The 144,179-nt window shown below is 47.7% G+C and overlaps 2 protein-coding genes across 2 annotated transcripts; one reads left to right on the forward strand and one right to left on the reverse strand.

Annotated features, from left to right (window-relative positions):
• Positions 1-24,610: 24,610 nt before the first annotated feature.
• LOC119444244 (uncharacterized) lies at positions 24,611-28,414 on the forward strand. Its single transcript, XM_037708671.1, has 2 exons — positions 24,611-24,715; positions 27,216-28,414. Exons 1-2 carry the CDS (start codon positions 24,611-24,613, stop codon positions 28,329-28,331), a joined length of 1,221 nt encoding a protein of 406 aa, XP_037564599.1. The 3' UTR covers positions 28,332-28,414.
• Positions 28,415-59,774: 31,360 nt separating this feature from the next.
• Positions 59,775-100,710, reverse strand: LOC119445366 (myeloid leukemia factor 2). The gene is made up of 6 exons (XM_037709673.2): positions 100,542-100,710; positions 86,204-86,330; positions 84,674-84,802; positions 78,724-78,883; positions 66,695-66,809; positions 59,775-60,069 (listed from the first exon to the last, which is right to left on the reverse strand). The coding sequence occupies exons 1-6, from the start codon at positions 100,592-100,594 to the stop codon at positions 60,000-60,002; spliced, it is 654 nt and encodes a 217-aa protein (XP_037565601.1). The 5' UTR covers positions 100,595-100,710; the 3' UTR covers positions 59,775-59,999.
• Positions 100,711-144,179: the final 43,469 nt, after the last annotated feature.

Genomic DNA, 144,179 nt, shown 5'->3' on the forward strand with positions numbered 1-144,179 from the left:
GCGCCTCCACCCGCTCTTGCAGCACGGCCCGCTTTTCCCGTTCTTCTTGTAGCTCGCCAGCTATTCGCTCTACCAGGTTGGCCTCGGCCCCCTCCCTGTCAAGCAACTCGCCGATCCGAGTTTCGAGCTCAATCCTCCGCTCTCGCTCCACCTTCAGCTCCCCTTTGAGCTCCTCCACACTAGCTGCCCATTCCCCTTCCGTCCGCCGCACAGCCCCCTTAAATCATTCACACAGCCTGCACGCGAAGCTAGCCTTCTCGGCGTCGGCTAAACTTGCGAAGTGTGTCTCGTCCAAATAACACCAACGTTTGCACTCCTAGCAATGCACCAGCTCGCCATCACCCCTGACTTCCCTAACCTGCCGCTCCATCGCCCACCCGACCACCTAACGAGAAAGCCCGCCATAATACCTGAACAAAGCCCCACGGTAAGCCGTACGTCAATCTCGCTATCCGGCTACCTCCGCTAGTTTCCCTAACACGGTTTAAAACTGCTGCTTTACACTGCTTTCACCATGCAACACGTGCGCCACAACCCGCTTCCGAAAAATACAGCTATTCGTTACCTACTAACGTCCTACCACAATAACCAAGAAACTAAAACTAAAAAAAGCACGAAAAACAAGATATATAGGTAGCTCGGTTAACCTAACACTTCTATCAACCAAATAATTTTTTTTTAATTTTGCATATCCTTTGGTATGCTGCTCCTGCTGCGCTGAGATTCACTCGGCACCCGTGAACGTCCACTGCTGAGGCAAGCAATGAACGCGTCACCACGTGATCAAACACGGCAGCGCCCACGGGAGCGCCGGGACAAATATCAATAGGAATCAGTATACTACAGATGTAAAATAAACGTGACTTTAGGTGTGCGGTGTGTCACTACATTGCAAGAATATTAATCGCATTACCATCGACACAATCGTAAGACATGGGTTTCTGCAATATTTTTTAGGGGCGAAGCTCCTTAGGGTGTGGGTCTGTCCCTCCTCTGTAGTATGTAGTAGTAGTAGTCGTAGTAGGTAGCCACGTCTACTTTTATGGAAAAAAAAATTCCGAAAGTTGTGTCCGTAGCGCGGAATCGAACCAGGGACCCCTCGCTTCCGAACGCGCGGCGCTAACCACTACGCCACGAAGCGAACATGGACACACGCACCACGATGACAATAAATACCCAACATTAACGAAACACTGCGCGTTTCTAACGCGTTTGTGCTAGCGCGTTACGGCCCGTGTAAGAAGCTGGTGTAAGACGCTGTGGCCTCTCCGCCTTACCCCCGTATTCATAAACGCTCCTCGACTTGAACTCGACTTGCCACCGCCTTGGGCAGCGCGTTCGAAACGCGTTGAAGGCGGTGGCAAGTCAAGTTCAAGTCGAGGAGCGTTTATGAATACGGGGGTTATACTCTCTCAGCAGTCATGTGATGGCGTCGGCAAACGCGGTGCACGTTCCGGCATGTGTAAACGGCTGCGTAAGACGCTGTGGCCTCTCCAAGTAGAGAGTACTGCACGTTTCTACCGCGTTTGTGCTAGCGTCCCCTTAAGCAGGAGATGGTGCAATTATAATGAAGGGCGCTGTTATGAAATAGGAATGACGTCACATATGGCGCGTGTCATTGGTGGAAGTCAATCCTTCAATTTAGTGCGGCGAGACTGGGCGAATTACACGGAAGATTCACGGTTTACCGATGATTCCCTCCGGAGCTTCGCCCACTCATCATCATTCACCCCGTGGATATGCGGTGTTTTTTTTTTCTCTTTTAGTATTATCGTTACTTATTTTTCTTCATTTTTTACATATATGACCAATTAGACAACAAAGCAGCAGCCACGGTCAGGAAAGTCCGGAAGGGTTCGCACAGAGAGCAACGCTTGCAATCCTCGAGAGAGGCGACAATTCAGGCGGCCGGACGTCTAGAGTCCGAAGCAGCGCCTGGCGTGCGCGTACTCGCCTTCCACACGTTGGAGCCCAGCGAACAATATTGCGGCTAACGAGTCGATGGCTCAGACTATAAGGATTTTTTTTAAGTAACCGAAACTCTTTCCCAAGCAGCGTGACACAGCACCCGTGAGCGCAAACATAGCGGTCCTTGTTACAATATTACGCTTCACTTGCCTTTGGCATCTTCGTAGTCGACACTGGACTGGGAAAACTTAATTATTGCGATAGCAATTATATGGACACTCCAAAGCAGATTTCTGCCGTCGCCGTCGCCGTCGCCGTGAGGTTCCGTATGACGTCAATGGAGATGAAATCGTCGCCGCGCGCCGAACGCTGTATGTGCGCGTGAAAGGGCGCGAGAGACGCGCGCTTTTACGGGTTTAGTGCTCCCTCAAGGGCTGCAGAAGATAGCGTCAACATTTCCCTTTCCACATGAACCACTTACTACGGGGAGTGAACCCACGGCGGAGAACAAACGCGCGTTCTGCGTCGTGCTCTCTTAAGGGCTGCAGAAGTAGGCGCCTCTTTCCTCCTTTACAATCACCATATATGTAGAGCAAACGCGCCTTCTTCCGACGCGCGAAAGGCCGTGTGGGGGGGGGGGGGGGGGTGAGGGACGGGAGGCGACGTTTAGCTGCGGCACCAAGTGCCTATTTATATCAGAGGCTCCGGCAACAGTCACCAACGCCGCACGCATTTTGTGCGAACGCGGGCAAAACGCCGACGGCGTCGACAACAGTTCTGCGCGTTGCTGGTACTGCTGCATGTCCAAATTTATACAGCTGATAAAACTACTTACTTTACACCGTATAACTCTCTACAAATTTGCTATCGCAATTGATGCTTCGCCTTTCAGGTGAAACTGCGACAACTTTTTTAGGTCCTGCAGGACGCGCTTAGGGCGTAGCGGGCGTCTCCCACGTAGGGACCGACAGGGAATACCTAGCGGCCGCTTCGTGGGCCTGCTGGACGGCCCATTGCTGGTCGGCGAGAAGCGAGCTTCTGAGGGAATTATCCCACTTGTCCGAGGTGGGGTCGGGATGGGTGTTTCTACACTCCCAGAGCATGTGTGCGAGTGTCGCCGTGTATCCGCACGAGCGGCAGATGCCGCTGGGGTACGAGTCAGGATAGAGAACGTGGAGTTTGGCGGGGTTTGGGTGCGTGTCTGTTTGTAATAAGCGTAGGGTTAGCGCCTGCGGTCTGTTAAGTTTGGGGTGTGGGGGCGGAAAGATAGAAGTGTTTTGTGATTTCATTGTACGTAATGGGCGCATCCCTGTTGGTCTCTATCTCGTCGAGGTGGGGTTGCCCTGGGACGGCGCGGTCAGTAAGAGCACGCGCTGCGTCGTGGGCGATCTCGTTGAGGTTTGGCGGGGCACCCGCGGCACTCGGCCGAGATGGGCGGGGAACCAGATGACGGTGTGGTGCTTGAGGGTACTCTGATCCGCGCTGCGGAGGATGCGTAACGCCTTGTCCGAGACGACGCCGCGTTCGAAGGCTTTGATCGCCGGTCTGGAGTCGCTGTAGATGACTGGCCGTTTGCTGTCGAGCACAGCTAGGGCTGTGGCTACTTGTTCCGCTACTTCGGGTTCTCGAGTGAGGATCGTGGCGGAGTTGAGGATCCGCTGCGAGGATGAGACCGCGGCGAAGGCTCGGTTGTTGCGATAGGCAGCGGCGTCCACGAACGAGACATCGTCCGTTTTCATGTCTATGCGCCTGAGAAGGGCGGTCGCTCGCGCGAGGCGCTTGCCTCTGTTTAGGTCGGGATGCATATTTCTCGGAATGGGAGAGATCGTGATGAGGTCTCGGATCTCGCGGGGTACCGGCGTCAAATCTGGGGGATCCCTGGTTATCGAGGAGAAAAAGCCGAGCTCGCGCAGAATGTGGCGGCCCGCCTTGGTGGTCGTGAGTCGGATCATCTGCGTTCGCTCCTGAGCCTCGACGATCTCTTCTAGCGTGTTGTGCACGCCGAGCTCGAGGAGTTTATAGGTGGAAGTGGTGATAGGTAGTCCGAGGGGTCGTTTCACAACCTTTCGAATAAGGGCGTTGAGTTTGTCGCGCTCCGCACGTAGCCAGTCGTGTATGGCAGCGACATAGGTAAAGTGGCAGAGAACAAACGCATGTACAAGGCGCAGTAGGTTGTCTTCTTTCAGGCCGTCGTGCCGGTTGGCCACTCTACGTACGAGTCTATGGCATTTTCACTCTTTGTCATGAGTTTCTGCACCGTTAGGGTGTTGGTTCCGCGGGACTCGATGATCATACCCAGAACCCTGATGGAGTCTACCCTGGGAACTATACGACCGTCTCTTATGCAGAGTGTGATGTGTGTAGTCGACAACAGCGACGAATTCAGGTATCTCACAGTGAGTGAGTGAGTGAGTGAGTGAGTGAGTGAGTGAGTGAGTGAGTGAGTGAGTGAGTGAGTGAGTGAGTGAGTGAGTGAGTGAGTGAGTGAGTGAGTGAGTGAGTGAGTGAGTGAGTGAGTGAGTGAAACAATTTTATTCCGTCCACAATAGACGCGAGTAAACTCAACATCACCTGGATAGGCCAACTCGGGGATCATCAGGTCAAACCTCACGGCTATCTCACAGTGAAAAAAAGTTGGAACCTCCACATGAAGTCGACAATGGTAGAAGCTGAGTGCGCTCTTTTGTTCTTTTATTATCATGTTATTTTGTAGCTTTTGACGACTCGGCTGTTCTTCAATTGGAGAATTATTGGCACCGTCCCCACGCAGGTCATCGACCGCGTAAGATGTGCTTGTCATTGTAGATCCTTTGCCGTAGGCATTTAGACCTGACAAAAGGACGTTCGAAATCATCACCTTTGTTGGCGGGTGATGGATGATCAGCACTCCCACACTCATGGGGAGGGATTAGTAGGCCCCTGCATTCGAGAGCTACACGCGCCATGCTGAGATAGAGCCGGGAAACCACTTGTATAATTAGCGCGTCACGCCACTTATTCTGCACGTTTGAGAGGCGAGTGACTTAACAGGTGGGCTGACGTCAGGTATGTGTAAAGCCTCTGGCCTGCTCCCCCTCGGTTCACCAGGCTGATGTACTGGCAAACTGATATCAATAAGAAATGAATGGGGGAAAGACCAGAATTTCTGGATGTTCGGGCTCCACTTTCGGGCACTTGGGCAACGTAGCTTCGTGCGGTATTTGACCTTGTTTTTTAAACATCGTGGAGAGCAGCCCTTAGTAAACACGCATGACCTTGGTCTGTAACGCCACCACTCTTATAGCGAGAGGGAACATGCAGCCGAGTTCTATCGCCACAAGTCGCACCATAGACGATCGTTGGCGATGAAATACAGGTATAAGTGGATAGGCTAGAATGGCAATGACCCGTCTATGGCACTTGCAAGTGACAGAAAGGGGTGGATAAGGCGCAATGTCGAGTGTTGCGTTAGCTGATAAAACATCGCACGTTCTACGCGTGTTCAGGAAACACATGGTTCGAATCTTGCTGTCGGTGTTCAGGTAACTCCAGCCTGTAGGTCACCGGGCCTGAAGGACAGACAACACGGTATAGCCCTCAAAATCGTCGCATAAACTTTGCAGCACGACCCGGGTGGCGAACCATGCGCCGAACTAAAGCAAGGTCTCCAAAGACGGTAAGCGACGAGAGCTTTTCGTGTTCCTTGCCCGAGTCCGGACACAGGCATCGAGTAGATAATAAAGCAAAGCTTTCTATGTCTCACTGATCCGTCTGTGAGCGCCGAAAACGCACTACAGGAAAGTTAACTTACGCAATGGAACTATCTGCGCACACAATCGTAGAACACTACAGTTTACATTCGCAGTTGTACCGATAAGAACAATGGGAACTGCAACGCCATGCTACCCAGACGAACGTATGTATATCTGCATTGCATTACGCGCGTCTCGCAATGCATTCCCGGCCGTCACCATGGGTCGGCCGCGGGTGCAGCGCACGGCAGGAGAGGCTGCCGTACGCGAACGTAAGCGCGATCGTGCCCGTAAGGCCGATTACGTTTATCAGCAATGGCATGCAGTCCGTGAAAGTGTGAGTGTGTGCGTGTAATCAACGGCTACATGATTTTAAAATAAAGGCTATGCAACTTAACGAAATATGTCTTCATTCAACTTCAACGTTAAAAAATTACTATCCTAAACAAGCAATCAAATTACGTATGCGCTACATCGGGTCGCTCAGCATTTCTTGGATTCAATGCGTGGTCGTTGGCTTTGGACTTTGATTCAGTTTGCACGGGCAAAAGCTTCGTGTTCAACCATCTATACACGAGGTAGAATATGTTCTTTCTTGCTTGGCCGTGTTCATGACAAAGAGCGCATCGGAAATGAAGCGGTGTTTGTGAAGCGTTCACGTAGCACGCAAGAATATCGTAAGGAAGTGCGGTTTGTCCGCTCGACAAGGCCGTGAGACATATTTATATCCGGAACATCACGGCGACCAGAAGCTGGGGCCTCTGGCCGCCGTGCTGCACATATCGGCCCACATTTTAGACTACTGCATTCTCTTCTGGATCGGACCACGAAAAAGGCTAGACACATGCCCAATACGCAGGGACTCCGGAAGCGGGGGGGGGGGGGGGAGGCAGCTTCCCCCCCTCAACATTTTTCCAGAGGGGGCAGGGCCCCCCCTACTTTCCGACCGTTTACGCTGAAATCAAATTTTCGACAAGAGCTACATTTTCATTTACAAACTGGTGGTTGTGTGGTCCAATGCTTTCCAGAAAGCCGATGATCAACTGGACGTACAACGGGGGCACGATGGCCGTTAGGAAGCCAGAAATTAAGGCACGCCACTCAACATACCAGTAACCAAACTTTTGATTAAATCACAACTACGGATACAGATGCACAAAAAATTTGCGGAATATTGACTTACACACTGAGAGGGAACAGCAACACATCAATGGATAAGAAACATTTCCCTCGTGCCACCGCACTTCCCTACAAAATAATACACAAGCCAGGCAATCACCGGACGCTGTATATTTCCAAACTACCTCTTAAGGTCCAACAAAACTGACCACACTCTTGCAAATGCGGAAAACCTGCACAAAAGATCGATGACCAGCTCATAGACTGCCCCCTAACAAGAAAGGAAATAGTACTCCTGACACGCACATTTCCAATCATCACAGAATACAATCCTGAAATAATCAAACACCAGGGTACATACCAAGCCCTTGAAAAACTCGTAAAAAAGTCGGCGTTGCTTGCACTATTGGCGCAAGGCTAAAGACACAGCGGGGCTGATCTGTTCCTAGTTGGTCGTGGCTATACGAAGTGATGCTAAGTTATACGAAGTGTACACGCATTTCCTCGTGATCCGTGGCATCGGGGAACGTCTCGCAAAGCACTTGCAGTCCGAGCACACGTAGGGGATGTGGGGCGAAAGGGGTGCGACTGTTTTCACAACAAACCCGTGCAGGGGCGGGGCCCCGCCTCGATGACGTATCACCATTTTCTTCTTTTTTTTCGACGAAGACGACGACGCTCGAACGCAATCATGTGGTTCGCATGAATGCATCCTCCGGAAGCGTGGCTGTATGGCCTAGTGGTTACGACGCCTCGGCAAGAAGTTTCTTTTTTTTTCTTTCTTGATATCACCATTTTGTTATCTGTTTGGCGGCGCGGTCGGTTGTGCCCCGGTGCAACGGCGGAGGCCATGGTGCCGGGCGCCGACGCGAAGCGGCGGGTTGTTACGGAGCGCAGCGTAGCAACACTCCAAATAAAAAAATACTGCTCCAGTCTGGTAGACTGCTCCCTCCCTGATAGTGATATTATATTTGGATCATCAAAACAGTGATGCGTTTATTTAGGAATAGCATCGAGCCCTTAACAGCAACGACAATTGTGCCTAGTCACCAACAGCCCAGCGTGTTCTCCGTTCCCGCCGCCAAACAGAGAAGTCTAGTCACCGCCTGTGTTCTTCGTTCCAACGCCGCCAGAGAGGAAGAAAAAAAAGAAAAAAATGGTCCTACGTCATCGAGGCGAGGGCCCGGCCCTGCACGGATTTGTTGTGAAAACAGTCGCACCCGGGCGAAAGCTATGCACAGTGTACGGGCGGCGCGCAGCAGACGACACGCCGGGATGACGTCATGGCGCACGCTGTTGTGTCTGGCGGTCCTTCGGGACACAGGAGGCCGGCGCCGACTCAGACGCGCCAACCTGGCGCCCCTTTCTCGCGGCCGAGAATTGTCACCTGGGACTGAGGGATTAGCAGTTGGTCTCCGGGCTACCTCATGCGTGGCTAAACGGCAGCGTCGCCCCTTGGTGCGGTCCCGAGAATTACCAGCGCCGCCCGAACCACGACGACGCTACGCCGACTGCTGCCTTTCGAGACAGCCACCGCCCTACCTGGTTCCGCGAACTGACCGCTATGGAGAGGCGAATCTTGAAAGGGGCCAGTGTCTGGCAATCCCGGGGGAACGACATCAACTTTCGGTTCCCAGGGTGTCAACCGCTGCCTGTGTTCGGGGACGACCTAGCAAGACTGGAGGCGGAGCCCGGCGGGAAACGACGACACATCACGTGCGGGATATGGCCACCTGATCCAAGATGCTGATTGGCTAAAAGAACTACAGTGTATTCCCTCGTCGAGTGAAAGAGGGAAACGGAAGGGATAAAACAGGGGACTTGAGTGTTGTGGGGACGCTTGAGGCTTGACCATGTAGAGCACGCTTGACGATGTAGAGCACGCTCGACCATGTAGAACGCTCGGAGATGTAAACGCTACCACATGCAAAGATGTTAGAACGTAGACGGCTCCAATATCATGGAGCCCATCTTGTAATATACCATGTACAGTGTATATAAAACAGTTTTCTAATCTCCCTGGATATCTCCTCCTCTTGGCACCTGGCACGGCACCACACATGCAGCCTTCGTGGACCCTCGGACCATCACCATTCGCAACAGTGGCTGGCAGCTTATGGGATCGGCCGGCGTTGGTTACATCGGTGTGGTGAGTGCTACGTGTTTGCTTCTCTTTTCGCCAGACTCATTAGCGCAGGTGACTAAGTCGGTAATGGTGGTTTGGTGTTGTTAGTGATTTTGTCTCACAGACCAAGAATACAGTGTCTCGTGGGCTGAATTACTAGTGGGGAAGAAACACATGGTGCACTGTAAATACGGATAAGTTTGAAATCCAGGAACTCCTCAAAAGTTGTGAGCCGATGGGCATTTTGGTTGTCCCTGCGGTAGGCAAAAGTCAACAATTGGAGCTTTTACAGAATGAGGAAGTGAGTGGGGAGAAGGCCGGAGAGGCCAGGAAAATTGTTTCGGAAGGAACGAAGAGAGAAATTCTGCGATCTCCTGATGGTAGCGATAAGGACGGGCTTAGTGCTTGAGTTTGCGCTTCATGTCGCCAGAACTCTCTAGTACAAGTAGGTAGTTGCTAGGAGAGTAACTTGTGTTTTCTGGCGGGCACCATTTTGAGAAATTCACCTTCTTTAAATAGCGAATTTTAGGAAGGGTGAATTTTGAAGGCAAACGAGATCGCTATGGAGAAATTCAGAGTGCAGGACCTCCTTCTAATTTGCGAGGAGTTAGGCATTTCGGTCGACTCCGCAAAAACAAAAGAAGCGGTTCTCGACGTCATGAAGGTAGAAGAGGTGACAGGTCGAGGAAGCTGATGAGGCTTGGGAGACAATTGTGGAAAGAAAGCAAAAGGCAGAGGAGTGCAGGAGGCGCGAGCTTGAAGCTGTAGAGAAGCGCGAGAGGCGCGAGCGTGAAGAAGCAGAAAGGCGCAGGCACGATGCCGAAATTCGCGAGAGGCGCGAGCAGGAGGCAGCGCAACGGCACGCTCCTAGGATGAAAGAGCTTGAACGGGAAGATCAGATGCTCAGATGGCGGACAGCGCGACGCCAGCTCCACACTTTCGAGACGGACGAGGGTATTGTTAATTTCCTCGCCGGTTTTGAACGAGTGTGTGAGAAAGAGGGTGTCAGCCGGGACTGGTGGGCCGAGCGATTAGGAGCACTTCTCCCGTTTAGTGTCGGTGCGTGTTTCATGCATTGCTTGTCAGAGGAGAAAGCGCGCGACTACGACAGGGCTAAGAGGGCTTTGTTCAGGCGATTTGGTGTAGCATGGCAGGCCGACTTCGAAGGCCCAAAAGACAATGAAAAAGCCGAGCCTGTTGAAGGTCACATTAGCACTGAGAGGGCTAGTGTAGAAAGCTTTCGAAAAGGTGTGATGCAAGTGGCACACACACAAAACGAAGAGAGCGGCGGATTTCCCGCACCAGAAACGGAAGGCCCTTTAGGCCAAGTGTGTACGGCGGCGGCAATTTCGGCCAGCCTGCCAGACAAGGTCACGCATTGCTTCTCGAATAGGTCGGAGCAAATGCTGAGGGAACCGGGAAAATCCATCTCCAGCAAGGGAGCTTTCAGGGCAAAAGCACGTGAGGAGACTCAGGGACTGATAGGCTTATTCCCTATTGAGCAGCGGTCACAGGACGATGGAACGATTCCAGAGGCAGCTGTAAGCAGTGATGAGTTAGACGTGTTAGTAGCCGGAAGCGAGGTGAATGCGGTCACCGAAGAGAGCGGTGGTTTTCCCGCCCTAGAACCAGGGGCCGACTTTGAAGGCCAAGATGGCAGTGACAAAGATTGTTCAGACAGCGCTGAGAGGGCTGCGGTGCCCGTCGTTAACGGAAATAGTGACAAGCGCGAAGAAGCACTTGTTTCGCCGTTTAGCGAGGCTGTTAAGGAAGCAAGGGCCGACTACGAAGGCCAGCGAGAAGTTTGGCATGCTATCGACGGCAGTAATAGAGCTAGGCCAGTTGAAGATAGACTTGATGACGAGCTAACATGCTCAAAGATCAAATCTGGTTATGCTCTATTAGAACGGCAGTCGCACTGTGAAACCCAAAAGGGTAACGAAATTTCAAGTGCGTGTGCCGATGCCGCAGGCTCTGCGAAGCATGCCAAACGAAAAAGGCGTAAGCGCAGGACGAGAAAGGCGAACGCGGTCGAGGCGCTTAGAGTCAAACTTGCGAAGCGCCAAGGCGACATTAGTAGATGCGCAAAGGTCACGATCCAGCCAGAGACGGCGAAAAAGCGACGGTGGATAAACCCCAAGCTTAGGCGTTTGCTAAGATCGGGGATCGGCATGACACACGTCGCGAAACGGAGAGTTTCCCGAAGACTCAGGCGTAGTGACCGTCGCCTGACCGCAGCGCGTAAAGTGCACTGTAGACAGAGGGATGGTAACGGTCGCCTAACCGCCTCGCGTACAGCGCATTGTAAGCAGAGGGACAAAGGGAAGCGTCCTGTAGGCTGTTACAATGGCCGATCACTGGCGGGGGAAAAGAAGAGGGTCTGCCTCGCAGATAATGGGACAGTGCGCGCACGGGTCGGTCAATGCATTCCCCTCCCAGCACTTGGAAGCGGCTGTCCTAAAGTCGCAGCTACAAGGTGTGTCAGGCAAATCAGCGGCTTTTGCCTTCTTCGCGACAGCACCTTGCGAAATCCCCGGAATGCGCGACCCCCTCGAGTGCGTTTGAAAGAAAGGGGTGCGTGTGCGGCCCGAAAATAGAGAAAACAGGAAGACGGGTAGGATTTTTTCTTCTTTTGTATTCTGTCTGCCCGAGATTAGTTTAGTTTTGATAGTTGGCAGGCGAAAAAAATGCCGCAGTTTTCTGGTATATTGTTAACCTTTTCGGCTCAGGTTAGACCCACGATTTAAAGGGGAGTGTGTACGCGGCGACAGATAAAGAATTGAATTGCAAACCAGGTGTCAGCCATAGACTTAGTGTCAGGGTTGCAATAGTTTAGAAGGTCACGCGCAGGTTGCGCAAGTTGATGACCTGCGCTTTTGCGCGAGTTAATGACGCGCCGTGTTTTGTTTGGGATTTTCTTTCAGGGCACGTTTTGTAGTTTGCGTTCATTGTCTTTCATTTCTTTGGGGATATGTTGTGAGCGACTTTCATGTCTTGGGAACCGTTGGTTAAGATAGGGCCATCTGCTCATATCGAGCTTAGCATTAAAGCAGCACAATTTCGAAGTGCGATAGGGCAAATGCCGAATAAGTCAGGCCTTGTGAGCCAATTTGGGCACGTGGTAGATGGTTTTCCTATTTGTTGATTCGGCATTTTCAGCATTATGTAATGATTATGTAGCTCTTTTGTGCTAAGTGTTACAGAATGTGAATTAGTGAAGGCCAGTTCTCCCTTCGCCTTCCTGATATGTGGAAGCTCTAATTCATAATTACTTAGCTTCATTACATTAACCCAAATGGTGTCTGTTTCCGAAGACACATCATCGGAAGTTTTTTGGTACTTGTCCGGATCAACGAGCACCTTGTGTTTCAGGGTTTTCTTTAGATAGGGGGTTGTCAGATTTTGGAATTGGTAGAGTCTGGCGATGAGAGTGGCTTGCAGTGGCGCTTGCAGCATTGTGTGTGGCTGACAAAGGTCGCTCCTTGGAGCTTGTCATCTTGCATTTCTGCAGCCCAGTCAGAGCCCACCTATGAAGAGGCCTTTGGCGGGAAGATCATCATTCCTGGAAGCAGCGGCCCCATGGCTTTGAGCGAAGCAGGCATCAAACCGGCCGAGCTGCATGGAACAACTCGACCTCCCGATGCATCATCTGGCGGCGGGGGTGCTGTTGTGTCTGGCGGTCCTTCGGGACACAGGAGGCCGGCGCCGACTCAGACGCGCCAACCTGGCGCCCCTTTCTCGCGGCCGAGAATTGTCACCTGGGACTGAGGGATTAGCAGTTGGTCTCCGGGCTACCTCATGCGTGGCTAAACGGCAGCGTCGCCCCTTGGTGCGGTCCCGAGAATTACCAGCGCCGCCCGAACCACGACGACGCTACGCCGACTGCTGCCTTTCGAGACAGCCACCGCCCTACCTGGTTCCGCGAACTGACCGCTATGGAGAGGCGAATCTTGAAAGGGGCCAGTGTCTGGCAATCCCGGGGGAACGACATCAACTTTCGGTTCCCAGGGTGTCAACCGCTGCCTGTGTTCGGGGACGACCTAGCAAGACTGGAGGCGGAGCCCGGCGGGAAACGACGACACATCACGTGCGGGATATGGCCACCTGATCCAAGATGCTGATTGGCTAAAAGAACTACAGTGTATTCCCTCGTCGAGTGAAAGAGGGAAACGGAAGGGATAAAACAGGGGACTTGAGTGTTGTGGGGACGCTTGAGGCTTGACCATGTAGAGCACGCTTGACGATGTAGAGCACGCTCGACCATGTAGAACGCTCGGAGATGTAAACGCTACCACATGCAAAGATGTTAGAACGTAGACGGCTCCAATATCATGGAGCCCATCTTGTAATATACCATGTACAGTGTATATAAAACAGTTTTCTAATCTCCCTGGATATCTCCTCCTCTCGGCGCCTGGCACGGCACCATACATGGAAACCTTCATGGCCGCTCGGACAATCACCATTCGCAACAACGCGCAGTAGCACGCAGCTGGCGGGAGCTCGGCGGAGCTGTGTCTGTGTCGGGCGAAGCGAGCGCGCACTTGCGCCGGCGGTTACTAGGCAACGCGAGGTGACGTCATCGCTACTGCTTCGGCGCATGTGCGGCTAGGCGAGGTTGGGCCAGGTGGTGCGCAGCTGTCGCTTGGTTGTTGCTACGCGACGGCGCGGAGTTTTCTGCGGACTTCGAACGTTTCTCCTCCATCTTTAACAGATTCGCTGTTAAAAAATAAACCAGATCATTGACCAAGCCTACCTGCCCCAACCTTGGCTCCACGGCAGCCAGCATTCGGTAACGTAACTGAACGGAAATCTACCAGTTAAGTACAATAGCGTATCCTCAGTTCAAAGCTCTCTCAGTGGCCCCAGCAAGACAACCATAAAAGGATATGAGAAAGTATTAAAGAAGTTCGAAACTTTATTGGGTATCAACCTTTATATAGCCCTGTTTGACCCATACGAGGAAATAGCGAGATGCTTCAACGCCGCGCTGCAGGAGCAAAAGAAGCAGCAGAGGCTCTTTGTGGCCGCTTGTCAAGGCTACGGTCTGACGCCTCATTGACGTCCTATGGCAGCGGACGAACTCAAGAGCAACAGAGTTAGGTCTAAAAGAACCTCGTGTGCTCACAGTATCGCAGCCGCCCAGAAGGCTTCAATTAGCATACAAGCCTGAGGAGCCTGCAGAGCTTGACGGCAAGTCGTCAAAGAGAATTTTTTTCCGCTATCGTTCGTAACCAGCGAGATCCGACGGCGATTTGAACAGCCTGGCATGGAGCAGCTGATTAGCCTCGAGCGAAATTTGACTAACGCTGCTGAAGGTACAAACTTCGCGGCAAACGACCTAAATGAGCTTTTAGGAGCACACGCTGCAGATTTTGACAACAGGAGGCTTTCAGCGAAACTCGTGCTTCTCCCAACGCTCCTGCGTGACGAGGGTCCAGCTGCAAGTCACACATTTCACAAATTCTGCAGGGGAAGTCTGAAGATATGCGTAAGATGATGGACCAGGTTGTCCGGTACCTGCAACTCGTGTTTTCTGTACTTGCGTCAGCTGCTTCAGGAGAGCGATCTTTCAGTGCCCTGAGGCGAGTAAAAACATTTTTGCGCGATCGAATGACGCAGAGGAGGTGACACACGCTCTCCTCCTCCACGTACACAAGAAGAAAGCTGCGGAACTGCACTTGGATGCCGTTATGAGAGTTCGTGTCTAGAACGGCAGAATGAACAGCGACCTTCGGCCTCCTTTGACAATCTCTCCTGCCCAACGCCCTCTTGTCATGTCAATCTGCGATAATAGCTTTGTACCTAGTGCCTACTTTCTTGTCTACTTGTGTCAGTTTACATTTGCTTCACTGCGGGAGCAAATGCAGAAATATTTAAAAAATGATTTTTTGCAGCTTTCCAACCGTTTTGTCATATGCGCGGTCTGCGCAGGTTTTCGATACTTCTACAATATCTAACAATTTTTAAAGTGTATACGAATGCAGAATAAGAGAGGATGCAAATATGCAAAATTTAATACGGCTAAAATGAATTAAAACGTTAATAATTGATGTAATTAAAGTTATACTAATTATTAAAATAATGAAATCTAATGTAAATAAATAATAATTGACAAATATTGAGAAAAAAATAATTAACACAACATACAAAGACGACAATACCCAAATACCCCCCACTCCCAAAACCGTTCCGGAGTCCCTGCCGATACGGAAAAGCTGGAGTACCTCGCCAACACATTAAGGTTTTGTCTTTACAAAGGAAAAAAAAAAAACAGCCGAGGCCGATGGGGCCACAACTATTTGCTACGCCGCATCGCTGCACAACCAACCAGCGCGATCTGGGCCGGTATTTTGTAGCGATGCCTTATGACTTATCCTATACTATAGTCTTATCCACCGCTCACGGCCGGCTGATCTCGTTGATAACGCGAGCGGACCGTCGCTCAGACCACTGACAAAGCGCGATAAGCGCGAAAAGGCATTAGCACCCGAAAGGCATCGCTACAAAATACCGGCCCTGCGCAGTTGCGGCAGCTGGCGAGAGCAGATGACGGAAAAAAAAAAAAAAAGTTTCTGCAATCATATGTGAGCGATGCCTGAATTCTATTTACTGCGTCTTAATTCAGTGTCACTATCCTTACTTGCACTACACGGTGATTGTGCTTTGTTTGAACGCTGTGGCTGATATATATTTTAATTCTATTGTTTTACGCATGGCGGCCTGAACGGCGGAACCATTTCTTGCTCGGAAACTGGCTTTTCAATCATAGCTAGGCTGCTTGGGCAGGCTCCTCCTCTACGGCGTTTATATAAGTGTGAAGCGCTGAACAAGCATTTCCTTTCCTATCATCACCAGTAATTGTCATTTGAACAAGGTAGATGTTGCCAAATGCTGACAAAGGCCTCGCCGGAAAAGGTGACATTTCGCGAGCGCATCCAGGTTCTGTTATTAAAAAGGCTCACGCGCGTTGCACAAACGGATTATATGTAAAGAAATTAGAAATAACAAAATGCAAAAAAATGAGCCCGTTCAATTTGATTTCGATTATTTTTCTGCAAGATCGAAAGGTTACGTAGGTCATCTTTTAAAGCGGCAAGGGATTTGTGCTTGCGCGCACTGGGGTCGCATTTTCTTTTTTATTACACTGAACAGGAAAAAGCCACTCTTGGCGACGGGGCAATCTCAGTGGTGCGCAGTTTCCCACAACGAGGCGAAACCGTGCTGCAGTTGCTACGCGAACACCGCCGATCGAGGTTTTTCCAAGGCCACCTCGGTCAGCAGCTGGCTGGCTTGGCTTCCCAGGCGTGATGCGCGCGTGGTGCAGACCAGCAGCAGCGCCACCCTTCTCCTCTTTGTCGCGCCTTGTCAGCACTCTCGCAACGAATGTATTCTTCCTATTGCGCATGCGCTGCGACGGCGCAAGCGCAGACCACGCCTTCATGATGTCATTTTTGTGATGTCATCGGCTGGCTAGAACAGCTGCGGCGGCGACGCGATATCGGCGACAAGCCGCAGAGGTTGGCCGCGGGTCACGTGTACTGACCCGCTTTGTATAAAAGACTGCTCTAACCGTGCGAGAATAAGGCGTGTGTGGTGTGGGGGTTGTGCTACCGTCTCGAGAGACGTTCCGTTCTTTCCTTGGTTCTCCTGTCGAAGCGCACCGTTGTATGGGTAAGTCTTAGTGGCTTCTAACGCAATGGCCTGCAGGGAACGTGGGGTCACTGACTTTGGCCTTCCGTCCCGCTCGACGCAAGCTTCCTGCGCATCACTTGCTTGCGGCGCGTGCTCTTTGTCAGGCGGTTCCTTCTTTCTCTAACGGCAACACGCGATATGTACTACTGTCGAGGAAATTCTCACCTGCAGCGCCATAAATTCCGGCTCGCTCGATTTCCTAGAATACTCCGATCTGCGCGCAGGAAGCAGAATCGCGCGACCTGAAGGACGCCAGGCGAGTGCCACATCGACGAGCCCGTTATGAAATCCTGCGAACGTAGGCCAGCTGCTGTGTCCTTTAGCAGAAACATGACGCGATGTGTGCTCGGCTGCAGACAGCCATGACAGAGCTTGTGTATTACAACGGACTCGCGTCTTTGTAGCAGACCATTTTCAGTACAGTCCAGCATGTGAGCCTGTCAAGGCATTGTTCGCCGAACTGCTCACGCGGCACATTGTTGCAGAACGCAAATGTTTTGCTCTGGCAGCGGTGCAGTGTTCACAGCATTTCGTTATAGGAAGCTCCTCCAACTGTGGATGTTCACATTTCGCTGGGTTTGGAGGAAGTCGTTTTGGAAGTTTCGTGCATTGAATGGATAGGCATTATTCTCCCAGAATGCCAGAAAATGTATGGTTTTGGGCAAAACTTTTCTTGTAGGCACGTCGATTCTCGTAGCTGCAGCAAATCTGGTGAGACGGAAATGCACTTGTAATCAATTGCACAAGAGTCAAGGAAAATATACCTGCGTGAAATGTCTCATTTAAGTTCTGAAGAACTTTATATGGCGGCTATGTTATGTATCCTGTCTCAAGCCGTTTGAAGCCTCCATATTCTCGCTGTTGAGGCCATAATTAATGTCCAGGTGTGCTACCGCTAGTACTTTCAACACGCTTATGCTGACTGTCCTCCATCAAAGTATTGTTTTACACAGTGCTGCACTTGCATGGGTAAACAAGTTAATTGTGGCGCGAGGTGAAGAAGGAAAGCCAAGGGGAGACGGGATAGGGCGCCAAACTTTCAACTAGTTTTATTTCCAGCGCATCCAAATATATCTAAAAACGAATATTCACTTTTTTAGAGGGAAACGGAAGGCACGCTGATACAACCATCACCCTTCCTCCTTATGTGATACGCCTCGAGCAGTTTGCGCGCTAACACTTCTATGCTTCTTCCTATCGCGCCCGTGTCGTCAAACCGTGGAGCACAGCCATGCGAGGCACAATGGAACTGCAGGTGTGAACCCACAACTCGAGGTGTATCACATAAGGAGGAAGGGTGATGGTTGCATCAGCGTGCCTTCTCTTTCCTTCTACAAAAGTGAATGTTCGTTTTCAGATGGCACAGTGAGGTAGCTTGTGACACGTGCTGCGCCTTGTCTTTGTGCGTATTTTTTGGAAATATATGTTAGGGTGATGGGGGGGGGGGGGGGGGTGCCGGAAAAATAACTAGTTGAAAGTTTGGTGCCCATCCTCTCTCCCATTGGCTTACCTTTTCCTCGCGCCAGAATTCATTTGTTTAGCTATGCACAAACTCGCCCAACGCACTACCCTACTTGCATGGGAATCCCTTCTAATGCGACGCAATTTTTGCGGCCCTTCGGCTATGCATTTCCAGTGGAAAGAATGGCTGTTTTTGTGTCGCACTTGTAGAGTATCCCTCACCCTGAAGCTAATCAATACAAAAACCTTATAGGGACATCAAAAACATTTCCAATTTTGAACACAGTTGGCTCTGTATGTGCAACCTCTGTCGTGCAAAGGGGTTCAAGACAGTTTTATGGTGGATTTCTAACTGAAAGAAAAGCTAAATGCTACTTTATAATGATCGAGTGGCTCTAAAGACCTCTTATTTCAGGATCTGCATTATGATATTGTTACTGTCTATGATATCTATGTATGATTATATATATATATATATATATCACACACCCACATATAGCTGCTAACTATCCTGATTTTTTCGTAAGATTTACGAATTTGGGCCCGTTTTACAATTGTTACAACCTGTTTTACACAAAACAAATTCTGTTTGCAAAAAAACAAAAAATGGGCTGGTGCGAGATTGCAAGAAATGCACAGAAAAAAATATGTTCAGGTACTTATTGTGTCAGTGCAAGACGCATATATAACCGGCGGGTACTTGCTTCCAACATGTTTATTCAGTATAGTTCCTAAAGCAGGTGAAGTCGGCGTTAGCACAGTTGCTCTAAATGTCACTGTGATCTGCAAACAGTATGCTGCCTGCGAGTCTCTGCTTCTCTGCCGAGTTTGCTACTGCTTCTATGCTGCTTGCAAAGCTCAATTATCGTTAATCAAGTTCCTATGCTTTCCGCAGAAGGTGTGTTCTTGGGGAACGGTTCTGAAAAATGCATGCCACCCCCACCCCCCCCCTGTCATCTGGTTTGCAGGATTTTCATGAATTTTATAGTTGGCAGGTGTGACATGTGATTACCATCTATATAATATGACATTGTCACCATCAGAGGGTGACCAGGACCTTGTCAGGCTCTTGCCTTTTGTCTTGGTGCCCCCTTTTCGTCAAAGAAATACTTTTGCTTTCACTTTAGTTTCACAGCACTGCTCATTTAATGACTGTTGGTTAGGTCAAATTGGAACTTGGTTCTAATCCCAGTACAAATTCGTGGCCTTGTGTAGAGCAGGCTGCAGCATACAAGACCAGAAAGCTTAGTCGTAAAACTCGCTCGCTCATTCGCAGTGGACCTTATGTATTTCTTTCTGTTGGTCTATCAGCAGCCACTATCGCACAAACACAATTGACTTGGAAACTTTCATTTGGCTAACTTAAATTACCTATTGACCAATATGATTCGAATCCTGTGAGTTCGTTTCCAACATACTAGGAAATACACAATTGTTATAGACTAATCCAAACTCCTATCGCACTAATAAACACATCAGATACAAAAATTTACACTAACAGAAATTTGTATTGGACTTTTTTATCTAGAAAGGTTGGTCTACTAGGGCAGATTAGCTGTCAACCTGAATACGTCGTTAAGCTCGCAGCTGTTGTGGCCATGTGGTGGGGTTGGTTTCTGGACCAAATTTTATTTCAACTAAGTGAACTGTTGTAGCACAGTGATGTGTGTGTGTGTGTGTGTGTGTGTGTGTGTGTGTGTGTTTGGTGTATTTGCCTAGAATGTCTTGGTTGAAGATATTCTAGAGTAGAGATGTAATTCAAGGTCACCTTGTCGGGTCACCTGCCTAAGTTTGACGTGGGATGTGATGCAACAGCATGGCATGCAGGATGATAGTGTGGCCTTTATCACAAGTGGAGGTGCATATCTTCGAGTGCTTCTTGTGACATGACGTGCTTAGCCGGACTTCTGTGGCCTATATTTCAGATCAGGAGCTAAAGCTGAAAGGCAACTACCTGGCTCCACTGGTGTCCCTGGTTTCCCTTTTTGTCTCAGAATGGCCATCTTGACTCAGAGTATGGCTCCACTTGTCATCATCATGGTGAGACCTTGTGCTGTCTTCATAATGGTCATTGCCAATAGTTGTAGTGGAGTTGGCAAAAAGGATTTGCATGCTGGCGGTGGCCCTAATTCCCCCCCCCCCCCAAAAAAAAAAAAAAAAAAACAATTTGTGTTCACTTAGGTGGTGCAAATGAAAGCAAAAGTGAGTACACATGTAACAAAATTACATGAGAGAGACTGACCACATAGATGGAGACATTAAAGTTAAACTGGGTATAAATTAGTAGAGAGCGCCTTGTGAGAAAAAGAAAATGGGGCGGGGATATCGTTGGCTAACAATATCCGTGTTGTATTCGTAAACTCCCTTAAGATAACGGAGTGCGAGACCGCCTAAAGGAGTTCAAATCTCGCGGGAGTTGCGAGCTGTGGTCATGTCACATGGCCTAGTTTTCAACAAAATCTGTCGGGGGCACATTAGGTGCTGTTTGGTTATCGTGCGCACACAATAATTTCACCTCTAATCGTGCCTAATCTTGTTTCAATAGAAAAGACTGTTTTAAAAGTTTCATGCGACAAATTCGCTAAATATTTAGTGCACTTGTTAAACATAGCTATGCTGGCAACCTTGTTCCTACTCATATGGCGTTGTGTCGCTACTGACTGCTTGCTGTAAGTCAATTTCGTAAGCCTTCTCCAGTAGTGGCCCCCACTACTGGAGAGATTGTCACTGCTATTGCAGTGACATATGTGACATCACGTGACTTGCGTTTGCACCTTTGCCAGCGCAGTCTGCTGGCTGGGTGATTGAAGCCTTGATTGTAGGGTTGTAGATAACATGCTCCATTCCCAAGGCACCAATTTAGTTGCCCACTCTTGCAGCATTATTTGCTGCTTGGTAGTGCCGGATGTATTTGACTGAGCCCGATGCGAGTTCTGACGGGTATCCCTAAACGAAGCGGCATCGAGATGCTTGGCTGATAAAGTCGCTGAAATGAAAATTATATGGTTCAGCAAGCAAAGCACATGGCGCTTGTAGCGTTCTCAGTTGATATAGCATCAGTGAAAGTACCCTGCACAGTAATGCATGCGACTTGCATGTGTGCACAGGGTGGATTGCGCATACAATATAAACGGTTGTAGTTCCACGTATTACCATAGACCAGTGATAAATCGTCGTCCTGTGATAATTCTGGCGAAATGAGCAAGCTGCACTCGCTGCAACGAAAGCTGTGAACAGTAGCTGTTATTGCGGCAAAAGTGTGTATAGCTGCGTTTATCAACGATAATGTCAACTGAATAGCCAACATGAAAGCATCGGGTTGCTCACTCGCTAATCGCCTATTCTGCCCTACACATCAGCCTGGGATGTATGCGCTAGGTTGTTTTTCAGCGAAGACACCACACATGCAGCGCTTGAAACGTGCAAATACTCGGAATTAACTGTGGCTAAACTGCCAGAGGTGCTGAACAGTTCGCAGCCAGTATCACGTGATGTCGCTTTCTGCGATGCGGAGATATTCCAGCAAATGGTGCCATGGTATGTCCTCGAGGCCAATAGCCCCCCGTAGAGCGAGACTGGTTTCGCATACAGTTAACGAAACACAACTGGGCATGGCCACCATGCATGCAGTTAGTATCGCAGTAAACAAGATTGCCTTGTGTGTACACTTACTCTGGGTCGAGAGGGAGAATTCTCGTCCCTGAACTGCTCTATTACGCAAGAAAAATGTTTGTAATCATAAGCAAGTTTATTGCAAGTTATATCTCAAGCTCTGTGGGAATATGCTCTTAGGGGAAGGGCGATAAAGACGGAATTTAAAAAAAAAAGTTTGCTGGTATAATACCATAGTCGCACGGGCACTCGGAAACTCCCTTGAACTAATACAGCGTGAGACTCCCAAAGGAGTTGGACTTCATAGGAGTCGTCATGTCACATGACCACTAGCGAGTATTTCGCAAAAGTTGCCAGGTAGGCACTGTTTGGTTTACGCACAAGAAATTTACGTTTGTATTGCTCCTTAAACTATATTTCCTGAAGTTGTTTCAATGGAAAATTATTAACTAAATTTTATGCAGGACTTGGACTGTGTCCTAATAAGTAAAATGCACCCAATAAACTTGGCGACTCTTTGAGCAATGCTGGCAACCATGTGTTTGCCCATGTTTCTGTGTACGGTGGCGCAGCTACTGATTTTTGCTGTTCTTGCTAGAATCCAAGTGATCTGATCACATTTTGTTTCCCGTCGGTTTGCACAGAATTATGAAGCACGACGGGGCACAACCATGACATAACGCACAGTGAACCTCGCAATCGGTAAAAGAATAATGGCGTCTGTGTACAACCACATCAAGACAGACAGCAGCATAAATGTGACCACGCATTGATTGGACTGTTCTGCAATGTGACCAAGATTGTCTTTTTTTTTTTTCTTCTGCTCTGGCTTGTAACTGTAACAAACGAAAATTAACGTTTCAGTTGTATGTCGAGCATTGTGAGAATGAGAGTACTCCCTTGAGCGACCAAGAGAGATTGCCGAACTCCCTTCACCGAAAGCTCCATTGCACTCTGCAGCAGAAGGGTCATGTGACGCCGAGTACTTCTCCTTTGAGACAAAGGAGTTTACGGGTGCCCATGTAGCACGGGTACAAGGCCACTTAAGCTATTTGTGCCGTAATGATTTCAAACATTTTTTTTTGTTTATTTTTTTATTTGAATGTAGTATCGGCCCCTTACAGGGTCTAGATAGGAGTGGGCTACATCTGTACTCTAGTATAATACCATAACCTGGAACGAATACAACAATATTGCATGCTAAAGCAATACCATACAACAATACATTTTGCTTTAGCAAACAATATTGCACATTACGGTGTTACATGTTGCAACAATTCAGCATTTTGAAGGAATCGCAATTGTGCCTTTGTCTGTGGCACGAACATCAAGCTCTACCGCGAAAGGCAGTCTAGAAGAAGAGAAAGAAACTGTTCTCGACCACATGCCACACATTCCGGCAGTTTTTTATTTCGCTCACGGGCCGTTCCTAACAAGAAAGAGTACCTGTAGCAGTCCTTTGACATACTTGTTATGTTTATTTCTTGTCACCCGCAACCTCGTTTCATTTATATAGCGCTGCTTGTTTCCTCGTACCAGTTCATATAATGTGCTGTAAAGGAGGCTCTGCCTTTTCTGTTTGTGATTTCGGCAAAGGCAGGTTCACTGTTGTGAAGAGCTAACACCGAGTTGTCCCTTCAATAGTCTGAAAAAATTCAATGCAAAGCGCACCGTTGCACGCCCTATAGCTTTAGGACACATTTTGTTCATGCGGATCCCACTCTTCCTTGCCAAATTCTAATATTAGACACACTGCTAGCATTTTGAGTGTGGTCAGTTAGCTCAATAACCTGTATGCCTGCAGGTTGCTGTGTGTGAAATTTGTAAATATATTTACTGTCTATGGTAGAACTAAGGTGTGAGTTAGCCGTTATAAATTGCAGGTTAAAATGTTTTGCACTACTTAACGTTTTGGTACAAAACTCAGTTTCGTCTAGCCTTTTGAAATGTGTGAACCTGTTATACAGTGCCACTTTGAGTGATTACTATTCACAGTGGCACTCGCTATGTGAACTCGCCAAGCCTCGTTACGAATAGGAAATAAATTGGCACTAATTCTTAAACCACATTTTTGTCATCTCAAGTGTTATGGAAACTCAATTATATTGATTTCATCGGAGAATATTTTGAATAGGACTAAGCCCATTTCATCCTAAATGAAAATGTTGTTTTTTTTTCTGTCTCTGTTGGGAGGCAGTCTGGCCTTTTTTTGGTCCCCTCGTGCATATTGTCGCATGAGGGCTGCGACCAATCTCGGTGCAGATTGCGTGTATGTAATGCCTGCTAGCCTTTGCCAGTCCAATCGCCCCAGCCAAGGCGCTCGCCTCTGTCGCATAAAGATGTTCTTGGTATGAAGTTGTTAAATTAAATTATGTTGGAAGTGTGGCGTGTTTTAAAAGCAACGCCTCTGATGTGATCAAGAGCTGTGATATGAAGTAAATGGCGCGCACGCTGTCTCGATGCTTGCTCTTCACTCTGGCAGTGTCAAGAGAAACCCACTGTACGGGAACCTGCTGAATTGGCACTGTGCAAGCAGATAATCCTTCTGGCTGCTAGGCACTCGGCATTCTAACCGTTGCGTGCAAGCCACAAGAGACTATGGCCAAATGCAAGAAGGTGGTTATGTGTGCTTGCATTGGAAGCTGATAAGGGGTTGTGTCCTTGGACATGCCTACCTTTTCGTAGGAGGCGCGCTCTGAGACAGTGTTGATCGACGCTTTTGAGGTTATTAAAATCCTGGTAGGCTGCAAAATATGTACAAAAAAATATGAGCTCTGGCACATTGTGGCCGGATCACAAAGGGGACATCGTGCAACAATGAGTGTGCACACATGGGTCACCTGCTTGTGTCCCAAATCGTTGGACAGTGATTAATGAATCTAACCTCACCCACGTCTTCCTGTTCATTGTCTTGTTACTTCTAAACTGTGTGTACAATGTCCTTCAATCCTTTTGAATGATGCCTTTCAGGTTGGTTGGCCTTGTGGGCATTTTTCGGTGTGGGACTCTGCTCTTCCTTCCCTGGGATGACTACTCGGCTGTCGACCATGAAGCGGCCCAAACGGTATGCGCCTTTTGACTATTGTTCATTAAAGGGCCATAGAACACTCTTCTTAGTTCTTTTTATTCCCAAATAACTTTTTCAAACGTATGAATCCTCGCAGCCCAGGAGGAGGTGATTCATGGTTGCCCAATGACTAGTAGTGAGGAGAGGAAGCAAGCATGACTTCATATTTCACACAATGAAATCTTTGTCACCGTCAAGTACTACATAGAGGAAAACAGTGGTCGATTTCCAGAACACCATCCTTTTCTCTCTTGAAGCTTCTTGTCTCTCCTAGTTTACCTTTGGGGCAACTTTTGTCTCTTTTAATGAAAACTTCTATGGACAATGTAGCAGCACATGCATCGGGTCATGTGTTGCACTGGCTTTAAGTAGCATTTGTTTAGCTAACATTTATTGTGACCTGGCATCTCGCCTAGATGGTGCAAGTGTCCTCCATGTGTTCACGGATGTGGATGACTTTTCAATAGTTTTAATCCAATAAGAATTACATTGCTACAATAAAGTAGTTCCGGATGTCCTAGCATCTTTTAAATGGGTGGGGAGGGGTGTAACTTACATTTGTTGAGGGTGACCGCCTGCGGTTTCTGGACACTGTGGTTTCTTTTGCACTGTCACCAAGCCACATGTGTTGGATGTACAGACCTCGTGTGCCTAAGGACCTCTCGGCACATCCCCACACCAAGACAGTGAAGAAAATAAGCTTATAATTGGCACTCCAGTGCCAAAATTAGTTTCAGCAGTCAGCTGAAAAGGTTACGTAAGGCTGGCACCCAGTGTACATTGGTGGGATTGCTGAAACTGAAAGGAAAACTGCAAAGGGGAAAGCAAAAAAAAAAAAAAAAAACGTAAAGACAGACCAGAAGTAGTGCCTTGCATTCAGTCGCCTAATCTTGGTGGCGAACAGGCACAATGTGCCTGTTGTGGTCTCTGCACCTCACGAATTTTCCTCAGCACTGTGCAGGCATTCTGGGAAATAAGAGTGCAAGGCTGTGGGGGGGGGGGGGGGGGGGTGGAGATGTTTCTGGAGTGTGCAGTCGCAGTAGTTTACAACATAACTGTCTTGAGAGGAGCTATGGGTTGGTCTAGACTGGTAGTTGCGTGAACGACTGAGCCCAAGACCCCCCCCCCTCCCCCCCCCAAAAAAAAGCTTGGTGCATGCAAAACTGTAGCGTCGGGCAACAAGTTCGTGGAAATAATAAAATCAAATAAAATTTATTTTCCTTCATTAAAGAAGCAGCACCGCCTACAAGCCTGGATGAGGCAGCCACCCTCATAACTGGCAGCTTGGGACAGCACTTACACAAGTAGAAATAAATACACGCACTGCTTCGACTATTCGTGAAGGTAAACATCAATAAGCATAATGAAAAGCATGCTCAGATGTTAGGTAATATCCTGACAGATAGGCCACCTAAAATCTTGATCGAATTGGGTGAAAAGAGGGAGTGGGCTAACTTTCAGTGTACAATCGGGAAAAGTAAAAAAAAAAAAGCAGTGTAGCTAAAGGTTGTGAAGGTTTACTGATATGCCCTTGTGCAATCTTCCTCACAACCTTCAAAAGCACAGTCACTGAATGACCTCGTAACGCACATGGTCAGATGTGGTCGGCAGGGTAGTGGAAGGGAAAACCGGCAATGCCAGTCGCTTATGGAGCCTGCAATCTTCGGACCCATCGGGAGCAGTAAATATTTCACAGCGATTGAACGATCGGGCCACAACTTCCTCGGACACAGATGCCCAAGCCTTGCACACAAAGTTCATGATGTCTTGCTGCAAGGGTTTCTTCAGGTTTAGTGTTTGTGTGAGTAGACGCAAGCCACACTGCGGCTTTTTGGCTAACGCAAACTGCGATGCACTCTCAAATTCAGCAAGCGACATATAAAAAATGTATGCGTCATCTGTGCAGCTATGTACATGAGGCCCTGTTCAGAGTGAGGGTGGCTTTCATAAAAACTTCCTTGAGGTTATCAATCAGTGCTAGCCGTTTCTACATGGCTGGTTGAATAGGCTTTTTAATGGGACAAGCTTTTAGTCAGTATTTGCCTTGTATTTTCTTCTGCAAGGGCACCTAAACAAGTCTTGCAAAACAAAGGTTGTTACCCCATGCTTCTCATGAATCGCCTTTGTGCCACTTCTTTCTAACCTGATTCTCTTTTCCTTTGTATTTATAAATAAAAAAAATGCTTGCCCCTGTTTTATTTCTCTGCCTGCCGATGAACAACATTTTTCAGACTCAAATAACCTGAAAGTAACCAGTAAATCTGGCACTGTTGGCATTCCCACTTCTAGTCTTGGAACAAGTGTCTGTGTATGTGGCATACTGTTCATTGATCTGGTGCTACAACTTGAGTGTTTTGCCTGGTATTGAGAGCATAAAGATTTGTGCACATTATGTGTATTCGTCCCCACCCCCCCTTTTTTTTTTTTCACCATTGCATCCTGTTGGGATTGTTTTGACAACCTGACTAACAAGGGAGTACTGCTAATGTATTTTCAGGTGAATGACCATCTGCCAGAGCAGCCTTTGAACCAAAATGTGAAGCATCCTGTAGGGGGTGGAACCCCCACCCATGCTGAAGAGCTACGGCTTCTGCCACGGCCTCGCTGGGCACCAATCGGTGGCGCTCCGTTGACCTTTGACACCACACCTGATCTGGAGGCTTTCTTGGCCCAACTGGGACAGCTGCTGCACAAGGAACTATGCCATAGACACTACAACACCCTGGGCAACCTCTTGCGCTTCTACAGGGACTACCGTTACAGTAGGAGCAGCAGCCTGGCGACCTTCCTCCGTGACTACCCAGCTGAGGTCTTTGAGGAGGGCCTCTCGTGTGTTGGCTTGAGTCTGCATCTGTGCCGCACCCTGGAGCAGCAGTTTCCCCATGCACGGCCCTTCTTGGTCTCGTGCGAAGAGTGGATCCCTGACGTGGCGTCCTACTGCAGCCACGACCCCCCAGATGATGCGTCCAGTGTGAAAGAGCACGTGCTGGTTGCCCTTCGGGTGCTGGCAGGCACCCGCCGGGGTCTGGTGTTGCTGGACCCGGGATACCACGTGGGCTTCCCTGTCGTCGTCATGGACGATGGCTGCGCTCCACACAGTGGCCACTTCGTCCAGTCACACACGTCCAAGTCCACCAAGGAGTACTGCTATGAGGCTGTGGGCGAAGGATACGTGCTCTGGCGGGTGACTGAGACTCGCATGGGGTGCAGCAAGACATGGGACAATGTCCTGTATGTTGGCGGTGCCTTCCAGAGTGCACTCAGCTACTCGGAGAAGCGAAATCTGCTCTACGACTTCAGGACTCTAGTGGCACGACGCAACGGTCGCGGCCCTACAGCAGGAGTTTACTGTAAACTGGATGAGCTGAACCGCAATCCTGTCTTCACACTCTTCTATAACAAGGATGGCCAGAGGACTGAGACGAAGCTGCCATTTGGATCGTTTGGCTCTGCCACACCACCAGTCACAGAGTGTGCCCAACAGATAGGAATGGCCCCCGACAAGCTGCTCGCTCTCCTCACTGGCATGGCTGACCTGTACGAGGATGTAGACTTTGTCAACCAACTGCTGGACCTCAACCGCAGAGTGGACCCTTTTGAAGAGCTGAAATAAGTCACTGGCACAGCGCATAATTAAAGAGAATTGGGCTCATATTACGAGTGTTGCACAAACGAATAAATTCTGATCACGAAAAAGTTTCGCTTGTCACTCTCCGAATCTTTCACTGGAAGTCTTGAAAAGATAACAGAGGGAGAGAGATACTTGCTTCAAGCTATTTTATACAGACAAGTTGCTGAATAAGTAAGTGTGATCTAGAAACAATGTGTTGTTGCCTGTTAGTCTTTGCTATCATGTTCGCTGCTGCTTTTGTGCCACGTCTAAAACTAAATGATGGTTACTAGTGTGCGTGTATCCCTCAAAAGGCTTTGGACAAGCAAACTGGTTGGTAGGTATGATAGTTTTAGGATGCATGGCGGAACGCGTAATGCGGCAATCGGGGGGGGGGCGACAATCTGCGACAATCTGCGTCATCTGGTGGTGCTGCTGAGAAGTCCACACTAGTGTCGTCGCGTTGATTGTGCTAGGGTGGCTAGAAAACTGGGAGGTGGGAAAACTGGCTGCTGCAAGCTTGCTGGAGTGCGGTAGCTCCAGGTACTAAAGCCCCACTTGCTTTTCGCAGGTGTGTGTTGCATTAACATTCAGCAACAATATTGCCTTTTCACGATATACGCCTATAGCATGGACAACCTCTGACAGCGGCATTGGGACGAACCTTACGCCGGCAAAATAATCTAGCCATAATGCAACAATTGTTCAGTAAACTCTTGATGGTTGGTTCATATTTAGAACTGAGGTTTGAACAGCGCAAATAAAACAAAGACAAGAAGAAACAAATACCACAGACAAGCGCTGACTGCCAACTGGAAGTTTCATTGAAATTCTTCAACCATTTATACTTTTTTCACTACAGGCGTGAATACACCAGTCGTATAAACATCAGTAAAATCAGCAACATCACAATCTTTCATGCAAGAAAGCTATTTCTTTCTCTGACAAAGCGAGAGATAGAAAACTTGCACATTTGTCTCCTTCCTTACGAATGTGATATGCCTCTATTATTTCTTTCCTTCTTTTTTCCTTTCCCTATGAATTTTGCATTTTCAAAAATAGGAGTGCATGGACACTTTGCAATGTCCGGCTAAGTGACTTCCATAGCCGTTCTTCATGTTACTGTTGTGCTGACGAGCTCTGTCATTGAAACACTGTCCTGTTTGTCCAATATAAGTTCTTCCAAGTTTCTTTGTGTCCTTGTTCATACCTGCCAACTCTCCCGAATTGCCTGGGAACCTCCCGCAATTGTTCTAACATCTCCCGATTGTACGGATGCGGCCTCAAATCTCCCGAAAAGTAGCTGCCACAGCACGCTTGCTTTTTTCATTTTTTTACGCCCTGTAATATAACCGCGCGAGAAATTTAGGTGGCACGGGAGCAGCTAGTCACTAACTTGGTAGCGGCCGCCGGCACCACCACGAACGCGAGCAGCCGAAGGGCGCTGCCATATTGTATTTGTCGGATTGGCTTGTCTCGGGCTGGGTCGAGCGTTTTTAGCAATCCAGTCGTATATGACCATGAGTGCAATAAGTTTCATTTGGCTTTGTCAGGTTGTCGAGTGAAGTGCGAATGCCAAACTACTCTGTTTCCCCAAGTTTACTAGTTGGAACGATTGATGGCACTTTCAGAAGCGAAGAATAAATACTTGCAAGTATTTCTGAGATCATACACGACAGTTTCTGTGCTTTGTCATTTTGCCGAGTCTTGACAAGTATGGACTCTGTACCACGTGCTCCGTTTCGCATGGCGGCAACATTTTTTTTGTCCCCCCTCGCGCGACAGTCTCCCAAATTTTCATGTTGCTAGGTTGGCTGGTATGCTTGTTTTATTCGTGCTGTTCAAACCTCAGTTCTAAACAATTGTTCGGTAGAGCAGATTTTGAAGGTACTGCATTTTTATATTACAATTGTTTCGAAGGCCAAAATGATCTCTACAAATCTTTATCGACGTAGTTAAGGAATGTTCTAGGTTGCTCCAGTGGGAAAGTGGTATCTTATGCCAATTTTTATTGTTTTATTGCTCTGAAATTGGCACGATCTAAACTGCGAGACATTATAATGGCTCTTACTGCGGCATTCATTAACATTTATCGCAGATGATCTTGTTCCTTTAAGTATTCCCCTTTTCTCAATTAATGCACCCTTGTAGCGTCTAAGGTCGTGCAATCGCGAAGTCGTAAGTATGCTCAATATATTGTAGAGAAATTGAGGCTGACCTTTGTTTCATGGCTTTATAACACACAGCTTTATCAGCAACAGTTTAATTGCCCGTGAGTCCTGTAGATGTCATAAGCTATGCACGGCTCCAGCCTCTTGATTTTATATTTTTTCCCTTGCTGCTGGTTAGAGCCCCTATAAAAGGAAATTAATCCTTGTGTTAAAAAAGAAATCGAACAACTAACCAGGTTAGTTCTGTGCAATGCTTGGCAGCCGGTTTGTGGCACACTGCTGCCTGTAGTAAGAAGGATGCTTACAATCTTTGAATGCATGCACATTGTGCTAAACGTGTTAGCCTGCTTGATTTGACAGCATGAATCAAGTTGCGTAGTGACTCTGACGGCAACAGAAGCCCTTCACGATCCCATTCCTTGGATACGTCAGTTGGCACTTCCACTGCTGTCCCTTGGCACATCGCAGACATCCCATTCACAGTTTGTTCGGAGCTTTCTTGTCACATTGCGTGCAGTACACAAGGCGAGTATCGCTGCGTTGCTCTCTGCAGTCAGCACATGCTCCACGGCCACTGCTGCTGCCTCCATGGGAAATGTAGCATTACACCTTCGATGACGTGTGCCACCTCTTGGATTCTTGCTTACGCAACACAAATTTCTCATTTAATGGATCATTTTACAGGCAGGTGTTTGTAACGGCAATGGGAGCATCGGTGTCAGTGTCTTGTGCCAATATTGCATTGGAAGCCTTCGAAGAAAAAGCCCTCGCGACGTTCCAGCCTGCTCCAAAATTGTTCCTGCGGTATGTCGACGACTGTTTTTCCATTATCCGCCGCAAAGACGTCATAACTCTTTCTAAAGCACAATAAAATTCACCGTTGAAGAAGTTAATGGTTGCTTGGCTTTCATTGACGAAGTCATGCACACTGCATCCGGTCTTTAAACAAGCGTTTATCGGAAGTGTACCCCTGCAGGGAAATATCTGCACTTCGATTCGGCCCACCCCCTCGGACACAAACGATCTGTTGCCTCGACATTGTTCACCCGTGCATTCCGATTGTGCTCGACTACTGACGCACGCAGAGCTGAGTTGAAGAGAGTGACGCAGGACTTGTTCAGCAATGGTCTCAAAAAAGCATGCAGCTGAACCCCCTGTCAAGCCAATGAGAACAAAGAAATGGGCATCTCTCCCCCATGCACGAGGCGCGAGAGAGTCACTGTCAAGAATTTTAAAAGATAATTTTAAAAGCATAGCAACATACTGGCTCTCTTGCGGTTACAGATTTAAATACATGGGCACTGTGGGGAGCTTTGCCTGTAGAGTTGGTTGTATTAACCCTGTGGGCAGCGCAGACACCCAGTACGCCTCCTGCGCTGCAGTTTTGAAAGAAGCGTGGTGCCACCTGCTGGCATGAGGCACCAAATCAAGTAACACGGAGTCCTTATTCTTGCCTTAGTTGGCTGAGTAGCACCTATATCACGTATGCTAAACACCTATGTCACTTATTCGTACACTTAGAAGAGCTAACAACTTGTCTTCCTTGGTCAGAGCCTCATTCGCTAGACCGAAGCAAAAAGCGAGCGCTGCTGTACCGCGCCCGGCGACGCAACGTCACTGGCGCTACTATTGCATCATGAATTGCCACAAAAAAGTACTGCATCACAAGGTTCAATTGCTACTACTTTTCATTCCATTCATACGAAGCAGATAGGCGAGAACGCAGGATACAGGTCGTTCAACGCACGGGGAAAGCGAAACAATCTGTACTCCTCGATGGCCGCTCGAGACGGAGTGCCTACTGCTCTAGTCCGCTGCCTGGGTTAAGTAGCGCCAACCCACTCGCCTTTATTGCCTCTTCTCCGACAAGCGGAAGTGTTGCCATGATGTTTCTGCCGGCCTTTCTCCGTGACAGCACAGCTCGTGGTACGCGCTAAAGCCCCTCCATAATGCTCTTGTCCGACAATAGGGCTCCCAAACTCCATGGAAACAATCGCTGGCGTTTCTTAGCGTTTAAATAGGTCTACCGTACACTCTAATAGGGCTCCCAAACTGAAGTCTGCCGACAGATGCCAGTGCCACTCCTTTCCCTGGCGGAGAGAGGCGGTATCATGTGTCAGGTCGTCGGCATCGTGACGTGCTCGCGATGCCCGTGACTTCGGTTTTGTTGTGATATTTATGGCGGACGAACGTGTCCTTCCAGGGCTCTGTGACGGCGACGAAAACTTTTTTGTGCATGCTTTGAGTTTGCTTCTGTTTTTTAGATTTGCTGGTGTTTCTTAAAAGGTCTACCGTAGAATTATTAAAAGAAAGGACAAAAGAAGACACTCAAGTCAGGTAGGGTCAGTTTATTTCCTTAAAGGCCCCGTTATCAGGGGTGTTACATAAGGCGTGCCACGTACATCATGCACCGGACAAGTCAACATAATAACCAATGGGACATTTGAAAAATGGTAGATACACTGTGCAAACAAATACACGCGATAAATGATGAATTTGTATAAGAAAGTAATTGTTTTGGCAAAACAGAAGAAACATCGGCAATGGACAATTCAGCATATAACTAATGGAACATTTTAAAAACAGTAGATACATTGTATACAATCAAAAACCCACGTTTGTACAAGAACAGGTAATTAATCTGGCAACACAGAAGAAACATCAGCTATGAACATATGGATACTATTTGTAGATACAACGTGGTGGGGAAGGGCATTCCAATCTGTCGCTGTTCGAGACAAAAATGAAGCAGAGAAGGTAGCTGTGTGTGAGTGTGGTTTTAAACCTTGGAACAGATGACCAGTGCGTTTTGATATTCTTGCAGGTGGGGTGATGATCAGCATACAATTAAGTGAACTGCAGAAGAACTTGTGAAAAAGACCAACGCTAGCTTACGGTGGTGCGAGAGCAACTGTAACTCAGATTTCTCTTTTAAAGCTTACATCATATGAGTAGTATGAATGACTGTCTTACTGCATGATTTTGAAAACATTCAAGTCCGTTAACGAGATCATGTATTATTAAATAAATAAATAAATTAGTTTGTTATGGGTCCCAGATTGGCAACGCATATTCATCGTTAGGCCTGATAAGTTATTTGTACGCCAGAAGTCTGACATCCTGAGGAGCATTACGCAAGTGGTGCCTCATAAAGCAGAGTGTTTTGTTCGGCAATGATACTATGCTGCTTTTAATATGCATGCCCAAGTTAAGATCGCAGAAAATTAAGACACCTAAGTACTTGAATGATTTTACTGCTTCTATTGAGTTGCTAGCTATTGTTTAGGAAGACAAGAAGGGTGTGCGTCTACAAGTAACATATGTTACGTCTACATGTGGTTACATTTTTTTTTATTAATAGTCATTAGCCAACGGACACATCAAGACTGCACATGGATAATATTTTCTTTCAATGTATCTCTGTCAGTTTCATTGTTAATTGTATGATAAATCATGCAGTCGTCGGCGAACATTAGAATTTTGCAAGTTACATGAGGGGGTAAGTCAATGATATATATTTAAAAAAAGAAGTGGGCCAAGAACAGACCCTTGAGGGACACCTGAAAATAATGGAAGAAGGACGGAAGACTGGTCGTTGATAGTAACGAATCACACGCAGTTAGTGAGGAATGTTTAAAGCCATTTTAGTACATCTATGTTTAAATTCAAGAAAGTTTACGTAACAAGTGACGGTGAGAGACGTTATCAAAAGCTTTTTCATAGTCGAGAAAGATCGCGTCAGTTTGCTGATTGCAGTCGAGATTCGCATGAAGGTCGTGAAGGAAAAGAGCTAGTTGGCTTTTGCAAGAAAGGCCCTTACGAAATCCATGCTGTGCAGGATGAAAGAAATGGTTGGTGTCTAAATGGCCCATGATGAGTGAGTAAATGACGTGTTCCATTATCTTGCATGGAAGGCTCGTTAAGGAGATGGGGCAATAATTTAGTGCGTTCCTGTTTGCTTTGTAGATGGGAATGACCTTTGCCACTTTCCAGTCATGAGGGATGCAGCCTGCTGAAAGTGACTGAGCAAACACAAGACAAAAATTGCAGCTGTGATATCGTTAGTTTCGTGTTAATACCATTGATACCGGTGGAGGACGACAGTTTGAGGTTATCAATTACAATGGAGATACCATCCGCACAAAATGTGATGGCCGACATTACAGATACTTTGTTGCTAGACATAGTATCTGTAATGGTAGAGGAGCACTAGTATCTTTAGTAAAAACTGAGGCGAAGGCATTGTTAACAAAAATGGCACAGTATCAGTCATAATGTCTCCCGAATTGTCAGCAAGAGTTATGGCGCGAGCTTGGGTGGGGTTTATTACTTTCCAGAATTTCTTGCGGTTTTCTCTGAGTATTTTTGGTAAGTCATTGGTAAAAAAAAAAAGTATGCTTGGCACTGCAAACAGCAGATAAGTATGTTTTTTTGGCAGAATAATACTTTTCCCATGTGTTGGCATTCGTACTCTGCTTGGCAGCTTGAAAAAGTATTTTTTTCTTATGTTCATTAAAAAAAATTATGGGGTTTTACGTGCCAAAACAACGATCTGATTATGAGGCATGCCGTAGTGAGGAACTCTGGAAATTTGGACCACCTGGCGTTCTTTAACGTGCACCTAAATCTAAGTACTTGGGTGTTTTCGCACTTTGCCCTCATCGAAATGCGGCCGCCATGGTTAGTGAACCATGGGTTCTGACGATTTGCACGGAAGGTAATTTTCAGTATATGTTTGTCTGCTAATTGAATAATTTTTAAACAGCACCCAATAATTGTGAATGGATCGTTCAGAGAATCAAGATTGAAAGTTTGGTAGAAAACAGTCAGTTCTTCATTAATGGCTTCGAAGTTTTCTTTATCGTACAGGCTGATAGTTTTGCTATATGTTCACTTATCTACGGTTTACATGCACCAAGTGTGCTCAGATCGTATCTTCATCCAATTCGTCACTACAGCTCAGTCCATTAAAAAATTCTCAAAAGTGTAATAGCAGTGTCTTGCCTTTGGGCCTCTGTTAAAATCGTGCCTTCACACAATGAACCTGGGATTTTCATGTCAAATCACTAGACTTACGCACTCTGCATTAAGCATATAATTTATGATAGGGTTTTTAAAATGTGCATCGCTACTGAACGCAGCAGTGCTGCTCCCCCGAGTTTGAACGGCTGGTCACTCCACCGTGACCAGCCGTTCTCCGGCAGTGGCTGCGTATGGCGCGGCCGCGCGGGCCCCTATCTTGAAGACGTTCTGCGGTGAGGACACAGTGTGATGCATGCCGATTTCTCGCCGCTTAGTCTAGCTTAATTTGCATTGAAGCGAGACGCGCGGGCCACCATCTTGAAAGCGACCTGCGATAAGGGCAGAGAGTGCGGCGAGTGCCGATAGCTTCAGGATGTGCTGTGTTCACGACGATAAGTTGGCGTTGAAGCGGGAGGCAGCACAACGGTGAATTCGCTCGCTGCTGCAGCACTATGGGTAAGCATAGAAATATATACGCTTTTAAAAGTAACAGAAACACAAGGGAAATTTCTCACTACACTCAAGCACTTCCGGCACATAGCAAGTGTCATCTGTTTGTGCTATAACATTCTCCGTGTTGATGCGAGCTGCACGGTCAGTGTTGGTATCAAGTTTTCTTTTCGAGAGCACCATGGATCGCTCTTGTTACGTTGTGGGCTGCAAATTGAGCGATTGGGAACATGTCAAGGTGTGAATTGATGCTCCTCTGCAAGGCAACATGCGAACAGAATGGCTGCAGCGCATCAGGCTGTCGGTATCCAATCAGCGCCAGCATCTACGTGGTTGCGGATGTCACTTCACGCCGGAGCGTTACTACCAGTTTTAGCATGTCCAGTATTCTGCTAAACGCAAGTGCAAGCGAACTGGGCGTTTTACCGGATTAGCGGAGGCACAAATGTGAACGACCGGCACGGTGCACCCACATGGTGGCAGAGCTCAACCAGACAAACACAGAGCTAAGATAGCAGTAACCAAGTGTATTCTACTTTGCTGCTGGCGTAAATTTTCGGCAGGAGCATAGTCGTGAACACATACTCTTTTCAAATGTTCAAAATGTTTTACACTTGGTTACAGCAACAGTGTTTCGATGGTTAAGAAGTGCGCCACCAGGTGGCTGCACGGTGAAGGTTTGGTGGCAGAAAAGTGGGAGACCACAAATAACAAAGGCATACAGAGTTCCCAGTAATGGTTCAAAAATGTTGATGCTGGGAATTCTTTGTATCTGGGTGTTTTCTCAAAAATACAGGTAGGACATTAGGCAAAATAAGAGCTTCGTGGCGCAATCCACCACCCAGTTTCAAAGGGGACGCTCATAGCATCCATCAATCCCATCCATGCTCACGGTTACGGTAAAGCCATAGCGGTGTAGTGTGGGGGGCTTTAGTTAACGCATCCACCCATCCATCATAACGCCCCGCTCGCCTGCGTTTATTGGAATACTGGTCATGCTCGGTGCTGCGATAGAACACAAACTTGAACTGAGTTTTTTAGCATGAATAAATCTGGATGCAAAGACACACAGTACACACACAGCGCTGTCCTGTGTGTCTCCTCGATGCCATACCATGAAAAAACTCAATGCCATACCAACAAGCCCACATTACTACTCTGGAGAATGCTCGCAACGCACGCTGCTTGGATAGTTCTCGTGGGGGATTGACAGCCAGGTGGCTAGCGCAGAGGTTGAGAGGCTTCGCGCGCTGGTTCCAAGACAACCGGCAGTAGACGACACATCACAACATTACGCAGAGCCAGTGAAGGCGTAGCTTAGCACCAATCACTCAGCGAACGAGTTCAGGAGAAAAAGCATGGCTAGGGAGAAGGGTAACTTGTAATCGTCCGTAGCTCTCCTAATATGAGACACTTCACCTAAATTGTAACGCTAATGTTTTAATGTAGCCGTACTCTACTCATCTACACAAATTAGTCCAAACCGTTTCAGCGTCCCTTTAATTACTAGAGGGAACTCTGGTGCTAGTAGTGCAAGGAATGCTGGTTAATACATGGATTTGCCTAAACTTTGTCCTTCTGGCTTCAAACGGCTTCGTGACCTGTTAACTCGTCATTTTCACCAAAGTACTGTGCTATGAATAATTAAACAAACATTATTAAAATTTTCCAATGGCAGGATTCGAACACAGGACTTCTAGCACACAGGCCGATACTATTAGACACATTTAGTTGGGCATACACAGCATATGTGTACGTAGTACACAATACTTTGCTTACACTGCAATAGATGTGCACCACATCACTTTTAGTTTAACATGCAGCTCATCTAGACGTGTTGTATACAGTCAACATCCGATTTTTCGGACGCCCTAGCGACCGTGAAAACATCTGAAAAATTTTGGCAGTCCAAAGAAGTGAATGCATGCCTTTTGCTGCCCCCAAGGGCACAAATCACCACAGGCACATCCGAAATAGCCTTGAAGGCCTGCCAGTACACTTATTAGGTGTATCGGTGCTCGTACTATGATAGGAGATGGCGGGTGCATGCGTGTAAACACAATTGCCCCTTCCCACTCATATATGCTATCTGTATGTCGCATCTTCTTTTTGTGGTTCGTCTTAGGTGCTTGCACTATAAGTTTAAGTTGAGGATTACAAAGGTGGAATCGGCGTCATTGCTAACAGCAGCGAATTCTTTTAATGAAAAACACAACACCGAACAGCAAGAAATTTGGCTGCGAACATCGCAGCAGCTAGGCCTAGCATTGCCGCGGTAGTGGCTACGGCTGCCAGCGGATCTGCGTGCAAAAACGCCGGTTCAAGGCAGCGAGATAATCAAAATGGCAGGGGGGGTGGCTTCGATTGACTGCGGTCATGGCAAAAAGTCCGGAAAATCAGACAGCGAAGGTTTTTTGCATTAGAAATTTCAGATGTTCTTATACATTGATTGACTCTATGAGGTATGTGGTGGTGCCGCGAAGGCATCCGAATTACCAGGTAGTATGTCCGAAAAACCGGGTCGTTGACTGTACTAGGTGTAAGCATTTGATGGTGATTTAATGGCCTCCCCTTTGAAATGGGGCAGTGACCTAGCCTGCTTGATTTAATAAGGTATGCTATACATGTTTTTTATCAAGCATTTTTGTATACATTTCATTAATCTTTTCTTTTCCTCAATATCTACCTTGTAATTCTACCTATGACTAAGAGATCAAATCAGGTCGTATCAACCTCTTCCCTGCTTTTTTCCACCAATAATACTCTAAACGTCTCTTGCTTAGCTTGACTGCTTACCGGTTGATGCTTCTGTCCACTTTAAACCCAAGCACTTCTGGAAGGTGTATGTTACCTAATGTTCTCACTGGGTGAATCCCTTCACATTCCATCAGGATGTGTTGAGTGGTCTCCGGATCTTTGCTACAGCATACACATGCCTCGTCTAGTTCCGAATATTTGCTCTGGTATGTTTTGGTCCTTAGGCAACCGGCTCGAGCCTCAAATAGCAAGCACTGCCTTTGGGTTCTCATACAGATTTTCCTTTCTAATTTTTCTTCTCATTCTTGTAAATATCCATTGTCCTTTTTGTTTCCATTCTTTGCATCCAAATTCACTGTCTATTTCTTTCACTTTCTGATGACTCCTGGTTGTCTACAGTTTGAATTATCCTGTACTTGGTTGCCAACTTTCTTGACCTCTTCCTCCATTCTGTGTCCACGCTTTTCAAATACAGATACTTGTGCACTTTAGCCTACCATTTATTTTCATCCATGTTCCTGAGTCTTCAAAACCAACTCTGCTCTGTGCTTCTCCGACTTCAAATAAGGCCCAACCCATGTCACCTTGCACTGCCTCATTTGTGGTTTTACCATGGGTTCCCAAAGCCAGCCGGCCTACTTATCTTTGGTTAATTTTAAGCATACAATGGCAGTTGCGAACGTTAGCGGTGGCACCATTACTCCTTTCCAGATTCCACGCACCACCTCATACTTATTGTGTTCCGACAGTGCTCTGTGTTATTGCTGCATTCCGCTTCCCCTTTATTTTCAGATTATCTTGGTGGGTGCTTGAGTAAGTCTTTCCTTGGTTTATGTATGTAAGTGCTTCCTTCATTTTTGGATGCTTCTCAGTGCCACCTGGCGTTTCACTAATGACGTGGCCTCTGCGATCACTAATGTTTCACTAATGACTTGACTTCTGCGATCGGCATGCTGGCATGCTGGATGATCGGCATGCTGGATGATGAGTTTGAATTAAACCGAATTTGAACTAATGAAAGTCATTGAAAAAAAGCCAGAATTGAGACTGGGTTGCACTTGTAACAATATTTATTGACCAAAATAATCTGTGATCGCTTTTTGCTTTTTTTCATTGAAAGCGATGGTCATCAGTTTGTCCTCCAAAGCGCAAACGTGACCCAGAGCATCATCTTCACCCTCCTCGAAGTCGAAAAGGCGCACGACACCAAGCACCTCCATTACTTGCAAAGCAACGGGCCGCATCACAAACTACTGTGGTGATGACTTCGTGCTGACCGCGCTCACAAGCTGCTTCTGTGCATTGGGCCTCATCGGCCACAGTGAAGCCACAGTGATGGAACCAATTAACAACTGTTGCTGCCGTGATCTGATCCCAGGCGCGCACCACCATATGCAAGGCCGTGAGCAGCATCCACAGTGCGCTCTTTCATGTCTGCGCACAAAACCAAGCACTCCAACATGTGGTGCCTGTAGAATGATTTTGAGTTCTTAATGATTCCCTGGTCCATTGGTTGCAGGGCTGCCGTTGTGCTCGAAGCGAAACGCAAGCTTAGCGACCTTCTGATCCACCTCGACCGTGTGTGCGGAACAGTTGTCCACAATCAAAAGCACTTTTCTGCTGCTTAGTTTAAACTTATGGCCAAGCTTGATTAGCCACTGCTTGAATATTCACCGCGTCATCCAAGCCTTCCGATTAGCCGTGTATTCCGCCGGCACTGTGGAGATATTTTTGAAGCAGCGAGGATTAAGAGCCTTGCCTATGACAAGAAGGGGCAGTTTCTGCATCCCGGTCATATTTGCTGCGACAAAAAAAGACGGTTATGCGCTCCTTGCTCCGCTTCTCGCCTGCACAGCAGTCTCCTTTGTATGTCATTGTCTTGCTTCGTAACAGCTTAGAGCGGTTTGGTCTCCGTTGGAGGTATCATGCGGCTAATAGGCCTTCAGATAAGCACTGTTTTGCCACGTTGCACATGTCTCGCTGCTCACATCCTTGCCCAACAAAGTGCAAAACACGATCTCGTGCCTGTCATAGAAACAATGTAGCCAGCCTTCTGCAGTGCTGAAATCCTCGATGTGGAGGAGAAGCGCGTAATCTGCTGACTTCGCCATGACCATCGGGCCACTCGGGGGAATGTCCTGGCTTCCCATCTCCTTTATCCCAAGTGACCACTGCGTGTTCCAATTCTGGGTGCTTTGCAGGCCGAAGTCTCTTGCGACTGCTGGCGAAAGCTTCAGTTGCATAGGCCTCCTCAATCGCTCTCTTGTTATTTATATAAGTGAAGAGCGTGCTCTTCAGAATGCAATTCTTGGCAATTTCGAGTTTGCTCGTCTTGCCGGCATCCACTTCACGAAGGATCTCCATCTTCTCCTTCAATGTTTTGGCGCTGTAGCCTTTGCCACAAGAAGACATTGCGTGATAGGCCTAATGACCGAGCCTGCAGACACGACGGTGAAACGGTGACACACACGGAGAACGGTGAAACGCACGAGATGTGAAACAACCACTTCTGTTGCTGTCAACGACACCACTGGCCCACTGGCGACACCGTGCGCAATGTGGTGCTCTTTTATTTATATTTATTTGATATACCCTCAGGGCCGAAGCATTACAGAGGGGAGTGGGAAACGAGAAATATAGACAAAATAGATATATAAAAGCAGCATGTGAAACATAACAAATCAAGTATGATTAACATGGTTATTATAAAAGTAGCAGGTACAAAAATTAGTTCTATCATACAAGTTAGCTATAACGAAACAAAGAATAACACATAACAATATAACGCAAGATTAACATTCTTAACATGAAAATAGCAGGTACAAAAAGAGATCTACAGTAAAACCTCGATAATTCGAACTCGGTTAATTCGAAATTTCGGTTAATTCGAGGAATTTGAGCGGTCCCGTCATTCTCAATGCAAATTCTACCGGATAATTTGAATGGCCCGCGCGGCTCTATTCGGATAATTCGAAGTTTCCGGCTAGTAGCAACGTGCGGCGGTTAGGTTAGGGCGCTGCGTACAGTCGCCAACCGATTTTCCGAGCTCGTGGGGACTGAAAAATAGTCCGGAAAACTCGTTGGGCCGAAAAAAAAAGTGATTAGTTCCGCTTAAAAAAAATCTCTAATAATGCCCTGCCTCATACTACGCTTGGAGGGGATCGACTTGCTTGGATTTGCACAGCAATGACGTCGTCTCCGTGTACAGTCGACACGAACGTCACCGCGTTGGCGATCTCCGTCAACGGAGTTCGCCATGGAGATCCAAGAAACGAGCTTCGCACTGCTTAGCTCTCGCGAAGGTACAGGAGGTAGCGCCGATCACTGAGACATGGGTCTCCGAGACACCTGCTCAGTGTACACGCCACGTTCAAAATAGCAACCGAAACTTGAGAGAAAAAAAAAAAAACTCACTGAATTAACACGCGTGGTGTCAGCGCGCACGAGCGAGCGCGACCGCCGCAGCGAGCTAAGGTTCGTGCGGTCTATCGCTTCAACGGAAACTGAGCGGCGAGAGCACAGCGCATACAAAAGGTCAGAGCCGTCTGGAAATCGCGTTCAAGATATGGTGCGCGCGAGAAACTGCTCCGGCGCTAAGTACGCAGTTGTTAGAAGAGTAGAAGTCCCCCCCCCCCTCCCCTCCCTCCCTCCCATACCACCACGGCCTTTCGCACGAGGGAGGAAGTCGCGTTTACGCTCCGCCGTGCGTTCGCTCATGAAAGCGCGCGTCCCCCGCGCGCTGTCACTCGCACATACGGCAGGCGCGCGGCGATGATTTTATCGCCCTTGGACTTTGTATGGATCCTCAGGGCGGCGACGCCGACGGCGAAAATCCGCTTGAAGTGTCCATATAATTGCTGTCGCAATAAAAAAAAAAACATCCCACAATAAATGGTTACAACGATAGTGCTGAGCGCATATACTAAGAAAAAAGAAAAAGTGCAGTACTCTGGAGCGTTTTGTCAGTCGAGAGCGGGCATGTCCTTCGAGACTGGAGGATTGCGCGACTTCTCTATTGATAGCGCGCGTTCCAATCTTGGAGGCTATACAGCGAGCCACTGGAATCCAAGCCAGTGCAAAATCCAACAAGGCGGCCTCCAAGATTGGGTAGCGCGGCTCGGAAAGAGCGATTTAGTCCGCAAAATCGAACTTTGGGGTCTCAATTCGTCCGAAAAATTGGGTGCGAAAATGCATGAACTCAATGGGAACCCTGATGGTGCATTTTTGAAGTCCGGAATATCCAGCAAATCCAAGTTTTTGGAGTCAAGCACCACCACGCCCGCTTTCGCGGCAGTTATCGATTCCGTGAACATTGTCCGCAACTTAGTTGAGTGCAGTGCGGGTGATATTTGTATGCTACGTTTTTAGAGCCAGCTGGAGAGCATGGCACTAGGGGCGGCGAACCAGCGCACCAAGTAATCCCGCATCGGTGATTACATTGAGTAATTTTTCTCGGACATGGAAAATAAAGGTGATTTCTCTTTGAGGCAAGTTCTTGCTTGTTTTCTTTTTTTTATTATTCATTTCGGTTAATTCGAAAATCCGCTTGATTCGAAGAATTTTCGCGGTCCGGCGACCTTCGAATTATCGAGGTTTTACTGTACTTAAAAAATATTAGCTATGGCGTTTTTAAAGAGCTGTAGCAACATTTGCTGGAAGGCGATTTCACTCGTCAGATGCGTATGGGAAAAACGAAAGTGAAAAGGAATTAGTTCAGGAAGAAGGTATGCCGACCTTGTTAGTATGATCTTTTCTTCTTTCTTTCTGGGGCTTTACGTGCCAAAACCAGTTCTGATTATGAGTCATGCCGTAGTGGAGGGCTCCACATTAATTTTGATCACCTGGGGTTCTTTAACTTGCACTACAACGCAATGTTAGTATGATCTACTCTTCGGGATATGTAGTGCGGTGACTGAAGCAGTTCTTTATGTAATTTGGAGCAATGAAAGATTTTATGAAAAATACAGAGACGAAGTTGTTTGCGACGTGATGCAAGCGAAGGTAAGTTCAAACTTGATTTCATGGCAGTTATGCGTGCAGTTCTGTTATAATTAAACAGGACAAAACGGACTGCGTTATTCTGGACGATTTCAAGAGAATGTATAATGTTTTCATGACCTGGATCCCAAACCTGATGCAGCGTATTCCAACTTTGGACGTATTAGTGTATTATAGAGCATCAGTTTTAAGGTAGATGGAGAAAGCAAAAAGTTACAACGAAGAAAGCCCAATGTTTTTTTAGCATTGCTTACGACGTTAGCGCAGTGAGTGGTCAGGCAATGTTGCTGCTAGTGTGTACACAAGGGTATTTGTAGCTAGTCATGGAGGTCTAGGGGAACGTTGTCAAGAAGGCGAGTATGTGGGGCTTGATTGCTTCATGATACACGCATGAATTTACACTTGTTAATGTTTAGTTCCAAACACCATGTCTTGCACCAACTTGAAACAGCATTACGATCATTCTATAGAACGGTTATATTGTTTGTAGTTATTTCCTGGAAGATTACACAGTCGTCAGCAAACAAATGAATATGAGAGGAAACGCAGGATGGCAAATCATTAATGTAAATAAGAAAGAGAAGAGGGCCAAGTACCGAGCCTTGCGGTACACCAGAGTGAACGCCACTAAGCTCAGGGTCAGTGTTGATCGAAACGTACTGGGAGCGGTTAGTTAAAGAACACTCAAACCACACAAGTAATTTGCTATCGATGTTAGAAGACGAAGCTTAAGTAGTAGAAGTTTATGGCATACCTTGTCAAATGCTTTTCAAAAATCTGGAAATATGCTATCTGCGAAGGAGGATTGTTCAAGAACAGGGGCGGCGCCAGAGGGGGGCACAGGTGGGCGGCAGCCCCCCCAAAATTTTTGCCTGCCTCGCCCCAAGAGCGCCGAAAAGCTGACCCAAGGTAGGCGGTATGAGACAAAATGCCACTTTTGATGTCTAACAACTTGGAGGCAGATGCATGAGAGCAGCGCTGCTTCCAAAGGACGGCTTTGTTTAAGCATAACAATTTATTGTAGAAAATTTCTGATCACAAGCAATTACCCTCTCGTTTGTGATAGAATAGGCACCTGAAATACAGCACGAACTGCCGCAGTAAGATTAAAAATGGTTCCAACGGTTCTAAATAGATTTAAAAATGGGCTTCTTTTCTTCGTTGTTCGGTCTGCTTGCATGAACTGGCAAGTTCGTGCCTCGGATGTAGTGTTCTTCAGGCGCCTTCCGTCCACAGGCCTCTTCGGCAGCGAATAAGCTTCGCCCTGCTGAGGTCAAATAACCGCTAGTACTGTGTAACCGAAGGCAGCGCACGTATACCACGCGGGATCAGTAACGCACCCAGGATCTCTGCCAAGGGGGGGGGGGTGAATTTTTATGGTGGAGTGGGGGAGGGGAGCAAGCACTTTGCATAATATGCAATTTCCTTGCTTTAGCCAGAGGAACAGAGGAATCCAACAACAAATAAAATGCCTAATAATTATAATAATTGATGACACCAAGGATGATGACAATGTTTATTGTTTTAGCGTTTTACTCAAAGTAATTAAAGAGTGAACGAAGAAATACAAAACAATGACCGAGTGTTTGTGTTAATCCAACAAATTCGACCTCGAGCCACCTCCTGAATTGTAATGACAATGCGAACAGAGCACTGAAGGGACACGTTGGACTGGTGGAGCTGGACGCGTGGGCGAGGGGGTTACAACACCCGAACCCCCCCCCCCCTTCAGTGCGCCACTGTGCGGGATACACGTGTCGTCCATCATCATCATCATCATCAGCCTATTTTATGTCCACTGCAGGACGAAGGCCTCGCCCTGCGATCTCCAATTACCCGTCTTGCACCAGCGTATTGCAACTTGCGCCTGCAAATTTCCTAACTTCATCATCCCATCTGGTTTTCTGCCGACCTCGACTGTGCTTCCCTTCTCATGGTATCCATTCTGTAACCCTAATGGTCCACTGGTTATCCATCCTACGAAATTACATGGCCTGCCCAGCTTCATTTCTTCCGCTTAATGTCAACTAGAATATCGGCTATCCATCGCTCTTTGTGCAGTCCTTAACTTGTTCTCGAGCTTCTTTGTTAACCTCCAAGTTTCTGCCCCATATGTTAGCACCAGTTGAATGCAATGATTGTACACTTTTCTTTTCAACGACAGTGGTAAGCTCCCAGTCAGGATTTGGCAATGCCTGCCGTATGCACTCCAACCCAATTTTATTCTTCTGTAAATTTCTTTCTCGTGATCAGGGTCCCCTGTGAGTAATTAACCTAGTTAAACGTACTCCTTTACAGACTCTAGAGGCTGACTGGCGATCCTGAATTCTTGTTCCCTTGCCAGGCTATTGAACATTATCTTTGTTTTCGGCATATTAATCATCAACCCCACTCTTACACTTTCTCGGTTAAGGTCCTCAATCATTTGCTGTAATTCGTCTCCATTGTTGCTGAATAGGACAATGTCATCTGCAAATCGGAGGTTGCCGAGATATTCGCCGTTGATCCTTACTCCTAAGCTTCCCCAGTCTAAAGGCTTGAATACTTCTAAGCATGCAGTGAATAGCACTGGAGAGATTGTGTCTCCTTGCCTGACCCCTTTCTTGATAGGTAACTTTGTACTTTCCTTGTGGAGAACCAAGGTAGCTCTGGAATGCTTGTAAATGTTTGCTAAGATATTCACGTATGTCTCCTGTACTCCTTGATTACGCAATGCCTCTATGACTGCTGGTATCTCTACTGAATCAAATGCCTTTTCATAATCTATGAAAGCCATAGAGAGGTTGATTGTACTCCGCAGATTTCTCGATTACCTGATTGATGACATGGATATGATCCATCATAGAACATCCCTTCCTGAAGCCAGCCTGTTTTCTTGGTTGGCTGAAGTCAAGTCGTCCTTATGCGGTGCATAAGCAGCAGAACACAGCAAACAGTGTCAGCTCGAAACCATAGATGTTCACATATGGAGATGGTTTCAATACTTTTTCATGCGAACTCCGCTCGGCTACTGGGCAGAGTTGAACCTTGACCATGCGGAGATCCCAGTCACATCACTCAAGTGCATAAACTAGCGGTTGTCGGTTCTTGGTGTCTCACAGGAGACCAACCACCGCGGGTTCGAGCTTAGCGAGCCACAGGGCTGCGTCAGCCGTCGCCTCCAGCACCGCTCGCGCGCGAGCTCAGAGGCCGCAAGGGGCTACCGAGCGACGCATGCAAAAACACAGTAAAGCCCTGAGTTGACGGAAACCGTTTACTGAATCCGTCGGCACCAGCACTGCACAAACGCCCGCGCGGCGGGAAGCCAAAGGGGTCCCGCACCAGGCTAAGCCTATAGCACGTTGCTGTGAGAGCACAGGCTCAAGCTGGGACACACCGCTAGGAAAAGTGCCGGCGGCTATGCTACTTGCTCTGGCGATAACCAATGGGTCAACTCGCGAGAGCATGGGCAATATCCTTTGGCTTAGGCTTTTGGCAAGTGCGGCTCGGCGTGGTATGACCTCGCGTGAGCACTATGGCACCGCTCGTCGGCTTAGCATCGGGAAAAGGATCAGCACAAAGTACGAGCTCCCCGCACAGGCAAAGGCACCGTGCGCGAGCTCCAGTCCTAGTCACAAAGGTGTCGGCGGACGAGAGGAAAGCATGTACGTACCGTGCGCTGGTCCCCGGAGAGAAGAGAGAGCCACGCTCCGCCGCTAGCAGCCGAAACGCGGCCGCCTCGTGACGTCAGCGCCCTGCCCTCAGCACAACCCATCGCGTGTGCAGCGCCACCGCGGGAACTGGTTGCGCGGGATGGGGAAAAGCCGGGACGGCAGAACAGGTGAAACCCCCGCGCAATGGCGCCGGCGCCTCCCTCAATCCTCACACGGTTCACGAACTGCACAAGCTAGGTGTTTTCGCCGTGACGATACCGGAATCGTCATCATCTTGCGAGCGCACATTTTGGTGCCTTCGAAGATTGAAGAATTATCTTCGCAACAAGATGACAAATAATCGTCTGAGCGACGTAGCTGGGCTTGCGGTCGAACTATCTCTTGCCAATAAGATGTGTATTCAGCGTGTTCTCGACATGTTTGATGCTGCGCACAGTAATCGACGTATACGTCTGCACTAGTATGCTGGTATAATGGTAACCCATTGTATCTCTGCGGCACTTTCGCGAGAAAATTGTGTGGGCACGGGCGTAGGACCCAAACCTATACCGGTATCAGAACACCCGCTTCACCAACGAATAAATCCCGGCTATGTTCTGTCTTGGTGGTGGCGTGGAGGAGAGGTAGAATACCTGGCTTCGAATCTGAAGGTCGTAAGTTCGAATCCTACTCCACTACATTTTCAGGCATGGAGTGGTGCCTGACACCGGCAAGAAAAAAAAATATATATTGCTGAGAGCTAGTGGGGCTATACTAGTTCAGGTGCAACCAAACTAGGAAGGCCCACTAAGCTTTATCAAAGTCACTCCCTCACCAGAACAGGAATTGGCCTCCCTGGTGCAGTATTCGGTCACTACCTCCCTCATGACTCCGACAATTAACCCATGGCCCTCAGTCCCCAGTGGCTGCGGAGCACCTGACCAAGGCGGCGGTCAGACCTGCTATGCGGCAGAGGGTGCTAAGAATATGTGGGTCCGGACAGGCCGCCAATGGAAACTGAACATGGCAACGTTCAACACGCGCACCCTCTCGAGTGAGCCTAGCTTAGCAGGACCATAGCCTCCTATATACTTTCTGTGCCCGCACAATCACTCCGGGAGCGCCGTTCAACCTCCTCTCCTGACCACCTCGCAGGTCGCCCGCTAGGGGCGCTGCTACCCCAGAATAGTTCGCTAGCCGCCGTGCATGGTTAAAGGCGGGAAAAATTGCGTGTGCGCGTCTCCATTAGTGTCAAATCGAGACAATACCCATTTCCCTCGCTTGCCGACAGTTCGCTGGCTTGCTGAGCGATCACCACCTTCCTGCAGCAGTCCACGGCTGGGGAAAAAAATGCATTCTGCCTTCGATTGACGCGATGAGCTGCGGCAGGGTATTAAAGGACTGTGGCTGTGAGACTGTCGGTGCCACATTGAGGACGTCTAGCAGCAGCGCAAATGAGAGCCTTCTGGCCGAAAAGAAGACATTGTGGTCACGAGTGAGTTGTGCTACTTTAAGTGGTTTGATAGGGCGCTTTGCGAGTTGATACCCAGTAGTATGGCGTATCGTTGTGGACCTATATAGATGCAACTCGTACAGTAAGAGAAACGTCCCGGGCATCTCATTTCATGAAATTCCGAGCGATGAAGAACTTCCAGAGAAGTGGCTCCAAGTTTGAATGTGTCAAACGTGGAATGCGTCAGATACTTGCTGAGAGAGATGCACTTTGATTTGTTCTGACTAGAAAGCTCTCGTCTGACGCCGATGAATATTTTTTTGGGTGGTTGAGGAGGTCAGCTGGAAGCAGTAGCGCACCCAGGATCTCGGCCAGGGGGGGGAGTTTGACAGTTTGCCAATACTATCTAAACAGCACTAATTTCGATTTCTTCACGGGAAATTGTCAAAAGATGCGCTTTTTGCGAGTGTGCAGACGACTGCGCGTCTTACATCTTAGTTGCAGTACTCGAATGCGCAAGGAAAGAAAAGGGGTTAAACGAAAGAGGGGGGTTAGGTCGGCCTCAGGGGGGGGGGGTTACAACCCCCGAATCCCCCCCCCCCTTCCGTCGGTGCGCCACTGGCTGGAAGCAACGATCAGACACACTCACGGGCAGTTTTGTACGGAACAGAAAAGTCTCTGAAGACAGGCATTGCGACAACATCGACAAACAGCAACGTGATGGACACGAAAGATAGCACATGCTCGTCGCTACGCCGGCAACTGAGCGTAAGTACTACGCCAGAACCATCCAATAAATTTTCCAAAGAGGCGACAGCAGCGCTGTTCAACCACATTACAAGGCGCAAAGAAACGTTTCGTTCGCCAGAATGTGCAGCACTAGCGATGGTTGGCGGATAGCTATCGAGAGCCGTTAAGCTGTTAATGAGCGGGTGTCTTGCAAAGAATGCCTCAGTTTGTGACAAAGCCAAGCCCTCGGCGCCATCAGATTCTCTGATTAGGCTTGAAGACAGAAGCCGTCTACTGTATCGGTCAGACGAACTCGTAGTTCTGCTGAACTCTTTGCACAAATAGGTTGAAGTAGTGCTCGCTAAGCTAAGAAATTTTACGCTGCCGCTGAGGGAGACTGCCGTGAATACTGCTTAAGTTCTGCGAGAGCGTGAACTACGTAATTGTTCAGTGCCTGAGCATCACGAGGAGCTGTTTGAGATCATGGTGACAAAGTTCTTCCGCCCTCTATTCACTAATTTTGCGCTGAAGATAACGGACAAGAACGACATCGCAAAAGTTTTTTCACAGAAGCCCCTGTCACGAAAGCTCCAAAAACTTTAAATCCAAATGATGGCAATAAAAGTTTTTGTTGTGCAGTTATTAGAGCCGACATTATTTTTTTTTCACAAACTGACATACAAAACATATGTAATATTAAGCAGAAGGAAAATAGCTTCATACTAGTACAGATAAGAGTTGTGGTTTTCCTTTTATCGTTCTTTTATTTTGGAAGAAGCAATGCGCAGCGGCCTGTACGCTTCTGTGTCGGTGTTAAAACTCCCGCAGATGTTGTAAAACAATAGAATCGGCACCGGTAATAAAATATAGCGTGATATATAGTTATGCTACAGCGCGCACCGCCGTAGAGCGTCCTGTATTTCTATTCTGGGGTAGCACCGCCAACTAGTGGTGAGTGACGGCACTAGGCGCGACGACCGGTTTCCTGCGTTCTTGGCGCCGATGGGCAGGCATGAAGTATATAGGAGGCTATGGCAGGACTATTCGAAGAATTATCAGGCATTGGTGGGACATTATTGGCCTTAGTGAGGTTAGAACTGGTGAGGCTTACACAGTGCTGACTAATGGCCACGTCCTCTGCTACAGAGGTCTTCCAGTAAAGAGAGAATCCGGGGTAGGATTTGTAGTCCATAACAACATAGCGGGCAACATTGATGAATTCTACAGCATTAATGATCGAGTAGCAGTCGTCGTATTAAAGCTGAATAGGAGGTACAACATGAAGGTAGTACAAGCCTACGCCCCAACCTCTAATCACGATGATGAAGAAATAGAACAGTTTTATAAAGATATTGAATTAGCAATGAGAAAGGTGCAGACTCAGTATACTGTAGTCATGGGCGACTTCAATGCAAAAGTGGGCAAAAAGCAGGTTGGTGAGCAAGCAATTGGCAACTACGGCATCGATTCTAGGAATGCAAGAGGAGAGATGTTAGTAGAATTCACAGAAAGGAATAGGCTCCGAATAATGAATACCTTCTTCAGGAAGTGGACCTGGAAAAGCCCTAATGGAGAAACAAGGAATTAAATAGATTTCATACTCTCTGCCGATCCAAGCATAGTGCAGGATGTAGAAGTGTTAGGTAAGGTAAAATGCAGTGACCATAAGTTAGTGAGGTCTAGGATTTCTCTCAATTTGAAGAGAGAACAAGTCAAATTAGTCAAGAGGAAACAGGCCAACCTAGAGGTAGTAAGGGTAAAAGCAGACCAATTCAGGCTGGTGCTCGCAAACAAATATGCAGCTTTAGAAAAGGAAGAGAAAGACAACATAGAGGTAATGAATGAAACCGTAACTAGGTTGATCGCAGAAGCAGCAATTGAAGTAGGAGGTAAGGCACCAAGGCAACCAGTACGAAAGCTCGCCCAAGAAAAAAAGGACCTAATAATAAGAAATGACAAAACATGAAAATGTCCAACTCAAGAGATCAGATAGAATTCGCTGAACTGTCAAAACTGATCAACAAGAAGAAAGTAATGGATAATCGAAATTGTAACGTGGAAAATATTGAGGAAGCCATAAAATATGGACGCAGCATTAAGTCAGTAAGAAGAAAGCTTGGCATAGGACAAGGCAAGATGTATGCACTGAAAGATAAGCATGGTAATATCATCAGCAATATTGATGACATAGTAAAAGCAGCGGAAGAATTCTATACTGACCTGTACAGTACCCAAAATAGCCAAGCTACTTTCATTCGAAAGAGTGATGAACCGGATACAGAGGCCCCTTGTATAACTAGCGATGAAGTTAGAAGGGCCGTGAAAGACATGTTCAGGGGAAAAGCTGCTGGAGAAGATGGAATAACAGTCGATTTAATCAAGGATGCAGGAGATATCATAATTGAAAAACTTGCGACCCTTTATACACAATGCCTCACAACTTCAAGTGCACCAGAGAGCTTGAAGAACGGCAACATTTTACTTATCCATAAGAAGGGAGACGTTAAAGAATTGAAGAATTACAGACCCATTAGCTTGCTTTCAGTATTATATAAAGTATTCACCAAGATAATTTTCAATAAAATCAGGGCAACACTTGACTTCAGCCAACCAAAAGAACAGGCTGACTTAAGGAAGGGATATTCTACGATGGATCATATCCATGTCATCAATCAGGTAATCGAGAAATCTGCGGAATACAATCAACCTCTCTATATGGCTTTCATAGATTATGAAAAGGCATTTGATTCAGTAGAGATACCAGCAGTCATAGAGGCATTGCGTAATCAAGGAGTACAGGAGGCATACGTGAATATCTTAGCAAACATCTAGAAGGATTCCACAGCTATCTTGGTTCTCCACAAGAAAAGTAGAAAGTTACCTATCAAGAAAGGGGTCAGGCAAGGAGACACAATCTCTCCAATGCTATTCACTGCATGCTTAGAAGAAGTATTCAAGCTCTTAGACTGGGAAGGCTTAGGAGTGAGGATCAACGGCAAATATCTCAGCAACCTTCGGTTTGCAGATGACATTATCCTATTCAGCAACAATGGAGACGAATTACAGTAAATGATTGAGGACCTTAATCGAGAAAGTGTAAGAATTGGGTTGAAGATAAATATGCAGAAGACAAAGATAATGTTCAATAGCCTGGCAAGGGAACAGGAAACCAGGATCGCCAGTCGGCCTCTATAGTATGTAAAGGAGTACGTTTATCTAGGTCAATTACTCAGAGAGGAAGGATCATGAGAAGGAAATTTACAGAAGAATAAAATTGGCTTGGGGTGCATACCGCAGGCATTGCCAAATTCTGACTGGGAGCTGACGACTGTCGTTGAAAAGAAAAGTGTAAAATCATTGCATTCTACCGGTGCTAACATACGGGGCAGAAACTTGGAGGTTAACAAAGAAGCTCGAGAACAAGTTAAGGAACGCACATAACGATGGAACGAAAAATCTTAGGACTAACGTTAAGAGACGGGAAAAGAGAGGTGTGAATCGGAAAACAAACGGGGATAGTCAATATTCTAGTTGACATTAAGCGGAAGAAATGGAGCTGGGCAGGCCATGTAATGCGTAGGATGGATAACCAAGAGAAGGGAAGCCAGATGGGATGATGAAGTTAAGAAATTTGCAGGCGCAAGTTGAAATACGCTAGTGCAAGACAGGCTAATTGGAGATTGCAGGGAGAGGCCTTCGTCCTGCAGTGGCTGCTGATGTTGATGTTTTGTCTTGGACTGTCGCGGCACAGGCACTGACATCTGTGGTTGTGCCGAAACCTTCGCGCAAATCATCTGTCCCTGTCATCACTTTGAAAGACAGTCCATAGGATGCTGTCCAAGGCGACGTCTGTGCCCTAGGTAGTGTAGTGAATAGTGTTAATATCTGCGTTTGTGAAACCTGCTGTACTGTATGGCCAAAATTGACAGTGATTGACATGCCCACTGCGTCCTCTATTTTTGCAGTTCTCTCCTCTCTTCTATTTGTTTTCGTTATTCTTTTCCCATATATCTCCTTGTTAACATTTTGTTATTTCCAGCGTTTAGAATCACCAGCCGGCGCCACAAGGGTGTTTAATTGTTTGTTTTTTTCTTGTAATCTAGCGGGTCTTCACCAAAGTTGGAATTGATATGCACATTGCTTAGGGGTGTTCTCTCTCCTGCTGTGAAATTGCTCTTTTGAAGCTATATTGTGATCTAGTTAACCGATGTTATTTTGTTGCTGCTGGGTACCAGTTTTTTTTCTTTTTCATTACTTAATACTGCTTTTTTTTGTGTTTGCTGCACGATGTACTATATAAATTTTCATTTTGTTAGCAAGAGCACTGCTGTGTAAATGTGTTAATTTTTAATTTACATCTTACTACGTTGCTGGAATAGCTTATTTACACTGATGTATTAGAACCCCTTCAGCCCATTCAAGCTGTTTTTAAAAGATTTTAGACATCGAGCAATTTGTATCCGCATCACAACCCTGTTGTGCTCTCGGACGAGTGTGTTCGTTTTTTTGTTTCACGTGCTTTCATTCTTAAATGACGCAAAGAAAGCACGCCGAATAACTACAAAGTCCAGGTAGTTCAATTTTTAAAAAATAAGTAAGACACACGTTCAGAAATAGTGGGAGAAACTGTAATGCACAGAAGCGTTGGGCTGAGCAATTTTGAACACGCGCAGCCTGGATATCCACTACGTTGCACTTATCTAAGCAGAACACCGGGTATGTTTATTGGAGTCTTGAGCGACTGAACGAAGTGTCATGTAACAAGATTTATCTCGGACTTCCAATTGATTGATTTGAACATTTATAAAATAAGAGGAAAGTGGGAGGCAGTTAAACATAGTCAAAACACAACGCATATGTTCCCCGCCTGCCTGCGCACTTGCGCATTGCTCTGAAGCACCTTTATAAGCTCTCCAGCGCGTGGCATTCGAACTTGTTTTGGCTGATCTGTACAGACGTCTCTTCTTGTTTGAGAGACGTTTAATATGGGTGTTGTACCATGGCTCGTTGTGATTAGAAGTGACTGTGCGTAAGGGGATGTATCTGTTTGTGAGCTCATTAACCTTAGAGAGGAACATGTTCCAATTCGTTTGAACATCTCGCTTGTCGAACTCTTTCAAAAATGTGTCAAGAAATGTGCATCAAAGTTAGCTTTCTTGAAGTTGCGAAAGGCTTTAGATTTCAGCTTTGGAAAACCGGAGATTAATCTTAAACGATAGTAAGCTCTGATCACTTAAAGCAGGCATGTACGCGATATCTGATACGAGGTTAGGATGAGATGTCAGCAACAGGTCGAGAATGTTAGTGCTACATAAAGCTGTCCTTGTAGGCTCTCTTATTATCTTCGTAAGTGAAAAGACTGAGCAGTAATCAAGGAATCTCTTGGCTAAGGTTGAAAATGGCTGTAGAAATGGGGGATCGAATTTCCAGAAAATGTTTGGAATATTAAAATCACCTAGCAAAAACAAAGGCAAGGCTGGGTGGCGTAACGAAACAAAGTTAGTGATGTCGTGGAGATATCAATAAATCTGCACGAGCAATCAGGTGCGCTATAACAGATGCCGCCAATTATTTTTTTATTCGTGAACTGAGGAATTGCCCAAAATATCTCTAAGCTAGTGATCCAGGGAAAACAAGGGGAATGCGGGAGATGGCGATTCAAGATGATGAGTAACATGAGAACAAGGTGAGAGCAGGAGCCAACGTTTCGACAAGTGGACTTTTCTTCGAGGCGACATATGCTCTCCTTGGCACCAGTACGTATATATAGGTAGGGTTCTTCTAAAGGGGAGAGAAGGTAAGGCTGGTGGGTGAGGTAACGAGCGAGAGTGTGTTAGGGGCAGGGGTGTGGAATTGAAAAGAAATATAATGCACTACTGATAGTTGGTGGAGGAGTTTGAGGCAGCGCCGTGTGTTAGCAGGTTGACTTGTCATGGCAGGTTCCTCTTTTCATGGAAGGGGTCTGGACGACGGGGGGGTGTCTGCTCCGCTGGAGGTCAGTGAACTCTAAGCTAGTGGACATTTGAATAAATTGCGACGAGATATTCTTGCATACAGCGACAAATACACCACCACCCTTGCTTGTGGTCCGATTACAGTGGTAAAAAGAAAAATTTTGGAAGGTTAAAAGTAATTCGTGATCGGAAATGCCAGGTTTTGGTTAACACAATTAGGTCAGCTTTACATGTATCAACTGTGGATGCAAGAGAGCCCAGTTTATTAAGAATGCTGCATATATTAATAAAAAGAACAAATTCCTGATTGCGTACTCCTACTGCCCCTCTTATGACGTGGTGTCCCCAGTGTGAAGCAAATTACGGCTGTCAGTTCCAGACCTTGGGGTGTATTCTTTTATGCAACCGCTTTTAGGTTCGTTCAAGAACCAATTGGAGCGCACGCTATTGTTACGCCAAGAAAGATTTTGCAGCTGCAGTATGAACTATCACTGCATGGCAGCACGAAGTTTGAATTATTGATGCGTGTGCGGAATGAGTTGGTTTACCTATAGACGCCTACGCTCCGTGGCCGGACCCCGACAGTCAGTTTGAATTATACAAAAGTTCGAATTAATGAGGTGCGAATTAGCGAGCTTTTACTGTACCAAGGTTGATGCGAAAAGAAAATACCCCTACCAACCTCGAAAGACATGTGCAGCTGGTGTCTCAAGGCTGAAGCTGTTCGATGCAAATGAGTGGTCATGTGCGGTGATTCTGCTTTCCCATCAACTTTTTGAAATTAAAAGCGCTGCATCGCCCTACTCAGTTTTCTTTTCCGGCAGCTTATTCTTCATATGCGCATTAAATACAACGAGCGCTTGTGTATAAGCAGCGGTATTCAGAACGTTTCAGGCGTAGCTCGAGCTTGTAAGGTGCACCAATGCCTTTGAAGGTAGTACAGCCGCCAGAAGCAGCATCTTGTGGATTTTGTTGCAGCCTTTCATGCAGTAAATAATTAGGTGTAATAACCTTCCAAGGACAACAGTTTCCATAACTCAAAAGATGCATCATGTAAAATGTTCCACATATCGCTGCTCTGTGGAGTCGTCCTCGATAAATTCAAGCTTTCAGAGTACAGAATGCAAAGCCATGGTCGTGAGCTTGTTGAAAACACAATCAGTAGCGCATGTTTCGAAGGCAAGCACAATAATATTCCAAGCACAATTGCTTTGAACCTGAAGCGCATCACTGCAAGCTTCTGCTGTTGCCGCCACTCGAGCTCCTATTGGTAAACTTCGCTTTTGCATCACATTTCTCGGCTTCGAGATGTGTTCGTGAAGACCGACGAAAATTGGGTCTGGAATCGCGCTGGAATCTAGCATCCATATTTCGCCGCGATCAATGTATCTTTATTTTCAAGAATATTGTTTTAAAATATTGATCGTCGTCCTCAACATGACGTTCACTCACTTTGGACTTATCTGTGAAGCATCCTTTATTTAGACGTAGAGTGTGTTTCCACATGTTAAAACTCTCTGCCATCGTCACCGTGTGAAAGAAATGGTGAGCACCAGCATCACTATGCATCTGCCTGCTGGAGCAGCCGTGGGTAAACCAGGACTGCATAGGAAGCATATCTTGGCCTATTCTCCTCCCTCATTGAGGGTGGGGGTGAATGAGCTATGCGCACATAAAACGATGCTAAGGAAAGCAGTTGCTGCCCTGACGAAGGTAAGTCTTCTTGTTGAAACATTGGCTTAAAGCGACATTACTTGTTCGACCACTCCTTATCATTTAAAGTTTTTCATATGTCTTGTGTGAATGCTGTTTAAATTACAACCATGGAATCTACTCTTCCTATCGTGCTTGGTTGCAAGTTCCCCTAATATGTGAATTATGTGTCAGCAGTTGAGTACGCATGTTACGAGGTATTTATATAAAGTGGCACCGCGTCAACGACTATGCTAAACAATGTGCGGCCGGTTATTACCCGAGGCGTCTATTTCACCCGGCAACCTCCTTGAGCGAGCTCCATGCCACGTTACTATGAAGAGTACCCAACTGCGGCACCAAACAGCACTAATAGGCTCCGTACAGTGAACAGGCGGCGCTGCTGCGCAGCAGCGGTGGCGCGATGCTCAGCGTCTCATGTGGCGGGCGGCGCGAAACTGGGAAGGGGGGAAGACAGCGAGATTTCGGAACTACGTATACACGCCTCCGAAAGCCGCACGTATATCCGCGATCCGCCTTCTTTTTTTTTTGTGCGTGCGTGTACGTGAAAGTACAAGCGTGGCCCTCTGTGATGGCACAAATAGTTTTTGCGGGGTTCAGGCCTATTAAAGGAATAGACGATTACTTTCACGGTGCAGCGTTAACCAGCGGAGACAAGCTCTACGCTGCTTCGCATGTTGCTTGTGTGAAAGAAGTGGACGGCGTGGACGTTCACGCGAAGTGCCGTTCGCAACAGGAAAAGCAAGTATACGACGTCATCCTTCACGTGAGTAAAGCTTAGTGTTATACTAAAATTGAAGTCACTAAACTGGCACCCTGAAAACGTTGTAGTTGACCGATTTTTAATCGACGCCTCTGTTGGCAATGCATGCCTCATTTCGCTCCGGCGCGTTGTACGCCGCGGCCTATCATTTGATGCCCCTGTCACACTGTTACTTTAGATTGTCATACAGCTCGATCTGGACCGCGTGCAGCTACACGCTCACTCGTAGGCTGTCGTCAGCACAGTCATGTCGAGTGAGCTAAACGATTCGGATTGTTGGATCGTGTGGCAGTGACCATGCTATCCTCGTTTGGGACTCAGTCGGAGCCACCTGCTGCGCTGATAAACGAGATTTATTAACTAGGCGATCTTAATTTACATGACGCGAATGTTCGTTTTTCATCATGTACAATGATCGAGGCTCATTAGGCCCCTTTCACAAGATACAGTTTCGCTTGCGAATTCCTTTCCTTGCATACGCGCTTTGCTTTTACAATGATACATCGCAAATGTATATCACAAGAAAAATCGCACCATGTGAAACCGCGCCTCTCAAGCGCCAGCGGCCAAAACGAGGATTGTCGAATTAGTGCTCGCCAGCACAAAATAGGCTTCCTTGGCATAAAATGTTGCTCATCGCACATGCCAGGGCTATGCTGATCATACCGAGTGCTAAGACAACGGCAAGCAGTTGTCAAATCAGCAAAGTCGTGACAAATTTCTTTTAAGTGTTCAGCAGCTGGCCATGGCCGCTGGCGTCGCACAACGAGCTGTGAAACGCGCATGTGTAGCACGCTTTACAGAACAAAACCTTCTCACAAATATCAAAGAAGCTGACTTACTTTACTCTCCTCACAGCTGCGATCCATTTCTTTCGCCGTTCGATCTCATAAGACTTGCCAGGAAACCTGTACAACTTTATCCCGGGCTGGCCTTCGTGGTTGTGACAGCCCTTTACACAGCAGTATCGCCGGTTCCACTTGCCTTTTTTTTTTTTTTTTTGACCTCCGACGCTTGCCGATGAAGCGCATGCCATTGCACCGTCGCAAGACGTATAAAAAAAAATAAGGAGGCTGGTGAACAAAGCAAAACGGCTTCAACCGTGGCTGAGACGAAATGTAGCGCGCGGGAAAGAATACTCATCGAGCCGGCCGAGCTGCGGCGCCCACTTCCCAACACTGTTGCGTCGCTGCGCCAGATGGCGCCAGAGCAGCCGCAAACTCGACTGTACGGAGCCTATAACCACACAGCGGCAGTACATTGCAACGCATGCTGAAGCGGAATGCAACAAAAGAGAGAATAAAGGAAAGATGGCTATGACCACTCTATTGACTTCCAGGATTTTACCAGTGAGGCGGCATCAACGGAATGAGGTCGTCATTCTTACGCTTTTTTTGGCACAGGCTAGGCACAATTAACACTAAAATGCTGTTTCAGGAGCAGGATGCGACAGAGGACTGCTCTTAGCACAATCTGGCGCAGCTGTTCCACCCCTGCAGCTAATTGGGCAATGTTGTGAAAAGACTCACAAGTGTTTGAGAAAATGTGAACCCATGTCATGGAATCGTGCAAGAACGGCATCCTTCCTCTGTTGCCCTGCTTATCACAGGTAATTTCGCACCCGACTGGCTGATGACTCTACGTCTGCTCAATGCGGTTTCAACTTCACAGATGAAAGGCAGCACCCTGCTTTTGATGCACTTGCAGAAGATAACAGCAAACTGTTTCTGTATGGTTTTCCTAATTTACAGTGAGCTGAGAGCATCCGCAGTTTCCAGCTTGCTCACATAGAAAATGCCACGGTAAAAAAAAGACCACAACTTTATTAGCTTGTGTGCCAGTTTACAACCAGTGTAATGTGCATGCTGACAATTTGGCTATTCATGCCAATGGCTGCATATATAATGCAGAGAGAAGATTAATGCTTTCTGGGTTGACAGGAAGGAACTAGTCTTTCGGTGCACAACTTGTGTGCCAGCCAAGGGAAGACTGCCATTGTGAATGCCCACAGCACCCCTTGCAAGCAGCCTTACATGCTGGTCTCGTGGCGTGGTCGCTGCTTGGCCCTCCGTTTAGGCCGATGCTGTGGCTGCTGGGCACTGCACATAACAGCAGCAGCAACAATTAGGACAGCCCATAATGTTGCAACAAACGTTCATCACGTTTGCCCAAGACATATGTAAAGTGTTGAGCAGGTGTTACATCACAGAAGTCAGTCAGTTGAGCAGCACACGTCTCCCCCCTAATGCTTTTAGCGAGACAATGTGATCTAGGTGCAATTTTATCAAGGGCAAGTGTCCCCAAGCACAAAAGAAACCCAAATTTAGTTTTAAAAATATCTGGGACTGCAGGAGCATGTTTATAAACAAGGACTTCATGACAAAGAAATCTTTTGCTTTCCACATTCTTGTTCCACTGACTAATTTTTGGCTTCATTGCATTCTTTGCCTTCTTACTGCTAATGTGCACACAGCACCTTCCGTGCCTCAACACTTATCATTCTGTGGCTTTATCTAAGGGCCTTGCAAAATAAATTCTGGTTATGAGCATTTGCACACCGTGCATGCGCTACCACAAAGTGCCAGAGAACAATGCAGTCATGTGATCCAACTGCATAGAGTATTGCTGCACAGTCGCTCCAGGGTAAGCCCCCCTTTAACAATCAACTCTTTGCATATGGGAAAGAAGCACTAGGTAGAGTTATTTTATGACGAGGATACAATTTAATATATCGCAGTATATGTCTAAACTAATACGACTTTAAATAACATCTTAAAACATAAAAGCACAGAAAACGAGCACATTTCTAGTGGTTAGGAAAGAGTTAACATAATCTTGAGTTAACCGCTGACTCGATACGCTTAAGTGAAACCTAAAGCACTTACGTAAACCTGCGTACATTACACTTACTCATCCTAAAATTGAATATGCTTCTGCTATCTGGGGTCCTGACCAAGCATAAATGACATTGAATCACTTCAAAATCATGCTGTCCATTTCATCTTTTCAGATTATTTGCCGTAGAGAAGTTTTATCAAACCATCGTGAAATTGCTCCTTTTACTCTTCCATAAGCTATACAATCACACATCTCTGCACGACCTTTTTAAACCACCCACAACCATCTTCCCTCACCACGATCATTCATGTAAAGTCAAATGAACCACTTGTCTCCAAAGGGTGCCCTAAGCAGACGCAGGCTGGCGCAGTGAGCACACTGCAGCTGGCTGAAAACGGAGGAGTGTGCAGTAGCGTATTCACCCGAATGTAACGCGAGGGGCAACTTTCCAGTCACACGAAACAAAAATAAAACCGCGAATGTAATGCGAGATGAACGGAAAAAGAAATGGCACCTTTGTTCAAGGAATCGCAATTAAGAAACTTGTCTCTCCACTTATCACCGTCGTCTGAAGAGGAGACGGAGCTTTCCTTGGGCGGTATTCTCGGGCGGTCACTTTCGTAGATAGTTTCACTTAAGCTAAATTTTACGTGACTCAACACTGAAAGCGTCCCCACCAAGTGTTTCTGGCGCTGTCTTAAGTACGCTATCGGTGCCAAGAGCGCTGTCCGCCGTATACTTCGAGGGGTTCGGTGCCGAAACGAGCAAAGACTCGCGAAACCGAAGCTATCTCAAGAAGTGATCGCCCGAGAATCAAGTCATCTTCCGTGCCGTCGAGTTTGTTTGAGGTTATGTACTTCTTAAAAGACCGCGTAAACATTTCATTCGGGGTCAGTATCAGGCCACTTCAGGTTCCACAGAGCCTATCCAACTGGCCTCGCACTTAACGAGGGCCTGCCGCTGGTCCTGCCATCCGCAAATCGTCGACACGTTGACGTCAATACACCCGAGCCACAGCAGACTTTCCCAGCTCCTCGACCATCAAAATTGCCCGTTTCTCAAAGTGGCCGTCATACTGAATGCGCTGCGTCGCCATAACGTCGCAAATGTATGAAGTCGAAACGCAAAAGGCCGTAGGGTATTGTGGCATCGTAACCAGGCACAAGCACAGCGAAAACAGCGTCGATTCCAATCAAAAAGAAGTTCCGAATTTGGTCAACTTGAATATGGATTGGATCGAGACAAAGTTACAGGTTGCCAACGTAGTGCTAGAAATCGCAGGATTTAGAGCATTTGTTTTAAAATGGCCAATTTTGCTGTTATTCGACTGCGACGCGAGGGTTGAGTTCAAGCACCGAAAATCATGAAAACTACGCGTGTTACAATCAATAAGTACTATATTTACTCGAATCTAAGCCAACTCCGATTCTAAGCTGACCCCCCAAAAGTCCGAAGCCAGAAAAAAAAAAAAAACTTACCTCGAATATAGGCCGAACAAAAAAGCGAGGACAGCATTCACAAAAGGAAACAGCATTTATTAAATAAGAACATGCCGAGCTCATTCTACGTCACCATCGGTGCTAGCCTCGTCGCTATCTTCCTTGTCGTTGTCGTCTTCAACTATTTTCAGTACCATCCAGCGCATTAGAGATGCTGCCCTTTTTGAAGGAGCGCACAATCAAGGTTTGCCATCCTCGTTGCGGTGCACGCAAAAAGCATCTCCCGTGGCCCCCTCCAACGATGGACGTTTTTCTTATCGATGCCGAAGTGCTGCCTGGCTTGAACATTTGACGATGCCTCTACGGCTAGCACAACTATTCGTTACAAAGCGGCACTATATTGGCATCGCCTGTTTGGTGCCATTATGAAAACGCCACGCCGAGCACCGATACTACACTACACCAATACGACACAGGTCAAAATGGTGACGTCGCTCGTGTACTTCAGTTGGCTACTGGTGCAGCTAGTAGCGGCTGCGATACTGACATTTTCTAGATGGCGCTCACTATGCACTATATTTATCAGTTCCAGTTAAAAACTGGCGCGTTTTTAAAAATCCTCAAATGTAAGCTGACCCTATAGTTTCGTATATGATTATTTGAAAAATAACTATCGGCCTAGATTCGAATAAATATGGTACGGTAATTTCTTTGCAGTTTAATCTACCTTCCTTGGAGCAGTGCAGGTTCGTGCCGCGGGCTTATTCAGGCGGTCTGTACCCATTTTTTGGGCAAGACTGAGCGTCACCCTGCCTATATTCTTAGTTTTTCGATTATACGACGCCCGGATTATACTGTCAGGTAGTAGTGATGGTGAAGAAAACAGTTGCAAAACTGTGAATGACGAAACAGACTTTACTGGTCGAACCTGTGCCCACACAAAAGTAAGTTGCACTCAAAGCACAATGATAGCGGCAACAGTCGGTGATCGTCGAAATCTGATCAGCGGCAAAATGCGTCGGCGTTTATACATGAGTCATTGAATGTTCCACATTATTCCCTGGTGCCCGCATGTCTTCCAGGAAGTGCTAGACCATGGGTTCTCAAAGTGGATTCCGCGGAACCTACGGGTTCCGCAGGCCCCTGCTCGGGGTTCCGCGAGCCACTGATAAATTTTCCCTGGTCCCGCTCCCAACAAGTGTCTAAAACGGCAAACATGAGGTGCGCTCGATCCAAAGAACCTCCATTACCCATGCCCGAGTGTCAAAAAGCACATCACAGTGCGTAACAGCAACGCGCGAACTGCGCAATAAATACGCAAGCAGCTTGTAGCCACCCAACCTCTGAGAACGGGCAGCGCGCTTAAGCTTCCGCACTTGAATCTCGGAGGCCGTAACTTACCACCATGCGCCTTTGTCCTATTTGTAGATAAGGTAGGTGCCGATAGCGTGCGCACTGACCTATACGTTGAAGGGAAAAAAAAAAAAAAAAAAAACGCGGAGCACCGCAAATGCGCGCCGCAGTAGAGCAAGAACGGCGTAGCGTCCAACCGAAACGAAGCGGCGCAGTCCGCATCGCCGTGGTCCTCAGCGGCAATCGTACGCGGCACGTGAGTGACAGCAACGCTGAAGCGCTTCGTGCCTAATTGTGCCTTTAAAGCCTTTATTCTTGCGTTTATCGCCGCACGTAACACCGCGTTGGCGGCTAGCCGTGTGCCTCCGTAAGTGCGTAGTCGCTATCTCTGATAGCGTCGATAACCACCGCAGTTTCGTCCGCAGCGGTTGCGGCAAATAGTAGTTTCGTTTTCACTCGATGCGCGCGTCGGCTGCCTGGCTTCACAACTGCGTAGTCGCCTCCCATGGCAGCGTCGATAGCGACCGCAGTTTCGTCCGCACTTCTTGCAGCGAAAGGTAGTTTCGTTTTGACTTGGTGCGTGCGTCAGCCGCCTGCCTTCTGAACTGCAAGATCGCCGCCCATGATCGCGTCGATAGCGGCCGCGGTTTCGTCGACAGCGGTTGCGGCAAGCAGTAGTTTCGCTTTTACTCAGAGCAAAGCTGTCAAAGATAAAAAGCACCGGCTACATCGCGATGGACGGACAATTTGTTGGCGAGCAGCTGAGTGTGAAAAAATAATCGGGATGTGCGCCCGTTGGTGCAAAGCGCGTCTCAGATGAAAACGCGCACCGCGAAGGATGTCGCGAGGCCTTCGCCGCTGCTAGCGCTAATCAGTCATGAGATGAAGAGAATTTCAGCTTCCGCACTGGTCTTGTGCTAAATAGAAACAAGATTTGACGATTCATTGAGTAAATAAAAGCATGTTGACGTAGTGCAGCATTTGTTTGTTTTCTTGATACCCTCGATAATTCGGTTAAATCGGGGGGGGGGGGGGGGTTCCTTGGCACTTTATGGAGCTTAGCAGGGTTCCCTGGGATGAACGTACCTGAGAACCCCTGTGCTAGACAATTCATGTCGCTCATACAATCAGATTACATAAGCGTCGGTGACAACAGACGACGAATAGAAGCATCGATAGCGTTAGAAAATCTTCCGATACATGCGTCCTGCGCCGAGCGATAATGTTTAACATTTGTTAGCCGGTGAAAAGCGGTCACCGGTGAAAGATAAACAAGTACACGTGTCAATACAACAGTTTTGCGTGGTCCCCTGAAAGTCTTATAATTGGGGTTCCACTGTACATGGACCAAGCTTTTCCTAGCATTTCGCAAACCTAAAACTACCCCTCACAGGTTTTTATGGTATGTTGACCACAAAGTCCATCACAAAAGGACAGGAGCTCGTTAGTGACCTTTCCTGCCAGCCTTACCTGAAACAGAGCCTCATGGGTGCTGCCTTTAACCTAACTGATTTGTCACTTGTCTGTGCTACCAAGGCACACTGGGGAGGGTTATTACGCTTTTTGGTGAAAGCCTGTAGACACCACACGATAGAAGCCACATGAAGTGCTGAGCAAGCCTTAACCCTTTCAGGGTCAATACCGTACAAGTACGACCTCCTCGAACACCCTCAAAATGGTCAATGGCGTACATGTACGGTAACGCTTGTACATTTAAAAAGCGCGCCTCTTTCGATCATTTCTTTCGCTTGGCATGTGCTGCCACTCGACGGAAATGCGTGGTTTTTTTTACTTGCGCCAATGCCTCGCCGTTTTTCTTTTTTTGCAACGTCGCGTCGGCTATCGCTCGCGTACCCGGGCGCAGGCGCGTGCGTGCGGCGGCGAAGTGTGCGATTCTTTCACTTATTTCTTTCGCTTGGTATGTGCTGCCATTTGACGGGAACACGTGGAATTTTTTACTTGCGCCACTGCCTTTTTTTTTTATGGCAACGGCGCGTCAGCTATCGCTCGCGAGTCCTGGCGCGCGCATGCCTGCGGCGGCGGCAAGTGCGCTCTTCTTTCGATCATTTCTTTCGCTTGGCATGTGCTGCCACTCGACGGAAATGCGTGGAATTTTTTACTTGCGCCAATGCCTCGCCGTTTTTCTCTTCTTATGCAACGGCGCGTCGGCTATCGCTCGCGTATCCGGGCGCAGGCGCGTGCGTGCGGCGGCGAAGTGCGCGATTCTTTCACTTATTTCTTTCGCTTGGTATATGCTGCCACTTGACGGGAACATGTGGAATTTTTTACTTGCCCCAATGCCTCTCCGTTTTTGTTTTTTTATGGCAACGGTGCGTCAGCTCTCACTTGCGCATCCAGGCGCGCGCGCACCACACCGGCGGCAAGTTACGGTTTTCTCCTGTGGCGGATCCCACTTGTTGCACGCACTAAACTGATGGCTATCTGTTTTCAAATCTCTCAAAGGGTGACCGCTTATCGCCCACCGCGGCGCGATTACACCTGTTCTGAGGCAGCCGCGTATATACACAAACGATGCTGCCGTTTTTGCAGTTCCTCTTTTGGAGACCACAAAAGCTCTATAGCCCCTTGTTGGCGATAAGACGAAGGCTCCTCACTTGTTTCGGTTTCTGGACGTGCACACAACCATTTTTCAGTGCGCTTATCTTCTTATTCACGATTAGACATTGTGTATTTTACAACACAAATGATTTTTTCCTCACTTTACTGTCACTTTAAAAAAATTACGACCATATTTTTTCGAAACAGGTTCTTTCAAAGAATTTAAATCAGCAATAAAAAAAATCAACCCTGGGGGGTTGCATTAGGCAAAAAAAATTTGACTCTCAAAGGGTTAATCTGCAAAGGTTGTCACATTTCAAGGCTTGGTCTTTGTGGTGCGTGCATACTGGAATCGAAAAGCTGTAAGTGATCATGCTAACCTTCCATGTGAACTGGTGCAAGCTGGAATAGATGCATGTTGGCAGAAACAGTGTGTCTAGACATCTGCCCAAGAATGAAGAATCACCAGCTTCCACTCTCGAATGGTGCTGGGACTAAATAAATAATTCACAGTGTATCGCCAAGTTGCGCTCACCTGGCGGGGGGAAGGGCTGGTAGGGCGCGGCTGGGCAGGGCGGCATACATGGAGTGCGGCCGGCTCATGCACTGCGCCCGCTGCTGCCACTCGTGGCTGAAGCCCTCGGCCTCTTCTGCATAACACGATAGAAAAACTGGCTCAAAACATGATTGCATCAGAAACTGTCAGCTATGTGAATGATGAAGATATGCAATCTCTTTGTCATTTAGTTGACTGGATGTCGTGTTGACACAGGAGGCTTTGATAATTGCGAAGGCCTTGATGATCGGCATGCCTTTTGTCGATGGCCTTTTGGCCTGCATCTGCATGACCAACAGTGCAGTTGCTGCCATACTTTGACACCGTTGGCATGCTCTTCGAGGTGATCACTAAGGCAACACCTGATCTGCCCCATGTTCGATTGGCCTCGGCTGCTACAGGGTGCTTTCTTTTCACCTGCACTGCTCAAAAGGTCGTCCCTCCTACATAAGGCTTGCTTGCCAGCAGTTTCTTCTGCTCCAAGCTAGACTTATCGAGAAAATAAGCTGAGCCGTAAATTACTTGAGATGATGCTTGGTACGACGCAAGAAGCCTTCTGTGCCGCGACTTCTGCCTGGGCCTAGCTAACTTTTTTACCAGTGTTCTAAATTAATGAAAAACTATACTTGGCAAGTTTGGCAAACTGCCACGATGACCCAATATTAAAAAATGAAAAAAAAAAAAAACTGAAATCTTTCTCTAACCAGCATCTTACCATAAAATGAAGAAAAATAGACTTACTTTTGAAAGAACAATATTTAGTTTCCTTTAATCTTTTGACTGCCACTCGCGAGTATACTTGTTTTGTCTTTAGTGCATTCCCTGACTCTGAAGAAACAACTTGCGCAAAAATGGACATCGTGTACCTGTTGTACCCATCTATATAGACGCCGTAAAAAGCCCAAAACTTGTAAGTTAAATTTGTAATAGCCGGTGGAGCAAATGTCTCAGTGCTCTGTCGCCAATCAGCAGGAAAGCCATGGCAAACCAGTGTGGCATCTGCACTTTGACAAACGAAGGGATTTGTAAGCTGTTGATGAATTCGGTTTCGGAAGAAAACGATGGTGAAGAGACAGTTTATATGCTGCACAAAATGTCCACTGAAGCAGACGAAAGAAACCACGCAGTCAAAGGATTAAAGTAGCATTCAGCTTGCTTGGAATGGAAAGAAAAAAAAAAAGTTACATGATTCCTCTACAAAATTATTTTTCTTGCAAGCTGCATATTGCAATATATTAATAATTTCACTAATTATTTTAATATCTTTAGCTGAATTTTACCACACATCTTTTCTACATTTATATTGGGTTATTTTATATTTTATCATTCTTATCTCTCTCTCAACTTTTAACAAACTGCAATCCTGATTGCTTTCCGTTCCCATTTGCTATTTCTGCTTTTAACTGAGCAAACTCTTGATGCAACTCCCTTAAAGGGCGATTGACAGCTAAATTTTAAAGCAAAGCTTTGTTTGGCTCTTAGGCATTCATCATTTCCTCGCTGGATACACTTATGGACATATATAGACAACTTATGCTGCTGGGCATGTGCCCATTCCTGACCAATCACCCAGAACACTGTGACACACTGGGTAAGAAGACTTAAATTTAATAATGACAATTTCCCTCTTGTTTGGCATTCGTAGTAGTTTGTTCACCAAGTTGAACACATGATTACTAAGAACAGCTATGTCTACACGTGCATTACGAGTGCAGGTTTAGCAGTTGTGTGTGTCGTGGGACCGAAGTCTATCTGCCGTGGTGCGAGTGGAGAGGCTGAAATTGTTTGTGCGCAAACATACACAGTGCCACCCACTTATACCGATACAGTAGCCGACCGATTTTCCGGACTTCGCGGGGACTGAAAAATAGTCCGAAAAATCGAGCAGTCCAAAAAACCGTACAGTAGGATTTTTCAAAATTATTCACAAGCCAAGTACAATTATTCACAATTTCGACAACGGTACTTGGGAGTGCGATGCCATGCTGCCGAATAACGTCGACAAGTGAAGAGACGATGTAGTCGCTTTCAGGAACATGTGGTCGAGCGTCAAAAAGTACAGTAGTAGGTGCTTGAGGCGGCAACCGGGTGAATTCGGCAGCACACAGTGACGTAGGATGTGCATAAAAAACAAAGTTGCTGTCAGAAGGAAAGTCCCAACTGCACGACACCGGTAGCACAGTCTACAGTCGACGTCCGATTTCCCGGACGCCCGAAATTCCGGACATGCCTGATTTCCCGGACTCATCTGTGGCACCGTCAAGTTCCCCATAGAGTCAATGTATTAATTAAAAAGTCCGAAATTCCGGACGCTGATAGCCTTCGCCATCCGATTTCCCGGACTTTTTACTGTTAACCGCCGACCCAAAGTCACCACCGACGCCGCCATTTTGGTTGTTTTCTTATCCTCGAACCCACCATACTCGCATCGCAGGTGTGGCCAGCAGCACCGCCGCACCGCGCCGCGGCTGCCGTAACCTCGAAACCGCACGTGTCAATCCGTTGCCAGCCGTAGCTTAGCCAAGCCAAACCTCACTGTGTTCGTTCGCAGTGTTGTTTTGTAGCTCTGCCAGCTCTGCGGTCGTGTCTGCGGTTGATCATTTGCTGCTGCACGCTATCTTCAGTGATCACGTTTCCCGACCTTCAGCATCCACCGAGTTCCTAGCTGTTTCGTGCTGCAATTTTCGTCGAGCGGATTCGCCGTTTACAGCGATGGCACTGACTGCTCCTTCGTCTTCGTCCGCGCCTTTGAACGAACTGCCATCCGCGAAGTGCCCTCCGTGGACGAACTGACAAAGTGACGAACTGCCATCCGCGGACGTTGCCTTCGACGATCTGCGCGCTGCCGGCGTGTCGATTCCAGCCGGGATAACCTTTGAGGGCTTCGCCGACGCTGACAAAGACCTCGAGCTATGTGCGGAGTTGACCGATGACGAAATCATTCGTCAAGTTACGGAGGATTCAGACGACTCCGACACCGGGAACGAAGAGCCAGCTTCTACACAGCCAACGAGCTCGGAGTTGACGCGAGCACTGATGACACTGTCATCGGTGTACAGCGGCAACATGACGTTGAGGCAGATATGATCGCGGGCAAGCGGACCGTGCAAAAGAAAATAAGCGACTTCTTTGCGCCCAAGTGCTGACCTATGAGGTAGCGCCGGCCACGTCGTATTTTTTTTTCTTTTTTTTTTTTTAAAAACGGCTCTTTTCAGAGCCACCTAAACGATGCATTGGCTGAATAGCAATGAGAATCTTGTACTCCGGCCGTGACCCTCTCCGTCAGCGAAAAATACCTACCAAAAAGGTGCGTTTTCAAGTGCATTCGTTTTTCCGGACTGCCCGATTTTCCGGACGTTTTCGCGGTCCCTTGAGGGTCCGGGAAATCGGACGTCGACTGTATTAGGGCAGAATGGTTTGAAAGAAAGTCCAGCCCCAAAATCAGGTCATGCGGACAGCGCTCTAACACAATAAATAAGACGGTGGTTTGGTGGCCGACAATCGTTACTCGTGCTGTACACATGCCGACAACCGGTGGCGTATGTACTGCCGTCGGCAACGTGTACTGTGCACGGTACGGCAGGCATGAGGACCTTTCCAAGTCTTTTGCGAAGGGCGGCACTCATTACAAACATTTGCGCACTTGTGTTGACGAGAGACTAGACAGGGACTCCATCCACCTCGACATCTAATATACTACAGTATAGACCACTTATAACATAACCGTTTATAGTGCAGGACCGGATATAGTGCGGTCTTTTCAGACTCCTGTTAATTTTCCCATAGCACTCTACGTATACACGTATCGCTTATAGTGCAGTTGCGGGAAACGAAATACCGGTTACCTGGGAGTATGGAAGCCAGCGGAGACAGTGAACGCTCCCCTCAAACGGGCGCCCCAAGGAGTGCTCGAGGAAGAAAGAGAGACGAAGTGGAGGAGAAGGGCACGTGGTGCGAACGAACAGCCAGTGAGGCTGAAACCAGAATCTTGTGTGCGAGTCGTGAAATACCACGGCGCGCATAGCGAGCGAGGGCCACGAAACTGCCAAGGCCGGCCAAAGCTCGGTTCACGATAACGGCAGTAAACGAAACTTCAGGGAGCGGGTGGCGCCGGCACGGCACGGAGAAGGGCGCACGCAGAGACCGTGGAATGTGAGGGAGGAGAGCGGCAGGGAAGCGGATTTCGCCTCGGCAACTCCGCTGCTTCGGCGGCTCCCCTTGCCCTCCCTCGTACCTCCCTCACTTTTGACTGTCACAGTGCACGCCCCCGCCGCTACAGCCGGTCCGGCGGCAGCTCCCCGAAGTTTCGTTTTCTGCCGTTATCGGGAAGCGGGCGTTGGCCGGCCTGGGACAGCGCCGCTGCTTCCCTCTGTGCCGTAGCCACAGCGTGGAAGGTCAGCACATGACTAGAAAGTAGAGAAAGCATAAAGGAGAATGAAGGGTTCACTGCCATTTTCTACGCGTGGCTACGGTAGCGTGGCTGAGACGTCGGCACGTACACACATACGTACACACCGGCGCAACGCAGAATCAGCGACCTTACCATTTGAGAGAGGGTGAAATTTCCGCCGCGTTTTTATTTCTTTCTTTTCTTTTTGTTCGCGCGCTGACATTGAGGGGTTTCTCCTAAGCTTTTACTCTATGGCGGTGCCGGCGCAATGCCGGTCGGAGGCGCCGCCGCGTGATTTGGTTCGAATTAACGAGATTCGATTAAATTGAATGCAAACGTTCTAGCCACATTCCTCGACTGTCGCATACACGTGGCGGCTCGGTGCACATGGTTTGCATATGTGCGGGCCTTGATAATTGTTGCTTTGGTTATAGTGCGGCACCGCTTATAATGCGGATATTCGCGACTCCGGCGACTTACGTTATAAGCGGTCTACACTGTACTTCCACGGGTAAGCAAAGTTATCAGAGGTTTTCCAGGCCGGGCCATTGATGCAGCGTCTCCTCCAAGAGCTGCACCGACTAGTTTTCCGGTGGCACGAACGCAGGGCAAGAAGAGCAGCAGGACTGCAGTGAACGAGACCAATCACTTAGGAGCGATGGTGACCTGCTTGTACGGTAGGTCAGCGGTACGTTGTCAGTATTCGTAGCCGGAGGATGCACAGAGAAACGGCGAGAACCTTAACCCGGACGGTTGAACGGGAAGCTCTACCTAGGGGGCGATGACAACGACTGTGGCAATGACGAGCGATATGTCCAACACGCGAGCAACAAATTGGCCTATCGTCCGGCGTTCTCCAGTCAGCCGGGTTACGACAGCGAGTTGGAAACGCTGAAAACTGGGACGCAGTGGTTGGGTAGGGCCGGTCCTGACTGACAGTGGCATCCCGAATTGGGCAGAGAGACGGGAGGCCGAAATTTGCCATCTCTTGTCTGACAACAGCCTATATAAGCGAGACAGAACAAGCATTGTCTTGGCAATGCTGACGAGCACCGGCTGGAGACATGGCTTCGAGCTTGCGATGAATTAACTACGTCAAATTTCCTTGTCCAGGCAGATGAGGTCCAAGTGGCTGGTCCTCACACGAAGACATCGAAGCTGTATTTGGTAACCTGTTGAACTGCTGCGCAATGCGGTGACTCTTCATCAGTTCAAAATTGCAGGACTCTTTGATGATCGTGTCCACCGAGTCATAGTTCTCGCAGATACGCAGGTTGAATGTGTCATCTGCTATTCCCTTCAAGATGTGGCCAATCTTTTCCGTCTCCATGTTTGTGAACTTTACGGCAGCGTGCGAGGACATCTTGAATATACGCCACGTAAGATTCCGTCGACGTTTGAGCACGGGTCGACAGCTCCTTCTTCGCTGCCAGCTGACTGCCAAAGGGCTTTCCAAAGAGTTCTAGAAGCTTCTCCTTGCAGACATCCGAGCTTGTTATGTCGTGTTCGTGGGTCTCGTACCATGCTAGCACTGTCTCGGAGGTAGAACATCACATTCGCTAGCATTAGCGTTGCGTCCCACCGATTATTTTCACTTACATGCTCATACCAGGAAATATAGTCTTCAACGTCCATACCATCGGTGCCACTGAAGGTCAATGGTTCTCGCGGCTAGGACAACATGACGGAGTCTGCTGCACCTGAGGTGGACGGTCGGTCATTGTGGCGCTTTGGCCGTCGGTCATCGTGTCAGGGCTCATGCGGCGGAGCTCCGTGTTGGTATCCTGCACCACCACCAAAATGTTGTGACGCGGTAACAAGCACAAATGTTTATGCAAGGCAAATGCTGAGGGCACCAGCTGACACTAGAACATGGCAGCAGAAGCGCTAGCAGCAACAACTTCGTCATCGTCTCTTGTCTACTTGTCCTGTTCTTCTGCATCGCAACAATATCTTATTTACCGCATACCGGATATAGCGATCAAAATTTTGCCTTTTGGCACCGTTTACCATGCAGAATAATTATGACATTTGCGTTGCTAAGTTCTCCTTAAACAAACGATGCTGAGACGGGATGAAAAGTTAGCCTACGCAAGTTCGTATCTGCCACCATAACCACGCAGCGCGTACCACCTGTGTGCTGACTGCGAAAGCCCAGGAGAGCATCGCGAGTTGGTGCAGCACACCATAACTTGGCGCCAGCTGCCTTGCACCGTCGCCCGCGATCATGCTCCACTATGCTATGGAACTATGCTCCATGTGTGAAGAGCTAGAGGGAAAAAAAAAGCAATAATGAAGTGGCACTCGCCCTTTCTACACTCTCTCAGCGAGCGTGAAAGCAGCCCCAAAGCAGCGGACAACCCAGCTAGTAGAAGATGGTGCCGATAAAGCACAAAGCTGTGTAGCTTGAGACGAAGCTGCAAATTTTGCAAGACTCAAAGAAGTACGAGCCCGCGCAGGAGTGCCGCGATCATGACGGCTGCAACCAAGGGCCATGCCAATCAACAGAAAAGGCGGACACTGTGTGCCAGGGCGAAAACCCGCATGATAGTGAAACCAACACGGTGGAGGTGGAAGCCGCTGACATTACCGAGCTCTGAGAGTGCGTCGATACTGACGATGAAACAGGTGGTGCTTCAATGGAGGAGTTTCCAAGTACAGATAGTGCTGCCTCGCTTTCCAAAGCAATATCCGATGGGGTAATCGTTGTCATGACCGACGGCGGCGGCGTGCGACAGAGGCAATGACAGCAGCAGTGACGACAAGCTTGACATGGCCCGTCTTTGACACCGACCCCGATCGAATCGCTCAGTGCAAGCTAAATTATTGCCGCTAGTGTTCACACAGCAGCTGGATGTGATGCACAACGCGGTTGTGAACCCGACACTCCTACAAAAGCAAGTGGAGATTTCCGACTATTTCAGCACACCTAACACTTGACACGCTGTTTAGAAGTATAAATAAGCGTTTTATTTTTCAGTGCCTACTTTGTACAACGGCAAATGTGGTTTCGGAGCTTCGAAGGTATGTTCGGTAGTTCCAGATATACCGTATTTACTCGAATCTAGGCCGACTCCGATTCTAAGCCGACCCCCCAAAAGTTCGAAGTCCGAAAAAAAAAAACTTACCTCGAATGTAGGCCGAACGAAAAAGCGAGGACAGCATTCGCAAAATGAAACACCATTTATTAAATTTGAACATGCCGAGCTCATTCTATGTCACCATCGCTGCTAGCCTCGTCGCTATCTTCCTTACTGCTGACATCTTCAAACAGTGCGCTATATTCAGTACCATCCAGCGCATTAGAGATGCTGCATTTTTGGAAGGAGCGCACGTTGCGGCGCACGCAAAAACCATCTCCCGTGGCCCCCTCCAACGACAGACCGATGCCGAAGTTCCGCCCGGTTTGAACGTTTGACGATGCCTCTACGGCTAGCACAACTACCGCATTTACTCGATTCTCACGCTTCCTCGATTGTAACGCGCACCAGTTTTCCGCGAGGAAAAATTTGGAAAAATAGATTTCCTCCCGATGCACTGATGTTGCGATGAATAAAAAAAGTCGCAGTTTCGCCCGAAAGGCGATGCATCGAATGCGGTAGCAAATTAGTAGACCGCTATGTCACGCGCGCTCAAGCAAACATGAACACACCTCGCTCGTTGACCGCGGAAACGAACTGTCAAAACGCTGGAGACGAAGCGCGCCTTCGTGCTAGCATGCCTCTCGCTTCAACGCGGCGAAAACACGGCGCGCGGCGGACTTTACCAGTCGCAGATTGCTTTCAAGATAGGGCCAAGCCTGATCGTATCGCCGGAGTGGATCGTCGCAGATTACGTCCTGCTTCGGTCCACTGAAACCGTTCCGCATTGCTTTGCTGGCGAAAATCCTCTCCTTCTGTTTGCGCCAGTCCCGCTCGCAAGTTTCGGATTCTCCGAACGCCCGTGATGCGGCCCGATTTCCGTCCGTCTCCGCACAGATGATCACTTTCCTTTTAAATGCGGCATCATGATGAACTCGGTACTTCATGCTGATAGAGCAGACGCTGAGAACGTGAAGACAGACGGTAGACTATTGCCTAAGCACGTGTACTGCAGCACACGGAGGAAGCTTCCGCATGCTACGGTAGCTAGGCACGACGCGCGTGCGAGGCGGCCATTTTGAAATGCCGACGCAGATTTAGGGTCGTGTTGAAAGTGCGCGTTAGATTCGAGTAAATACAGTATTCGTTTAGAAAGCGGCACTATAGTGGCATCGCCCATTTGGTGCCATTACGATAACGCCACACCGCGCGCCGATGCTGCACCATACCGATACTACCGATACGACGCAGGTCAAAATGGCGACGTCGCTCGTGTACTTCAGCTGGCTACTGGCGCGCCTAGTAGCGGCTGCGATACTGACTTTTCTAGATGGCGCTAACAATGCACCATATTTATCAGTTTCAGTTAAAAACTGGCGCGTTTTTTAAAATCCTCGAATCTAAGCCGACCCTAGAGTTTCGTGTGTGATTATTTGAAAAAAACTATCGGCCTAGATTCGAATAAATACGGTAGTGATGATCGGTTATAACAATCGGATTTTTCGTTCTTGATATTGTTATAAGTGGACTGCACTGTACTTGCGCACAAACAAGGGCAGTGAGTCAGCTTTGGAAGCGAACAACACGACGCCTACCTCGCCAAGAGACATGAAACCAGAGCAATCGGTAGGCTTCAGCACTTCACACTGGCCGACAGTCACTTCGATAAGCACTTTTTGCAGGACGATTTTGGAAGTGTGTGCACTGTATGCAATAAAATACACAATGCCTCATCAATCTTTATAGAAACCCTGATGGTGCATTTATGAAGACTGAAATATCCAACAAGTCCAAATTTTTGTAGCCCGAAAAACCCGTTGGCAACAGCATAGCTTTCATGTGGTCTCAATAATGCCCTGATTCATAGGCTGCAAAATCACGGTTGTACAGTAAAACCTCGATAATTCGAACTCGGTTAATTCGAAATTTCGGTTAATTCGAAGAATTTGAGCGGTCCCGTCATTCTCAATGCAAATTCTACCGGATAATGTGAATGGCCCGCGCGGCTCTATTCGGATAATTCGAAGTTTCCGGCTAGTAGCAACGTGCGGCGGTTAGGTTAGGGCGCTCCATACAGTCGCCAACCGATTTTCCGAGCTCGTGGGCACTGAAAAATAGTCCAGAAAACTCGTTCGGCCGAAAAAAAAAAAGTCATTAGTGCGGCTTTAAAAAAAATCTTTAATAATGCCCTGCCTCATACTACGCTTGGAGAGGATCGACTTGCTTGGATTTGCGCAGCAATGACGTCGTCTCCGTGTACAGTCGACACGAACGCCACCGCGTTGGCGATCTCTGCCAACGGAGTTCGCCATGGAGATCCAAGAAACGAGCTTCGCACCGCTTAGCTCTCGCGAAGGTACAGGAGGTAGCGCCGATCACTGAGACATGGGTCTCCGAGACACCTGCTCGGTGTACACGCCACGTTCAAAATAGCAACCGAAACTTGAGAGAAAAAAAAAACTCACTGAAATAACACGCGTGGTGTCAGCGCGCACGAGCGAGCGCGGCCGCCGCAGCCCACAGCGAGCGAAGGTTCGTGCGGTCTATCGCTGCGAGCGGTGAGAGCACAGCCCATACGAAACGTCAGAGCCGTCTGGAGATCGCTTTCAAGATACGCTGCGCGCGAGAAACCGCTCTGGCGCTAAGTACGCAGTTGTTAGAAGAGTAGAAGTCGCCCCCCCCCCCCCCCCCCCCCACCCCCACCCCACGGCCTTTCGCACGAGGGAGGAAGTCGCCTCCGCCGTGCGTTCGCTCTCCATGAAAGCGCGCGTCCCCCGCGCGCTGTCACTCGCACATACGGCGGGCGCGCGGCGATGATTTTATCGCCCTTGGACTTTGTATGGATCCTCAGGGTGGCGACGCCGACGGCGAAAATCCGCTTGAAGTGTCCATATAATTGCTGTCGAATTAAAAAAAAAAAAATCCCACAATAAATGGTTACAACGATGGCATGGCCTCCGAGACTGGAGGATTGCGCGAGCTCTCTATTGATAGCGCGTGTTCTAATCTTGGAGGCTATACAGCGAGTCACTGGAATTCAAGCCAGTGCAAAATCCAACATGGCGGCCTCCAAGATTGGGTAGCGCGGCTAGGAAAGAGCGATTTAGTCCGCAAAATCGAACTTTGGGGTCTCAATTTGTCCGAAAAATTGGGTGCGAAAATGCATGAACTCAATGGGAACCCTGATGGTGCATTTTTGAAGTCCGGAATATCCAGCAAGTCCAAATTTTTGGAGTCAAGCACCACCACGCCCGCTTTCGCGGCAGTTATCGATTCCGTGAACATCGTCCGCAACTTTGTTGAGGGCAGTGCGGATGATATTTGTATGCTACGTTTTTTGAGCCAGCTGGAGAGCATGGCACTAGGGGCGGCGAACCAGCGCGATTTCTTTTTGCGGCAAGTTCTGTATTTGCTGGCAGAAACTCCAAAGTGATCATTCTGAGATTGTCAATCTTCCCATGGCTTGGGCAGTTGTCAACAACGAAAAGTACATGGCAATGCTTTGCCTTGAACTTTCGGCTCAGCAGGCACACATGCTCAAGAGCCAATGCACTCATCCAAGCAGTTCATTGTTTTCATATATGCAGTCTTTAGGTATCGCTGCATTGCGGAAGCACCGAGACTTCGCCTTGCCCAGTATCAACAAAGGAAGCTTGTCCTTGCCGGTCGCATTTGCACCGAACAGCACAGCAGCACGCTCCTTGCTTTCCTTTCCTCCCAATTAGGATCCGCCTGGTGTAGTGTGTGCACACTTCGGCGACAATATCGAAGAATGCAGCCTCAGTTAGTATGCAAATGTCTCTATATTGCTGAAGTAGGGAGCTCAGCCCATGCTTACGCCATCCCTCCGCGGTGTCACAGTCCATGGCTGCACTTTCGGCAACAACCGATTTTGAGGACACACTGTGCTGTTGCTTGAAGTGTTCAAGCCAGCTATTGTTGCATTTAAAATCTTGATTGCCCATTTGGAGGGCTAGAGCTTCGCCTCTTGAGGTCAGTGCAGGTCCATTCATGGGGAGGTTCGCACTTCTAGCATTTTTCAGCCACTCAAGAAGCTCACTCTCCACTTCAGGACACTTGGAATCACGGTCGTGGTTTTGTTTGGCTAACAAGCTTTTATCAAAGCCGTCTAGTATGGCTTCCCTGTTCTTCACTACAGTTGACAATGTTGAGTTCGGTACGCCAAATCCCTTTGAGATTTTTCATTTCTGCTGGTTGCCCTTTTCCACCTCACGTACCACAAGAACGTTTTGTTCAAAGGTCAGACACTTTCTCACGGGGACTGGCATTGCCATTTTCAACAGTAGACAAGAAAACCACATGCGAGGCAGATGTAATGAAGCAATTCACAAACTACACGTTCACAAGGCTTCCGCCAGCTGATGCACCTTAGCAAAAATTTACACTCCAGCCTGAGAAACCAGCTCTCTATTTCATTTCTAGTTATCAACTTGAGAAACCTTGCTTTTTTTTTTAATTTTTACCAGGTGGCCGAGGCACTACCTGATGCCCCTGGATGCTAACAGGTTTAAACTCACCCTCATCCAGGTTGACATATTCCACGCTCTGGTCCTCCTCTCCTGTGAGGCGATTGCGCTTGCGTCCCACAATGTGTGCACGGTCATCCAAATGGTGGCCAATTGTCAGCTCTTGCAGGCCAGACCGACTGTCCTGCAGTGATCGCCGGGTCTCCTTCACCTGAAAGTCAGAAATTATGCTTGGTGGTAAGCAACATGCATTGCTCGCATTTAGGTGATGCAAGCCACTCAATTACAATAACTATGAGGCATGCAATAACTATAAGGCATGCGACTGGGTATGTCTAGCATGAGGTTGCGGGATCAAATTGCAGCCACGGCGGCAGCATTTCGATGGTGGCTAAATGCAGAAAACACCCGTGTACTTAGGTGCACGTTAAAGAACCCCAGGTGGTCCAAATTAATCCGGAGTCACCCACTACGGTGTGCCTCATAATCAGGGCGGTTTTGGCACGTAAAACCCTATAATTTTTCTCTAATTTATTTTATATGTGCCTCTCAGTGACAGCTGGAAAAGATGAAAATTGCTGGACGAAAGTGCCCTGGTGAACTCGCGCAAACATGTACCTGCAATCGATATTGCACCGTATATCAAGAAGGTTGGACAAGGTTGACGAGTTTCCCTCAAAAAGCAAACATCTGCATAGATAAGAGCCTCAAGCAGCGGGGCACATGAGAACAGCGAGTTTCAACAAAGTTCCAGCTGTACTCCCTGCGGTACTGGCATTGTGTCCTTGTGGCAAGGTCTACAGTAAAATCTCGTTATATTGAAGTTGAAGGCAAGATTACATTGTTCTATCCCTTATTGCCTTTTACTGCATTATATATGTCCAATGGGGTGCACAACTTTACACATGCACAGAAAATGATGCGCAGACCGTGAAACTGCTACATGGCCACATATGCGATGAAATTGTAAAAAAAACAGCAAGAGTATCTTCACAGTGCGCAGCCCACACATCTTCTTAGCGCCTGACACGACTGCTTTTACAATAGCTGCCTCCTGTTCTTATGTGATGGTCTTTCATTTCCACTTGGCTCGTCTATAGTGTCCTGTAACTGGCGAAACTGCGACACAGTCAAAGGACGTAGCTTGTACTCTTCGAAGCAAACAAAGTCAGTGATAGTCGAGCAGAATGTGGCACACCGTGTTGCGCCAACTACGCAGCTGATCCAGGCTGATCCGCTGCTCTCAACTGGCTCGGCTATGTTAATGAGGAGGCCAACGAACTTCGCCATTCTGGCTCGGCTTGACCATCTCATGACAACCGAGACAGCACCAGCATGAGTGTGTGCCTCAGTGAGGGAGAGAGGTGAATTCACTGGTGTTTTGCACTACCATGCGTGAGCAGTGGTTCGCCATCACACTTCCCTTTCTCAATGTGGCACATCGCGCAGGCTGGCGTAGGTTGGGCGCCGCAGTGAGAGAGCGAGAAGTGCAATGGTGACAAAGACCAGTGTTGCTTGACGCGGATTCAACGTGGCGATGCAGAAGTTTTTAACTTCTGCACCAAATGTGTGGCGCACTCTGCGGAAACCGATATACAGTTGAACCCACTTATATAATAATCCCAGATATAACGAATTACCGATTATAATGATATTTCCCTGCATTTACACATTTTCTAGATCTAACAAATATTTTAAAAACTACCGTACTGTTATAATGAACCCTTCAAATTCGGTAGAACTCCTGGAGGGCAAGGGAACCCGAAAATGCCGTTCACGGAAACTTTCCAAGACAATTCCAGCAGTGCAGACATCTCCAGTGCACCGAACCACTCAGTGAAAAGACAGAGTGCTATCCTTGTATTCTTGAGGAATGCACGTATTGGACGAGGAGGCCTTCTTGAAGCAGCGTGGCGATTACCTTTCTGATAACCAACAGCCGCAGGTACAATGCTTCACTGCACGGCGGTCTTTCTGCTGTCAGTATGCTTCACTTCATTACACGACTGCCTTGCGGTGAAGATTACGAAAGCAAACCCGCCATTAAGGAGCGTCCTTGCCACAAGTGTCACTTCAAGACATGCACCTCGCTCATTTTCCCACCATGGTATGCACTGCACTTCAGATTCAATGCCTTGTTCTACAGCATCTGCCAAAACCATGTCACTTCATGGGCATGAATACTACTGATGAAACGAGAAGTGATCGCGGTTCCGTTCGGAGAAGTGCTCTTGCAGGAGTGCAGCATGGTGCAGCATTCGATATATCGAATGTGGTGATGAACGGGAGTGATAGAGTATGCAGTGCTATACTTTTACATGGGATTTCCAAGGGATTTACAACGGTTTGATATAAGCAATAATTTGATATATCCGAGTTCGAGATATCCGGAATTGACTGTATCACTTGCAAAGTGGTACAAGAAGATAGGGTACAGGAAGTGAAAGCTTGCACGGCACCAAAATTTTGGCTGCCATTATACTTGAGTGGGCATGAAGTTAGAACAGGACAGCAAATATTACTGAACGACTTGACCGCAACAATAGCAAATGGAATGGTGGCCTATGCCTAGACTTGGCTAATTTGTACTGGGATGCATGCAATTCTTGGGAACACTGAAAACACCAAGTGCCACTTTGTTACCACTCGCTTAGTGTGCAAAATAACTGAGTGTTCTAATCAAAGACTAAAAGCCTGTTTTGTTGCCATCTTGTGATCGCAATGGCTGTGATGGTACGGTGTGGTATTACACATCACAGCATATTCCTGAACCTATTTTAGATATGTGCATGTTAAAATCATTCAGTGTGAGCTGCCATTTTTCACTTCATAGGGCAGATTCAAAACTGGCATTTTTGGCAAGAAACGTTTTTGAGGCATTCACTAGCACCACCAACAGATTCAGCACTCACCATTTTAATCCAGTCAAGTGGGATTTATCTGGTGAGGGTCAATTTCAGGATGAAAATAATGAAAGCCCATAAAAAAGCATAGGCACAGGCTGGGAACTTGAGTCATGATTGAACTAACCAAAAGATCACATTAGCCAGAGTCTAACGAAAGTACAGTTAAGCCAAAAATATAACGAAATTCTTGATATAACAAAGCATTTAACATTTTACGACTTACTTGTGTTCTGAACCTCAATACTGCAATGTGTGTGATACACAATTTCAACATAAGTAACTGCTTTTATCCATTCTCCAAGCTTTGCACGTGCGTGGGAAAAGAGCTAGAAGTGGTGCAATGACAGCCGAGATATTTGTGACTGACTTCGGGAATCTCTATGACACACGGTGTGCCTTTTTTATTGCGATAGCAATCGTATGGACGCTCCAGGCGCATTTCTGCTGTTGGCATGATGTTCCGTATAAAGTCCAAGGGCGATATCGTTATTGTCGCTGTGCGCCGTATGTGCGAGTGAAAGTGTGCGAATGCGAGCTGACGATGGCGGCTCGCACACAAGGCACCGGGGGAGGGAAGGGCGTTCTACTCCGGCAGCTGCTGCGTATGGCGTGGCTGCGCGGGCCTTATCTTGAAAGCTATCTGCGATGGGGACGGAGTGTGCCGAGTGCTGATAGCTTCGTGTGTGCTGTGTTTTTGTCGCTTAGTTCACGTTGAAGCGAGAGGTAGCACGAAGGTGCCGCGCTTCCTCACTCCAGCATTTCGACAGCTAATTTCCGCGTTCATCGAGTGAAATGTGTTCATGTTTGCTTGTGCACACGTGACACCATGCTTGTTAATTTAGTTAGTAAGTGAATGTTTTCAAGTTGATACAGCCGATCAACTACTATCCTTACTTTGTATAGCTGTCTACAAATTCGGTATCGTAATCGATGCTTCATCTTTCAGATGAAACTGAGACTTTCTTTTTTCTTCGTCACTCCACGCTAGAGTAGACCTGAGTAGTGGATAAAAATTATTACTGTTTTAGTTGAAACCTATACTGCAATTGCATCATCTGCAACTAAATAATTTAGTAACTTCAATCTCGCATGACAATGCTTTGTGACAAAAATTGTTTTGCACCACCCAGACCAACTGACGAGCAAAATAAGTTAAGCGCATCATATAAAAAAGACAAGCTCAAGTTGTCTCGATCAGCCCTGAATAGTTCTCCCCAGAAATAGAATTATCATCCTTAGATGATGCGATTAAGTGTTACACCTGCGTGCTGTACTGGTTCCATTTGACCTCGCCACATTATTTTCTCTTGTGTGCGTGTATCTTTTTGTTGTGTTAACCGATCTGTATTCTGTTATAGTGCCCAGTTCATTTCATTTGTCATGCACATGTGCATTATACACAGCAAAACCTTTTCCAGAATAAACAGTGTCACATGCATCCACACTGCTGCTCGCCTTCACCGTGCTCTTAATTCACCATGCTCTTAACAGTTAAACCTGCTTATAACGAACCTCCATATAACGAATTCCTGGATATAACGAAGTTTTTCTATTCCCCGCCGTTACTCCATAGAAGCACATGTATTTGAAACCTCTACGTAACGAAGTGGCAGCGGGTGACCCCCTCGAAATAACGAATTTTCCCCGTCGCCAACCTAGAGATTTCACCCCAAATTTTGTCATTTTTTAAAGCGAGCAGCAACCGGAAGCACCAACCGGAAGTGGCGCTCGAATTCACGGCGACTGCGAGGCGAGAGCGAGCGCACGTGTGCATGCACGAGGCGGGCCTGCATCCCTCGACCTGGCGATCTTGCCTTGCTGCCGCGGGCGTGACCTTTCCCCCTCCCTTCATTCAAACCTGATCCCGCCACTTGCTGCAGCTGGCCTAGCCCACCAAACCGGCACTCTCCTTTTCCTGTTGATGTTGCCAAAGGAAAAGAAAAATCTTTTTTTTTTCCCTCAATGCGCTGGCAGCGCCACTCTTTGGTTACTGCGCAAGTCTCTGTGCTTCACTTCACTAACCTGACACTAGGTGACACTATACGACGCTACGACGCCATCGTGTCGCTCGCTCTTCGTTTCAGACGCCTCGCGCTTGTGCAAACGACACGCGTCCACGCATCTAGTACCTGGTGTGACATTCCAAGCATGAGTGCTTCGACGAAGAAACGCAAGATATTGACCTTGTCTGCAGTTCGCTTTGAAGATAAGCCCGCGCGGGCGCACACTTTTTACACATCGCAGTTCGCTTTCAAGATACGGCAGCCGCCACCGAAGTAAACACTTTAGAGACTTTACACGAAACCTCAAAGCGACATCCACGGTGACGGTACAAATGCATTTCGCAATAAAATGTGCTTCTGCGCGTTTACTATTCCGACAGCGACAGCGAATTCACACCCCCTACGAACAGCTTCACCGCGTTACCGGGAACGTATCTCGAAGGCCATGCTTTTGTGCGCGGCAATCGGCAACAGCTGTACGAGCAGGAAATGTCGAAGGTGTGGGAGGAGGGCGGCAAGGAAGCGGATTTGGCCTCAGCAACTCCGCTTCCCTGCCGAGCAAGCATTGGCTGGTGTGGGCAGTTTCATGGTCCTCGCTCGCTGTGTGCTTGCGGGCCACAATATTTCCCGATTCGCACTATTCATACATCGTGCTATGGGGCATGAATACTTGAAGAATAAGTCCTTATTTTAATTCGAACAAATTTTAGGGCCCCTTCGAGTTCGAATTGTCGAGCTTCGACTGTAATAGATATAACTAAGTAATTTCGGCTCCCCCTTGCAACTTCGTTAAAAGAGGTTCGAGCGTAACAAAATTTCACTCCCGCGAAGGAATACCAAGGCAATTAATGGAAACTCCCATGGACGTAGATGGTCAAATTGTTCAATTACATGCCGCTGCTTGCAGCAGTGTGCATTCGAGCGCAGCTGAATTTCGATAGAATAAAATTTCAAAATAACGAAGGAAAGTGATGATTTTATTGGCTTCATTTTATTGAGGTTTAACTGTACAGTCAAGCCTCTTGGTTCATCCTACCTGCTGAGTGTTTGCAACAAGTGTGCATGTGATGAGGCAGGCCATGCAGAACTCACCCCTCCCGGGGCAGTGCGAGTTGACTGGGTGGCCTGGTAGACTTGCGGTCGCCCATTCTCATCAGTCGTCATCGTCATCACCGAGGATGACGAGAAGCTGTGGCAGTTAGGGTCCTGAGAGAGGCGGCCCTGGACAGAGAGGGAGGGAGAGCCAGCTGCAGGTCGGCGCTTCACATTGAGACCCCATTTGTTCAATGCTTCCATCACCTACTGAACTTCTTTTACACTACTAGCACCAGTTTGGTCAACTTGAAGGCACAAAATTTTGAATTTTATTAGGAATTTCATATTTTCTTTTGAATTGCCCTCGTAGACCAACTGCTGAATTGCAGTACATGACTACCAAGTACTATAACTGACACGAGAAATGCCTGTGAATGGTACTGCTTACCTATGCTCATTCTATGCTCGCAGATGCAAAAACCGAGGGTATTATAATATTATAATCAGTCCTGGAAGAATAACTGCTATGCTGTATTTGAAAAACGTTTCACAGGTGCTTTCGCCAGACTGCACACCAATAACAAAACATTGACACAGCCAAGATTCCTTCATCAGGTGCTACATGTTAATGATAATTTGCAGGAACACGCTAAGTAGCATGGTATTTTTCAATTTATTTGTGGCGTGGTGAACGCACCTTGTGAAATAGCGCTCACCTCGTGTCCAGTCTCATTGCTCACAACACCAGTCGTGGTGTCTTTGCCCACAACACCAACTACGGCCAATGATTAAACTTCAGAAGTGTTTGGATGACTCCAGGGCACTCCAAAGCCCTACTCATTCTGGTGCAGTTCTTCCAATGCATTCTCACACTATATTTGTGTAAAACACAAATGACAGTAACAAATTCTTTTGTCAATATCTTGGTCAAGCAACAACGAAGTTACCTCCATTAAACCGTGTCCCTGCTATAAACAATTGTTTTGAACCTGCAATTTTCCAGCGTTGATTTCTCCACACCCAGAGCAGGTGCATCAGAATTTTTTTTTTTTTTTTTGCAGTAGAAAGCTGCATGTACCATAAGTGGTATAATGCAAACAGGTTTTAAAGTTATGGCTTCAAAATGTAATTACTTTGCTCTATTCCTTACCACATCATTCCCAAATTGCAAAAAGTGAACTTCAATGAGTTATGATGGCACTTACATTGACCATTATTTAAAACACTTGCATTATTGCATTCTTCACCTTTTGGGCTATTGACCCATGCAAAGGGTTGCAACAGCTGAAAAAGGATTTGAAGCAATTTTTGGAGCAGGAAAATTCAAATTTGGAGCAGGCTAAAGGTGGGTGACCCTAGAAACATGCTCCAAAACATAATTAGAATGTTCTGAAACTGCTCCAAAATGGCATTATTACTGCTCCCCGAGCTGCTCCAAAATCCCTTGACACAAGATTTTGAACGACCAGAGCAACATTATGATTTGAAAATTGCACATGAACAGAAGGGCTCAGGAACTTTTGGACTGCATGCAAGTCAAACAAAACCTGATAAGCACTCCAGGGTTACAACCCATTGGGCACTCACAATGGTGGAGAACATATCAGTCGGGAAAAGCCCAAGGCTAGCCGAACGTCGTGTGCCCCCGATTCCTGGGAATGCTCCCAGCATGGGGCCCAGCATGGCCTCCATCTGCCTCATGCCTTCAAACGGACTGCAAAAGAAGACAAGGCTCAATGAATGCACAAGCAAAACAGTTGGGGGAGTTGGTGTCGTAACTAAAAGCGTCAAACAAGCAACAAGGCACTTGTTCGTTTGCCTTTAGCATTGTTTCAAGGAATGCATAACGTTCAAAAAGCCAGGTGCTATATAAATGATTAAAGTCAGTAAATGAACGAAGTCCATGCAAATACCTTGCACTTCATAATGCTTACCAATTAAAGCGAAATCCAGCCCTTAATTCAAGCTGATAGAAAATTTGAAATGATTCTATCCCATCGGTGTGCATTTCAATTAAAAAAAGTTGTCGCAGTTTCACCCGAAAGGCGAAGCATCAATTGCGATAGCAACTTAGTAGAGAGCTATACGGAGTAAGGATAGTAGTTTTATCCGCTGTTCAAACTTGGACATGCAGCAGCACCGGCAACACACAGCACTGTTGTCGACGCCGTCGGCGTTTTGCCAGCGTTCGCACAAAATGCGTGCGGCGTTGGTGACTGTTGCCGGAGCCTCTGATATAAATAGGCACTTGGTGCCGCAGCTAAACGTCGCCTCCCTTCCCTGCCCCCCCCCCCCCCCCCTCCCACGGCCTTTCGTGCGTCAGAAGAAGGCGTGTTTGCTCTACATATATGGTGATTGTAAAGGAGGAAAGAGACGCCTACTTCTGCAGCCCTAAAGGAGCACGGCACAGAACGCGCGTTTGTTCTCCGCCGTGCGTTCACTCCCCGTGAAAGCGCGCGTCCCTCGCGCCCTTTCACTTGCACATACAGCGTTCGGCGGCGCGCGGCGACGATTTCATCTTCATTGACGTCATACGGAACCTCACGGCGGCGACGGCGACGCCGACGGCAGAAATCTGCTTTGGAGTGTCCATATAATTGCTATCGCAATAAAAGAAAAGACAGTGGACTTGTGCAACCTTGCAATATCACAACACTGTTTCAAGCGAAGCTGATTCTTCAGAGCAGTTTGCAGTAAGAATTTCAGTTGCCTGTAATTAAATCACATACTCTTTAAAATGTCACTGCACACATAAACCCTTTTGAGCCCTTGTTAATTTTTACAAAAGCAGTGATTCATTCCTACACATTTTACTTTGCAAGAACAATGGTCATAATGCTGGCATTCTGCTATAGCATCCGCCGTGGCTGTGGGATGCAGGCGAGAGCTGCCACTGGGTACCTACCAGTAAAATAGGTACAAGCAAGCTGCCAGCCTGCTGCTTGTATAGTTATATGCATTTTGTTCATGATCTCTTTTTGCGCCGTTTTCTTCATTGTGCCCCAAATTAGAAGGCTTATTGTATGCTGTTTCTGGGCACATCAATAAAAATTTTAATAAACTATTCAATGCTCTAACCATTAGGCCACAATTGCACGCACTATTGCCAATGTTGCTCTTTGAAACATTTGACGCATGCGCCTCGTGCCACTTACATACTTCCCTCGTGACAGCTAGCGAAACGACGATACCTCCAAAGTGGATGAAGTCCACCCATAATGCATTCATACACTAGAACTTGTAAGGTGCCACCAAGTGAGAATCTTACTGGACTAATTTTTTCAGATTGGTTCATTGTAGAAATGATTAAATAAATTGAAATGTTATGTCACCATGCTGCCAGACTTAATAGCTTGAACAGCCGCGTTTACAAGCACCTCTTCTTCCCTGCTTTCTCCCAGCCAAGGAGGGACCACGTCGCATTTACATCGTGCGCCCCGCTGGCTTTTTTTCAATGCGAAGCATTCTTTGCGAATTTCAGGCACTTTGAATGTATCTAGCCTCCTACACCATGTAGATGGCGGTGCCCACCAACTTGAGCCGCTAGGTACACGCTGATGTTGGCGTTGCCGAAATGGTTAATGCTTCGCATAACGTCCATTCCCACGGTGCGTGGGATCTCCATAATTTTTCCTTACCATCCTTAGGAGTGCAACAATGGGGCAGGCGATTTGAATTGCCCTAAAGAGATGCAGCCACTTCATATGTGATTTTCTCTCAAACTAAGTCTTTTCTTGGCACGAAACAAGTGCTGCAAGGTATATGCAATGGTACTTTAACAGTTCATGTCGACATAATAATTGCCTTTAGTGTCCCTTCAAGCTTGAGAAAGAGCTAAGGACTGTGCAATAAATTATGGAACGAAATATGACAGGACTAACTCTCACTGCTGACGAGTATAGTCATGAACCGGAAATGACTCTCATAGCGAACCGACGACCACTGTAGTCGTCAAATTTCGTCCAGCTGCAATTTTTAATGCTAGATGGCCACTTGTCCACGTTGTGCTATTGTGTCTTGCCTTTCTATTTATTGCCGCCTCATCTAATCGATGTCTGTGTGGGAAAATGGCTGCCTTCCTGCCGCAGGGAAATGAAAGTGCATGCAAAAGGAAGTATTAATGCACCGGCATTTTGAGGGCGTCTCGCACACTTTCAGGAGGCTATTTTTGTATCTAATAGTCTTTCCGCCTACCTGGGTCCCTCCCTGGGTAGTCGGTCGAATGGGTAGTGCTGAGGGAACAGGGTTTGAAACCAACCCACAGACCAACTTGGGTCCCCAAGTATGTGGCATTGTGTACATATGCGCCGCTCATCAACATGGACATGGGTCACTGTAGATGCGGGAATTGGCTGGCACCGCTGTTACTCTGACACCGACTTGGAGTACTGGATATGTGCCACTCGGATATGTGCCAGTAGGTTTGCGCCATTCTTCAATGTACGGCTTCGACACCAACTTGGGTAGCTAGGTATACACCAGGGGGAATGTGCCGCTCTTAATGACGAAAAAGATTCCTTAAAATTTCTCTGATGCTGAGCAGAATTGAACAGTCACAAGGGTTCCTAGAGGACAGCAACTCAATGCATTCGCAGCCTGCACCACAAATGCACTGGGTACGTGCTACTTTTCGATGAACTTTTTTCCAACTTGGGTTACTGAGTGTGCCACTGAATGTGCAGCAAGCGAGGGAACAATTCTTGGCGTTTATAGGGACAGGCGTACCACGCTTCTCGTCTCGAAGGTCACACGCGGACTTCTCGGCAGTGCCACTCGACGGCGGAGTGCTTCCAGACGCAAGAAAAAAGCCCGGTTGTCACATGTGTTTTTCAGCATTCGCAGACGCCGTCACGCCGTGCATTTTGGAGGCCACGTGCAGGCTTCGTGGCTAGGCTAGATGGCGCCAAGTGTTGTTAAGGGAAGTGCGAAAGAGCAGTCCCGCCTCATACATTATGCATTTAGATGTGTAACTATTGATTTAATGATAACGCATTACTGTTGACAGTCATCGTGAGAACGAGTCTTGCAAATTTTTTTAATGGCTCCTTGTCAGGAGACAGCTCTTTAATGCGTTGCTCAGTTGTTAACAGAAAGTGATGTGTTCTCCTCTGAGGACTCCCGAGAAATATGTGGATGGATCGGAGGATCTCACAGCTGCGGAACAGTATCCATTATTCATGCACATGTGTTTTGCACAGTTAAGAGTATTTTCTTTTCGTATTTTTTTTTTTTTCTCATAGTGTATCGAGCCCCACAGGGCATGGTGTCGCAGCACCTCAGTGCTGTGCAGACAAGCTTTCCTCAAACCTTTATTTCCCACAATTTGCGAAATAAAGCAACCTTACTGAATTGAAAAAAAAAAAAAGGTACTGTTTTGTTCAGGAAAACAAAAACAACCTACAAATTGAGTGAAAAGAAATATTCCAGCAAGACTGCTAGATTGTTCGGGATTTTTTGCGGTAGGGAAAGGGCTAGAAGACTGGAAGACAGAAGGGTGGATAAGAGAACAAATGTGGCTGTGTAGCGCATACTTTATTTGATGTAAAATGGTGACTAAAGAGAAAAATAGGTTGAGTGGTATTAGTCAATTGCACTAGTACAATGCCATAGAAAAAAGCCACTCTTACCATGATGGGAGTCTTGATAAGACACAAAATAATTAAAAAAAAAAAACAATCGTGGCATTAATGCCAACTCTCCTTGAAGTCATGATTTTTTATCGCATCTGTTCGGGGCCAGTTAGCTTTTCATCAGCAAAGATGGACTACATCAGGGGCTGCAGACTAAACTTGGCAAGTTTCGTGAACATTTACTGAATGGCCAAAATACACAGTGGACATGTCGGCTGGCCTTGCGTCGGCATCATCTCAAATCCGTTTGTTTTCTTCATGCAGTTGCTCGCTTTTGAATCGACAGCGACGGCCAGAGGAATGCATTGCACACTCATCCTCGCTGAACCCATGGGAAATTTTGAAGACTATGCACAAGACTACTACAAACAGTACTGGGAGATGTCACGTGCGGCTACATCGACATCATCAGCCCAGGATGTTTCATCTGTCAAATGCAATGACCCACTTTTTGTCCAGCTGACATGCCCACGTATCCTATGCAGAATCTGCTCTGCTGGACACGAATTGCTTCTCTCTCTGCTTATGTTGTATGGCGACGTCGAGCCTAATCCCAGGCCCATACGTTCAACAGTTGCTTGCGAAACTCTTAGAAGGTCAGAAAATTATTCAGAAAAGGCTGGACGGTATTGAGTTGAAGTTAAAGAAAGTAGAAGTTACTTAAGCTATAACTAAAATGAAGGCAATGACATATAAGCTGTAAAAAAAGGGCCAGAAGCCTAGAAAGCAAACTGGTAGATCTTGAAGATAGAAGTAGGCAAAATAACTTGTTTTTGGTATCCTGGAAAAAATTTACGAAAATTCCGACGAGCTCAGTGAAAGCGTACTCAAAGGCATATTTGTCGACATCTTAGGCACGCAAATATCGTATGCAGAAAGGATTCACATAATTGGCTGCAAACAACCAAGTAAGCCTCGCCCAATAATCGTGAAACTTATCGATCACCGCGATAAAATAGCTGTACTAAAAAAACGGCTTTAAACTTAAAAGGTACAGGTACAGGTGGAAAATCAAAGGGCAGGCGAAAGAGTGAAATTAACGTATGATAAAATCAGAGGTGATGGTACTCTATTCGTTTCGGATGCAGACCGCAAAAGAAAGAGTGCCAGTTCAAGGGAATGTCGTTAAGAAATCGTAGCAGTGAACCGAAACAGAGTCTTCAATGTATTCACTTTAGTGCCAGTAGTATTATTAATAAACTCGATGGCTTGGAAAGTATCATATTTGTGCATGCACCACATGTCATTGTAATCACCGAAACCTTATTTAAGCCTTAGATTAACAATGATGAAATAACACATGCCGGGTATAGCATCTATTGGAAAGACAGTGGCGGTGGCGTAGCTATTCTCGTTAAGAGCTACCTACTAAATGTGACCAGGCTGCCTGACGTAGCTGTAATTGAGTGTGTCATTATTAAAATGTATCTTGAGGAACTGAATCTGGTTGTGGGTGCATTTTACCGCCCTCCGGAGGCCAATAGCCTTTTTTGATGAAGTGAATGATTCTCTGTACCTGCAATACAAATTCTTGTAATGCACTGTTAGCTGGCGATATTAATGTTCCTCACGTTAATTGGGACAAGGACTACCCAGAGGCACTTTCTAGTGCTGCTGAGCTTTTGGTCGACATTGTCCTTTTCCATGACCTAACACAGCTAGTAAAACAAGCCACCCGTGTTCAAAGCAACACACAATCTATTTTGGATCATTTTTCTTGTGAGTGGCAGATCCTTCGTCGAAATTCTACTTTGTACGTCTTTAATGGTGACCACCGAATGTTATCTCTAAGCATTCCACTGCGCATAATGAAAAAAGTGAAAGAAGAATGCATAGTGCCAAATTTTACATGTGCTAATGACGTCATTATTGACTTGTTAGATATATCATTCTCTGATTTCAATAGTTTGTACGAGTCACGCACTTGCTCTGTCGACGGTTTGTGGTTTTTTTTCAGAAATCTTGTAATGAAATGCGCATCAAATTATGTTCCCTCGAAGATTATCAGAATACATTCTACTCGGCCATGGATGACAAGAGAAGTAGTGCGCATGCGGCGAAAGCTAAAAAAAGTGTGCAAAAAGCTGCGCCAGAACTCAACACCGGCTTATGTATCGAAACTTTCCGATATGAGTCTACAGTTAAATGAAACTATAAAAAAAGTACTATTTTAATACTTTATATCTAATCTTTAAACTAATCTTTAATACTAATCTTTAAAAAAACTTTCTGCTTTCGTCTCCCGTGAAGTTCTGGCGACACATGTCACCTAAGAAGTGACAGGCGTATAAAATCCTAATTGACTTTGAATTAGTCACCGATAAATCAATGAGAAATGCAGCAACGAGAAAGGTGCAAACTCAGTATACTTTAGTCATGGGCGACTTCAATGCAAAAGTGGGGAAAAAGCAGGTTGGTGAGCAAGCAATTGGCAACTACGGCATCGATTCTAGGAATGCAAGAGGAGAGATATTAGTAGAATTCGCGGAAAGGAATAGGCTCCGAATAATGAATACATTCTTCAGGAAGCGCAGCAACAGGAAGTGGACCTGGAAAAACCCTTATGGAGAAACAAGGAATGAAATAGATTTCATGCTCTCTGCCGATACAAGCATAGTGCAGAATGTAGAAGTGTTAGGTAAGGTTAAGCGCAGTGACCATAGGTTAGTGAGGTCTCGGATTTCTCTCAATTTGAAGAGAGAAAGAGTGAAATTAGTCAAGAGGAAACAGGCCAACCTAGAGGCAGTAAGGGTAAAAGCAGACCAATTTAGGCTGGTGCTTGCAAACAAATATGCAGCTTTAGAAAAGGAAGAGAAAGACAACATAGAAGTAATGACTGAAACCGTAACTAGGTTGATCTCAGAAGCAGCAATTGAAGTGGGAGGTAGGGCACTAAGGCAACTAGTAGGTAAGCTCTCCCAAGAAACAAAGGACCTAATAAAGAAACGACAGAAGATGAAAATGTCCAACTCAAGAGATCAGATAGAATTCGCTGAACTGTCAAAACTAATCAACAAGAAAAAAGTAAGAGATATTCGAAATTATAACGTGGGAAAGATTGAGGAAGCCGTAAAATATGGATGCAGCATTAAATCAGTAAGAAGAAAGCTTGGCATAGGACAAGGCAAGATGTATTCACTGAAAGATAAGCATGGTAATATCATCAGCAATTTCGATGACATAGTAAAAGCAGCGGAAGAATTCTATACTGACCTGTACAGTGCCCAAAACAGCCAAGCTACTTTCATTCAAAATAGTGATGAACCGGATACAGAGGCTTCTTCTATAACTAGCGCTGAAGTTAGAAGGGCCTTGAAAGACATGACCAGGGGAAAAGCTGCTGGAGAAGATGGAATAACAGTAGATTTAATCAAAGATGGAGGAGATATCATGCTTGAAAAGCTTGCGGCCCTTTATACGCAATGCCTCACAACTTCATGCGTACCAGAGAGCTGGAAGAACGCCAACATTATACTAATCCACAAGAAGGGAGACGTTAAAGAACTGAAAAATTATAGACCCATTAGCTTGCTTTCAGTATTGTATAAAATATTCACCAAGATAATTTCCAATAGAATAAGGGCAACACTTGACTTCAGCCAACCAAGAGAACAGGCTGGCTTCAGGAAGGGATATTCTACGATGGATCATATCCATATCATAAATCAGGTAATCGAGAAATCTGCGGAGTACAATCAACCTCTCTACATGGCTTTCATAGATTATGAAAAGGCATTTGATTCAGTAGAGATACCAGCAGTCATAGAGGCATTGCGTAATCAAGGAGTACAGGAGGCATACGTGAATAACCTAGGAAACATCTACAAGGATTCCACAGCTACCTTGGTTCTCCACAAGAAAAGTAGAAAGATACCTATCAAGAAAGGGGTCAGGCAAGGAGACACAATCTCTCCAATGCTATTCACTGCATGCTTAGAAGAAGTATTCAAGCTGTTAGACTGGGAAGGCTTAGGAGTGAGGATCAGCGGCGAATATCTCAGCAACCTTCGGTTTGCAGATGACATTGTCCTATTCAGCAACAATGGAGACGAATTACAACAAATGATTGAGGACCTTAATCGAGAAAGTGTAAGAATTGGGTTGAAGATGAATATGCAGAAGACAAAGATAATGTTTAATAGCCTGGCAAGGGAACAAGAATTCAGGATCGCCAGCCAGCCTCTAGAGTCTGTAAAGGAGTACGTTTATCTAGGTCAATTACTCACAGGGGACTCTGATCACGAGAAAGAAATTTACAGAAGAATAAAATTGGGTTGGAGTGCATACGGCAGGCATTACCAAATCCTGACTGGGAGCTTACCACTGTCGTTGAAAAGAAAAGTGTACAATCATTGCATTCTACCGGTGCTAACATATGGGGCAGAAACTTGGAGGTTAACAAAGAAGCTCGAGAACAAGTTAAGGACCGCACAAAGAGCGATGGAACGAAAAATCTTAGGACTAACGTTAAGAGACAGGAAGACAGCGGTGTGTATCAGAGAACAAACGGGGATAGCCGATATTCTAGTTGACATTAAGCGGAAGAAATTGAGCTGGGCAGGCCACGTAATGCGTAGGATGGATAACCGGTGGACCATTAGGGTTACAGAATGGATACCAAGAGAAGGGAAGCGCAGTCGAGGTCGGCAGAAAACCAGATGGGATGATGAAGTTAGGAGATTTGCAGGCGCAAGTTGGAATACGCTAGCACAAGACAGGGGTAATTGGAGATCGCAGGGAGAGGCCTTCGTCCTGCAGTGGACATAAAATATAGGCTGATGATGATGATGAAATCACTAAAAAAAATATGGGGTTTTAGTGCCAACACCACGATCTGATTATGAGGCACGGCGTAGTGGCGGACTACGGAAATTTGGACCACCTGGGTTTCTTTAACGTGCACCTAAAACGGGTGTTTTCGCATTTCGCCCCCATCGAAATGCGGCCGCCGTGGCCGGGGTCGATGAATCACTACTTGCGTCATCATTTAACAAGTTTTTTGGTTCTGTGTACACGGTCGACGATGGCAAACAGCCCAATTTTGTAATTTCTAAGGACGTCCCTCAAATTACTGACATAACACTAACTGAAGAAGGCGTTTTGTCACTGCTTCTTATTACTGACGTGAAAAAAACACCTTGCAATTGATTGTATACCAAAAACACATTTCTAGTAAAGTATGCAGAATGATGTTCGAGGTACCTGTCTCTTATATTCAAGAAATCATTATCCACTGCAGAACTCCTTACAGATCGGAAGCACGCAAAAGTTGTTCCTATCCCTAAAGCTGAAAACCCTTCACTAATTACTTCATACAGACCAATATCTTTACTATGTGCCTGTTCAAAGATGTTGGAACACATTATTTTTAAGCATGTGTCAAATTTTCTGCAGCAAAATGACGTGATTGATTGGCAACAACACGGTTTCCGTAAGGGTATGTCGATGGTTACCCAACTCCTTGAGATGATACATGATTTTGCCTTATCCTTAGATAAACACAGTCAGATATCTTTTTGGACTTCGAGAAGGCATTTGATCATGTCTCGCCATCAAAAGCTTTTATTGAAATTAAAACCCATACTAAAAGATAATTTATTGTTGTCATGGATAGAGGCATACTTATCGTCTAGGAGTAAATGTGTATCGATCGCAAGCTCGTGTTCATGCCCGGTACCAGTGAAATCGGGCATTCCGCAAGGGTTGGTCCTTAGGCCATTACTCTTTTTATTATCGTAAAGGAAATACCTGTACAAATCAAGTTCGCAGATGATTGCATCCTTTACCATGAGGTAAATAATCCTAATGACCAGAAATTAAGTAGTGCTCTAGACAAACTACATATTGGTGTGAGAAATGGCAAATGAGCATCAATACAGAAAAAAACGTTTGTATGACAATATCAAGAAAGAAGGTGCCACTAACTTTTCCGTATTCGATTAACGGTCGCTGTCTTACTGCTGTAAATTATTATAAATACCTAGGTGTAATAATTACTTCAGATCTCCGGTGGAATGACCACATCAATTTTATAGAAAAGAAAGCCATGAAAAAACTTAGATACCTAAGATACTTACTGCCAGACGACTCAACAAATAAAAGTATTGGCTTATAAAACCTATATACCTCCGTGGTTTGGGATCCGTACACTAAGCAAAATATTGATAATTTTGAGAACGTACAGAGAAAATCTGCGCGTTGTATCTTTTGCTCATACAGTCGCCATATTTCAGTTGGTGCTCTTCTTCAGACAGCGAACTTGGAATCCTTGCAACTAAGACGATATCGTGAAAGATTAAAATACATGTACTTGCTCTATCATAACAAACATGGCATTGCCTCGAGTGCATACATAGAAAAAGTTACAAGACGACCTACACGGGCGTATCATTAAAAAAAATTTTAAGAATTTTCTTGTAGGACTAACACCTACAAGCATTCTTTTTTCCCCCCGAACTCTACGTGAGTGGAATGGTCTCCCGAGGGATGTTGTGGATGCTGCAACAGTGCCTTCTTTTTTAGCGCAGCTGAAAAAATTGCAAAACATTTTTTGTCACCGTATCTGATCTTATCCTTTTGTTGTTCTGACATTAGCACATCTTTCAGTATACATTATGCCTTGTGTAAATTTATTTGTATTTCACTAAGTATGTTCCCAATTGTGTGTTCAGTGTTTTTTTTTGTTCAACACTTTTGTATAACATTACAGTGTGCTATAATGTATTTTGTTCAACCAGAGAGACATTGTCTCACTGCCCACTTCTGCTCACGGCCTTATTCTAAGGCCAGCAGAAACCTTGTAAATAAAATTAATTATTAAAATAAATACATTTGTAAAACTGATTCAGCAGTACTGGAGCATTGTCATTAAATAAAGAAAATGGAAGCTTAGCTTTAATTCTCTCCTACCATGAATTTAATGAAATTAGGCTTTTGAAATAATACTCCAAACCAGGGGTTCCCAAACTTGGTTCCGCAGAACCCAGGGGTTCTGTGAACAGTATTCTAGGGTACCGCGAGGGGCCAAAACGAATTCAGCCCGATCTCCCCTTCAATGGATTTTCACATTAAACTTTGCATTTAACAATCGCTTTGCATTAACAATTGTTGTAGCATAAGAAATAAAACAAATGAATTCTGTAGCCTTCTGTATACTGCCAAGCCGTCAGTAGTTATTGGAACAGAATCCTGGCTGGCCAGTGAAATCGGCGATTTCAGCTTTCTGCTGTACTACTTTTTTCAGCTGCTTTGAATGTTGTTTTATTTTGTACTACTGTCCCACTTGTACTTGGTTATCCGTTCTTGCCATTTTCGCGTTTGCTTTGTTTTGTAATCTCCATGTTAAGAGTATTTTTACGCCTTTTTGAATCAACTTTGTGTTTATTTTCTGTGGTTTGCCTTGTACCGCGTCTCTTGTACCGTTACTGTGGTTTTTTTGCACTGTACTTCTATTGGTGTGCCCCCCTCACCCAATGCTCCTCGGGGCCTGTGAGGAATAAATAAATAAATAAATAAATAAATAAATAAATAAATAAATAAATAAATAATGAGGTATTTCCAGAATCACATACGTGCTACCGGAAGAACCACAATAGCCATGGAGGGGGTGTGTTCATACTGGTAGACAAAAAAGTTCAGTCATCCCGGTTAAACACCGACTGAGGATCGTGCGTAACAGTGTGGTGTCACTTGAGGCTCCAATATGATAAAACCTTATCTGTTCATTTTACCGCCTCCTCGGAAGTTCAGTTGATTGCCTTATGAAACTAACTTCCTTGACTGAATCAATTACAACTGATTATTTAGGTTGGCACTGACTTCTTGCCAAACGTCAACTGGCACCAGCAAGCAAACATCTCGGCAGCCCGAGGTTTCAATAAGGCTCTGGTGAATGTCATGAGCAACTCAGAATGGATACCAAGAGAAGGGAAGCGCAGTCAAGGACGGCAGAAAACTAGGTGGAGCAATGAAGTTAGGAAATTTGCTGGCACAAGTTGGAATCAGCTAGCGCAAGACAGGGGTAATTGGAGATCGCAGGGAGAGGCCTTCGTCCTGCAGTGGACATAAATATAGGCTGATGACGATGTTGATGATGAATTTCATGAGGCTATTTTCCTTAAACCAACTGTTCTTGAGCCTACCCGTGGGAAGCATATCTTGGATCTATTATTCACAAACGAACCTGACAATCAACATTGCTAGTACCGGAAATTAGCGACCACGAGGCTGTTTTATTTGAGCTAAATCTAAAAAATGTGAAGGAATATTCTAGAAATCGTAGTACCTACAATTACGAAAGAGCTAGCATAACAGAAATTAATTCGGCAATTATTCAGCAATAGTCAAGTCCCTCATAAATGACTTGTAAAACGCAAGTAGTTGCATGAAGTAGTAGTGCGGTCACTAAATTTGGAGAAAGAGGTGAGCTGGACATTTTTCTCTGTACATGTCGTGAAACATAAGCGCGCTATGAGTGAATTCCAAGAGAGCCTTACTTCCGCAGCTGCAACCAGATTTCACGCTAAACTGGCACAAACAGTGGTGCCACATTTTCCTATGATGTGACTGGTATTATAGAACCACCAAGCAAATTTAGTGACACTTCGAGTGAGTGCTGTTAGTGTCATTCACAGGCTGTCGGACAGGAAGGTCTATTGACGCTTGTTGTGCAGTGCACTCGCCAGCGAGTGTGTTCGATGAATCAATGCAATCACGTAGCCTCAATGGCAGTGCTTAATCAAAGAACACCTTTTGTGTGATTTTAGACGTTATAAGCGTCCCCGCGAAATCTGCAATGAAAGCTGGCATTCTTTCTCTGCTAGCTTTGGATGCGATGTCTTAGCTTGTGATGATTGATGTCAATGCGGTGGCAATTGATTTAGGGGTATGCAAATATTCGAAATTTTTAAATAACGAATCAACGGTATCCTAATCAATTTGCTCTTCAAATTGAGTTGCCAAAATTTGTTAATATAAATATTTTTATATTATTTTGAAACGTCCATTGTGCGCAACTAAACATAAAGTTGCATCAAAAGTACAATAAATTTCATCCCCCTGAGCATAGTATAGACCACTACCACCGTGATACAGCATAAAACATGAAAACTTACGTAGTGGAGCAAACTACGTCGCTCAGAGAGGCATACTTTACCGGCTATACAACGATCATTTACACTATCTGAACAGTCTCGTGCATGCAAAGAAACTTATTTGTTTTTATTGCTCCATTCGCACGTTTATAAACAAACATTTTATAATGTGCAAAATAATGACAGAAGCTTGCCAACGTTACAAATACAAGGATGTAAACATACTTTTATAATGATTGTTAAAACGGCTGTTAATTATGCAAAAGCTATTCAACAAGGCACCCGTACTGGGCGCCGAAACGTCAATCTGTTGTTTTTGTGTTCTTCAGTTGGTGAATGTAGTTTATACAGCCAGCTACTGTACAAGTAGTCAATATTCAACTTCAAACTGCTGCATACACACCAGAAACGAGAACACAAGGCAAAGGTGACACACAGGCACTTGCCCAACTCGCCCAACTTTCAGTACCTTTACAAGTCAATATTCGATTTGATCCCCATTCAGTCTAAAAATTATTTGCACAACCCTAATCTAAATGCTGTTTTATTACACACGATTATTTTACAGCTTAAAATGGGCATACCAATTTATCCATCAAAGGAGCCCACTCGCTGCTGTCCAAGGAAGCACGCGTCTCATGCATCAAACCCAAGGTTGCGTCCGTTCTTTTGCGCAACAAATAATCACGGCAAGCCACCGATGCCGCCGTGTTTCTACCAGCCTGTTGTGTTCGCATAGCGTCCGGGGGTCTCATTAGAAAGCGCTGACGAATGTGCGCCCCAGGTGAGATGGGCCTAGCTGTGGGCTGGGTTCCACAGTCGTGCAAGAACTCGCCAACAGCAGGATCGCTACCTGCCGACGTGGCCCGTAAAATGCGCGCAACAGCGCGAAAGAAGAGATGTGCCGCACTCGGGAGAGCGCCCAATGAGGAGAACCTTTGGCGATGCGCTTTTGAAAGCCCACAAATTGACTCGAATCCATGCGCTGACTCGAATGGCATTCTCGCCAACGCGCGGATTCAACCACAGCACAAAGGCCCGAACGGTACACGCCTCTTTCACGGCGAGCGTGTGCCGCAGAAAAGTGTGCCGAATGTGTTGCCAGAAAAGTGTTGCCAAGCCAAGGGTGGGCGCCCAGAAGCGCTGGGCGACTCCCTAGCGCGACGAAGCTAGTCCGCGCGGATCGATCAAGGATGTACTCACCCGAAGAAGGGGTCGCTGTCCAGGTCTCTCATGAACGATCCGAAGAGGGCCATTCTGCTGGTCGACGGGAGGAACCGCAGACACCAATAAGCCTAACGCAGCAGCGACGACGGCGCTGACAGCGCGACGATGCCTCCAATGCTTCTGCGACTGACCGACATCCCGAGAGGAACGCTCTCTCGCGGTAGATGACAGCGAGGTTGTCAAGGGAGGAGGAGCAAAGTACAAAACGCCTGGTTCTTGCCAAAATTCACGTGATCTGTGACGCACACGCGGGTGTTTCGAAAGGAAATACTGCGCAGAAAAAAATCTTGCGTCGTGCGTGAAGCTAGAGTGTACCAGAACATGGCCGAATCAACAGCCATATGCTGTTGATGTTTACCATAGCCTCCTCTCAACTAAATAAAATGCACGGCTCTTCATAGGTTCGGAAAGTTGCCGTGTGTGCTGCCTTTGATACGTTTTCATTCGGTGAGAGCGGCTCAGGGGTTTCCCCAGGAATTGAAATCAGGAGGGGTATGTGAATTTTTAGGGAGGAGGGGAGGGTTGGTACAGGAGAAGTGGTAGTCACATTAAAATTTTTATTTGTGTCGTTCATGTGTTGCGTAGGACTAGCAACGTCTATGGCTCCAGTCTCCAATGCTCATTACAAAGATTGCGAACAATGACTGCACTTTACCCAAGTCGTATTTATAAACAGACAAAACTAGAGCACACATGCAACGTAAAATGTGCCCTCTGAGGGGCACATTGTCAGTGGCACCCCCCACTCGAGAAACAGTTGGTACAACTGTTTCTCGAGTGTGAGGGGGGGGGGGGGAGGGGGGCGTGCCAACAAACTAGACAACCCTCAATCTCTCTCTCTCTCTCTCTCTCTCTCTCTATATATATATATATATATATATATATATATTGATAAGACGCGTTAGAGGTTAGATGCGCTTGGCGTTTTTATGAAGGCCAGAAACAGGCAACGGCCAAGCGGAGCGAGAGCGAGCACCAACAACAAGAAACGTCTTCTTCTTCGTCCTCTGCTTGCGCCGGTATTTGTCACTACAATCACTCCCCGGCGAAAAAGGAGCCATCCTGGCGACCTATGGAACAGGCAGCACTGGTGGGTCGTAGTGCGGCTTCAGTCGGTCGACATGAACAGTTTCGCGTCCGCGACGCCGTTGGTCCGTAGATGGCTGAACGGGCTCAATGACGTAGTTGACCGGGGACGTCTGTCGTAGAACCCGGTAAGGGCCGTCATACTTTGAGATGAACTTTGTGGAAAGGCCGGGAGTAGACGAGGGAACGCGGAGCCATACCAGCGATCCAGGTGAATATGATGGAAAGGACAAGCCGGCGTCTCGACTATGTTGCTGGCTGGCCTGGTTTTGCGCGGTAAGAGAACGTGCGATCTGACGACATTCTTCGGCATAGGTGGCAGCTTCGGATAGAGTCGTAGATTCTGAAGCGTCGGGGCGATACAAAAGAATCGTGTCCATAAAAGAGGAAGGTTCGCGACCATAAAGAAGAAAGAAAGGAGAGAATCCTGTGGTCGACTGAGTGGCGCTGTTGTAGGCATACGTAACAAAGGGAAGGATGCGGTCCCAGTTAGTGTGGTCAGCGGAAACGTACATAGCGAGCATGTCGCCGAGAGTGCGATTGAAGCGTTCAGTCATACCATTGGTTTGCGGATGATAGGCGCTCGTAGTTCTATGGACAATGTTGCATTCGCGGAGCAGGGCTTCTACAGCCTCGGAGAGGAATGAACGACCACGGTCACTCAGTAGCTCGCGAGGCGCACCATGTCGAAGAACAAGGTTGCGAAGGATGAACGAGCCGACTTCACGTGCTGTGGCGGCCGGAAGCGCTGAAGTTTCGGCGTAGCGCGTGAGGTGGTCCACGGCGACGATAACCCAGCGGTTTCCATCTGGGGTGTACGGTAGAGGGCCGTACAAGTCAATGCCGATACGGTCGAAAGGCCGGGAGGGACAAGGCAATGGTTGAAGCGGCCCTGTTATCTGTTTAGATGGGCTCTTGCGGCGTTGACACTTGGAGCACGAGCGGACGTACTGCCGAACGAAGCGGTACATTCCGCGCCAGTAGTATCGAAGCCGTAGGCGTGCATACGTCTTTAGGACACCGGCATGGGCGCATTGAGGATCCGCATGAAAAGAGGCACAGATGTCAGAACGTAGATGGCGAGGAATCACTAGCAACCATTTACGGCCATCAGAGAGGTAGTTGCGGCGGTACAGGAGCCCTTCGCGGATGGCAAAGTGGCGAGCAGTGCGCCGAAGCGAGCGGTCGGTGGTGCGGGGTGATGGCTGAGATAAATACTCGAGAAGAGATGCTATCCAAGGATCCCGGCGTTGCTCGGATGGCATGTCGGCCAATGTAAGAGAGGAAGAATCATAGCTTGAGACAGACGCAGCACCAGACTCATCAGGCAGTGGTGAGCGCGAAAGAGCGTCAGCATCCGAATGCTTACGGCCTGACCGGTAGACAACACGGATGTCATAGTCTTGGAGACGAAGCGCCCAACGAGCTAAGCGACTAGATGGGTCCTTTAATGACGACAGCCAGCACAGGGCGTGGTGATCAGTCACGACATCAAAAGGACGGCCATATACGTAAGGTCTAAATTTGGTGATTGCCCAAACGATAGCAAGGCATTCTTTTTCCGTGACCGAATAGTTCATTTCCGCTTTGGTGAGAGTGCGGCTGGCGTAAGAGACGACGTACTCTTCGAAGCCAGACTTACGCTGGGCTAGAATAGCGCCCAGGCCGACTCCACTAGCGTCTGTGTGGATTTCTGTTGGAGCGTCTGGGTCAAAGTGGCGTAGAATAGGTGGGGATATCAAAAGATGACGTAAGGTGGCAAACGCGTCTTCGCAAGCTGTAGACCATGCCGAGATGCCTTGGCTGTTGGCAAGCAGCTGCGTTAAGGGGGCGATTATGGACGCAAAATTACGCACGAATCGGCGAAAGTACGAACACAGGCCTATAAAGCTACGGAGCTCCTTCAGCGTAGACGGCCTGGGGAACTCGGCGACGGCGCGAAGCTTTGCAGGGTCGGGAAGGACACCGTCCTTGCTGACAACATGACCTAAGATAGTAAGCTGGCGGGCGGCAAAGTGGCACTTCTTTAGGTTAAGCTGCAGTCCAGCGTCGGAAAGGCAAGTCAGGACGCTTGCGAGATGCTTTAGATGGGAGTCAAAGTCCTTGGAAAAGACTACGACGTCGTCCAGGTAGCACAGACACGTGTGCCATTTGAGGCCTCTAAGAATGTTATCCATGAGGCGTTCGAAGGTGGCAGGCGCATTACAAAGGCCGAATGGCATCACGTTAAACTCGTATAACCCGTCTGGGGTTACAAACGCTGTCTTCGGACGGTCAGTGTCATTCATAGGGACCTGCCAATACCCAGATCGAAGGTCCAAAGAGGAAAAGAACTCTGCTCCTTGTAAGCAGTCGAGAGCGTCGTCGATTCGGGGCAGCGGATAAACATCTTTTCGTGTGATCTTGTTAAGGCGCCTATAATCAACGCAAAATCGAATGCTACCGTCCTTTTTCTTTACCAGCACAACTGGGGAGGCCCAAGGGCTGTGCGAGGGTTGTATTACGCCACGATGAAGCATGTCGTTGACCTGTTCATCAATGACACGACGTTCAGCGTGAGAAACTCGGTATGGACGCTGGCGTAGGGGTGCATGAGTGCCGGTGTCAATGTGGTGAACGATGGAGGATGTGCGGCCCAAGGCAGATTGCTCATGATCGAACGACAGCCGAAAGCGATCGAGCAGTTCCAAGAGTTGGGTACGCTGGGCAGGTGGAAGTTCGGAATCAATTGACGGGAGGAAGGCTTCTAAGGAGGACGAATCGGCGGTGGTAACAGGAGTAATGCTGTCGACGTGAAGACTCATCGCGTCGTCAGGTAGTTGAGTGGAGTAGGCGGAATCAACATCGTCAAGCCGACCGATACATTCACCACGGAATAAGGTGGCTGGGGAAGAGGACCGATTCGTGACATAAATGGCGCTGCAAGAGTTTTCGACTGTGAGAACTGCAAAAGGAAGGAGGAAGTCTTTGCGAGAGGTGAAGGCTTCGGAGGGCGCAAACAGGGCGGTGGACGAGGGAGCATAGTCGCAAGAAAGTGGCACAAGAACACAAGACAAAGGAGGTATATCAGTGTCCGCGGCGACGACCACTCGAGAAGGCGGCTTGTCAGATGCGGCGTCACACGTCGGCGACAACTCAAGTTCGGCACGCGCACAGTCAACAACGGCATGGTTAGCAGCAAGAAAGTCCCAACCCAAAATAACGTCGTGTGAACACGGTGAAAAAACGACGAATTCGACTACGTACAAAACGTCCTGAATGACAAGGCGAGCTGTGCATGCCACTGAAGGGTGGATGTGGTGCGCGGTTGCGGTACGCAGGGAGACGTCGGAAAGTGGAATCGTAATTTTTTTGAGCTTGCGGCACAGTTCTCCACTAAGAATAGACACAGCGGCTCCAGTATCGACAAGTGCTTGCACAGAAACACCTTCGATATTCACGGTGATTTCGTTCGCAGGTAGAAATCGAGGCCTTGAAGTTGTCGACACGAGCGCAGTTCTTGCCTCCGGAACTGCGAGCGCTAGTTTTCCGCTTGTACTGGTGGGGGGCGACGAACCATTGGGGAAAGTGAACGGCGACGTGGTGAGGGCGACCGACGTGGGCCGTAGTCACGTCGATTCGGTGAGCAGCTGTTCATCGTTGAGTGCGAGGAGATCGGGTGTGGTGGCTCAGAAGGAAAGTAGCCTTGATTTACTCCGCCCGCACTAGTACGGATGTCACGACGACGACAGAAACGTGCGACATGGCCAGGTAGACAACAGAAGTAGCAAATAGGTCTGTTGTCCTGGGTGCGCCAAGGATTAGTGGACGGCGGTGCGGGACGGCGAAAAGGAGGCGAGTTCGGGTGGACAGGCGCACGCGCAGCGTAGAAGGTATTTGCTGGTCGAACAGGATCTGTGCGGAGTGGCATTGCTGGTGACTGGCGGCGTGCGACCTCAGCATAGGTGAGTGGAGCGGAAACAGGCGGATGCTGGTAGGTGGTTGGGAGAGCCTCAGAAATTTGCTCCTCTATGGCCTGTCGTAGCGTCGGAGCAAGCGCCTGCGCAGAGTCCGGGACGCAGTAAACAAGCGACAATTGTCGCGCCACTTCTTCTCGGACAAACTGCTTTATCTGCCGCATGAGCATTGCGGTGTCAGCAGAAACGGAGCCTACAGTTAACGCTGACATGTTGGCTGTGTCAGAGCTCGGGAGGCGTGTAGCAATGCGCTGTTTCCGCAACTCGTCGTAGCTCTGACAGTACTGAACCACGTCCGTGACAGTTTGGGGATTTTTGGCTATGAGCATGTGGAAGGCGTCGTCCTCGATCCCCTTCATGATGTGTCTGATTTTATCGGCTTCGGACATCGCAGGGTTGATGCGACGGCAGAGGTCCACAATATCCTCGATGTAGGACGTGAAGTTCTCGCCGGATTGTTGGGCGCAACCGCGTAAGCGCTGTTCGGCGCGGAGCTTGCGAACAGCGGGTCGGCCGAAGACTTCCGCGAAGCTCGCTTTAAAGGCGGACCAGTTGGCAATATCAGCTTCGTGGTTGTGGAACCACAGCTGTGCTACGCCCGCCAGGTAGAAGTTGACGTAGCTGAGCTTGTCGCCGTCATTCCATTTATTGTGGGCGCTTACCCGCTCATATGAAGTGAGCCAGTCCTCGACGTCGTGCTCGTCGGTGCCGTTGAAAATGACAGGGTCTCGCTGTCGTGGTACGCCGGAGCAGGCGACCACCGGTGGTGCGGGAGCACCCTGCTGTGGCGCGTCGTCAGGCATTGCCGAGGCGGGGGGTAGAGTCCGGGTACGGAGTTCCAGGATGAAAAGGGAACCAGCACGCTCCACCAATTGATAAGACGCGTTAGAGGTTAGATGCGCTTGGCGTTTTTATGAAGGCCAGAAACAGGCAACGGCCAAGCGGAGCGAGAGCGAGCACCAACAACAAGAAACGTCTTCTTCTTCGTCCTCTGCTTGCGCCGGTATTTGTCACTACAATATATATATATATATATATATTGTGAAGATGAAAACATGCACTTGGGCTCGGGCGCTCGGACACCAGGCGCCAGGGGGCGAACGAGGGGAAGACGACGACGAAGGGGAATAGAACAGCCGGCCCAGGTATCCTTCATTTTTCTTCCCACTGCCGCCCGATTCATGGCCAATCCCCCGTAGTGGGTTGTGCTATTTCTATAGGCACCAAACCAAACCAAACCAAACCCAGGAACGGGTGCTGTGTCTGTGTGCGGAGGCCTTTCGTCCTCCGGCATCTCGCCGTCCAGGGTCCGTCTGGCGAGGGAACGCCGTCAACGCTTCCCTTGTCATGGATACCGCACCTGGGAATACCTGGATCTCCGAGCCCCCAAGGCATGCCGTTCACGCTGCCTTGGACATGGATCCTCGCCATCGTGGGTGCCTCCTGCGGCCAGGGAACGCCGTCCACACTTCCCATGCCCTGGATCTCTGCCCCACGACATCATCAACAACTAAGCCACCAAAGGATGCCGTTCACGCTCCCCTGGCCATGCTTACGGCTACAGTGAGTACCGCGGCCGCCACCAGCTCTGGCTCAACGGATGCCGTTCACGCTCACTTGGCCACTGGTTCGGCTGGCCCGAGTACTGCGGCCGCTGCCGCGGCCTTAGGTTGCGCGGATTCCGCCCCTGGCTCAACGGGCGGCTCAAGCGGCAGTTTAACCGACGTCATGTGAGCCATCTCGCTGCTGTCACAGCAGCTGGACTACATAGTTTCCGCCACTTACGGTTTTTCTCCAGCAGCATTTCCATCACCTGCTGCCTCAGAACTACCGGAGTTCCATGGATTTGAGAATGACCCCATTCTGTGGCCTCAAGCCGCCAACGCGCTCGGCGCACGTACGCCATGCCTGGCCCGACAACACGATATGGCTGGTTGCAGCGGGACGACTTCGAGGAGCTGCCAAGGCGTGGGAAAGCTACGAAGGTATCAAACAGCAGTCCTGGCCTGAATGGAGTGCTGCTTTAATAGCTGCTTTCGGCCAGCTACCTTCTGCCTGCGGTGAGTCCGACCAGCGAAGTACTGCGCACGGCGCTCCGGCGAGCCACTGCTTCGATGCTGCGGCAGGTGTGCCCAGCAACGCGTCGACAGAGTGGTCCGCAGGCTGCCTCGCCGCAGACGCCGGCTCACCGGGGGTCGCCGTCTGCTTCACCCCAAACGATGGGAAGCGCATGGTGACCACCGCTTCCACTAGTATTCCGCTTCCGATAGAACCACCTAGTAACCGCCCGCTCCCTTAGGCCTGCGCTGCCCCTACGTTCCCGACCATCAGCTGCGGCTCGTCATCCTCGAAGATCGCGGCTGAGAACCAACGGTTCAGCAACAGAGGCAGCGAGTCGAGCCCTCAGCCGCCACCATATCAGTCACAGGCCTCTGGTTCTAACTCCATGTTGGCGTCCTCCGCCATCCATAGCGAACCCGGCAGCAAGGCCTCCAAGACAGTAGATGACGCTGCATCAGCAGCAGCGTCGGCAACAGAGGCATGCGGCGACGACGCGGCCGATGTAAAGTACTGCGACCCTTTGGACACCGGCCCAGCCGCCGTGGCTCTGCGGTTGCTGAGGGCCGAAGAGCAGCGCAACAAGAGCTCCCCTCCGGCACACGCCACCCCTGCTGCAGGAAGGGCGCCGTCAGCCGACGAGATGATCCACAGCCCTGTCCTACTCCTCCCTGGGCTGCAGCAACAGCCGCGTGCAGGCCACCTCCACCCGGTGCCATCCTCGTCCTCGTCTTCCGGAGTGTCGGTTGTGACAGGTCGCAGAGGAGGCATCACAGGACAGCCTTCACGGCGGCATGCCTGTTGCCCGGGGCCACCCCCGCACCAGGGGAGTGGTGGCAGCACTTCGGCATCTTCTGGTGTTCAACAGCGGCCAGCACCGGTACCTCGTGGTTCCAGCAGCCGTGGTGGTGGTGCCAGTGGGTTCCGGTCTACGTTCTCGGACAATGTGTCGTCGTCCTCGTTCGCGGACAACAGCCCCGACAGACCTGACGAGAAGCGAGGCCGGCATGGTCCGCTACAGTCAGTTGCGAGTGGTTCCAGCCATGTGGCAAGCACGACAACTCCGCTTCGGAGTGGCTCCGACTGTGCCCTCCAGTCATTCAGGGCATCGCCATCCATTCACAACCTATCCAGCTGTTCCTGTGATGGTCCTCGAAGGTCTGAGATGAGGCGGGAAGGACTGGTCGCGGTCGCACCACCCATAGTGGTCAGCGGAACATCCTTGGAGGGAATCTCCTTAACTTCGGCGGAAATTTCCAATGATGAGCGGCAGGATAATCGTCGGCAAGACCTGCGACCAGCGCGCAACAGCCAGTGCCGCCAGCCAGAGAAGCTGGTTGCAGGCTGGACGGCTCACCAACGACTACTCAACAGGTTGCCTCCATTTTAAGTGTCGTGTTTGCAAGCCATGCCCGAAACTTGCAGCGTGGCCGAGTGTAAAGATGAAAACATGCACTTGGGCTCGGGCGCTCGGACACCGGGTGCCAGGGGGCGAACGAGGGGAAGACGACGACGTACGGGAATAGAACAGCCGGCCCAGGAACGGGTGCTAGAAGAACGCGGCAGGAGAGAAGGTCTTTGTCTTCAGTTCGGACGCTTCGGAGCGCGTCCCTCGTTTCTCGTCCTCTCAGTGGGAAGAAGACAAGCAAGCATCTGGTGGTCACGTAAGCGCTGTGGGGTGCTCGGCTAAGTGTTGGGCGGTTTAAGCTTGATTTTTGGCAATAAGCTACAGAAGGCTGTACTGTTTTGGTTGAGACAGCCCGTCCTCATGACGAATAGCTCGCCTGGCCAGGGGCGCTGCCCCTGGTCAGCTTCTGTCCCTCCTCATCAAATGCCTCTAGAAGCCTTTTTTCGTAGTGGAGTGAGCAGCATTCCGGTGGCGCTGGTACCTTTGAATGGCGGCTCCATTCGAATCAATAACCCGCAAGCAATTCAGGCGGATCTTAAATCTGTGACTCATCACTACCTGCATATCACAGATGTTCGACAATTTAAACGAGGAGGCATCGTCTGCAGATCGCCAGATGAGGCATGTGTAGCAGATCTACTAAAATGTTCCTCGTTTGGCTCCATTAAGGTGAACGCTTTCATTCCACCTCATCTGGCATGCACGAAGGGAATAGTGCGTGGTGTGGACTCTCGACTGAGTCCGTCAGAAACACTGGAAGAGCTCTCTGCGGCAGGTGTTATTGCCATTTATCGGTGCAACCGCGTGACCGATAACGTACGTGTACCGACAGAATCTGTGATTGCCACATTTGCGGGTACATCATGTCCTTCAGAATTAAAAATCTGGCCACGAATTTTTCGTGTAGACCCTCTAGCATCGCGCCCGTTACAATGCCGTAGTTGTTGGTGTTTTGGACACAGTGCGGGCGGCTGCAAGTCTAGCCCTCGTTGCTGCGTCTGTGGTGAGGGACATCCGGGCAATGAGTGCGTAACTCAAACGGAGAAGTGTTGCCTGTGTGGAGGTGCGCATCAGGCTAATAATTCTGACTGCCCTTCTCGATCAGAAGAAATTCAAATTCTTGAAGTAATGGATAAAAGGCGTTGCTCCCGCAGAGAGGCTACGTTAGCCGTAAAGGAAAGATCACATGGTTACGCTGGTGTTGCGGCGCGGCAACCTGCGGCCATGGATTCAACCATTTCAGAAGCGATTGCAACCGCGGTAGAAAAGTCAATGGCTAAGGTCATGGAATGCCTCGTTGAAAGTGTGTCTGACTGTATATCGCAAATTGTGTCCGCACAATTAACTCAACTGCTGCAGGCAACTTCTGTACCTCTTCCTAATGTGGTACCTGAGTCGAACATGTCCAATTTGCCAATCGTCAGTACGGAAAAGGAATCAAATATGGCTGGTCCCAGTAACTTGGAGTCGGATGATGTATCGACTATGGATGTGGCCCCCAAACGTCGCGGGTCCCCCATTAATGTTGGCTCAAATTCGCGCCCCCATTCTAAACCTAAGAAAAGCCCTAATGGCGCCGAGTTAACAGACTCTATTTTGGAGAGAGCAATTGCCACTGCGGTGCTCTCGCCGCCCGAGGGCTGATGAGAGTGTTTCAGTGGAATTGTCGTTCTATACTTGCTGCTTCAACAGATTTACTTCATCTCACACATAAGTTTTGTCCGGATATCATACTTTTACAAGAAACTTGGTTGTATACAGGAAAAAATTTTTCATTGCGAAATTATCGATGTTTTCGTTTGGACCGTCCTACTAGAGGCGGAGGTATTGTAATATTTATTTCAACTAAATTTTGCCACATAACAAAGTTAGCATTCACGTTAATGGCCCCAGACAGCGAAATACTTGCGGTAGAAATAAATTTGCCTGGATGTAGACCTTTCACAGTAGTAAATTCTTACTTTCCTGTTGGGGTCCAGAACAATAGTTCCTTAGATTCAATTATAGCAAATTGCGGAAAAGATATAATCTTAGCTGGTGATTTCAATTCGCACCATGTATCATGGGGATACAAAACGGATCAGTGTGGTTAACGACTGTGGGAATGGGCAGTAGATAATGGGCTTTCCTGCATGAACACTGGAGCCGTTACGTTTCTCCGAGGACAGTCTCGCTCTGTTTTAGATCTGACGTTCTTTGGAACAAATATTGTTGTATCTTCATGGTCAACGATTGACTGCGCTACAAACAGTGACCATCTGCCTGTTGTTTTTGAAGTGGTAGGCCCGCTAATCTCTCCGGAGCTTCATAAGAGAAGTTTTATTAATTATGCTCGTTTTAATACTTGTTTGAAAACAGCGTTTAATTCAATGAGACATATGAGTTGTATTCAAAAGGCTCATAGTTTATGTTCGGTATTGGAGGATTCTAAAAAACGATCTGAATTTGTAATTTGTTCGAGTAAAAGCAATAGCCCTAGTAAATGGTGGAATGACGACTGCACTAGAGAATTTAGGCGGAGGAAAGCTGCGTGGAAAAAGCTTCTATACAACCAGTGCCCCAAAAACTGGAATAATTACAAATACATAGCGGCCACCTTTAAACGTACAGTTTCAAAAGCGAAAGAAGAGTATAACATCAGACATTTTGATTTCTTATCCCAAACACGCAACAGAGGGGCATTGTTCCGCTTTCTACGATCACTGAAGATGATTCAACCATCAATCAATGCAGACTCACTTGTTCTTACACCGAATGAAATTACTGAGTTCTTGGAAAAAATTGGCAAAGGGCTTGAGAGCCGCTTTTCATCTTGTCTCCCTTGTCGGCCTTTATTGCTTGGCTCTGTGGACAATTTCGAAGAGGTGTCATTACCGGAATTGGCCTCAGTGGTTGTAAGTTTGCCCGCTGCTGCCCCAGGTCCGGATGGAGTTACCACCGCAATGATAAAAATTTTGTATAAGGAGTATCCTGATGTCTTATTGGCTCTAGTTAATCATTCTATTGAGAAGGCTTGGATACCATTGCAATGGAAACTCGCTAAAGTAATATTATTACTCAAAAATCAAGGTAGTGGATATACACTGGAGAACATTCGGCCTATTTCATTAACGTCAAACCTTGTTAAGCTAATCGAAAGAATAATAAATGTCCGAATCATGAAGTTCGTGAACACCAGAGAACTGCTCAGCCCTTTCCAAATTGGTTTTAGACCAGGCATGTCCATCTGGTGTGCGCACGCAGACATAGAAAGTCGAATTCATATTGCACGGCGCCACGGGCGATGTGCTGCACTGGTCACGCTAGATATCGCCAAAGCTTATGATAGCGTCGAGCATGCATAATTATTGGATAGAATTAATGCACTAGATCTCTCACATTACTTTGTAAGATGGACAGCCGAGTTTTTGAGGGGGAGAGAATTTTTCTGTGTTAGGAATGGCATCGCCTCTAAAAGGTTTACACAGACCAGGGGTGTACCTCAAGGGGCCGTTTTGTCTCCCCTATTTTTTAATATATTACTAAGTGGTATACCTTGTTAGGCTGATGTAAACACATGTTTACGCAGATGATATTGCATTTTTCGCTTCTGCAGACAACATTCAGTCCCTTTACGGAAAACTGCAAGCTCATCGCAACACGCTTGAAAAATGGCTGGAAGGAATTCGCCTATCTCTGAACATTAACAAGAGTGCGGTGCTGGTCTTTCCGCTAAGTAGTCCAGTGTATTTAACTCTCTGTTATCAGAACAAAGTCATCCCCCAAGTTGAACAAACCAAGTACCTTGGGGTGATTTATGACAATAAACTCAATTGGCTACCGCATATTGAGTAAATTGCTATAAAAGGGGGCCGTGCTCTCGGAATATTACGACGGCTGAGCAACAATAGGTCTGGCATGCGAAGAGACACACTACTAACGATATACAGCATGTATGTCAGGCCAGTATTAGAATTTGGGTGTGTTCTGTTCTCTGGAAGTGCCGCGTACAAAATTCGTCCCCTTGTTCCCGTTCTATTAAGAACGGAATGCGCTCCGACTCTGCCTTGGCCTCCCCAAATTCGTATCGAACGCTGTGCTTTACCTGGAAGCGCGAGTGCCATCGTTAATGGATAGATTCAGACTACTAACAGTCCAAACCTTTCTGCGACTGCACGAATCACCTTTCAGAAGACACCAGACAGTGTTTATAAGTCAGCCCACTTTATTTTTTAATGTCCACTGGCTCCGTTTTCACACGCCACAGGTGGTTTTTGCTCAGGCAATACTGGGGCCATTGAATGTTAAGCTCTATAATATAACTCCTGCAAAGTATACTACCCTCTCTCTAGAAATAATTTTTGATAACATCTACCCAAATAATGCAAAACTTTTATCTTCACGAATTCTCAATGCCATGCTGGATGATCACTTGTGTCATATTCAGACCAATGCTATAATAGCTACAGATGCATCACAGAACCACGAAAAGGCAGGTGTAGGAATTTTTTCTCAATCGCTAGATTGGTCCTATTCGATTAGACTTCCAGATTTTACTCCTATCTACACAGCGGAAGTTTTAGCTGTGATTTTAGCATTACGGAAGTTGAACGCCTCTCATTCATCAGTTGCTATTATCACCGACTCACTCTCTCTATGTTCATCGCTTACAACGCGTAGTGACTCAAAAATTTTGCAAGAGTTACATCTTTTAGCTCCGTCTCATTTGAGTTTGCTTCGCTTAATTTGGGTGCCCGGGCACAAAGGTTTGCCTTTGAATGAGTGTGCAGATTCATTAGCAAAGGCTTCCCTGGGGGGTCCTTTAGTACCTGCCGTTCCCCCAACTTCCTATATCACCGCCGCTAGGTTTAGGAGATTAACAATGATGAATGAGATATATAATTCTAGTATGGCTTCGCATTCTGACTACAACCATCTACTATTCCCTTGGAATCGTAAATTCTGCCCAACACGAAAATTAGAGATTACACTAACCAGGATACGTTGCCGCATCCCGACACTAAATTTCTATACACACAGGGCTGGCTTGGCGGCATCTCCTTTGTGTATACAGTGCGGCGAACCAGAAACTATTGATCACTTTCGCCTTGCTTGCCGACGATTCTCCTCAGTAAGGAAAAGGGTGCTTGAGGACCCTTTAAACAAACTTGGCCTCAGTATGAACGCTCCCGTCTTGCTTTCGTTTGGAGCTTCCACATTGGGGTACAGGAACCAGAATGTTTGCACTGCAATGCAAAACTTTATCATTAATTCGAATCGACTGCCTTCCTAAAATAGTAAATTATAATAAGTAATTAGAACACCAAGCAGAATTCATCTTCCTTTTTTCTTTCTTTTTATCTTTTTCTAATTTAAAAAAAATCCATTTTCTCCAAACCGCCCAATTCTTGGCCGATCCCCCACGGTGGGTATGTGCCATTTGTACTGTGGATCATCATCATCATCATCATCAACGGGTGCTGTGTCTTTGTGTCTCTCCTTTACAATATATATATATATATATATATTGTTACGGGGAGTATTTAATTAACCGTGAACGGCTTGCGCTTGCCTAGTCAAAACTGCACAGAGCGCACAGGTTCCAGCAGGTTTTCAGTCCGACAAGAGAGCCTCTGACCCAGCCCCACTACAATGTCTTTGTCTTTGCCATTGCTCGTGACATTATCCCCGGCCGATGAAGCACCGTCCCGGTGCTTGTTGTGATCAAAATGGATTATCACAGCTGTAAAGTTTGAGGCGGGAAACATGTACGAAGTCACTTCGCGGTGCGGCAGTCGATGAGGTGGATGCCATGGGAGATATCTCATAGGTGACAGGAGTCACCTGGCGCAGCACGCGATAGGGTCCAACGTACCGCGACATTAACTTTTCACACAGGCCGACACGACGAGATGGGAGTCAGAGAAGGACGAGAGAGCCCGGTGGAAAATCAGTATCCCGGTGTCGACGATCGTAGATGGCCTTTTGTGCGGTCTGCGATGACATGAGCCGAGCGCGGGCTACTGTGCGCGCGACGAGCGCACGCGTGATGACATCTTGCGCATAGGAAGTCGTGGACGTGGAGGCCGGATCAGAAGGGAGCAAGGTGTCAAAGGGTAGTAAGGGATGGCGTCCAAAGAGAAGATAGAAGGGTGAGTAGCCGGCAGTTTCATGACGAGATGAGTTGTATGCAAATGTGACGAACGGGAGCGCAACGTCCCAGTCATGGTGGTAATCGGAAACGTACATGGAAAGCATGTCGGTCAGTGTACGGTTTAAGCGTTCGGTGAGTCCATTAGTTTGAGGGTGATATGAGGTCGTGAAGTTGTGATGAGTAGCACATGATCGAAGTAGATCGTCAACCACACGAGACAGGAAGCAGCGACCGCGATCTGTGAGTAGGTGACGTGGAGCACCATGTTGGAGGATGACGTCGTACAGTAGGAAGTCGGCTACGTCTGTGGCGCAGCTGGTTGACAACGCTCGAGAAAATTGCAAATCGATTGGTATAATCCGTAGCGACTGCAATCCATTTGTTGCCTTTCGTGGAAATTGGAAAGGTACCCAGCAAGTCCAGGCCCACTCGATAAAATGGCTCGGCTGGAACGTCAATTGGCTGAAGGAGACCAGCGGGTAGAGTCGCAGGTTTCTTCCGACGCTGACACAGGTCACAAGATGTTACGTAGCTGCGAACGGACCGATAAAGGCCCTTCCAGAAAAAGCGCCGTCGTATGCGATCATAAGTTCTGGAGACGCCTAAGTGCCCGGAAGTGGGGGCGTCATGAAACTGGACGAGGACATCCCTGCGCAGATGATGCGGGACAACGAGCAGGAGTTCTGCGCCGTCGGGGTGCATGTTGCGGCGGTAAAGAACGTTATCCTGAAGCAAGAACATGTTGAGGGAAGGGTCGAGGGTGCCGGATTGCAGACGGTCAATAAGAGAGAGCAAAGATGGATCTCGACGTTGTTCGTCGGCCACATGGGTGAAGTCTGTTATCGCCAAGACATAGGTGTCGGGGTCCGTTTCAGTGGAGTCAGATGGTTCAACGGGATGGCGGGAGAGGCAATCGGCGTCATTGTGTAACTTGCCAGATTTGTACACTACCAAGAACGTGTACTCCTGTAATCGTAATGCCCAACGGCCGAGCCTCCCTGTGGGGTCTTTGAGTGTTGAAAGCCAGCAGAGCGCATGATATGATCTGTTATATATGACCCCGAACGGCCGTCCATATAGGTACGGACGGAATTTCGCGACAGCCCCGACGAGAGCTAAGCACTCCCGCTCAGTAATGGTGTAATTCTTCTCCGACTGTGACAGAAGACGACTAGCATACGCTATCACACGGTTGGCTCCGTTCTGTGTTCGGGCGAGGATAGCACCAATGCCATGGCCGCTTGCGTCAGTGCGAAGTTCTGTTCTAGCAGCCGGGTCAAAATGAGCCAGCACAGGTGGTGTAGTGAGGGCAGAAATCAACTACGCAAAGGAAGACGCTTGGTCTGCGCCCCAAGAAAAGGCCGCTTCCTTTTTGAGTAGGTCCATGAGGGGTCGAGCAATGTCCGCGAAGTTGAGAACAAAGCGGCGAAAGTAGGAGCAGAGCCCAAGAAAGCTGCGTACTTCTTGAGTGGACCGTGGAACTGGTAACTCGCGGACGGCACGGACCTTGTCAGGGTCTGGTTGGACACCAGTAGGGTCGACTAAGTGTCCAAGTAATTTGATCTGGCGGCGCCGAAAGGTACACTTAGACGAATTGAGCTGGAGGCCAGCCCGGCGAAAGATGTCGAGAATGGCCGACAGACGAGGGAGGTGGCTGTCAAAGCTGGGCGAAAAAACGATGACGTCGTCCAGATAACAAAGACAGGTCGACCATTTCAGACCGCGTAGAAGAGTGTCCATCATGCGTTCAAAAGTTGCAGGAGCATTACACAACCCAAAAGGCATAACCTTAAATTGGTAGAGGCCGTCGGGTGTGATGAATGCGGTCTTCTCGCGGTCGCGGTCATCGACGGCAATTTGCCAGTATCCCGAGCGGAGGTCTAGGACGAGAAATATTTGGCACCATGGAGGCAGTCGAGCGCATCATCAATTCGTGGGAGAGGATACACATCCTTCTTCGTTACCCGATTTAAATGGCGATAATCGACGCAGGTGGTGGAGGCGTGGAGCAGAGGTAAAATACCCGGCTTCAAATCTGAAGGTCGTAAGTTCGAATCCTATTCCAGCCCACCACATTTTCAGGCATGGAGGCCGAATACTGCACCAGGGAGGCCAATTCCTGTTCTGGTGAGGGAGTGACTTTGATGAAGCTTAGTGGGCCTTCCTAGTTTTGGTTGCACCTGAACTAGTATAGCCCCACTAGCTCTCGGCAATAATTTTTTTTTTCTTGCCGGTGTTTCTTGCCGGCCATGGCATTGGTGCTATCCTCGGCCTGACACCGGCAAGAAAAAAAAATTATTGCCGAGAGCTAGTGGGGCTATACTAGTTCAGGTGCAACCAAAACTAGGAAGGCCCACTAAGCTTCATCAAAGTCACTCCCTCACCAGAACAGGAATTGGCCTCCCTGGTGCAGTATTCGGCCACTACCTCCCTCATGACTCCGACAAAGACAGGGGTAATTGGAGATCGCAGGGAGAGGCCTTCGTCCTGCAGTGGACATAAAATAGGCTGATGATGATGATGATGATGATGATGAATCGACGCAGAATCGCCAGCTGTTGTCCTTCTTTTTCACAAGCACTACAGGGGATGCCCAAGGGCTAGAGGAAGGCTCTATAGCATCTTTATCAAGCATTTTCTCTACCTCCTTTTGGATGACTTCGCGCTCAGAGTGAGATACTCGGTAAGGGTGCTTGTGAAGGGGGCTGGCGTCTCCAGTGTCGATGCGGTGGGCCACTACATGTGTACGTCCTAGTGGACTGTTCGCAACATCAAATACGTCAAGGTACGAAAATAGGACACCACGGAGTGCTGCACTTTGGCTAGGTAGGAGGTCGGGGGATATCATTTTGTCCAGAAGTGGCTGGGTTGGCGCCGGTATGGCAGGTTGCGTCGCGGTCTCAGCGTCAGCAGCGAATGCAGAAACAATACATTCTTCCAAAGGTGACAGTTCGGCTAGTGAATTTCCTTGAGGAAGAACATGGGTCGAAGTAGAAAAGTTGAGGACTGGAAGCAACGTTTTGTTGTTGGCAATAAGCACTACGGTATGGGGAAGTGCGATGTTGCGCGAAAGGATCAGATCTGTGAGGGGAGCGACCACATCTTGCCACGTGTACTTGTTTATCTTTCACCGGTGACAGCTCTTCACCGGCTAACAAATGTTATCGTTATCGCTCGGCGCAGGACGCGCGTGTATCGGAAGTTTCTAGAACGTTATCGATGCTTCTTTCCGTTGCCTCTTTTCACCAACGCTTATGTTATCTGATTGTATGACCGACGCGAATTGTCTAGAACTTTCTGGACGACCCGCGGGCATCAGGGATTAATCTGGAACCTTCGATGACTCAGGTATAAAAGCCGACGCGTTTCGCCGCTGATCAGATTTTCGACGACCGCCGACTGTGTTCGCCGCTTTCGTTGTGCTTTGAGTGTACCTTGCTTTTGGGGGCACAGGTTCGCCCAATAAAGAATCAGTTTCGTCATACACAGCTTTACGACTGTTTACTTCAGCGTCACTACTACGTGACAATATTCACCATCAGGGACTGGGGGAAACGGTGACATAAGGACGTAGGTAGCAGCCTGCGCGGGTAGTCGTAGAAACTCCAGGGAACGTAGGCGAGCGTTACTTGATGCGGTGTCATCAGGACACAATGGCAGTTCGAGCCGCAAAATGCCAGAACCACAATCGATGAGGGCAGAGTGGGCGCTCAAGAAGTCAATGCCAAGAATGACATCATGTGGGCAAGCGTCGAGAACGGCGAAGAGAACTGAAGTGTGGTGGCCGGCAACAGTAACGCGGGCAGTGCACATACCAAGAAAAGGTGTTCGGGGGCCGTCAGCTACTCGCACAGTAGGAGAGACGGCAGGTGTCAGCACTTTGCGTAGGCGGCGTCGGAGCGTAGAACTCATAACAGATATGTGGGCGCCAGTATCGATGAGAGCAGTAACGGGCACGCCGTCGACGAGAACACCGAGCAAATTGCGTCTTGAAGTAGGGGTCGATAGAGGTTTTGCGGTCCTTGTCGTCAATGCAGCTTCACCTCCCGGAGCTGCACTGGCTAGTTTCCCGGGTGGTGTCCAAAGTAAGCCGGACAAGGAGAGTGACGGCGTTGAGGGGAGCGCGACTGGCGACTCTGAGGTGACGGCGATCGGCTGGACCAGTGTCCTTGTGCGGCAATATCGGCGTAGGTCGATTCTGAGCGCGAAGAAAGACGGTGAGGATCACGGGCCGGGAGTTGGTCGTCAAGAAAAGATGTGCTGTAGTACGGGCCACGATCTTGGCGGCGGTCACCTGGGAAACTTGGTCGGTAATCCCGACGATTGCGGCAGTGGCGTGAAATGTGGCCGACGCGAGAGCAAGAAAAACAGATTGGTCGATCGTCAGGCGTCCTCCACTCAGAAGGGTTGCGGTAGCGGGGTGTGAACCGGGGAGCGGAAGCGGCAGCAGCAACAATTGGGGCGTTGCGGTGTTCAGTGGGAGGACCGGAAGCGCACATGGGCGGAGAGGCGTAACTGGGGGCTTGTGGAAATACGACGCCCATATTGGCAACCTCCTGACGTACGACGGCCTGAATGAGAGATATTGTTGCCAAATGGTCGTGAGCAGGTGCCTGATAAGCGGCTGGAGCCATGGCTTCGAGCTCCTGGCGAACAATCCTGGCCAAGTTGTTAGGCGGCGAGAACGGAGGGGGCGTCACGGGATCATCGCACGAGGAGGTCGCAGCTGTATTGGGGAGTCTGTTAAAGCGCTGAGTAATCCGCCTGCTTTTTGCTTGTTCAAACCGCCGGCATTCAGTGATAATGGAGTCAACCGTGGTGCAGTTCTTACACATGAGGATGTTGAAGGCATCGTCAGCTATGCCTTTCAACACGTGGTCAACCTTGTCCGTCTCTGGCATGACTTTGTCAATGGTACGGCGCAAGGCTAGTACGTCTTGAATGTATGCGACGTACGACTCCGTGGACGTCTGAGCTCTGGCCGCCAGCTCGTGCCGGGCTGTCATTTGGAGCGTTGCCGATCGGCCAAACAATGCGCGCATCTTCTCCTTGCATAGGTCCCAACTTGTAAGTTCTTCTTCGTGCGTGTTAAACCACAGCCGAGCCGTGCCCCGTAGGTAGAAAATGACGTTGGCAAGCATTAGAGTCTCATCCCACATGTGGTGCTTGCTGACGCGCTCGTACAATAGGAGCCAATCGTCGACGTCATTGTTGTCCGTGCCGCACAACCCCAGCAATTCCGGACATCGCCTTTAGTTCACAGCTTTTACACCACGTGGCGTACGGACCTTTAAGATTCGAAATTCGCGCCATGACGCACGAAGTGTACTGGACGATAACAGAATACACGTTTTAACAATAAAAGAAAAATAAAAAAAAGGACCACGCCAACAGCTTTCACCGTCGAGCATGGACGAGCACGAATCAGGAATAACTGATCTGATAACCGCCGCGCGTATAAGACGAGTGGCCAGCTAGTCTACTGTGAATCAGCAGTTTTGCTGCTATTGATAGTCGTTTAGAGGCTCAGCCCCGCTTCGAGAAAGCGGGTGCAGAATCTTGAAAGAGCGGCCTCCGCCTCCCCCCCCCCCCCCCTCCTTCCGTCCATCTTTTCCTCGTCCAACTTTTTGTCCGATCGAATCAAAAAAGCAAAAATGCCCTTTTGTCGCTTCATTTGTCGAAAGCTGATTCTAAAATAATAATGCAAGCTTGCTAAATGGTCGCGATGGGCGCATGTTTCAGAATATGCATTCGCATGATTGACACCCTTAATCTCGGTTGGCCTCAGTTTACGAGTCCATTTGTGCATTTGCGTGCAGGTGCTTGATCGAGTTATGTTCACTGCCACGGAATTTCTGTTTTTCGAAGGCGAAAGCCTTAGGTGCATGGCTATATTTTCGGTGCCATTGGCAGTGACCTTGGCGAAACCGCGCCATAACGAAAATGGCCGAAAGCGCAAAGAGTAAAATCACGTCAACAAAAGCTCGGATTGACGTCAGTTTTCTCAGGGAGGTTCCTGTGAACAAAGTAAATTAGTGGCTTTGTAAAGAAAATTTGCTACATTTCAGCCGAACACCTTTTCTAAGTTCTTGGTAAGCGACGGGTGTAAATGCAGAAAATCATCTGTAACTGGTCAGTATTCGAATACCTGCTTCACTGCACAATGGCGTAGCCAAAAATTTTGTTCGGAGAGGGGAGGCTCACGTTGCAGCGCGGCCTCCTCCTTATAGAATTTGTAGAGGGTTCAAATACACCAATAATAACTGCATTGTCATTGCCAATGTCATTGTATATTAGAGGCTGCAAACAAACTACCGAATGCTACCCACTGTCAAGTAAAATATGCATTTTTTTCATAAAAGAATATATTCGTATGTCCCAAAAATTGTGGCAGAAATAACTGATATCAATGCTTTCGCGTTTTTTGTCCTATTTAATCAGTAAAGAAAATATCACACAAACTTTAGAACATCAGAATATCATAGAATTCCAAACGAGCAAAGCAGTGCATACAGCTGGTGCGAAAAACGTAAAGGACATGAAAAGAACAAGTTGGGCACAAATATTTTGATAAATCTTTGTCATTAAAGAACCTTGTTTACTTTTTTGTACAGTCGCGAGCAGAAGTTTGGAGACCATGGCATCAGCAAAAAATTTAATATATTCAAGCGCAGCTGCACGGCCCCGAATTGGCTTAATACGTTGTATTGGTCCATCACGCGCACGTAGGCTTGCGCTCTTGATTTCAGCCGGAATGCCCAGGCTGCGAAGGAAAAAAAAATAAAATCGTGGCAGCAGAGAGGCTCGGCCTTTCTCTACCGACGTCGGAGCGGCCCGCTACGTGCTGACGCGCGTTCCGAGGGACCGTAATAAAGTTTTATCATACCATCATACCATACCTTTGGTCTACAAACTTTTGCTCGTGACTGTACATATGCAACGGCCAGAGAAAAACCTCAATGGCGCTGTCCTTCGTTGCAATAGATTGCGCATGAGCAGTTGTTACCGGTCGTGTATTGTAATTGCACCGATAATATAGTCGCAGCAGTCAGTACATATAAGAAGCAGTTCTGCAAGATGTATAGATTAGAATTGCGAAAATAGAACGGAATATACAGATGCGAAGATACAACTTGATAAAGGGCACAAAATTGTCACTGGTAACAAAATTCACTGTTTGTATACACAAAGCCTCGCAACAAGATGTTTAAATATATGTATAAGTATCCAATAAATCCACGTATTTAAGCAAACGTCACTGTATGTAATGCGTCAAACAAGACAAATAGACATGTTGCGCAGTCACACATAGTAGTAGCTTTAGGCATAGAAAGACAGACGATCCCGGCAAGAACAAAACTATGATCGCAGAAATCGTGATATGTTCTAGAAGGACCGCCTGTTGGGCTAGTTGGTCTAACATAGTTACTTTCAGTTTGGCAGAACAGTTTAGTTCTCCTAGAAGCTGACAAGGAGGGTGGATTTGTTGTGATGCCGAAATGCATGTTCAATGGAAAAACCCAAGCGGCAGTGGACACGAACTTTGTGGCTGTTTAAAAAAAGTGCAGTGAGGGTTAAGACAAAGTTCATCAAATTTTGTAAGGACTTGGAATTGAATGATCTTGCTGGTGGTATTAGAAATAGTAAGGGGAACAGTCTGAAGGTTTTTTTTCTGCAAAAACACATAAGGCAGATGTCCATTTCAGAACCATTGAGAGCGAAGGGGGGGCTTGGCAAAATAAGGTTAGTCAGTTTTTACTGAAGAGCCTTAAGTAACTCACGGTTGTTGATCCTTTCCGCGTGAGGAAATCTGAAGAAGTCGTTGAATATGTGAAACACAACGAGAGTATAGATTATGGCTTCTCTATGGACGTTTAGGACTTGTTTTATTCAGTACCTCAAGATGAGCTTTTAGTTGCTGTTAGGAAGTGCATTGAACAGAGTGGCGAATGCGATTTCCAAAACTCCGCTTGCTTGTCGGTTCATAATTTAACGCTTTTAGAATTTTATTTTAGTGTAACATTTATTGTTTTTAACGAGCAGCCTTTTCTGCAACGTAGAGGAATGTGTATTAGGTCTTGCGTGGCTCCGATTCTATGCGACATACTTTAAGCTCATATTGACAGTGCGCTTGATTTGGCTTTTAATGGGGGGAAGGTATTCAAATTGCTTCGGTACGTCGATGACTTTTTAATTCTTTTAAAGAAAGAGGATGGTTTCACTGCCCTTGGGAGTATTTTAGATGTTTTTATTCAAGCTGGGCAGGGTTTGAGTTTCACTCATGAATTGCTTGGAACTGAGGGGTTACAATTCCTGGATCTCAGGCTAAAATTTAGTTTAGGCCATGTTTGCTGAGCGTACCTCCCACGGGTTAAGAATTGTCTCCTGCCTTTTGACTCTGCCCACTCTAAAATAGTAAAAAGGGGCATCGAATTACAATGTCTGGATGCTGTGCTCCTTAAGTCATGCCCGCATTCAATGCAGCATAGCTTTGACAATCAGATTGGTCGCCTTTTAGCAGCGGGATTCCCTGAGTTGCTTGTTGTTCCGGTGGCCGAGTCTATCCTGCAGAGGGTAAAGAACAAAGCTGGAACGGAAAGGGCTGCGACCCAGCGATGGATGGCGACACCCGTAGTCATGCCTTATATGCATCAGGTCTCGCACAACCTGAAGAAGGTCGCGAACAGACATCGTATTCCTGTGGTCTACACGGCTCCTAATAAGCTATCCAGGCTCTGCCCTCGAGTTTGCAGTGACAGGAAAGGAGGTTGCCAAACCAGCCAAGATAGCCGCGTCGTGGAGTGTACGACAGGAGTGGTATACTCCGTCCCCTTGCTGTACGGGAAGGTGTACATCGGCCAAACCGAACGGTGCATAAACGACCGGCTCAGGGAGCATGCGCTAAAAGTTAAGAAAAAAAGGACAAGTATGCACATTTGGTTGCCCACACCATTACGTGTGGTTTTACGTGTGGTTAGGCACGATTTTATGAGACCACTATCTTAGGCAAATCAACAAACTACACGGCTCGGGTGGCTCTAGAAGCATTCTACATCCACAAGAACTCAGATATTTGTATAAGCGAAGCGTCAATTCTTTTGCACAGTGCCGAACTGAACTATTTGAACTCTGTTACCTGAGGGACATAGTACTGTTAACTTTTTTAGATTTCTTTTTATCACCTCGCATGGGAAAGGGACGTGACACTGGTTTACGTGGTTCACCTTATAAATCGGAGGGTTTGTTGACTGAAATAAACGGTTGGTAGTAGCGCTCGTCCGCGTCTGTCGTGTCTTCGTGTGTGTTGTGCGTACTTTTTTGCGCTATGTCTGAAAGTAACTCGTGATATGTACTTGGGCCATGCGGCGGTCGCGACAGCACCATATGGGTAGATAATAGAGGAATAATGCAAAAATCAGTACGAAAGTGTGTCATTTAACTGCCTGCAGAGCGGCGACAAATTTTCTGCACCCAAAATTAAGGAAGGGTATTGCTTCGGCTCAAAACAGAAGTAAAAGCGGGTAGCTAAAAAGGAAAGACCAAACAAAAGCCACAGATGATGCGGCAAGTTAAACTACCCAATATCCGAGTGTGTTTCTTTGGAAGCGCCGCGAGGGCCGCCTTTCAATAAACAAGGTCGGTAAAAATTGGTTATTGGTGGCCTCGTAATTTTCGTTTTCACACGATAGCTTTGATCATGATGCTACCTGTTTGAATAAACGGCGATAATTTCTGCGGTTTTACAAACTAATGAACAGTCATACGTTTTCATAATTACGCGTTTATGGACCTGAAGGAACAGAACCTTTACTTGCATTGATTTTTGCCGCTTCCCTATCTAAAGGACAAACTTCACTCGGCGGGGAAGTTTAGTGAAGCGGTCAATGACTTCGGACACGTTGATGCCGACGTCTCTGTGGACGTCGGCATCCTTGTCGAGCCAGACCTTGTCGTCCGCAAAAAAGAACCGCCTCAAAAATAGGCCGTTAACTTTCTTCTGTTTTCTCGTATTTTACTTTGCCTGCCTAACCATGTGTTCCTCAGACATTGTAGAGCTCAAGTAGTTTTTCTAATCTCATGTTAAAAATATACTATCTGCGCTTGAAGTGGTCACTGGAACGGTGGCTAGAATCTGAAGCCGTTTCTACACATTTACATAGAACCTGCAGTCGCAATGAGAGAGAACATCTTTTCCGGTGCTAAAACCTAAAAGTACTCCTTCGATGTCATTGGCATCCTTGTTTAGGTACCTTGCACGAACAGTAAACTGTTGGATACCGGAAATATCCGTCGTTTCGTCAGCCAATATGGAGAAGCAGCCTGCACCATTTACTTTTGCATCTAAGCTTTCTTTGATAATTTCATCACAAATTTCTATAATTTGGTTTTGTACATCTGGGCTCAAATGCGAGGTATTACTGGGGCAACATCCAAATGGTTCTTCAGATATGTAGCTCCACAATCAGCTCGCAAATGAAGAAGCGCTCTGAAAATACCAATATTTTCAGAGGGGATTTGCTTAAATCCATAGGACCACTGTCTCTATGGCCACGGAGAGCCAGACCTTGTCGTCCGCAAAAAAGAACCGCCTCAAAAATAGGCCGTTAACTTTCTTCTGTTTTCTCTTATTTCACTTTGCCTGCCCTGGTCCAGCTGATTGATCACATCGGGCGCCCTTCCTGAAAATGTTTGGAGAAAATTATCAGCTGCCAGCTGGCATTCACGGTCATATTTAGTATTTTCGTGTGTGCGGAAGATTGCGAGCGCGGCCTTCCATTTCTGGAACGGCTTGGACACGAGGGCTCCAGTGCGCGCATGTTAGCTCAAGTTTATAAGAACATTAAACCCATAAAGTTCCAGAATTGAAAATCTAAAGCACGCCTTTGGAAATGTCAGTGCACCTTTCGCGTCATAAGTTTATGAGAACTTTATACTCATAAAGTTTCGGAATTGAATTCCATGCGCTCCGTAGATTCCGCGGCCGCTGCGAAATGCCGCAACGCGTCCGCTCGCTATCGAAAAACCCTTGAAAGTTTGTGCTCGGATGGGGCTCCTTGCGTTATGCGAGTCCAGGTGCCAAGGGCGTTGCGACGAAATCCAGCGCGAGTTCGCAATGTGCGTGCCGAAATCTGTTTTCGAGCGTGAAAAGGACCTTGTGGACAAAATCCAGAATTATTCCCGGCGCCGGTGGTTGTTCTGGTCGGCGGTTCATGCCAGCACGAAATAATTTCGGGGGGGGGGGGGGGGTCTGAAGTCCCATCAGTGCTACTACTGCTACGACTACCCCTACTGCTACTACTATTACATTATTTATAAATAAATATTATAGAGGAAGTACAACAACAATGAAAGCTTTACATGAGACCCAACGCAGTGTTTTAGCATAAGTGATGCGCATTGCGATTATAGAAAAGTTTTCATGTGTTAAATTTGTCGATTTGATGCAGATTGACAGTGGAATCAACACTCTCTGGCTTACTTATCGTGATTATTTTTTTTTTCATTTACCATAAACCACATCTCCACTATTAAATCTCTTAAGCAAACTTTAGTGGACTCTGGGCTTGGGCTCCCGTGTACTGGTGAGGGATAGTGCCCCTGTATACGCAGGGCCTCTCTTTTCCTCGCGCCACCGGCACCGCCGTTGGCCGAGCGTCGTCACGTCGTGACAAGTGATATAAGTCGCTCTACTCGGCACAGAGCAGAGAACATGGCGGAAACAACGCCGGTATACCACTTGCTTCAGCTCTTGTGCCATCCGTATCGGCAAAGGCGCGTTCCCACCACGGCGTCAGGAAGAACATCTGGCCGCTTTGGCCGGAGCAGCGGTCTCACTCCTATCGCGTGCACTCGAGCAATGATACACGCTCGCCCTCGTCGCCGCGCAAGAACTATCTGCAGCAACTCTGAGCATGACGGGACGCTGCGCACCGGGGCTGCGCAAATCTCAATGAAAGTGGGAAAGCTGTTTACTCTGCGCCGTACAGACGGACCGTTGTCGTCTACAGTAGTCATTAATGCGAAAGCATTAATCTTTCCAATTTTGTGGGCTCTGATTATGTAGAAGTTTTTTCCAAGCAGCTTTTCTTCTGCGATAAACTCGTGAGCACTCATTGTTCCACCAGGGACTAGATGATGTACGTTTAGCTGTCTGAATTACGAATTCAGACTTTTGTCGGGACATCTGTAACGCTGAACAAATTTTCAAGCCAATTTCTTCGTCATTAGTATTAGTTAATGACGCAATGGAAGAGTGTAAGCAGTCTTTAAATTTTTTGCAATTAACAAATATTCTGTCTTGTCGCTCAACTGATGTTAATGGGCATGCAATTTCGAAGTATACTGGGAGATGATCACTGTTTGTAGAGAAATCAATCGTAGTCCAAGATGTCACGGCAATACTTGTGCTAGAAAACGTCAAATCTAACACTGAGCGAGATTGGCCACGGACAAATGTGGGTCGTCTCATATTTAGGCATGAAAGATTTTTATCTATGGTCCAGTCCCATAGACGCGTCCCACATGCATCTGTTCTGTAACCCCATGATACGTGATGCGAGTTGAAGTCACCAGTAAGGATGACTTGATTTTTGCAGTTAGCAAGCGCACTATCCAATTGGTATGTACTGTGTATGCCCGTAGGGAAATAAGCATTTATAATCGAAAAAGTACGGTAGCCTGGTATGCTAAGGTGTACTGCCAAAATTTCACATTCCGGAGACATTAACTTGAAAGCTATTTTAGCCTTATGACAGAATTTAGATGACAACAAAATCATTAAACCACCTCCTAGTGAAAGGCGATCTAATCGAAAAGGTCGAAAATCTTTAAAATTAAAACTTTTCTCTGGAGTAAGCCAGGTTTCTTGCAAAAATTATTACGTCAGGGTTAAGATGTGTAGTTAAGCAATTTAAGTCTATTGAAGCAGAAATCAAGGAACGACAGTTCCACTGTAGCACTTTTAAAGAAGCTATGGTGATGATCTAATTGATATAATTACTTCAGCGACTACCGTCGCAATGTACTTTCTTGGATGCCAGAATGAGAAATAGGATTACCCTTTTTGTTTTTGGAATAGGGACAAGACGCTGTTACTGGAGAACCAGTTCGCTTATGCGGCCTGGTATCATGACCTGTTTCCATGTCATCCTGTGAGTCTGTCTGACGCGAAGAACAAGGATCGGATCCAACAAACGTTGGGTCCGATCTGGTATTCGGCGCTAGGACTGAACTGGCTACCTGTTCTGCAGCACAAGCAAGCGATTTGGTGATTGGTGTTGCGGCTGTTTGCAACAGCTGTGTCATCTGAGCGGTAAACACTTGGGAAATGCATTCTGTAACAGTTTGAACAATATGTTGCATAGCCTTTGTCATCGCTTTTCCCACTGCTGACTCAATGAATTTAGACAAGTTGTCTGCATTTAAAGTCGACTGCCTCGCAGTGACGCCAGCGTATCCAAAAGCTCTGTCCTTGATGACTGCAATAGCCTCTTGCCGCGAACATCTTCGCCTGTCAATTACCTCGAGTACCTGCACTTCATTAGCTTTTGCCGAGCAGTTTGCATAGTCAGCCGCATGGTTTCCTCCACACAGGCAGCATGTTTCGGTTTCAGCTGTGCACTCATTAGGGGAATGATCCTCACCACAGACGCGACAGCGTGCATTTGATTTGCAGCCTCCTGCACTATGGCCAAAACGCCAACAGTTCCGACACTGTAGTGGACGGGAAGGGAGAGGATCCACTCTAAAAATAAGTGGCCACACTTTTAGTTCAGATGGGCAGGACATGCCAGCAAACGTAGCAATGACCGGTTCAGTGGCAACTTTTTCCCCGTTTACGAGTCGGTTGCATCGGTATACGGCTATGACACCAGCATCAGACAACTTCTCCAGAGTCTCAGTTGGGTTCAATCGAGAGTCTACGCCCCGGACAATGCCTTTAGTGCATGCTAGATGGGGAGGAATGAACGCACTCACCGGCACAGATGCAAAAATCTTACTCTTTAGGAGGTCTGCAACACAGGTCGGATCTGATGACCTACAAACTATCCCACCTCTTCCAAATTGTCGGACATCGCTTATCATTTGGAAGTGACGCGTCATGGCTTGGAGCTCGGCCTGGACAGCCTGTGGGTTGTTCAGCCGGATGAATCCACCACTCGAGGGCACCAGCGCGACAGGGATGCTGCTAACACCGCTGCGGAAGAAAGATTCCAAAGGTAAATCATCAGGAGAAAGGGAGGCTGACCAAGGGCTGGGCCCTTGCCCAGGAGAGTTTTTAGACATCAGCGCTGCTTCAAGCACTAGGTAAGTCCTGTAAATATGAGATGGTTAAGATGAGTAGGTCAAATCCACCCAAAACTCAGCCAAACCACCACGCAGTTAGCTTGCCAGGAGACTTCAGCGTGGACGTCGGGACGCCGATCGAACGAGCAGCCACTTGCTTGCACGCTCAAGACGTTGTCGCTGTAGCCTCAACCCTTGGCGTTGCAGATATAGAGCGCAGGTTTTCTGTCCGACAAGAGCCTCTGACCCAGCCCCACTACAATGTCTTCGTCTTTGCCATTGCTCGTGACGATATATATAATATATATATATATATATATATATATATATATATATATATATATGTGTGTGTGTGTGTGTGTGTGTGTGTGACGCGAGCAGGAGGTTGCGGACGTAGAACAGCATGGCCGCCCGAACACTGCCTTTAATCTTCGTCTTTCTCTGCTCCCATGCACGGACCATCTGTGTACCGTTACATATATATATATATATTGTGAGCGCATTTTGGTTAGTTGCTTAACAAAACGTCGCTTTATGCATTGAAGCACAAAATTAACTGGAACGCCAATGCATTTCTCCGCAAAGTTCGGGAATTATTATCTCGAAACTGGTGTCATCACGAAAATTCGTTCCAAGTGGATCCGTCTTGCGAACTCCACGGCTACAATTTGTAAATTGCAATATGGGCCATCAGGTAATTAGTTAAAATTTATTTAGTGTATTTTTCTTAATTATTCGATTATGCAATTCAAGTTCTTGTGCAAGTAATGTCCGCCTCTTCGAGCAGACCAGCTCATGAACTAAAATCGTGCTATCTGCCACAGGCAACCTTTAAGAATTTTTGAAAGTGTTCGCTGAAACACCCTATATATATATATATATATATATATATATATATATATATATATATATATATTGTGAGCGCATTTTGGTCATATCGTCGCCGTCATCTGTACATACGACTCATCATCTTGTGTGAGCGCTATTTGTGCATATCGTCGTCGTCATTTGTACATACGACTCATCATCATCTTCTGTCTCGTGCGGTGCTTCGTCTCTGACTCGGGCGGCTGCTCGGAAATAAAGGCATCGCATCGGCCGACGTCTCACAAGTGATGGAGTGTGCTTCGATTCCCACGTCCTCTTTACCGATTCCCCTGGAGCTCCGATCCGGTCGTCGTTTGCTCTCGCCTAACAAGGTGATGGCAGAATCCAGCCCGTCCAGCAGTGCTGCTACCACCTCTGGTCAGCCCGCTGGGCCTACCTGGACGGTGAACACCAAACACCGAGATCCTCCCATCTTTGCCGGCCTCCGCGGCGACAACGTCGAAGATTGGCTCGATCACTACAACAGAGCCAGCGACGTCAACCATTGGGACGACACGACACCCTACCGCCGTTCCTCATCGCCCTTGCGTGCTGATTCCCATGTTGTGGAGACCCGTTCGGAAAACTAGAGGCTGCAGTTTTCGGAGGAGAAACTGCATCGTATAGGACTTTTCCAATTCCTTCTGCTCGCCCCACCAATTTGCTCTCGGTTTGTGTAGAAGGTGTTTCTGTCGACGCCCTTGTAGATACTGCAGCCGCTATTTATGTTATACATCGTGAACTGTGCTTCCGTCTGCGAAAACTGCAAACGCCGTATGTTGGTCCGGTCCTATGTGGTGCCAATGACAGAACGCGAGCTGTCATCAGCTCGCGATCAGCTAGAACGTGATACCGTCTATCAGAACGCGAGCTGTGCACTGTCCGGTAGGACAGTGCACAGCTCGCGTTCTGATAGACGGTATTCGTCATCATGTGCAACTTGCGGTGCTTTCGACGTGCGCTCATCAGATGATATTAGGATCTGACTTCCTGTCCGCTGCTTCTCCACTAATTTCGTGCGGCGACCCAAGGATCCACATCAGCGTCACCGAGACTTATCCTGTTTTCTATTCCCCGTGTCCCAACCTCATTGCAGCAGCGGATTTTATTATCCAACCAGACGAAGAACGTGTTCTTACCCTTGAGTCAACATAGTCGACGGAGATGCATTGGTTGTACCTTCTCAGTGCTGCATTTCTCGAGGACTCGCCATAGCTTCTTGCTTGGTCTGGTTCTCGAGTGGCTATGCCAATCTCACAGTCTTTAATACGACTCCTGAGCCACTACTCCTGCCGAAAGGGTCTACAGTCGCCAAGCTCGCCGACGCTGCACCGGCATGTGTCGTCAGTGTTTCGCCTGCCACGTCTTCTGCGCATTGTACGCCCGCAGAAGGCCACACGAGTGCTATTAATTAAGGCCACCTTGAGTGCAGATCTCAATCCGGCCCAGACCGATGCACTCCTCACCATTTTAATGAAGCATGAATCTTGTTTTGACGTTTCTTAGTGAGGCCTGGGTTAGACCACTGTAACTACTCATCGGATTGAAACAGACCGCTCTCGCATCATTCGCCGTCGCCCATACCGTGTGTCACCTTCGGAGCGAAAAGTTATAGAACAACAAGTGAACGGCATGCTTCCACGCAACATTATGAGGCCGTCAGCAAGCCCTTGGTCTTCTACTGTTGTGCTTGTTAAAAAAAGTATGGTTCTGTGCGCTTTTGCATCGATTATCGGGCGCTAAACAAAATTACCCGTAAGGATGTTTATCCAATGACTCGTATTGACAATGCTTTGGATACCTTACAAGGTGCCGAGTATTTCTCGAGCCTCGACTTGCGCTCCGGATATTGGCAGATTCCAATGCATGAGCCAGATAAAGAAAAGACTGTGTTTGCTACACCTGATGGCCTTTTCGAGTTTAACGTGATACCTTTTGGACGGTGCAATGCAGCAGCGACGTTTGAACGTATGATAGATACAGTACTCCGTGGCTTAAAATGGAAGACCTGCCTTTGTTACTTGGACGACATTGTCATCTTTTCGTCGAGTTTCTCCCAGCACCTACAACGTCTAGACCAAGTTATCACGTGTCTAGCAAACGCTGGTCTCCAACTCAATACTAAAAAGTGTCGCTTTGCAAGCCGAAGCATTAAAGTATTGGGCCACGTCGTCAGTAAGCATGACATCCAGCCTGATCCTGATAAAATCGCTGCAGTGCTGCAATTTCCGCCACCAACCACACTTAAAGAACTCCGCAGCTTTCAAGGACTGGCGTCCCACTTCCGCCGCTTTGTCCGTGACTTCGCTACCATCGCCGCTCCTCTACACAAACTTCTGACTTCGAGCGCGTCCTTTTTGTGGTCGGACGACTGTGAAGCCGCCTTCCAGACCCTCAAACGATTTCTCACGTCAGGGCCCGTGCTCCGTCATTTCGATGCAACCGCCTCTACTACTCTACACACTGATTCCAGTGGGCATGGAATTGGCGCTGTCCTGCTGCAGCGGAATCAGAAGTCTTAAGAGCAAGTCGTGGCTTATGCAAGTCGTGCTCTTTCTCCTGCTGAGCGCAACTACACAATTACAGAACAGGAATGCCTCGCCATCGTGTGGTCAATACAAAAATTTCGACCCTATCTCTACGGCCGCCATTTCACAGTTGTGACCGACCATCATGCTTTCTGTTGGTTGTCGTCCCTGAAAAACTTTCCTGGACGCCTCGGCCGTTGGGTACTGCGCTTGCAGGAATATGACTTCACTGTCACCTATAGGTTCGGCAAACATCAGGATGCCGACGCTTTGTCACGCTGCCCGCTGTCTCCGAACGCCCATGCTTCACCTTCGGTCTGCACGTCACCATCTAGCCACACGTCTCAGCACACGTCCCGTAGCCCGGGACAGGCGGATGCCTCAGTTGACTTTCTTCCGTCTACTGGCCTCGCCTCACTCCAACGTAAAGACCCATACTGCCAAACGCTGATCGACCGACTTACTGGCTTGGTACGACCACCAAACAGTCGTTTAAGACGACAACTTTCACGCTTTAAGCTTCAAGGTGGAGTGTTATTTCGATTAAATTACCATCCTTCCGGTAACCGGTGGGTACCAACCATACCTCGCTCACTTCGACTCCAAGTATTAGAAGCATTTCACGACGACGCGACGGCTGGCCACTTGGGCTTTCATAAGATCTACGACCGCATCAAAACGCGTTGTTTCTGGCCGGGCCTTTCCATCTCTGTCGCAAAATACGTTGGCTCCTGCGCGTCATGCCAACACAGAAAACGCTCGACATCCCTTTCAGCCGGTCCTCTGCAGCCTCTACCATGCCCGTCCACCCCCCTCGAAATTGTGGGCATAAACTTGTACGGACCCCTCCCACTAACGCCCGCTGGTCATCGCTGGATCGTTACCGCAGTGGATCATCTAACGCGGTACGCTGAGACAGCTGCTCTTCGCTCTGGTACTGCCTCCGAAGTCGCCGAGTTTTTCGTGCACGGTATCGTTATGCGCCACGGTGCACCTCGTGTCCTCCTGAGTGACCGTGGCAAGACGTTCCTATCGCATGTCCTTCGGGAAGTCCTCCAGGCCTCTGACACCACCCATAAGACCACATCAGCGTACCATCCGCAAACAAATGGCATTACAGCGCGTTTTCATCGAACTTTGTCCGACATGTTGTCAATGTATGTTCGACCCGATCACACCAACTGGGACACCATTCTACCTTTCGTGACGTTTGCGTATATTACTGCCGTCCAGCGTACAACCAATTACAGTCCCTTCTTCCTTGTGTACGGTCGTGCGCCGTCTTTCGTCTTGGACACTACACTCCTTTCAGCACCTGCTGCTCCATTCGCGTCTCTTCCTGAAGAATTTGCTGCTCGCATCGCCCGCTGCTGTGAAATTGCCCGCGCCAACACCGCTACCATTCAGGACAAAAGGAAAATTCGCTATGATGCGACGCGTCGCGTTGCTTCGTTCCGTCCAGGCGACGAAGTTCTTTTGTGGACACCTGTTCGCGCACCGGGCCTCTGTGAAAAGTTTCTCCACAGATATCTCGGCCCCTACACCGTTTTGCAAAGAACTTCGGTCGTTAACTACCGCGTCACTCCTGTCAGCTCAGCTACTGACCGCCGCCGCCGCACTACGGAAATCGTTCACGTATCTCGCCTGAAACCCTACATTCGCCGTACCTACCCTTTCTAGCTTGCGGTCTTCCTGACCGCTTTCCTGAAGGGGGGAAGTTAGTGTGAGCGCATTTTGGGCATATCGTCGTCGTCATCTGTACATACGACTCATCATCTTGTGTGAGCGCTATTTGGGCATATCGTCGTCGTCATTTGTACATACGACTCATCATCATCTTTTGTCTCGTGCGGTGCTTCGTCTCTGACTCGGGCGGCTGCTCGGAAATAAAGGCATCGCATCGGCCGACGTCTCACAATATATATATATATATATATATATATATTGTCACGAGCCTCGAGAAGTAGTCCTGAAGGTTTAATAAACGTAGAGCAGCTGACTCTTGGAAGACGCGACCGTCGGAGCTGGCTCGAGCAGAGAAGGAGCGCGCGTCTTCTTTCTTTTGGGTTCGACCTATATACTCTTGCCTTCGACCCACTACCTAAAGGTGGCAATATCCCCCCTTCCGAACAAAAGCATCGCCTCGATGCTAAAAAAAAATAGGCGTAGAAGACAAAGAAGAAGGCAGGCAAAGCGAAAGTACAAAAAAAAATGTAGCCGTCACGCCGGCACAGTCAATGAACGAAGAAGCAAGCTCCCAAAGATAAATGAAAAGTAAAACAAAGAAGAAAATGAGAGGAAAAAAAAAGTTGTCGCAGTTGATTTATTATTATTATTTGATTTGTACACATATACACACAAGGACACAAAGGGATTAAGGAGGGAGCAAGCTGACAACTGCCACCGAGAGGGGCACAACGCCTGCCTACTCCTATAGGAGGAGGGAATAGAGGAAATGAAAATATGAGAAAAGAAAAGAGGAAATAAAGAAATGACGGAGACACGGACAGAACAAATCAAACAAAAACAAAAAACAAAAATACAAATAATGTCTATAAACGGGAGGCCAAGTCAGTGTCCTTCAGAAAACTTAGCAGGGCTCGATGGGCCTGGTCACGTCTTGCAGCACTCCCCTTTGGAAAAAGGCAATCGTCAAGGGTCGCACATTGCAGCCCCATAAGTCTATACTCCTTAATTAGTAATGCTCGCTGCGCAACGAATGCGGGACACTATAAAACTAGATGTTCAAGTGTCTCACAGGAGCCACAATACGTACACGACGGGCTGTCCACACGTCCTTGTCGGTATAGGCGTTCGCGCACCAACACAGACCCAACCCTTAACTTGTATAACAGTGCTCTAGCACGACGGGGCAAGCCTCGACCACGAACGCGGGGAGGAAACGATCCGTCTGCAACACGCCGGTCTGGGTGCTGCTTTAGGAGGTGTCGGCGTATCAGGAGACGGGCGTTTTCAAACGTGCACGAAATGTCAGGGCAGTCACATTCATGGTGGGCACAGCTTGAAGCGAGGCTATCAGCCTCTTCATTTCCAGCGATGCCCACGTGCGAGGGTACCCACTGGGCAATGAGGGATACTCCACAGGAAGTAATTTTGCCGGAAGTTTCTTGGATACTGCACAACAATGGGCTATCGGCATATTGTCTAAGTCTGCTGAGGGCAGCACGGGAGTCTGTAAGAATGACGACCTCCAAGGCGTTTAATTCTTCGTGTACGTATTTCAGAGCAACATCAATCGCTGCTAGTTCTGCAGTTGTTGATGATGTTGGATGTAGTATTCTGAATACCCATCTGATGCCAGTTGAAGGGCAGAAGAAAGCTGCAGAAGCACCTTGCGCGTCGCTGTGTACAGATGCGTCCGTGAATATTTCAATATAACCTTCAAATTTTTCAAATAGGTGGGACTGGGCCAATTGAAATAGTGCCGGAACAGGCTGACTAGATTTTTTGTGTATTTCAGGAATTGTCAGATAAATGGGGAAGGAGCATTTGTTGCGCTTCTTCGGAGTAGTGAAAGAAGTAGTGTCTCGTGAACTGTGAGTAATGTCCACAAACAATGCCGCCATTTTCCCCATCCGAGAGAAAGGGCGCTGAAGCAGCCGATTAATCAGTGCTTGGCCGTCTGATGCTCGGTGCAAACGTTCGATATGGTGTAGCGCTCTCTGGTCTGCTTGCAAGCTCAGGGGCAACTGGTGCGCTTCCGTGAGTAGTGGAACAGATTGCGCCTCACGAGGTAAGCCAAGCATGACTCGGAGGGCAACACGATGGTCCCGTTCCAACTCAGACATCACATTTGGCGGCACGTTCAAGACTGGCAAGGCATACATCACGCCAGAGAGGATAGACGATTGGTATACCTGAAGTGCTGTCGTCTGGTCGCAGCCAGCGCCCCTAGCAGTCAATGCGGCCACATACTTGAGCAGCGACCGGGATTTGCACCGCACAGAGGTAATGGCAGGGCGCCAAGAGAGGCGATCATCGATAATTACACCCAGGTAGCGGTGGTGTTGTACCCATTGTACCGGTGTCTCTCTGAGGTACAGCCGCCTCATGGTTCGACGAGCCCGTTGCCTTGGATGATATGCAATCGCGGCTGACTTAGCTGGTGAGATCTGCAGACCAACTTCCTCCAAGTACTCTGAAGTCGCATTCAGAGCTCTCTGCAAGATTCCACGAAGACGTGGACCGTGGTACGAAGGACCGCTGATCCACAGTGCAATGTCATCTGCATAGATTGCTATACATATTGGAAAGTCTGCTTCCTGAGGCAATCGGCTTGGAAGTCCAGCAAGTACACTGTTGAAGAGAAGCGGTGACAAGACACTGCCTTGTGGTACACCGCACTTAACAGGGCGAGAATCACTTGTTGCTCCTCCAACACGCACTTTCATGTGGCGCTCAGATAGAAAGTTATGCACGAAATGAAGCAGTCGACCCGAAATTCCCGCATTCATAAGGGCAATAATAATCGCCTTATGGGGAACCGAATCGAAAGCTTGCTGTATGTCCAGGAAGAGCATGTATGCAGAGTGCTTGTTTCCTCGAGCAGACTCTAGAGATGAAACGAGATCTGCTATGCTATCGAGGGCTGAACGGTGACGACGAAAGCCGCTCATGACATCAGGAAAGAAATTAAGCTCTTGTAGCCTGCCGTCTAGACGAAACAGTACCATTCGTTCCATCAGCTTCATAACATTAGAAGTTAGCGATATTGGCCGGTAAGACTTTAGGTGTTTTGCAGGGCGGCCGGGCTTTAAGACTGGTATCACCACAGATGATTTCCAATCATTGGGGATCAGAGACGTTCGCCACACTTTGTTATATGCGTCCAAGACATTTTGATGAAAGGCCTCATCGATGTTTCGTAATGCGTGGTACGTAACACCGTCTTCACCAGGGGCAGTGCGACGTTTGGAGAGGCTGAGGGCGTGATGCAGCTCTTCGAGAGTAAAGTCTGTTTCATCCATCTGGCAGGCTGGACCATAGCAGAACGTTGTGATGTTCTGACTTGCCAGAGGATTAAGGTCATTGTTTGCGTTGTCACTTGGCATAGGAGGTACGAAAAGGTCGGCAAATGCTTCCGCAAGAATTTTCGGAGTCTGGCCAGTCGTTATGCACAAAGCAGCAGTTGGATTCTTGCAGATCTCAGGAGTGCGAAGAGCCTTCAGTATTCGCCAAACACTTCCAAAACCATTTGCCGTATGCAGTGAACTACACAGTGCTGCCCAGCTCCTTTCGACGAAGTTGTTTTGTGTGCCGCCGTATGGCTGCGTCTAGGCGGTTATGCACCGTCCAATCGGAGCTTCTTTTAGAGCGCTGCGCTCTCCTGTAAGCGCGGCGTAGACAGGCGCGTAGCCTAAAGAGCTTAAGATCAGGGTTGGGTTTATCTATGCCCCGCCGTCGTCTTACGGTAGCTTGTTGAAGACACTCGCTCACCAGTTTAAACAACTTATCGTGCGATGGGGCCTCTGAAATGAGCTGATGGAACTTGTTCCAGTTCGTCACTGTGTAGGCGGCAGTCTGGCGGCTAGGAGTATGTTCTGGAATCAACCAAATTGGTAGGTGATCTGAGCCCCATGGGTCAGATTCACATGACCAGGCGAGACACACATCTCTTGTTGATATCGCAAGGTTGATGGTGGACTGTCCCTTCCCTCTGCCGACAAATGTAGGTGAGCCGTCATTGAGTGTTTGTAGATCATGCCTAACAATAAGCTCGTTGATCTCTATCCCAAGCTGGTCTTGTTGACGAGAACACCAGCGAGGATGGTGAGCATTGAAGTCCCCGCACAGCACAAATGATGGGCCACACCGAGAGACTAAGCACTCCAATAAGGTGGTGTCTGAAGATCGTGTCGGTCGATAATATATACTTGCCACAGTCGTCGTCGTATCTCTGAGACTTACAGTAACGGCTGTACATTCAAAATCGGCATCGCAGATATCACTTGTGTTAATAACTGCAAAATGTAGGTCAGCTCGGATGTATAGCGATGCTTTTGAAGTATTTCGCGGATGCGTGGCGTCCGTACACTGGAAGGATCCGCATGCCGGCACTGTGCATCGAGCGTTGCTGTGGATGCCTACGTAACCAGGAAGTCTGAAATCATCTTTTCTTACATTGGTTTCTTGAAGTGCTATAACATCTGGCGGGGTGTTCATTGCGAGAAGCCGAAGGACTAGATCCGCATGCCGCGATCGTAAGGACCTGACATTCCATTGCAGCACAGAGGGACGGGGCTTTCCACGAGCATTCATGTTTCTAGTGAAGGCCGTCGAGCACTGGAATAAGAGCCTCTAGGAGTTGATCTGCGGCTAATGCTGCTGGTGTCTGACGACCGGCAATCAGAGACCTAACAACGTTGACAAGCATCTTAAGCAGGTTGATAAGTTGTTTGTCATCGTTGACCGAGACCGCTGTAGGCACCCTATTTACAGAGTTTACTACTGCAGACTGGGACGCCTTGGATGGAGCTGGTTCCGAAACTTTCGGAGGCGAGATCTTGGCAGATACTGGTTCGGACGCTTTCGATGGAAGCGCCGGCCACGATATCGTAGAGAGACAGAAATTCCGCTTCCCACTTTCCTGCCGACGCGCGTTGTCCTTGCTATTCTTCGTACGTGCGGGTATATCTTCAGTTTTGCCACTTGTAGCCGCTGGACAGGCACTGCGGCTACTCGGCTCCTCTCCTGATGCCTTCTTCTTAGCTTTCTCTTTAAGGAACTTTAGTTTTTTCTTCAGTGTGGGGCATTCTTTGTCTGTTGCCAAGTGTTCACCGTTACAGTTCGGGCACCGAGATGTCGGACTGTCGCAAGAATTTGCGTCGTGATTTTGACCACATTTGGCACACACCACAGCACTTGTGCAGAAACCCTGCACATGACCAAGCTTTAAACATGTGCGGAACTGTAAGGGTCTTGGTACGAAAGGCCGAACTTGGTATCGCACTAGTCCAGCCTTTATATGACTATAGGCAGTTTTGCACAGTCGAAAAGAATCTTCACACACTTTGACGAGCCGAGCCGTCGAACGCTGATGATTTTGCATGGTGGCGTGCAAACGATCACTTTTTAACACGTCGTCTTGAAGTTCGAGGTCAACATCAGATATGACGCCAGCTGTTACATCCGCGCCCTGTGGTATGTAAGCCCGCGTGTTGACACCACAGAGTTGAGACAGACCAAGTAGAGTTTGCACCGTCTTCTCATCTGTTGTGTCCACGGCAATGATATTTTTCCTTGGGTTCACTCGAACCTCTTGAATAAGACCCGGTGCCAGTTTGAAGAAAAAATCATGCAGTTTCTGTTTGGAGATGGCATTCAGGCTTACCATCACGTCGACCGGTACGAAGGCTACTGTCGTAGTCACGATGCTGCTGTATATGATGGTTGCTTCGCTTGATGACGATGTCGAAGACTTCCGTCTTGAACGCCGATGCTTAGCAGGTATAAAGGCATCCGAGTCGTCCGACCTGGCGTCAGATTCGGAATCGGCAGCTTCTGATTCCACTGAGGAGCTGAGGCGCTTCCTTGCGACGGGAGGTCTGTCCCTGCCGCTAGACGGGTCCACCACCATCTCCTCCATAGCAGGCTTCGCAGGGAGGCCCTCGCAGCAAAGCAGCAGTCTTGAAGGCCCGCACAAACAGCGCTGGGTGTTGCTGATGCACGATCAAACACAAAAAAATAGAAAAAACTTCAGCATCAAAAGGAGCCACCAGCCGAACGCACGAACTTCGTCGTCGTTGTCGCAGTTTCGCCTGAAAGGCGAAGCATCAATTGCGATAGCAAATTTGTAGACAGCTATACGGATTAATGATAGTAGCTTTATCAGGTGTATAAAATTGGACATGCAGCAGCACCGGCAACACGCAGAACTGTTGTCGACGCCGTCGGCGTTTTGCCCGCGTTCGCACAAAATGCGTGCGGCGTTGGTGACTGTTGCCGGAGCCTCTGATATAAATAGGCACTCGGTGCCGCAGCTAAACTTCGCCTCCCTTCCCTCCCCCCCCCCCCCTACGGCCTTTCGCGCGTCGGAAGAAGGCGCGTTTGCTCTACATATATGATGATTGTAAAGAAGGCAAGAGACGCCTACTTCTGCAGCCCTTAAGGGAGCACGGCGCAGAACGCGCGTTTGTTCTCCGCCGTGGGTTCACTCCCCGTGAAAGCGCGCGTCCCTCGCGCCCTTTCACTCTCACATACAGCGTTCGGCGGCGCGCGGCGACGATTTCATCTCCATTGACGTCATACGGAACCTCACGGCGACGGCGACGACGTCGGCGATGCTGACGGCAGAAATCTGCTTTGGAGTGTCCATATAATTGCTATCGCAATAAAAACAAAAAAAAGTTACGGACGCGCAATGTACGGCTTCATGCGCACAACATGAACTATGTCTGAGGTCGGTTGTCTTTGTGTCCTATATACTCCGGGTCTGCGATGTTGTTGTGTCCGGAACAACTTCGTAGTTTACGTCACTGACGCGGCGGAGCACTTTATACGGACCGAAATACCGGCTCAGCAGCTTTTCACAGAGGCCACGACGGCTAACGGGGGTCCACACCCAAACTTGGTCCCCGGGGTTGTAGGACACGTCCCTGTGGCGGATGTTGTAGCGCCGTGCGTCTGCCTGCTGCTGCTGGCCGATATGCAGCCGCGTGAGCTGCCGAGCTTCCTCAGCACGCTCTGCAAATTTGTCGGCGTCAGCTGCAATGCACACGAACTACAGGTGGCGCGCGAGGTGATCCATGATGGCGGACCGAGAGAGTATCAGAATAGGCGACTGTGGCATCCGTGTGGTAGCACGCCGGGCTTTTTCTCATCTTCCTCGTCGCACGACGAGTGTATTCTTATTTTTCAGATTTTATTCTCATCGGCTGCGAAATGCCGCTGTATAACCAAAAGCGTGCATCACGAGAAGTGCATGCGTGCTTGTTATTTTATGACTCATGAATTTACTCGCGAAGAAGCGACGGTGTTCCACCGCATCAGAACCGACTCCGCGTACACCCCAGGTTTGCTATTCAAGACTGGGCTTTGCGCTTCCCCACTCTGTGCATTCTTTGGTGACATTGGCAACATCGAATATTTTCATTTGGCTATGCCCGCAGTTTGACACAGAAAGAAAAGCGATGGTCGACAGCCTGCAAAAGAGCGCTCTTACGCACAGGAGCTTTGAAGACGTTGTTTTCCCCAGAGGGCCCGCGGCAATCAAGAAGAGAGTGCAACGACTGCTGATAGCCTTCCTGTGAGTCACGGGGCTCATCGACACCTGGTGGCACACCCCTGATATCTACACCGAAGGGGGATCCGGCGGAACAATTACCGGCTATTTATGCCAGGCTAACCCCGCCTACTTCAACATCAGCATCACCACCACCTACGACGAATGATGCCCTTAACTTTACTGAAGGATGTATGCGACGCGAAGCGTATCTAGAACGAACGCTACGGCTTGAGTGCTGCGTTTTCGGTTTAAGCCAGAAAAAAAAAACCACCGATATTGTTTTGAAATCAATCAAAAAAGGTCAGTGCAAGCAAATATGCTACAGAGCTAGCGATCGGCGCGAAGCTCCGAACCTAGTTACGCTCCGTCAATTACGCTCGAAAACCAGACACCAGCAGCTGCCTAAATGGCTCTACAAATAATCAACTGTTGCGAGAGCATTTGGGTAGCCTGATTTGCAAATATTCGACTGTAGCGGTAGCGTTCGGACGTCGTAAGGCATCAGCGCGAATTTGTTACCTTGTCTTTTCGTGCCGCATTGAACTTGCCATTCACCTAAGCTACAACTACCACATCGTAAAAGCGTAATGTTTATGCTTTCGTGAACAATGTCAACGATTAGCATTCTGCTAACCGATGTTGCTACAGAATAAGTCTTCGGCGACGAAGAGTGCGCTACAAACTTTCATTGGCGGAGTCACAGGCTTGCCGATTTGGAGCTTCACCGCCGACTTCTTTTTAAGATACGCGTCTAGCGGAAACAAACGAAGGCTTATCTTATCTTTCCCCGCTCGGTTGGTGCACTGAGGCACGCAACACTTTTTTTTTCTTCCATGGCGTATGCAGCAGCTGTTAACAAAACAGAAACGCGCCGCGCATACAGAGCCACACGGTAACACTGTGCCATGGAGTCTGCGGATACTCTTTGAAATATTTCTCTCGCTGGCCACTACGCGGTGCGACCGTCTGTGTGCATTGCGTAACGGACAAATGGTGCAACAGAAGGTCCCCGGACTGATGTACGCAGACGACATTGTGCTACTTGCGGACAATAAAAAAGATTTACAGACGCTTGCGAATATCTGTGGGAATGCAGCGACAAATCTAGGCCTTAAGTTTAGCACAGAGAAATCAGGAATTATGATCTTTAATGAACACACGAGTAACTTCGTGGTGTCAATTCAACAGCAAGTAATACCCATAGTGAAGCAATATAAGTACCTCGCCGTACACATAAACGAAGGAAAGAATTACTCAAACAACCACCAAGATAATCTGAAAATAAAGGGGAAGCGGAATGCAGCAATAATGAAACACAGAGCACTGTGGGGCCACAATAAGTATGAGGTGGTGCGTGGAATCTGGAAAGGAGTAATGGTGCCAGCGCTAACATTCGCAAATGCCATTATATGCTTAAAATCGGATATATTGGCGGGTTTGGAAGTTAACCAAAGATCAGTAGGCCGGTTGGCTTTGGGAGCCCACGGTAATACCACAAATGAGGCAGTGCAGGGTGACATGGGTTGGGCCTCTTTTGAAGTCAGAGAAGCACAGAGCAAAATTAGTTTTGAAGAAAGGCTCAGGAACATGGATGAAAATAAAGGGGCGGCTAAAGTGCACAAGTATCTCTACATGAAAAGCGTGGACACAGAATGGAGGAAGAGGTCAAGGAAGTTGGCAGCCAAGTACAGGATAATCGAAACTGCAAATAGACAACCAGGAGTCATCAGAAAGAAAGTGAGAGAAATAGTGACCTTGAATTGGATGCAAAGAATAGAAACAAAAAGGACAATGGTGATTTACAACAATGAGAAGAAAGAAATCAGAAGGGAAAATCTGTACGATAACACAAAGGGCAGTGCCTTGCTATTTGAGGCTCGAGCCGGTTGCCTAAGGACGAAAACATATCGGAACAAATATTCGGATCTAGATGAGACATGTGCATGCTGCAGTAAAGATCCAGAAACCACTCAGCACATCCTGATGGAATGCGACGGGATCCAACCAGCGAGAACCGTAGGTAACGTGCAACTCCCAGAATTGCTTGG

Source organism: Dermacentor silvarum, chromosome 3 (genome assembly GCF_013339745.2).
Source record: "Dermacentor silvarum isolate Dsil-2018 chromosome 3, BIME_Dsil_1.4, whole genome shotgun sequence".
Taxonomy (NCBI): domain Eukaryota; kingdom Metazoa; phylum Arthropoda; class Arachnida; order Ixodida; family Ixodidae; genus Dermacentor; species Dermacentor silvarum.

Bases quoted from the DNA above. Each gene is read 5' to 3' on its own strand.
- LOC119444244 (XM_037708671.1), top strand. From the start codon at position 24,611: ATGCCTTTCAGGTTGGTTGGCCTTGTGGGCATTTTTCGGTGTGGGACT. The intron at 24,716-27,215 runs GTATGCGCCTTT...ATGTATTTTCAG, and splicing joins ACCATGAAGCGGCCCAAACG to GTGAATGACCATCTGCCAGA.
- LOC119445366 (XM_037709673.2), bottom strand. From the start codon at position 100,594: ATGGCCCTCTTCGGATCGTTCATGAGAGACCTGGACAGCGACCCCTTC. The intron at 78,884-84,673 runs GTGAGTTCTGCA...TCTGACTTTCAG, and splicing joins CTCGCACTGCCCCGGGAGGG to GTGAAGGAGACCCGGCGATC. The intron at 66,810-78,723 runs GTGAGTTTAAAC...CGTGTTATGCAG, and splicing joins ATATGTCAACCTGGATGAGG to AAGAGGCCGAGGGCTTCAGC.